A 112,150-nucleotide genomic window follows, 5' to 3' on the forward strand; every position below is an offset into this window, starting at 1 on the left:
AACTCAGGCCAAGGGAGGCATGTCTGTCCACTGCGAGGGCGGACGTTCTAATACACGAGAAGCTAAAAAGACGAGGAGAGACAACAAGACACGAAAAAAAAGGCCTCTTCTCTTGTGACAGCTGACTTGAACTTGGCTTGGCTGGTCTTGTTCGACGGTATTTTTGGGCGGCTGAGAGAGACAGAAAGAAACTCGCAGCGTGTACGGATCACTAGAAGAACCACCCAACGTCGAGGGCAAACTTGCGCTATAGCAAAGGGGGCAAGCAAAATGTCTCCAACTATCTTCTTTAAAACCTTATTTAAGCGTCTCTCTTTAACCGAGGGCGCAGTAAGGCAAGATTGAGAGAAAAAGGGAAAAAAAAAGAAAAAAAAAAAGCTAAATAATGAAACAAGACCAGAAAGAAAGTCTCGCGGTCTATAGCATGTCCACAGCCATCGCTGACCGTTCCGTGTCCACGGGGGGACTGAGCTGTATAGTAACCTAGTAGCGTAGTAACCTAGTAGCACATGCATATGTATGCATATGAATATGTAAGTATATAGTACATGCCCACAGAATCTTGCTTGACTTGGCAACTGGCACCTCAAGCACTTTTGTCATGTCTAGACCTATCTGTCTCTCTCCGACTTTGTCATGTGTCTGGGCGTCTGGGCGGCCTGGTATTGGTATCTGTTTCTACCTGTATATCTGCGGTTGGGTGTCTACTTTGTGGTTGTCTAATGCCATGCATGCACACATAGCATATACAAAACACATGACAGACGATCATCTCCAAAGCCGGGCAGGGAGCATTACGAGAAAGCATTCCGAGGCCATTAGTTCCGTTTACGAGAGAAAAAAAGGTAAGTGGCTAAGCAGAGAGGGAAAAGGGAGGGAAGAGGACGAACTCTTACTCTGGTTTTGGCTTATGCTGGATGGAGGCTGTTTGTTCATGGTGAAGCCAGCCTAGCCCGGCTCAGCCCCAAGATCGCTTCTTACACTCCCTTCCTACCTGTTTGCCTTTGGGTATTTTTGGTATTTTTCTTTTTTGCTTCCACCCTTGGCCTGGCTTGGCTCCTTTTGGTCTGTCGACCCTTGAAACATTTCATGCCCGGCCACTCACTGGAACATCTCATACGAGCGAAAACGTCGTTGTCACCCGGCAAACAGCCGGGGTTTGCGGGTGTTTTTTAGGGACATTTGGGACATCTCGTGTGGGCGGCCTGGTACATGACAGGCGGAAATAATAACTGGACTGATTTTATTGGTGCTTTTATTCATCTTTTGCCGTCCTATAGAGGGGTGGTGCCATGAGGCACTTACTACCTGTGTGCTCATGTCATGTATCAACACCCACTGGATGGATAGCTTAGGGCTGGCCTCGGTCACTGGTAGCATGCTGTGCCTTTGCATCTTTCTACGCCTGGAATCAAGCTGACGCCCCATGTAGACCAATGGAGGGCTCGTTTTCATTGCCTAGTGTGGGTTGAAGTGCTTCGCTCCTCTCCCGAGCCTACCGTGCTTAATTCCAAGGACTACTCTTCATACAGAGCATTTGGCCCCCGCGCTTGCATTGATGCTCGTTGTGATTCCAACTCTCGTATATGTGCGTTTCGGACGGCTACTAACTTTAGTCAACACTACGTCGGTACCCAAGCTCCCCACCCCACCCCCTCCCAACAAGACCCTGTGGGGCCAGCCAAAGGACAAGGCCAAAGGAGCCGAAGCGAAGTGGTTTGCTAGGTCTAAGTGCCGGGAAGGGCAAAGCTAGCAGCAGGCAGATAGATACATTCCCCTGTACAGTACAGCACACGACAAACGATCCCGAAGCAGTATGGCTACAGCAGCAGCAATGTTGAAGGAGGCTTGAGCAACCTTTGGGTTTTCCGTTCCCGCCCCAAGCCCATATCAGAAGTTGTATAAAGAGCCCGACCTGCCCGCCTCCAAGATTGGCTTTTCTTGTTCTTCTCCTCATCACATTCAAGCATCTCTCTTCTCTTCTAATAGCTTCTCTACCACTACTCTACTGCATCTTCCACCTAGTTACTCTAGACATCTCTTTCATACTTCCACCAACCTTTCAAAATGAAGTTCTCTATCCTACCCATGATTGCCAGCGCCATGGCTGTCTCGAGTATGTACTGCTTTTACCCTATTATACATTTTGGGCCTCTCACTAATAGTCTCCTTTAGTCTCTTATGACCCTATCTACGCCGCTGACCTGAGCATGGGCAGCGTTGCCTGCTCCAACGGCGATCATGGCCTTATGGCGCAATACCCTACACTGGGTGAAGTCCCTGGCTTTCCCAATGTTGGCGGTATTCCTGACATCGCCGGCTGGAACTCTCCGAGCTGTGGTACTTGCTGGAAGGTCACGATTCCCAACGGAAACAGCATCTTTATCAGGGGTGTTGACAGTGGCAGAGGTGGATTCAACGTGAATCCTACTGCCTTCACTAAACTGGTTGGCAGCACTGAAGCTGGCCGTGTCGACAACGTCAATTACGTGCAGGTCGATCTTTCCAACTGCATTAACGGCGCTAATTAGGTGACTTCTCCGGAAGCTCCTACTTGCTATCCCCGCTAGAGTAGTCTGGCATTGAAGGAGCCCTTGTACTGAACGAAATTAATATCTACGGCGGGGATCAGCGACTTCATGATACATACACATGGGGCACGGTTAGAGCCATGAAGGCAGTACGCTGTTGTCGACACTGTCCTCCCAGCTGCCCCCCTTTAAAGCTGCCTTTACGCTCAGTTTTTCTTCACTGTTTTTTTTTTTTTTTTCCATAACTACATTCATTTTTTATTGTCCATAGTTACTACGCACTCCTTTTTAATGGCATATTATTTATTCACCACCAATATTTCTATCAACTTGAACCGTGTAACTACGTGTAACTGCGAAAAAGGTGGGACTAAGAGAGATACGCAAGTGTTAAACCAAGTAGTAATGGAGATAATAATATACTAAGTATGCAAAACACGCACGTGAGGTTGTGACTAGAGGTTGGGACAACTAAATATTGTATCAAGTGGTAAGTAGAAACAAGCAAATTCTAGACAAAAGAAAATAGAAAAAATCCCAAGAAAAGAAAAAGAGGGAGAGAGCGACCATCGGGCTTGTCGGCAGGCAAGCTTTGACTAACGGGGGAGAGAGCAGAGAAGAATAGAAGAAGAAAAAAAGAAAAAAAAGGAAAAAAAAAATATCAAATAACCTCCAGGTTAAATCTTGTGACTACCCTCCTACATTCATACAGGACAAAAGGAAAGAAAATATGTGAGAAAAGGGTCGAAGAAAAAACAAAAGTTGAAAAAAAAAGAAGAACAAGAAAGAAAAAAGGAAAAAAACCATGCTTTGCATCCATCGAACGGGTTATAATAGCTACCCCTCTAATCTACGGCATGACATCTGATTGGTCGTCACCGCTCAGATCAAGCTCTCCTCGAGCTGCGCGTCGTGCATGTTCGCGTTCAGCATAGATTTCAGCACGTCGAGTCTCAGCCTGTTGCAGGCAGTCAACATAGGTGCGGAACTTGACAATCTCACGTAGCAGATACGCGCTCTTGCGCTCCCAGTTAGCCATGGCGCGTGCTGCATTAGCACCACGTGGCGTAAAGGCTAGGAGCATTGGGCTACGTAGTTGGTTATGGACTTGCAGGTCGGCTTCGATGCCGCGCACGTAGGTCTGCAGCGAAGCCAGCTGCTCAGCCTCTCCCAGCTTTGATGGTCGCATGCTCTGCGTGGGCGGCGACCAATCGGTAATGTGTACGCGGTCGCCCGGGAGCTTGCCGCGGCCCATGGCCGCTGAGGTCATGGTGGAGCCAAAACCTTGATCGAACGAAGCGGAACGGGCGCTGCGCACAGAGTTGGTCACACTGGCATGGCGGCCATGCACGGCAGCCGAGGAGCCGGGGCGAGATGAAATGCTGGGCACACCATCCTTAGTAGAAGCGGTATCCGTGATAGTGGTGTTAGATGCAGAAGGGACACCAGCAGTTGATTCGGTGATCGCTGTTACGAGAGAGTTGTTGACAATGTTGCTGCTCCACCCATACTCGATATTGCTAATACCACCAACCAAGGGATGAGTACTCAGGCGTGCACTCCAGTAGTTGACAGTAGTGACAAACTCCTTAACTAGCTCCTCGGTGCCGGCCTGGAAGAGGTGGACGGCACCAGTGGGCAGACTCAGAGCCCATACATGGGGTCGAGTGCGAGAGTATCCCGGGGGCGGAAGTGCCGACGCCAGGGTCTGGCGCAAGTCAAAGGTGCCGAGATTGGTAGCATTATCCTGCCAGTTGCCTCCACCCACGGTGATGGGACCCTTGTTGCGCGTATTCCGTGCGTTCCGGCGCTGGCGCATCGACTTGTTAGGTTGGAATGAGAAAATGCTGAGCTTGCCCTTCTGGATGACAGCAAAAGTCTCAGACCAGTTGCGGTCCTTGGCCTTCTTATCTACGCCGTCCAGATGGTGCTTGTGGCTGACGAGACCCTCCTTGATCCAAGGCGGGCCAGCCAGCTCAAGCGATTCGTCGTCCAGAAGCGGCATTGAGGTCTTCATGTCATCATCGACAATAGATGCCGTGCCGGGCAGCTCGTCGCGGATAATAGATTGGCTTAGAGCATTCGCAAAACCAATGCTCTGTTGGAAATCGCTTCGGGCAAAGCCAGAGCCAAACGAATCCATTGACATGGATGTTTGGGTGCGGCCCAGGGACTGCTTACTCCACGTAGCCGACGAAGGAGACGGACTCCACACGGAGTTCTGGTCATCGAAACTCGTCCGGCTAGAGCTGAAACCAGGGGCTCCAAACCGTGGTCTTGAGCGGCTCTTAGAGGGCCACCGCGAAGATGAGTTGCGTGATGACGAATCTGGGATCCGTCCTCGGATCGAGGTCTGGCTTTCCGATGGCGTCTTGCTAAGCACACTAGGGCTCCGCTTGAGCATGCCCCTGACGGAAAGACCGCCGGCTTGGTGGGCGTTACCCGAAGCCAGGTACCGGTCAGCCTCGGCACCCATTAGGGGCAGACGTGCATCGCGGATACTAGCATAGATATCCTTGAGCACGATCTCGACCACGCTTTGCCATGCCTTGAACGAGCCCTCGAAAGGAGCCTTGACAAGCACACCGCATTCGTCAAGGTCGGCCAAGCCAGCAGCGAAGCCTGAGTTATCGTTAGGACGTAGGGGTAGGAAAGAAGATCGCTTGGAGGGGGCTTGGTGGGAGGACCGGAATCCGGCTTCTTGTTGCTTGACAGCCAGGTTGTCAGCCTGATCACAGTAGTCGGGATCAGAGTCCTCAAGAGCCTGGCGGATAGTCTCCATAGTGTTGTGGACGAACTGAGACCGGGTCATCTTCTGCTCGATATCAGCCATGTGAAGATCGGTGTTGAGCAGGAAGATAGAGTAGCATATGGTGTGGATAACGTCTACGTGTATTATGTCAGCACATGCTTGCTTGTCAAGAATTAGTGATGGCGGTCCTATCGCCGGGGGCTTACCTATAGTCTTAAACCCATGCTTGGGATTGCATGCAGCCCAGCGGTTGGAGTAGCATACCAGGATTCTATCCACCTGTTGTGTCTCAGCCCGGAATATTAGCCTGTTGCACACCGAACGCAGCGACTCGACGATACTCGTGTTAGAGAAGTCATAGAGCTCCATGTATGCACGCAGAACACGCTGCCTTACAGGGCCTTCCTCGCCCATCCATGCAGCAGCCTTTTCGCGCTGAATAAATGACTCGTCGCCGTCAAAGATTTTCTGAGCCTTGCTTCGATCGTCGTCGCTTGGGTCGCCAATGACAAAAAGATCCGGCTCGTCAATGTTTTCGGGCTCCATCAGAGCGCCATCCTTCTCGTCTCCGCCAATGATTGTGGGGATTTTCATTCCTGAAGAAATGTTTGCGGTGTTCAAGGAAAGAGAGACAAGGCCATTCATATCACTGCTGTCTTGGCGGACACCTTCAATAGGTAGCAAAACAGAGCTCCGGTGGTCGTCATCTAGACCAGCGTCACGGGACCGGTCGCGTCTCCGTATTTCAGGAGCCCCGATGCCACGACGGGTATGTTTTGAAGACGCGTAGCCTGCAACAACACTGGCGTCGCCCTCACCCTCACCGTCGCTTGCCTGGTCCAGATTGAGGAACGAGTTAGCGCGTCCACTAGCGTTGAAAGACGGCTTATTCGAGGAGGTATCACGGGCCGAGGGGCGTTGTCGGTTCTGGGTAACCATTTGGTGGGCGTTGTTGGTATTTCTAGGGGTATGAGAGCCGTTGGCGTGCTCACTAGCAGTCGAGTGGACCGAGTCAGCGTCGCGGTCGACCTTACGGATCACGGCAGTTGGGCTAGGGTCATACTCTGGAGAGAATGAACGTTTGTAACCGTGGTCGTTGGGAGTGGTACTGTGACGACGGTTGGCAGGACGTTCGGGGGTTGAAGGCAGTATGTATTCTTCGAGCCCTAGGCTGGAGGGCGCCCCAGTGATGGGGCTTCCCTTGAGATAGGGATTCATGACCTTTCTTAGTGAGCTTACGGGGCTTGGTTCTGGGGGGTGGTCCGCAAACTTAGCGGGCAAGACAGTCAGGACTGATGATGATGGCAAAGGGGTGCCTGGTGCTAATACAGAGCCCGGGCCCGACGTTACCGTCGTTGATGGCACTGTTTTGCCCGAATCTGTAGGTGTTGCTGTTGTTTTTGTTTTTGCAGCAGTCACGGTAGCGGCGGCGGTTGCTGCTCCTGCTGCTGCAACTGTTGTCCCTGTCCCTGATCCATTGGCAGGGAGAGCGGGTGGAGGGATTTCTGTTGTCGTAGGAGGCGAAGAAGGGGACATAGCGGTCGTTGGCAAGGGAGGAGGCATGGGCAGTGGAGGGGGGGCATCATGGTCGTTGATTGACTTTTTGCGTCTGCGGAAGAATGCTGACGTCTTCTTCTGCAAAATATGGTGAGGTAGTGGTGCAGTCTCACGCGAGGGTGGTGTTGACTGAGACTTGGTACGGTCAGGCAGATCAACAGGAGAGGATTCGATAGATTGCGGTGCAGATGGTGCAGTGGCAGTAGCGGTAGAGCTAGTAGCAGCGCGTGAGCCAAAGACACGGCGGAAAAAGCCTTGTTTCTCTTTGGGGTTCTGGCCATTGTTTTGGCTAGTCTGCACCTGGGGGGTGGCAGCGGAGGCATTCTCCTTGGTCTTTTCGTAGCCCACGTTGGGCGATGGTGCTGATTCGCCGTCCATTGTAGGCAAGGGGGGAGTGGTCTCGAACTTGTGTGGTTGCTGGTGAGACTTGATAGAGTCTAGACGGCGGGTAGCGTTTGTAGCAGTGCTTTTGATCGAGCGGATGCTTCTTTTGCGTTCAAGAGTAGGGGGCTGTGGAGACTCGACGGGGGAGGAGGCGGTAAAGGAGGGCGAGCCGTACGAGGCGTCACGGGTGTGTCGATGTGAGGAGAGCCCCCGTGAGAGGACGAAGGGACTGTACTGGAGGCCGATCGTGCAATACGTCGAGGACCCCCTGGAACAGCGGGTGGAGGAGCAGCGTCGTAGTCTTCGCCAGCAAAAGAACTGTCGTGGTCGAGTTGCCACGACGGCTTGCGCTGGGCAACCTTGTTACTAAGGCCGAACGACTGGGTGGACTGGGCCTGTCGGAGGAATATGTGGTCCCGCTGGTTCTGTTGCTGCAGGAACTGGGCAGCAGCAGTAGTGGTGCTGCCGATCTGGGGGGGAGAAGAAGAAAGATTGTAGTCGACAGAGGCGGTTGAGATGGGCGTCGAGAAAGCCGGCTGGTTCTGGATCCAGCGTTGGTTGTTAACAGCCTGGATGTACACACCGTCGAAGCTGTTGGTGCTGCTACTCTTTGAGCCTCGACCGCTACGGGAATGGATCTGGTATCTGGGGGGCGTATGCTGACTGCGCAGGCTGCTCATGCGCCCCAGCCCGGAGGGAGGCGGGTAGTAGAAGTTGGATGAGCTGTTAGAGCGACGGCCGGCTCGAGAGCTGATGCGGCTGCTGGCGTCGTCGGGAATATCAAAGTCGGAGCTGTACGAGTTTCCCCCGTGGGTATTCGCCCGCGTGCGAGTGCGGGTGCGGGCGTGGGCAAGAACGGTCGCAGCGGCGGCGGCGGAATGGGGCGATGTAGAGGTTGAGCAGGACCAGGTGCGGTCGGCAAAGGGGGCAGAAGACGAATAGTCTGGTAAATGAGAGGCCGGCTGCTGGCGAGCGTGGGAGGCCAGTGAGATAGGGATGGGCTGGACGGTAGAGTGCGTTGCTGTGGCAGAGCCTGGAAGGATATCGGCTGAGCTAGTGATGGTGGCGGCGGGAGACGAGCTAGATATGGAAGAAAATTGGTCGAGCGATAGCAGCATGTTCGTCATCAACGAATCACGCGTGACGCTGCGAGCCGGCAGCGACAAATCGTGGGAGTCCCTGTCCCTGTCGCACTGGCGAGAATAGTCACGATAGTCGTGCTCGTGGCTACTGGTGGACATTCCGGTGCTGCTGGTGCTGGGGAGGGAGGCGGAATCGTCGGGCGGGAAGGAGACGGGCGTGATGGTGGCCGAGTCTAGAAGACACGACTCCGAATCAGGAGGCCCGGAGGCAGCGGCGACGGCGGAAGGCGAAGACACAGACGTCACAGCAGCGTTGACCAATGTCTGGGAAGAAGGGGGCTCGATTTGGGGCACTGCGGGCTGTTCTCTCGTCTTTTTCCTCAGAACCTTCTTTGCCTGGGGCTGGGGGAGCGCTGCAAGGGAGGATGTCGAGAAGACGGCGCTAGCGCTGGCGCTGGCGGGAGAAGGAGAGGGAGAATAATACAAAGGGGGAGAAGAAGGAGAGGAAGAAGAAGGGGGGGGAGATGGAGAGAAGATGGCCGAGAGCGCAGTGGTTGTGGTGGTGCTGGTAGAGGCGATCGTAACAGTGGTGGAGCCGGTGCTTGTGCTTGTGCTGGTGGAGGAAATAGGGACATTTGTTGGTGATGATTGGCGTTGATTGGCAGTGGTGGCTGTATTGCTGGAAACGGGGGCAGTGGAGAATAGGCTGCTAGCGCTGTTGGCATTGTTGTTTACAGCGCCTTTGCTAGTGCTAGCAGCCCTGGAAATGCCGCCAGAGCCTGTAGCGTTAGATTGGGGCGGATTCGCTTCAGGGCTCTGCAGCCTGTGGTTCAGCACTGGGGAGATCTGGGCCCCTGACGGGGTCGCTAGCGGATGCCCTAATTGGGACGTTCCTGAGCCTGGGCTCCCTGTCAATGTAACTATAGAATTAGTGGCCGCAGCACTATTGCCTGCTGCCCCACCTGGAGAAACAGAGCTAGGGCCAAGCCCGGGGTGGACGACAGGGCCAGGCTTGTTGTTGAGGGACAACTTTTCTCCTACTGTTGTTTCTGACACAGACCCTTCTCCTCCCGTCGCAAGCGTGCTGAGACTGACTGTCGCTCGCAGCGGCGATGTGGGCGCTCCTGCAGCGAGAGCCTCGTCGGCCGAGTGGAAGTCGGGTTGGTTGTCGAATGTTTCGCTCGCCTCGTAGTAGAAGCTGCCAATGCTGCTGATGCGCTTGCTACTAGCCATGTCATTGAAGCTTGCAGATGTGCTGACGCTTCGCGTGCTGATGCTTCCCCGGCCGGCGCTTGTTGCAGTGCCGCCAAAGTCCAAATCAAAGCCAAACGTCGACTTTTGCGGCGTCGCCAGCCCAGCGCTCCTCAACGCTGACGCAGAGCCGCGTGCAAAGCTGGCTGAGAGCGGGCTGAGTGTCAGGTCCCAGTCTAGTTGCAGGCCGGGACTCTGTGTTGTCTTGGTGCTTGACGACGGCTCCAGTGGTAGGGTCAATGGGGCCTTGGCTTTGCGGGTGAGCAGTGATTTGTGTGGCCTGGTAGAGGTCGTGATCGTGGCCGTGGAAATGGGTGTAGCAACGGAGGCGGCTCCGGCCGCAGCCCCTCTAGAAGAATAGGGCCTGGGCATAGTTGTGGTGTCTGTGCTTGCGGATATTCTTGGTGAGCCTATGTCCGAGAGGCCTAGTAGCACGCCTCTTTGTGCTGCGTTTATCTTGGCTTTGGATTGAGTATCTGTCTGTCTTTCGGTTCTTGCGTAGAACCCGTCGTCCAGACTGAGGCTTCTACGATGGGCCTGGGGCTTCGGTTCGGGCGCAGGTACGCTTGTATTCTCAGAAAGGTGCTGATGATACAGATATTCGTCATCTATAAGCTCGTTTTCGTGGTCGTGGTTGCTGGAAGTTTGGCCGAAAGGTCCTGGGAAAGAAAGCCGGGCGGGTGATATGGGACCAATGTTTATTTGTTCAGGCTGGCGCCTGTGGTAGTAGTTGGATCTGTTTCCCATGGCTGTGCACTCTCACTTCTACGCTACACGCACGGCAAGCAGAAGCACGGGCACAGGATGCACGGCAAGCTCTGAAATGAGGGCGAACGGACTTCGATGCTGCTTTGACCTCTACTCTGGCCCAGCATCAACGCGTGGTTCGTCTTGGCTTAGCTGCTTTGGCTCTTCTATCCCCGGGTTTTTATTCTTTTTTTTTGTTTATTTTTCTTGCTGCAACAGCAGCGAGCCAATATATTGACGCAGTCGGAATTGTGTAAACTCGAGCTTGGGGGATGTTTGTTGTGTCTGCGCTGCGTGTAAGTCGAATGGGGGGAGGGGGGGGGGGGGGGGTTATCGGCGCAGGTGTGGCAAGTTGTGAGGCACACTGCGTATCAGGTTTCGGATATCACCATAACATAGCATACGAGCTCGTGATGGCAGGCTAACAATGAATGGGCTTCACTGTGCAGGTAGTGCGATCGAAGGAAAAGAGACGTGGGCGCAGAGGGACGATGCAGATAAGGAAATCTATGGAGAGACGCCAGCACGCAAAGACCGGGACGGGACAACGCTTCAACTAACAGCAGCTTGTCTATTTCATCTTTTTATTACCCGTCTCTCGTCTTGCCTCAGCTCCTCTATATCTACATGGCCACGGCCCACCGGCGTCCAAGCCCGCCTCGTCCTGTCCATCTCCAGCGTCATGACACTGCAGATCTTGCACTTTTTTCATCTCCTGCAAATTTCTTCGTGCGCTCAGCTTGAGCTTGAGAGGGGCCCGTTTTGCCTCCAACTAAACGTCGCCAAAACCACACTAACCCATCTTGTCCTCTTGCCCTCTTGTTGCGTGGGCTTTTTCGGTCCCCAAACCATGTCAGCCAATCTTGGCCATACATCTGAGCATCTCGCATCAATCATCCACAACTTGGGATCGGCCGACAGCAACAAGTATGGCCCCGGTAGCAGTCTGGCTGCGTAGTTGTATGACTTGGTGTCCTCTGTATCAGCATGCAGCTGAAGAGGCAGCTGAAGAAAAGAGGCTTCAAGCTGGACAAGTCCATTGTCCGTCCAAAAAGGCCCGACTTCCATATTCGTGCTTGGCACGTTCTACATGCAATAGCTGTGTATGCTACTGCCTGCCAGCAGCTAGTTCTATTCTCTCATTCTTCTCTCTTGTTCTCTCTCTTGTTCTCTCTCACTCAGAGTGCTGTCCAAAGCTTCTCAGAGAGCCAGCCTAGTCTTCAACTTATCGGCACTTGAGCTGCTCGATAATCTCACAATCAGAAGGCGGTGAAGACTTCATTTCAGGAGCAGAGCCAATCAGCAGTGTCCAACCCTTTTACCCCTTTCTTTCTGCCACCTTCCTTTTTTTCCTTTGGCTTTGCTTCCTGGTTCCTGGATATCAATCCTAAGCCCCGCCTTGTTCCATGTTCTAGCGCAAATTGTCAGCAATAGCAGCCAAGGAAAAGGGCAACTACTGGCCACAGACTTGCAAACTTTGAGGGCGTTCTAGGGCTGTCATGTAGCGACTACCTTTTTCTCTGCCTAGACGCACGCACAGAGCCAAGTATCTTGGACTTTTCTGTCCTGTGTTAATTATTGCGGTTATCAAAATTTGATGCGTATTTGGCGATAGTAATCAAATGGAGGCATATGTTTCTCTAATATGCTTGGCCTCAAAATTGTGCCCCCCTATCCGTTAACAAGCTTAAGTTTGCTGGTCCCCAAGCTTCTACGGATCCATCTTCACACGCGCACACACACACGCACACGCACACACGTCAGATCTGGACCTATGCTGCCTCCTAGGGTATGTTAACCCTTGTGTGTGTGATAACGCAGCTCTGTCTGTCTGTTGTTGATGTTACTCCTTTTCAGGTGTCCTTGAATTTTGTTTGGTTTTTCCGAGACACGTACAAAGAGAAACAAAGAAGTGCCCTGGACCTTGCCCTAACATATTGTGCTGTGAACTGGGTCTCAAGCCCTTGAACCCTGTTTGCCCCCCCTCCCCTCCCCTTCCATCATCAATCACCTGGAGAGAATCACTTTGGCAGTGGGGATTTTCCTCCCTACGCGCCCGTTAGAGAGTTATTTCCCGGTGACTCAAATAAGGGCTTGTTGTTTTTGTTATTGGGCCCGGAATTACTACAACCGTATTCTCTAAGGGGATGGTTATATGAGTTATAAATCCGGTTTCCTGGCGTCCCATGTGCACGTCGTGAGCATCAGTGGGCTTCGTGGGCTTTGTGGCAGTGTTTGTTGTTGCTGCTGCTGTTGCTGTTGCTATTGTTGTTGCTGCCGCCGCTGCTGCTGCTGCTCCTGTTGCAGCATATGCAGTAAGAATCACGTGGCCTTAACCTACCTGCACGCACGCAATGAAATAACACTGCATATTGGGAAGACGAAAAGACTGAGAGCCATCACAACAACAACACAAGAGACGAAGCCAAGTTGACCATCTGGCTTATCTGTGCCACCCACCGTGCGCACGCTCACTCGCAGTCTCCCTCATATTTGCCTCCGCTATTCTAATGCTATCTCACAGATCACAGTTATCCCATCCGTCACCTTGTGTGTTTGTTTCTCTCCCCTATGCCGCCATGCTTGTCAAACAGGAAGACAAATCGCTGCACATCAGAAACACTAGTCACACAAAATGTGATGCACCGAAGAATTTCTCCTTCGTCTGGCGCCCCTCCTGTTCTTGCGGTGAAGAGAAGGTGTCCCAACCCTAGCAGCTGGGGAAAGTCAAATAGATGGACATATGATGCGTGTCTTGTCCTCTTGTCTTAGCAAAAGAAAAGTGGAAGAGAAAAGAAGACATTGAGAATCCGATTTTGCGCGGCATCTATCCCCATGTGCGACAGGTCGGACATCTCTTTGCAACAATAGTCCGAAACCAACATGCTGCCCTCCACGACAACTATGTACACATATGTACTTACTCTCTTGTTCTCCTTCTTCTTTTCCTTCCCTTCGTCCCCGCCTTTTGCGCCTACGCACGGAAAGGCTGTTTGGTGGCACAGTGGTACGGTGGCGGCTAGAGCTGTAAAGTAATTTGATGTATGGAATGCGTAGAATATTTTAACGAAGAACGCCATCTGAACTTCTAGGAGGAGGAGGAGGCATGCTTGGGCGGTGGCTGAGCTAGAGCATAGACACCGCATCAACAGAGGCGGGGAGAGGGGGAGAGGGGGAGAGGGAGGGAATATCAGGGGCGGCTTATAGGTTGGCAGCGACTACTAATCGGTGTAAGTCTCCTGGCTTGAAATCTAGCCAGGCCGGCCGGCTTGGTAGTAAGCTGTCTGATACACGTTGATATTCGCTATTGAGGACTATGGTTGAATAGGCAAGTAATCAGATGGCTAGAACTGATTCATTCGGCCGGGACAGACCGCCTTACAGGAGTCAAACTCGCACGGCCAGCAGATTTCGGGCATGTGCTCTCTGTGTTATGTGCTGTAGCTAGGACCTAGCTTCCTAGCTTGCATATATCCCGGCTGATCTGCCTCTGGTGTGTAGTGTTGTCTTCGATTCCTCCCAACAACGCATTTACAGACAGCGAGCTTCTTACTTGCCTTCTTTCTTCCCTTTGCTTTCCCCCCATGTGCGATGCTTGCATATCTGCCAGCTGTTGTTGACCACCGGCTTTCTAGGGTTTACACCCCCCCCCCCCCTCCCCTCCTTTCTCTGACGTCACATACATCCTTCTAGATAACAGAGCCATAGAATTGCACTCGAGTCGAGGCCCTACTTTTCACTGAGCCAGCCTAAGGCTATAGTTGCTGAAGTACAAGGTAGGTCAAGACATGCGCATGTACGGTTGTCTCTTTGTCGGGACAAAAGTAAGAAACGAAACAAAAAAAGAAAGAGAGGATGAATGGGGGGGAGTGGGAGTAGAGTAGGTGCATACGAGAAAGAAGGTAGGAAGGGGTGGATGGAGAATGAAGGTTGTCTAGGCCTAAACGCCAGCGAATTTTGAGACTCGTGTCTGAAGATTCCTGGCATTCACCCATTTCACCCGGGCCTAATATTCCTAGCTGTGTAATCTCTCTGCAAACCTTGCTTGTGTATGTATGGGTTTCATCCAGGTCATATGTACATATTTGTACAGAAAGACAGCAAAATACGTACGCTACAGACTGAGGAAGAAGCAGCTTTCATTTTCATAGGTAGGCTGATAAGGACCAAAGGCTAGTTTCATATCAAGTAGATAACTGTCTTAATACAACTGCTGCTATCACTACCCTGGCGATAGCCTTGGATGAAACTTGATTGTTCTGTTCCAGGCTCTAGTTGCTGCCTTGCTTAGTAGAGGGACAAGTGTGATTATACAGATTTTGACCTAAGCTATCTATTCTGTAGGGCAGTCTGACACTACCAGCTAACCACAAGGCCTAATGTAAGCCCTCTGTAGCTGACACTGCTAAAGAACAGCAGAGTGGTGGGGACGAGAGCTAAGCAAAGAGGTGTCGGAGACTTCTTGAGCTGAGATGTAGTAGTTAGATCGGAATAGCTAGTTAGTTGCGTGACCTTCTACTCAATAGCACTTTGGTAAGGTATGGTGTCTGACCCAGTTTGGACACCTACAATGGTGCTTCCGGCTGTCCCCCCTCCCCCCGTAAGACAGCAAGCAAGAACTGGCCTATGTGCTGTCACACGGCTTGAAAAGCGGTAGATGTTGGGCTGCTATCGTTTTAGTAGCAATGCAAAGCTGACAAAAGAATGATAAAGTCAACAAATGGAACATACAGACGTGGGGGAGAGAGAGGTGTGTGTACATCCAGCAGAAGGGATAAGTGATTTTTGGGGAAAACAGAGCCACAGAAGCAGAGTCACAGAGCAGTTAGCTCCACATCCCCAATCTTGTGGCCGCTATTCTTGCCTTGACGCTAGGTAGCAACGCACGAGAATGCATGATGAAATGTGTCAACAGTGTAGCTGCGTGAAGTGGCCAGATTTAAGATGCCTGGCCAGTCACGACTGAGCCATTGGGTTGGCGAGCAGCGACCACACAGCTGCAAAGCCAATGTGAGCAACTAAGCAACTGGCTTCGACTTGAACGATCCCAACAGGTTGAGAGGGAAAAGCAGGCCCCGACATAGTGGAGCGTTGAGGCGCGAGATGGTTGAGAGACATACGCAAAAAGCGTTCAAGGAGGCCAGTGCTGAGGTGAAAGCATGTGTTGTCCTTGGCGATGTTAGGAGTAGCGATTTGCTCGACTCCCTCCCTCCTACGAGCTCGCTCTGCCCACCAGCCATCATACGATGCCTCGTGTAGATATGAAGACAAAAGGGGGAAGGGGGGGGGGGGGGTCTAGGATGAAAGAACAAGCCTTTATGCTTCCTTCTTTGGCTATGACTTTATGGATATGCTGTGCGCATGCTTCAGTAGTGGCAGTGGTGCTGGCGGGGGCACCGCCATGCCGGCACATGCAAACTTCAACATTGAACCATTCCTTCACAGAGCTATGATGCCAGAATTTGCCAGAGGAACAAATGGGGTAGATTCAGCCGAGCTGGAGCTTGGCTTGTAGAAATGGAAGCTAGCTGAAGTGAGAAGAGGTGTGGGCAAAAGACCGGAGCATGGGCAAGAGGAGGGGAAAAAAGAAGGAGATGAAAAGAGAGGGACGGAGAGGGCAAAGTAGCGTACAACACAAGCTGGAGAGGGAGACTGACGATAGCAGATACTACGGGGAGAGGAATAAAGTGCTCCACATGTCGTAGACAGACGTTGATGGAGTTGAATAGTCTGTGTGTCACACGGAAATCTCTGCTCCTGTAGCCAGCGTATGTGCATGTCAGACCAGCAAACGCCATGGACAGATCCTCAGCAACTTCACAAGAGCCTGGGACTAGTGGTTAACGGGTAATACGCAGAAGGGGGGAAGGGGGGGGGCAGGGCGAAGAACAGCGCATGCACACAATATGTCAGCGTGACTGGGATGAAAATTCTGCTTAGCTGGGGGAAAGCCTCAGGCGGTTGCTATATTATTGTGATGTGATAGCATGTGCTTTGGTGCTTTGTGGGTATTCTTGGATTGTTTAATCGATAATTCTGTAGAGGCCGGGGGGGGGGGGGGGAGGGGGGCTTGGATTTGTATACACCACTGAAAACAGATTCACCGCTTGGATTATCCCAAATTTATCAAGCTCTCTCTACGCGCTAGTATTCTAGTATTCCGATAATCTGGTATCTTTGGAGTTTTCCCTTTGTCTAATTCTCGGTGAAGACAGGCAGTGTGATCAAGCGGACCCCTTACACTATATGCAGAGGAGCCGAGCATAAATAGCCGTAATTGGGCACAGTTTATCAATGTTGCAATGCACTGCTAGTAGCACTTCTTTCATACACCAGGAACAATGAGTGTTTGAGAAGACAAATCTCAAGGGGAAAGTATAAGGGTGTCAAGGGCTAGCTCCAAGTGCTAATGCTGCTACAATAAGCGCTTACTATGGGAAAGCATTTGACACGCACAAAAAGCAAGACCCTGGTACATAAAGATGGCATTTCCTTTTCACTCTGTGCCAGCCACGGTGTTGTGTCGTCGAAATTGGGGTGGAACTCGTTGAGTGACAGTGATGATGTATGGAGGCTGTTGTTTGCTAATGAGACTTTGTGAGTAGAATCACGCCAGGACGATCCAGAAGAGAACTGGGGAATTCCGGTGTCAAGTTACTCTGGAAGGGCGTTTAAGGGCATCCTTCTCTAGGAACGCTAGGGAGGAGAGACATAGAAGTCTTAGAAATAAGCATAGTATGCCTGAGAATATGGAATTATATGTCTTGAAGATTAGGTTCTTTGTGTTTTTTTTTTTTTTTTTTTTCTTCTTAGAAAATCCACGTATTTTTTTAATACACCGCTCTTTGCAAAATATTCAAAAAAAAGAAAGGAAGGATGAGAGCTAGATGAGTGCCCAACAGCACCTATAGAGCCGGGGTGAAGGGGGAGGGGAGGGGAGGGGGGAGGAGAGGACGAGTCCATACAAACAAGTATGCACAACTTCTTTTCTTCTCTTTTCCTTTCTTTTTTCTCTATCTCGATATGGAGCTAGCCCCTTCCACAACCGTGACTGACTTATTGAAACCCATCTTGTTCTTCAGCGCAATATCTAGAGGGCATTTGAGTGGGCTAATGGTCCTTTTATAGGCAATAAATTGGGCTCGAGCACGGCCTTTAAGCATCGTTAAAAATGACATCATAATGTTAAGGTTCATGGAAACCCACCCTGCTGTGAGCACTCTACTCTAAGGCGCCGCGGCCTAATTCAAGTGGTCGTTGGAAAGAATCGAGGAGCAAGGCGTATAGCTACGGAAGGGCATGGTATAAAACAAAGTACATGTTCATTGTCCATCCTATTACATGCACGACACGTGTTCAAAGGAGTGGGATAGAGAAAAGAGGAGTAGAACATAACATATATCTAGCCAAAGGCAGGCTCGGCCTAGCTAGCTGAGGCTTGTTGGGCTTGTCACGGACGTGCCCATTGTTATGAGAACATTTCGAAAGAAAGAAGGGAAACAAGAACATAGAGACGGCTAGATGGGCTTCCCAAAAAATGAATCAAAGCAAAACATAAAAAGCCATTACCAAGGAAGACATGGAAGGCGAAAAGGGGGGGTGGGGGTGGGGGGTGTTGTTCTATAGCAAGACAACGAAGCAAAGCGGACGGATGGAGTCAACGGATGAAAGAACAACAACACAAGAGCAGAGCAAACTGTATAGAAGTAGAAGCAGCTACAGCTTGAGAGGAAGAAGAGAGCCATCCTTCTTATAGCCAGCTTTGTAGCAGAGGGGTGGGTGGTGTACGGGGGTTGTAGTAAGAGAGTGGTGTAACAGGTGGTCTCCGCTGCTCTGCTCCAGCCTAGCTTTCATATACAATCTAGCCACATGCCGATTTACTACTTGCTCCTCCTTCTCTCTTCTACGAATTTTTATAAACCTATTTGGGGCTTCAACCTAAAGATAGCCGTGCCCAAGGCCTCTTTTCTTTCCCGCCTTGTTGTTCTTATTTTTATTTTTATTTTTTTTTCCGTCCCTAAGCACCATTGTACTATAACCGTCTTCATATGCGCAGAATCGAGAAAAGATTTGTGTGGGCAGCCTAGTACTGATGTGTTGGTTGAAATATTCATGCCAACACTCAAATGTTGTATTCGACTAAGAGCGAGTCCGTTTCCTAATCACGCTATCACAGACTCTGCCTTTGCTCTACATTGCCCGCTAAAGCTGGCAGTCTTGGGCTTGACTGGGAGTATATAAGCCAACAGGCTTCCTGCTTGTTTTCTCTCCCCCTTCTCTAGAAAGACTCGGCGGCTATAATCTACTCTACATCATTTATTTTAGGCTATAACAAAGTCTCTGTTCCTCTCTCCCCCCCCCCCCCCCCCCCAAGCCATACATGCACATCGCCAAATAGAACGGTTGAGGGCCGACTTCTTCTATATCTAGCAACTAATATTGCTCCCGCCTCTTGTGTAGAGACGGCAATCTTTACTACTACGCCTTGTCCACATATATACTACTCCTTGAAAAGACGGCATACACACATGCACATACACAAGGCACTACATGACAAGTCCAATTACAGCCCTTCTTCGATCTCACCTCAACCCGCCCAGCCCGTCTTCAACTCCCCTTGTCCTTTTCCTCGTCCATAATGGCTCCAGAGTCTACTGGAGACACTGCCCACCTAGCTACTGAGACGACTCCCAAGCAAAACACCCGCACCCACCACGACCACGACACCCGCCAAGCTCAGAGAACAGCGGCGTCGGCTACTCTAGAGAAAAGTCCCGCGGCCTTTTCCACTGAACCGGGCCTAGAAGGCTCAGCAGGTGGGAGCACTGGCCGTGCTGTACCACCAAGCTCCACATCATCTTTGCCGCCTACGCTATCATCTGCTGCTCGCACAGCATCAAGCATCCCAGACAAACCCCGGAGAAGATCTACCCGTACACCCAGACCAGCCACGGAAATAGCCTCGAGTATATCTCCGAGACAAACAGTGACTCGAAAGTCTGCGCAACGTCAGCAGCAACAATTGCTCCGGGAGCAGACGCAGCAGGTAGAGCAGCAGCAACACCAACAAGAAGGACAGGGACAAGGCCAGATGCAGAAGCAAGGGCAGGAGCGGCGAGCAAGACAGCACCCAACCGCCCAGAGCAGCTCCAGCCATACTCCGGCTTCAGCCTCAGCTTCTGGTGCCAGCCGTACTCCCCTTAGATCGACCGCTGCACAGAAGCGGAAGCGGGCCGCCAGCCTGAGCGACAACGGCTCCGAGAACGACTCTGACAGCAGCGAGCATATCAAGAGAGAGACCCCCAAGGCAGATAGACAGCCACGCCAGTCCAAGAAGGCGCGGACATCATCCTACACAGCTACTGCCGGAGTCATCGCTGCCGTTATCTCCGACTACCAACACAGCAACAATAGCCACAAGCGCGCCAACTTCAAGTCTGACGGCCACGGGCTAGCCTGCCCTTTCTATTGCTACGACCCTGTGGGCTCGCGAGAGTGCCGCAACTTCTTGCTGACAAAGATCAGCTACGTCAAGCAGCACCTGACGCGGCACCATCGCCGGCCGCTTTATTGCACGCGGTGTTTGGCAGAGTTTGACGAGGAAGACGGCTTGCAAGTGCACGTACGGGCAAAGGTATGTGAAGAAAAGGAGACTGTGCATAGGCCACGGGGAGTGACTGAAGAGCAGCTACGACAACTGCGGGGTCGCGTGGACCAAAAGAAGCGGGTTAGCGACCAGTGGTTCGATATCTACAGCATTGTCTTTCCTAATGCCGAGCGGCCCAAGTCGGTTATTGTCGATCACGACGTGTCGCCTGATGTCGGTGATTTCATTGGGTATCTCCTTTTCAAGTTCAATGAACACATCCCGCGTCTGGCAGCCGTTGCAGCAGCCCAGGCGTCTGGGAATAGTGAAGTTGATTTCCATGATTTCTGCCCTGGAGTCAGGCAGGAACTCAGCCATGTCACAGTAGACGTGGCCCAGCTTACGCAGCTAATAAAGGACAAGAGCCGTGAAACCTACATGGAGTGGTGCCGCATGACCAAGGTTAAATGTGACAACACTCGTCGCGACCAGGCAGAGAGACAGCGCACCCGCGAGCACAATGGGCTGCGTTCGAAAGTGATAAGTGCGGCCGCTAATGCAGCTGCCTCTGTTGGCGAAGAGTACGAGCCTGACTGGGACATGGACTTGGATATTGACTCTGAGTTAGATCACGATTCGGTGATTGGCGACTACAACTATACTGATCCCGACCACTGGCCGATAACGGCTTACGAGGACGGAGAACTGACGCCTTTGGAAATGGATTTGCACAGGCAGGGGCTGAGACATGATGAAGACCAGCAGCCACAATGGCAAATGCAGCGCCGCAACCACGCATCAGCGGACCAGTCTTCAACACAGTCTGGACCCAGGATTCAGTTTCCAGGCCCAACGCCGTGGCCCGGGAAGACACGGGCTCAGGGGACTGAAGCACCTGCTCATCTCCGATCGCATTCGCGCTCTCACTCTTGCCCCGAGGACTTGGCATCTGACCAGGCGGGTCGTACTCTTCCAGCACAGAGCATCTGGGCTGCTGACCAGCAGCGCCAGCCCCAGGACCGTCAGGCATTGCTACAGTCACATAGGCAGCACCAGGCTTCAGCTGGCTTTTTTGAGGCCAGCTTATCTGACTCTCGCCCACAGCCTCATGTACCTGTAGCCCAGACTATAGATGCGTATCTTCCCTATTCGCCAACATCTTTACTGGCAAACCCCCCAATGACATACTCCCACGACTATCCTTCGGGGTCGCCTAAGCATACGTCACCTTTCCAGGCTAATCAGGCACCCTCTGCTTTTGTGTCTACGGCTAGCGCGCTTCCTAGCAGCGAAGTCCGGCCTGCCATTGGCTCTTACTCATCACCACCACGAGCCGTCCTCAAACGAGCCACCACTGGCGGTGTTCGTTCCGCTGATAGGGCGGGCGCTGTATCACCATCGACAGCCGGCAGATTCTCGCCTCGGCCAGGCCTGCTGCGTTCGGTAACCACAACAGGGAGCTTGTCACCAGCGAGTTCCTCAAGAATGCTTCCACCGCGGCCCACAAGCTCTGGCATGACTGGCGCAGCTCGGCAGATGGCTGCAGTAGAGCCGCCTAGACTTGCATCGTCGCCTGTAAATCCACCAGGGTCGCCAACCATGGCCCATGGCAGTGTGTGCCAGGCAAGGCCAGACTCATCGGGCAGCCAAACAGCAACAAAGGAGCGAAGAGGGTCCGGCTCGCGCAACCCCCGTAACGATATGGCCATAGAGTCACTGTTAGGGCCGACAATATCCGAGTCTAGTCGAGATATCAGCGGAGGATAGGAACGGGTGATGCTGCCAGCATTTCGTTTTCCTTCCTCCTCCTCTCCTTACTCTTTTCCTTTATTAATTTTCTAGCCTGTAGGCTATTTTTCTTTGTATTTATCTTCCTTTTCAGGTTCCTAGCTTCTAGTGACCAGGCGAGCCGGCTCTGTTCGGGCGAGCCTCAACGGCCGTAAAGATGCAAAAGTTTTGTTTTACCAGGCCTGGGTTTTGGGGTTTATTTGTTTGCATGTCATTGCCTATGTTATTTTTGTTTTTGAGAGGCTTTAAATTGATGCTTTACGGCTTTGCTTCCATTGTTTACAACTGTTGTATATAGATTTCCTTTGTACTATATATCCATCTATCTTAGAGCATTGCTGGTAGATGGGATTACAAATGGCAAACCCACTGTCTATGGTGATGGAACTCGTGGTTTTTTTCCTTTTATTCTACTTTTTTCTTGTATCAGATATCACTTTCCTTGGTCCGATAGCTTGGCCTGCTTGCTAGCTCACACCAAGTCTGTTTCTTTCAGGCAGCTTTGTCTGACGAGGCTCAAGTCTGTGCAGGGAGGGTATGGGTCTCTCTAGTCGTACGCTCTATTGCATTTAACGCCCTATTTCAACAGCACAGCCGCAACTAGCATGATCTAGTCAGTCTTGTACTAACAGGAATTCCATTCCGCATGTGGTCCAATAGTACGCCGGGCCGACCTTATCATATGGAATAAAAGCAGCTTTTGGCGCGTTGCATTCTCGGTTATTCATTATGCATTATACTACAATTAGAATCAGTGCCTGACAGCCTAGTTCTTTCAGCGTTCTGGATGTCTAGGCCGGCAGAAAGGGGAAGGGAAAGTGAAATAGGCTTTCTGTGCCCATTAAGACATGCATATGGATAGAGGCATGTATATAGTGCATGGTAGCTGGGATATCATTTGGGCACCAACCCCAAATCCAACGTCCTGCTTTTAACACCAAGGCTTCTTCTCCTCTAATTAGCACACATGTCACCTCTTACTCTAGTACCGAACCTTAAATGACAACACATCGGTTCCAGGCTGGATACGCCCCAGCAACCCATGGTTCTAGACTGACGCTGAACAGACATGAACCGGCGGTCCTTGCGTCCCGGACAGACTTGGTATACCACTCAGAAGCCACCTCATCATTTCCTTGGTTTTTTCCATGCAATGCATGGGCCAAGTTTACCCGATAGTGATGGGCGCGCCTCAACGGCCACATACATCTCTCCTCTAGATCTTGTGTCTCATCACACACCAAAGCTTCTCATTGCTTGTTGTCCACCATGCCGCTCGCTACGTCAATGCAGGCTCATGTCTGAGGCCTAGTCCAGCTTGAAGCCTAATTAATAATCAGGTGTAGATATGAGCCAAAGCCATAGTTGAGATTGCCATGCCTAACACTGATGTTGTGCTGGGTTTGCTTTTCGTGTTAGCAATGCCCCTGACGATAGTGACAAAACTTATGCAAGCTTGCGGGGAATGAGTTGGCGGTTTGTGACGCAGAGATGTACGTTGACTTGTGACTTAAGCTGAAGCCCTACTATGACCAACATTTTCAGTTAGACCCATGAAAATAAGGCACTATAGTGAATATTCAATTCTGCTGACGGTCTCATACCCTTTGTCTTATACATTATAGTTACATTCTTTTCCCTAGAAAGACACATAAGACTGCGTTCAAACGTCAATGCTGACGTGTTTGCATTTGAATGACGTCTCAATAGTTGGGCTGTCATTGATTGACCCGGGCGTTCCCGGCCTCTTTCTTACGGAGCTCTGGGGGCCATCGCCTTTCCAGCTCAGAGAGTACCGAATCCAGGACTAACTTATTAGCAGCCAAGAAAGCGTACAGCGCTCTTTGTAGAACGAGGGTAGACGTCGTGACTAAGAAATTAGCGTACATTATTGCATGGAAGAAAAGTGCCAAGGCCGCCATAGTAGGGCGACAGTTGGGTAGATAGCTAAGCAGGGCGGAGACAAGTGTCCAGTGATGTGGTATAATGCAAAACGGCGAGTAGTCATCCGAGACATATGACCTGTAATATGAGGAAAGACAAAGCATAAAATATTGAGACAGATAATCATAACTAAAGTGCACTTCACAGCAGTGGAAAGGGTAAACAACCGCCTCAGAAACAATGACAAGTGTAGAGCCCAAATCACGAAATGGGGTAGTATCAGGCTCAATAAGGGGAACAGCAACACAGCAGCCTAACATATTCGAACAAATCAGAAGCCATAGTTCTTCCCGAACCAGTCCTACGCTATGCGTTAACTCACATCACCCTTGCTGTCCTATTCCCAAATAAGTATGATTTAAAAAAATAGCCGTCCGCCTGACGAGGCGGGAGGCAAGGGAAACCAAGGGACATCTACTTTGTTACTTACAAAAGATGGAAAGAGCGGCGCTTTGTTCTTTGTTGGACATAGCAGCAGGAGAGATGGGTAGTATTTTATAGACCAAGAGCCTGGTCTGACCAGCATCTATCTCTCTCTCTGTCTCTGTAACTGTATATTGGTTGGTTAGTGGTCTAAGTTGCCCAACTCAGAAGTTAGGTTTAGAGCTATTAACCCTAGCCCATAGGGTTATATTATGGTGATTTGGCATGAGAGAATTTCAATTTAGTCCATCTGCATAATTTCCCAGGACTGAATATAAACCGAGTGATGTGGGCCAGTCACGCGGAAGTGCCACAGTGTGGCTGAGACTTTGCCCTAGACATGAGTGCTAACAGACGTATAGAATCTTTATTGTTCGATGGGGGACATCAAAGGAGTCTAACTAGATGGCTGTGATGGTGTGTCGGGAGAACTACTTCTACCAGTCCCACAGTATTCCTGCCCTGCCTCACTGGCTTCTATTCTCGATGTTTACACAAATGATCAGATATGATGATAGAGGTGGTGTTTCCCGAGTCTACTAAAGCGGTGGTTGGATGAAATCCATTAACTACTATGTCTACTTCTAAGGACCCTCCAACCTCCAAGTTCTCATATTGTGTTGGCAGCTCTGCTGGCAGTGTCTCTTTCCTCTGTAGGCGACTGTCTATAGCGGGTGCTCTTTTCCCGTGGTCCCAGCCCGTGGGCCAAGCGACTCATCTTCCAAGGAGGTATGGCGGGCTCTGTGGTGGTCGACTGCCTGCATCTGTTGCCAAAGCTCTAGGACCCGTAGCACCCATGCATCGTATTTTTCTGGCAGAACTGCGAAGTGGTAATATAGGACGTCTATGATCTTTGGCGAGAGAGAATATTTCAAAAGTTCGATCTTCTGGAAGTCAGTGTACCCATCACAACCCGAGAGGTACATGAGCTCTTCGAACCGCTGAATGTGAGCATCAAAGGACTTGCTCCCTTGGCGGAGTTCGTACAAAGCATTGCGGGCCCTGCTTGCTGCCGTTGGGTCATGATACTTGGTGTGCATCATCTCCAGGAATGACTCTCCTGAGAGGAGGTGGGCTGCGTCTAGGCGTTGAACCTGTGCTGTGGTGGAAAGCCAGTCGAGGATGTTGCGGGTGGCAGAGAATTCTGACCTTCAACTAGATCTAGATGTAGATACTGTCGTGGCCTTCAAGGCTGAAACCTTGGGAAGTACGTCATACCATGTCATGAATGCCCTCGAAACCGTTGATAGGGTGGAACCTCGGTAGTTATCCAGAAAACAGTTGCGATCGGGAAGGTAATTCCACTTATATCCGAGCAGTCCTAGCTGACCAACGGACAGAAGGGGTTGAGCATTAGGAACGTGTAGAACATTTTCAACTTTGACGAGAGCTCCCTGATCGTCAGGGAATTCAAAGGTGCCTCGGCCCAAACATTTCACGCTTATGCCAGACAGCGTCTGCGCGAAGGAGGTTGAAGGAAAGTAGGAGGAAAAGTGTTCTCTGTTTGGTAGGACTGACGTATCTGCACCAGAGGATATAAGAATCTCCCCAGTGTATTGAAAAGTGTTGACCTTCGGAGTTGACTTGTCGTTCCCTTTTGTTTTCCCAGAGTCCTTCTTCGCATCCCGTTTCTTCTTCCTGCACACTTTCTCCAAGTGGCCCTTTATCCCGCAGTAACCACACCGTTTGTTTGCCTCTGCTAACAATTTAAGTTTCAGCTCGCTCATCTTCTTAAGGATGTCCTTCGACGTACTACATTCAAGCACACTATCTGCCACAGGCCTGTCGAATTTAACCAACTGGGAGTATGCAAATAAGGCTAGTGTACTAGAAAAATTCTCTATCTTTATTTCACATAAAGGTATAAGAGACCGAAGATAGGTGATGAACTTTCCTAGGTCGTTAAGACTGGTCAACCTCTGAGACGTCACTTCCAGGAACGCAGTAGCAGCAATCGCAGCTTCGGAATCCTTGAATGTCTTGTGTATCCAGGTCAGAATCTCAGGAAATGTATCGTCTTCCGGGAACGACAGCAATGGCACACATCGGTTCAGCTCTTTGAGCCAGGTCCCCCGAGCTACAATGAGCTGTGCAGTCTGGTTCTCCATCTTGACGTCGTCGAACAGCGCCGACGTTTTCGTGACAACTATGGCCTCCTCGAATTCATCGCGCCACTTGCTGTACGGAACCTCGTAGATGGTCGGAAGTTTAGTGTCCAGAATTGTCTGTTTGATCGCTGTGGGATCGACTACAGCGTCCAAATCCTGCAACCATTTTCGGGATGAGGAGATTGCAGACGGATGAACGCTGACCTCGGGTGTGAGAGTCTTGTTGGGTATGGTTGTTGGGTGTAAGTTGGGAGTTGAAAGTTGAAATTTGTACACTGTCGCTATTGTGTGAAGCGGATGGTTAATCTAGAAACGGGCTCATAAACTATAGTGGTGATTTTGCATGAGAGAATTTCAATTTTGTCTATCTTCATAATTTCCTAGGACTGAATTGAATACAAACTGGGTGATGTGGGCCAATCACGTGGCAGTGCCATAGTGTGGCTGAAACTTCGCATCACTACAACAAGGTCCGCATTGACGCCTCATTAGGCTTAATGATGCCACCACGCAGAGTAAATGCAATGTTTCCCGCTTCATATAGGTCATCGAGAGCGACAAAATTCAAATCACGACAAATTTTATTGAACTCAAACGCTTTCTGTCCTATGCCAGACCTCTCTCAACATGGATCGAATCATCTCGAAAGAGGAACTTGCCCAAGCAACAAAACTTGCACCGCCGTTTTCTTCGCCCTGCCTTTTGGCGGATGGGAAGACAGTTGTCAAGGGTGGAGAAGGAGTGCGCGAAGCTGAGGCAAACGCTATGAAACTCGTTCGCCAGCACACAAGCATCCCGGTCCCTGAAGTGTACAATGTCTATAGAGATGCCGACTCTGGCCATATGTGCATTGTCATGGAGTACATTGACGGCGAGCAGCTTGACAAGGCATGGCCGCGGCTTTCTGAGGAGCAGAAAAACAAGATCATCCAGCAGCTCCGGTAATATTTTGTCGAACTTCGGCAGATAAAGGGATCCTTTATCGGCGGAGTGGATGGGTCTGCATGCGACGACCAGTATTTTTCAAGCACTGGTGAAGATTGGGGGCCGTATAAGGACGAAGCCGAGTTCAACAAAGCGTTGGTCAAGGCGTGGTCTACCAACCGCGAAAACGATCCCTTCACACGGCTGCTTTGCAAGATTCAAGTCGAGGTTATGAGCGGTCATGAAATCGTGATGACTCACAATGACTTTGATCCAAGGAATATTCTCGTTCGCGGTTCTGATGTTGTCGCTGTCTTGGACTGGGAGTTCTCTGGCTTTTTCCCTGAGTATTGGGAGTACTGCAAGTCTCACTGGCGGCCTGCTTGGGACAGCTCGTGGATGCAGGAGGATTTGGTGGGAAGAGTCTTGGATCCTTATTCAAAGGAGGTCGCGGTGATTCTCAATACCTCATATACAATGTGGTGACCACAGCGGGATCCTAAATGCTGCAGCTCTCCCAACTAAAGCCGATTAAGGTTGGGCGATGACTTACATTGAGAGAGTGTTGAATTACGCGCCGGGGGGTTGACCGCTTTTTGCCTCAACACAATGGAGCCGCATTCGTGACACAAAAGCGTTCCTGTTCTCGTTAGGCAATCAATGTTTTCATGCAATTGAATTACGCGCTGGCACCCACATTACCTGAAAAAGCGGCAAATTTGAGAGACTAACCAACTACTCGTTTTGGTTGCGATTCACGTTTATCTTTGATAAAAACGTCGGCCAAACACTGCATCTACGACTAAAAGAGAGGTCATCCTTGTTCCAAAACCTCAGATGTCTGCCCTCGTGAAGAAAAAAGCCGAACGTACCAACTTGAAGCCCCCTTTCATTGTAGAGGCGCCAGGACATCATACCCACAGTTTTATCCTCCTCCATGGCCTCGGATCTAATGGCGAGAAATTCGGCAAAGAGCTCCTCGAAACGGGGATCGACTCAGACGGCCACAGCCTGACCAGCCGCTTTCCCGGCGCCAAGTTCATCTTCCCGACATCGAGGCGCCGCCGGTCGACCGCATTTCGCCGGGCCATGCTCACGCAATGGTTCGATGTTGCATCCCTCGATGACCCCTCAGACCGCAATCACAAGCAGATTCCCGGCCTCCGAGAGTCCTTCCAGGAGATTAAGGAGTTGATCGAACTGGAATGTAGCAGCGGAAACATACCGCAACGGAACATCATCCTTGGTGGGCTGAGCCAGGGCTGTGCTATGGCCCTCATATGCCTCCTCGCGCTGGATTTCCCCATCGGCGGGTTTGTCGGGATGAGCGGTTAGCTGCCGTTTCAGCAGGAGATAGAAAAACTCGCGAGAGGGACGGAGGGAGGGGAAAATGACATTTCCGATAACCAATCCACCGTTGAAACAATCCCAACTGGTACCCACGCTGATACGCAAGAGGAGCTACGGAGCCCTGAAGTCCACGTCCCTGACTACGTGAGAGGCTTGCTAAGTTTAGACAGCCAAGAGAGTCCCAGTGGACAAGTCTTGTCTCTTTCAACTCCGATATTTCTCGGCCATGGAGAGATAGATGAGAAGATCAAGATATCTCTTGGGGAGGATGCCAGTCAAACAATGAGCTTGGTGGGATATTCCGTGGACTGGAGACGCTATAAGGATCAGGGGCATTGGTATAAAATTCCAGATGAGATCGACGATATTACCGAATTCATACATCAGGTCTGGGTGGAGTAGTGGAAACGGCGGATCTTGACGATAGATTTTGGTAACACATACCTATCGTAGCGTTTCACAGCGTCCCGCTAAGGTCTTTAGTTAACAGACTTTGACTTCAGTCCGATGGAAGTTTTACTACAATCTTGTACAACAGATGAGATGATCGCACTGTGCACTGTAAGAAGGATGACAGCAAATGTAAGAATTGTTAAAATTCCTATCCTAACAAGCGACAAATACACAGTGGCAAAAACACGAAAACAAGAGGTTTAGCATATTTCAGGTCTCGATAGAGATATCACTGGAGAGTGGTTTGTATTTCCAGTTTAGATCCTTTTTTAAGCAAGTACCTGACAAATGCGTCCACCAAGCCTCGGTTGTCGTAAGAGAGGTTCTGGATTTCATTTTGCCAGTCCAGGATGCTCATATGCTTGCAAAAGTCTTCTCAGCCACAAGGCGTGAGTCTTTGTCAGTTGTTAGATGAGATTCAAAAAGTTCTTGTCCATTTTCTTAACAATTGTGCGGGGACCATGTATAAACTAAAACGCATGTAGACCCTAAGTCAACCCTAGGGATGAAGAGAGAATAAAAACACAAGATGCTGCCAAACGAAAAACTATGGCAAGCACTGAACTGGTGTTCGTTTATTTTATATTCGTTTTCGCCGTATTCTATTCCCATGATAGTCCATTTTCTTTTTTTCTTCATCCTCGGCAGCCAAGTTGATGGTAGTGTACATTTATGTTCTATAGGTTACATGCCCCCTTTAATAGTGCTTTGGGGGGGGATCAGAACTACTTAAATTGATTCCTCGGACAGTGTTAGTGGAAAAAAGTTAGTTTTTAAAGTAAGTAGCTAAAACAGCTGAAGCTAGAATCCAAAATAATAAAGAAAGCAAGATCAACAGAGTTAAAAGAGATATCATACCCGAATGCTCATAACATACCCCCCCTCCCAAAGATGAAAAAAAAAACGATTAACAATGCATAAAATAATGCAGGATTCTAGAAAAATGAAAGAAGGAAGCAACAAAACAAACAAAGGGCAACTACTTCGCGAGCACAGCATCCTGTACGACACTACACTGTAATTGCACCACAACCTAGCGCCTTGGCATCTCCAGTGCTAACGCCATATTTCCCTTCATGCCGCCCTCTGGGAAGCTATAGGCAATAGGCATTTACAGAACAAGGAAGCCCAGAAGAGCAAGTCCAGCAACGGCGTAGGAGATGCCCATGGAGGCAGCGCCAGCAGTGACTGAAGTAGCAGTAGTCGAGGCCGAGGAAGAAGTAGTTGTGGTACTCTTGGAGCCAGAGCCGGAGCCGGAGCTAGAGGCAGAGCCAGATCCAGAGCCAGAGCCAGAGCCAGAGCCAGAGTCATAACCGGAGCCGCTGGAACCAGTGCCGGCAGGGAAGCTTGCACCAGTACCAGTGCTGATGGCCTTGTCTCCGCCGTAAGTAGTGGTCGAAACCAGGGTAGTAGAGATCTTCTTGTCCTTGTTGTCCTTGTTGTTGTCGGAGAAGCTGGGAATGTCGGTCGTGTAGCCCGAGCCCTTGTTAGTCTTGGTATCAGCCAGAGGGGCAGGCTCACCCTCGACAACTTTGATGGAGTCTTGTGTGCCAGACGAGTCGCTGTAGGTGTACTCCTTAGCGGAGCTATTGCTACCACAGTAATCGGTGATGGTTACTTTCTGGTAGTAACCAATGAAGGGGAGCTTGCTGAGATCAGCCAATCCACCCGCCCACGTAACAGTGCCTTCAGGCATAGTATCCTTGCCGCCAATCCAGGTACCCAGCTTTAGCTGAGCGGGGTTCTGGGGCCACTTCCTGCCGTTGTCGGCCTGGCTAGGATCAGTGGTGCGGATTACAGAGCCGTCAACAAGGAAGTCGATCTTCTCAGGCGTCCAGTCAATACTGTAGGTGTGCATACCCTCAGTAGTAACAAAGTTAACTCCATGGGTCTTGCCCTGAGTGTATTCATTGACACCCTTACTGAAGAAGTTGCTCTGCACGTTGGTAGGCTCGCCACCAATCCACTCCCAGTCAATCTCGTCACGGGTATCACCCTCCAGAACAACCGAGGTGACAACTCCCTGGCCCGGAGCAGTCTGGAGAGTGACATCAATACGGCCGTAGAAGATGTAGCGCTTGGTCTTGATGAGCGGGGCCTGCTCCTTCTCCATGATCGAGAGCTGGGCACCCTTTTCCTTATCGATGCTCAGCAATTTCTTGTTGAAGGCAACACCATCATCAGGCAGCCACCAGCTGTTAAAAGTCTCGTCTTCATACCAAGCAGATTTCACAGTAGTGAAGTCGAAACTATGGGGCATACTGCACTTGCCAAAAGCAGGGTTAGGAGGGCATACTATTAACGGGACATTGGGTTAGTATCTGAATTGGACTTGGAGAAACTCTGCAGAGCCGAAATGACACCGCCAACGGGGCATGGAGGAAGAGCCACATACTGTCACCACGTGTGGGGTCACACTTCGAAACTGTCTGTGCAGCCACGGTGCTAGAAAGAGTTGCAACGGCGAGAGCGATATTGTTGTAATGCATTTTGGCGGCAGGGTAGTCGATGGATCAAAAAGGAAAAGAAGGGCTAAACAAAATGAAAAAAGAGCGGGAAGAGGCACAAGAACCAGGACGCGGAATGAATGATCGTGGTATGTTGAGATGTCCGGTTTAAATCGGCAAAGCTAACGACGGTCTGATAAGAGTTTGGTGATTATAGGGATAGCGAGAGGAGAATAGACAAAAGCCTTGGAAGAACTGTTTGCCGCGGACGAATATAAACAAGAAGGCACAAGCAAGGCCAATAAAAAAGTAATCAAGAAAAATAAAAGACTGTAGAGTAGAGCAGAGCAGAGAGGCTTGGTTGGTTGTAGAGAAGGTAGAGACAAGTGTATTTCGTATTCACCAACACCGTTGGGGCTAGCCCATTACTTATACCTTTCCCGCTTCTATGGTCTCATGCCTGAACCAAAGCCGAGCATAAAAGCTAAAACTATGGGATATAACACAGCTGGACGCAAAGCCAAGGAAAAAAAAAAAAAGAAAAAAGCCTTGGTAAACTTTTCTGTAGAGACATGCCCAGACCAGGTTTCCATGATGTAAAAGATGGCGGCGAGGTACATACCCCTGGTACTGTTTTCCCTCTTGTTTTCTCTTTCGCTCCAATTGCCAACCCGTCTTACCTTTTTTTGGCTCCATACCACTAACGGCCTCTCTCTCCTGACCCGTATAAGACAAGAAGCTGCGCAGAAGCTGCATGTGTACCAAGGCGTATTGTTATGGTGGCCGTTTCTACACGTGTGTTTTTCACTTGTAATCTGGCTTTCCTCTAGTGAGAAGCCAGTCCATATAGCTATGGTTTCTAATTATGCATGAGAAAAGCGCAGGTGCTAAACTACGAGTTTGTCTCTGCTATGGTAGCAGGAGCTGGCTGGCGCATGTAGTATGTAGTTAACGGTTCCGAACCCTTGTCGTAATTACATAGATTCACTCCGAGTTTAGCGATGTCAACATGTGCTGCAAGTGCAGAAGACAAGCTCAAAAGAAAGAAAAAGAATTCAGCCTTAAAGTGAGCCACAAAAATAGAGAATGCAAGTGTCAAAATAAACACCGCCTGTTGTGTCTAGTTTCAACTCTCCCCAAAAATAAATAACAGTGTAGTGGCGGAGTGTCCTACATCCTACCTAGTGTTTTCTTGGGGGCGTCTTAGTAATGGCAAGCTATATTTATGGCGCCGCCTACATGCGCGCCCCCATTTCTTTCATGCGCCCCCTCCCTAGTATTTTTTGAATTACCTAAGCAAGATTTTGCTGTAGGCCAGCAAGAAGACTCAAGATATATACCAGTAGCAACAAATGGAGACAAACAATGCACTGAAAATTGTACATTTAATAGCTCTGAATATTTAAGAGGGCATACCTTTGAAGTCATTATATGGCTAATCTGATGAGACTTGATACATTTTGAAGCTTTCCTTTTCATAGGCTCAATTTTCTCAAATCTAGACGAGCTCACACTTTGTACTTGTGACCAGCTGAGTAGGTGTTTTGAAAGTTAGGCGCTTCTATGGCTCTAATTCTAAATTGTTTGCTACATCATCTGCTGTATTCTTTGCATTTACAGAATTTAAAGTGTCTGCTAAAGTATCTGCCTGCCTCCATCTCCAGCTGATGTACCTAATGTATCTGGTCTATTTGGTGTGGTGTATCTGCTTGCTCCATCTGCTGCATCTGCATCGGTGGTAAGGGGGTCAAAATCTTGCTTAGGTAATTCAAAAAACACTAAGGAGGGGGGCGCATAAAAGAAATGGGGGCGCGCATGTAGGCGGCGCCCTATATTTATGCGCGGATAAATAGACGAATAAGCAAATAGAGACAGACGCGAATATTAGTGCACTAAGCAGCGCAAGCCAGCCTTTGGTCTGCGAGGGGGATGCTCTGTGTGCCGTGATACTTCCCTTCCTCGATCTCCGAGTAGCCGCCTTTTTTCTTTTTTTTTTTTTCCTTTTTTTTTGGTTCCCCCAAGAGTGCCTCTCATGTGTCTTTGTCCGTGGATCGTCCGTGGATCTCGGATGGAGGCAAACCAGGAGCAAAGAAGAAAAGAGGGACAGCTTGTGGCCATTGGACGCAGTAGGATCTTGTCAATGGGGCGTGCCATTTTTCCTAAATTTATACCGCCATCGGCCGTAGTCTAGGACGATTTGACAAGTCTAGCTGTTTAACCCGGGGATCTCTCTAGCACAGCTGGACAAAGCCTCTGGTTGTATCCAGGCTCCTATAGATGTTTGGGAAAGGCACAGTCAAGAATAAATAAACAGCTGCTTTTTGGGTTACAGGAAGAAAAGCTCCTGGGCCTCCATCAGGTGTATTTTCCTTGTTTGTTTGTTTTTTTTCTTCTTTCTTGTCAGAAACAGAAATGCTACACCTTAGTCCTAGTATCCTCTCTTCTCTAGTTAGCCCTGTGCCCCCAATGTATGCTGCGGCTTTGTGCCCCCAGCTCTCCTATTTGTCTACAGAATCCAAGGCATTATTTTCATAGCCAAGCCCATGAATCAGGTAGCACATCAGGGGCTCTAACATGAATGTCCGTATACAATATAGGACGCTACTCTTTAAAGGCTCATCCGGGGCTCAGTGGGGGCTGTTGGAAGCGACGAGAGATCTTCTCTTCGTCTCCTGTTACAGACAAAAAGTCAGACAGCACCTACTCTGATCCACTACTAGGGCATGCATGAAGCGAATGGTGATTCTGCTACCGCAACTGCAGTCTTGGATGTCTTCAATGTCTTGCATCCTGTGACACCATGTGGCAAAGGGAGAATTACTACTTCCTGCGTTTTTACGCGCTGCATGTACTCCGTCACTTGCTTGATGCACGTAGCAAACTAGCCAGCCACCGCCACATCTACCGTCGTCTCAACACGAAGCCACCGAGCCGCACGCTTGGGTCACCAAGCAAGCGACTGCCACACAGCAAATCTACTCAGATCTACTGGCTGCTAGGTTTCTGTTTTTGTGGTGACAGGTTGCACGAAGATACAGATATAACATCGTGAGCCCTAAATATCCGATAAAGTAACAGAGAATAATTAGGTTTCGGTGACCGCTACGGCTCAGCTTTAGTATCATGATGTAAGTCTTATTCGCCAAGGCAGAGCACTAGCGCAAGGAGGGGGGAGGGGTGCGCAGAGCGAAACCTTTGCTATCTTCACCCAAACGATACCGTTAGTTTAACCCTTATTAACAATACAACCCTAATTAGCACACTTACATCATAGTATAAGTAATACTATCGGGTTTGTTTCTAAAAATATACACTGATGTGCTAAAAATAAAAAGAATAAAAATTATACAATTCTAGAAGCAAGGCAAAGCTTTCAAGTCTCGAGTCCTCAGGGCATACCGCCCTTCTCTTTGTTAATATCGCTTACCTATCAGGTCTCAAGACAAGGCAAATCACTCTAGGCTCAAGCTATTGCTTGTCAGTCATGTGCTAGAGAACAGTCTCATGAGTATTCCCCATGGCTATCTGCGCCATTATATGCCCTAAAACAGTGCAGTAAACACGTTTATTGCCGTTGAACAGTGCAAGTGTGAGCTCAATCAACAATGCGGGGCGGGTAATCTCTTAAAAGATTGACAGGCAAGCCTTAAATGGGAAAAACAAAAAGCGAGGCCAACTAGCGCATGGCAATCTCTCAAAATCGGGGCTATGATGGAGGCATTGGGAACCTAATTTACTGCTGGCTCATGTCTTGTGTGTTAATTGAGACCGCCTACAGCGATAGCTGCGTCCAATGACAGTTATTATGGGATACCAATGCTTTGTTTTTCCCGTTGTTTGCTGAAATGAGATGGCCCTGTGCTTGTCTATACATAGTTCCTGTCATCTAGGTCGCTAATATCAACTGTCCTAGCCAGCAGCACATGAGCCGCATGGGCCACTCGTAACTTTGTTATTTCAGGGTATCTATAGTGAATGAGGGCAACCAGAGGCCGGCCGTCTCGAAAAGACGTGAAGTGACAATAGCTCGGAAATATCGAGAGCTGCTATTTCCTTGTTCCATAGATTGCGCATTGACTCTGAAGATTAGCTGTCTGGCGCCTAGGTACCCGTATTGCTGTCACTGGGATACCTCGGCATCCGGATTTTACTCGCCCGCAATCCAGCCAAATCGAAGAAACAGATACTCGGATTCCAGGCTTTTAGTCTTGAAGCTCTGTAAGAAAGGCGCAATACAGAGAGCCTGTTTATCATTCACTAGATAGCGGCCGGACTTACCGTACGTACCCCCGGGCCCGATGAGTTCGTCAAAGCCCCTCTGGCTCTACAGGAGCTCGCGTATTTCCTCTTCTCTGGCACGTAATTATTCTAAAAAAAACATCCAAAATAGCAATCTAGTCAGTTTCCACTTCTGCACTCAAACTATCAAGAGCCTTCCACACATCCTCTTATTCGTCCGGGGTAAATTATGCTATATCCTGTTAGCAAGCACCGGCTAAAAAGCCAGTAACATCTCGAAAATAAAACTGCCACCCATATCTTCTGTGTGTAAGCAACAGTCTCCTTTTCTAGCCCTTATCGCCTCCCAACTCACTTGTTCTATGGCAACAAAGGAAGCGAAGGCGAGACGTGACTAAAAGATAGTAAGGCAATGAAACGTTGAGTAGTACATCCTATTGCGGCTGCTGCTGCTGCTGCTGCTGATGTTGCCATCTCACTTGAAATATGCATACATCCACCCGCCATAAGTCGGATTAACCCCCACTCGACACATTGTAGTAGGGGGGGACCTAGCTAGCCATTCAACAAACAGTCGACGACTGGCAAGGCCTAAATGACGACAGAGCTTGAATGGCAGGGTTAGGAACAAGACGGAAGAGCATACGATACGTTTCATTGGCTGGACGAAGAGCGCCAAAGGGCAAAGAGGTGTGCTAGAGTACGAACGGATGTGTGGTTTGTCTGCTCAGTGGCCAGAGCGTCCGATAACCAGCATGCCAAGACTGCAGTTACGCCTGATAGCAAAAGCACCTGTGACGCTTGGGGCAACCGCGATGGTACGTTAACAGTCCCATGGTCATGTTTGCTGGGAGGCAATTGATTTTGGGTGACAGACTTGGTGTAACTGGGATAAGCAGTCATTCATGAAATACAAAATACAACTTTGGCCTACATGTGCTATCCGTGGTATAGAGATAAAATGAGAGTAGGAAAGCCGTTTCATTTAACTTCCTCTCTATCCTTCTCTCTCCCTGGGCCTCTCCGTCTGCTCTATGGACTGCCGAGGCAGTCTAGAAAATCTATTTACCGGGCATGAATCGACACTGAGCTCAATATATGATAAAACAAGACAAGACAACGAGCGGGAAGGGGGCTCAAGCCCTGGCTCTGCAAGTCTTTCCGTGTCGGACCGGAAATTCGTGCTTAATCTTGATTTGCCATCTCTGACGTGATATCAATGTGACATGAACGATGGCTAGAGATGGGTAGTCGAGGGAGAAAGGAAGGGAAGGAGGAGCAGTCAACAAAAGCACCACCGGAAGAGAAAGATAAAACTGACAGAATTGGGAAAAGGATGCATAGGAGCAAGCTAAAGTCCTTCTCGCAGAGTTGACATCAGGGTCCGACCGAGTGCTGGCGGTCCAGCTGCCTTTTGCGAGACCTCGATACTACTATCTTCTGCTATCATATGACGCAGGATTACTCTGCAGCACTTTCTTTTACATCCGGGGAGTTTTGCTGCCCCTGTTGGCTTCGTTTCCCAGCTCTGGGCAAAGATATAAAAGTTCCAGCTAATGCCTCTATCATCCGAAGTCTCTCAAAACCCGTACATCACGAACATACTCCATTTCTTTGCGTTCTAGCTATCAACTCCAGGCTTTTCCGAATACGCTCCCGAGTAACCTTCGCCATGAGACTCTTCCCTTTCTTCTCTCTTCTACTTCTGGCCAACATAGTTGCCTCAGCGCCCATACCAGAACCTGCTCCTGTTCCAGCAGTGGTAAGTGACGTACCGCTTTGATCATGGACAGCCCTTTCTTTGGCTGACGCATAGCTTAGGGGGGCATCCCAAGTATCTCTGTTGCTAGATCTCAATTAAGCAATCTGGCTGTCAAGGCCATGAGAGCGGTCGATAAATATAAACGCAGCAAATTCAACCACTGGATTGATATTTCGGGCACCTGCAACACCCGGTATGTTTTTTATTTCATTTCTTTCCATAAAAGCAGAACAGTAGTGAGATAAGACGCAAGATTAGTCCCGCTGGACGTCCATAACTTAGTTGAATGTACCTTTACTAAAAGCCTGTTCTCATTGCGCAGGGAGGTTGTCCTCAAACGCGATGGCCAGCAAGTTGTCTACGACGAGGAATGCCGGCCTATCTCGGGCTTGTGGACCTCTCCCTACGATGGCAGGACTTGGGACGACCCAAGAAGTATACAGATTGACCACCTGGTCCCTCTCAAGAACGCCTGGGTTTCGGGTGCCTGGGAATGGACTGAATCCATGCGTGAGGCCTTTGCCAACGACTTGACCCGCCCGCAGCTATGGGCTGTGACTGGAATGGTAAACAACGACAAGGGTGATTCGTCACCAGACAAGTGGAAGCCGCCTTTGACGTCGGCCTACTGCAGTTATGCAAAGAGCTGGATCACAGTCAAAAGTTACTATGGTCTCAGCGTGACACCAAGCGAGAAGGAGGCACTTGAGAAAATGCTAGAATTTTGCTGAACACTTGGGGGCCCAAGACCCAATGAGCCAGCGGATTGATGATCAGGAGTGGGGTTATCATCAGTTATAGCTGGTCGACATGGTCCCAACAGTGGGAAGTCGGTGAGATGGAGGGGAGGCAGCTGCTTGACGACAGTGGCTGGTTAGGGGTTCTCTTGTTCATATCTTTGTCAGCTTTACGCTTTAGTACTGCTGTTTCTTTGGCTCTATGATAGTCAAGATAGTTTATAATCCGCAACTGCACATATCCACTCTCATGAACAACACTGCTATTTATTCATATCACAATGCCTGGCAGTGCCAATAACTTGGGTCTCTGGGGCCGGATGCAGCACAGCACGTTACAATAGCTTACGCTTACTAGAGACATGCGGCAGCAATAGCCAAAGTCCCCCTCTGTGAAACAATGCTGTTCCTTGCATTTCAAGAAGCAAGCCTCAAGGGAGGAGGAAGACCCTCCTTCCATACTCCCACAGTCATGACACAGAAGCTTCTGCAGGGGGAGTCAAGAGAGCCGAAAGCTATACAGCAACGGGACATGGATAACGCTGGAAAGGCAGTAACAGGAGAAATGAGGTGAGACGTATGGACAGAGAACAATAAAAAAAAAAAAGAAAAACAACAGGAACAAAACGGGGGAGCCATCCGTGTTAGAGACGATTCAACACCTTAGGGTCTATACACACGGTAGGGTTAACTTGGCCGAAGCGACGCCGATATTCTCTCGGCATTATGTTTCAATAGACATCTTCTTTTTTTTTTTTTTTTCTCTACCAGCACTCGATCCTTCTGCCTTCTGGCCGATTGCCTTCCGGTCGAGACGTAAACCACATTATTTCCACATGTGTTGAGTATGCCCCCCCCCCTTGACGCCTGGTGCACATCCCCATTAACGTTCACCATGAATAGCAGATGTGTGTATGTACTGCGAGTTTTTTTTCCCCTCGGTCGATCTAGATTCGATGACTGCCAAGAAGCCATAGGCGGTGAGGGAGAAGCATAGGACAGGTGGGAATAAACCAGAAAAAACGGCGAATAAAGTGCTCACAAGCACAGCCTTGAAGACACCTAAAGATCTTGGATCCGGTGCTTGTTCAGCTCAGTTCTCCCCCCTCCCCCCATCATGTCAAGGTTTGATTGCAGCTAGGAAGTCAACCGCTTATGATCTTCTAATTACAGGCTGGCTGTAGAGTTGCAATGTCCAAAGGACCCCAACTGAACGAAGGGCTTGCTTGTTATTCTGCTTGGCATCCCCTGCTTAGCTCCCCCCTCCTGAGCGGTTCCCTCTCATGTCAAGGGTTCGAGTGGTGCCTGACCCGTTGACCCATGTCCCTGACCCATGTCTGCCCCATGTGCTCCTAGTGGCGAGAAGGGGATGGAGAAAGAGAAAGAGAGAGAGAGAGAGAGAAAGAGAGAGAGATGGCTTCGAGTGTTTTAGCTATGTCGCTTGTTTTTTTTCTTTTCTGGTTGGCAGCTTGTTGATCAAAGGCCACTGTCGTACATATATCAATATAAAAGCACGCTTATTAGTAGCAACAGTAGTAGTATTGGGATAATGGCGGTGATAGTCGTCCTTCTATTTCAAGGCTGTTAGAATCGAGTACGGAAGTACCGTATCTGATCTCATAGTTATGCCATAACTTGGCATGTTGTGTAAGCTGTAATGAAATGCGGAGTTTGCAGCGGCAGCGTTCTCTCTGTCACAAGCTAGCCCAGAGACAGGAACAAAGACAGAGACAGAGACATGGGGTTTTCGGAAACAAGGACAGGATGCCAGGATGCAATGGCTGCTTTGAAGCGCTTTTAATCAGGAACAGCGCAGGCGCCCTTCCAGAGATATTTTACGGACTTTGTCCATGTATTTTCTTTTGCCGCTCGAAGCCAGCAAGACCCAGGGACTTTGGACTCCCCAAACGGGCATGTCAGTTGTCGATCAGTATGACACTTGTAGGGAGGCAAAAGAAAGATAGTAGAGTAAGACGGGTATCCAGGTTCCAAGTGTGCTTGTCACAGAAGTCTGAGTGAGACAAGCACTAGGGCAAGATTATGTCATAGCGAATCATTGTTAGTGCAAACAATGAGTGCGATTGCAGAGGTTGTCTGCACATGCTGCTAGATACACTGTGTATATGGGGGTGTAGGCAACGCTAGTCAACGGCACATACTAGAAGTTGGCAGGCTGTTCATGGTACGGAGACATCGCTTAGATGCACCATCTGTCTACCTACCTGTCGAGCTAGCCGTTTGTATGGCTCTTGCATGCCGGCACAGTAAAGAAGCAAGCCACACGCAATTATCAACCAAACCACCACGTTGAAGACATATCAACAGCACGTGAAGAAAGGAAGGGACGGGGGTAGAACAAGATGCGTGGCTGAAAGGGAATTAATTGCCCATTCTATTTTTCGACAGAGACCAAGGGCTAGGAGGTAAAGGCGAGAGGGCGAGCATGAGAGCACGAGAGCACGAGGGAGAGTTGGACAGAAAAAAGGCTCTTGGCCAGGGGCTGGAGCCAAGCACCCAAGCATGAGCAGAGTGGAGGAAGACACTCCTTGGGGGGGGGGGTTTTTTTTTTTTCCTCTCTCCCTCTAGACTCTGAGCTTCTCCTTTACTTTGCAGGGGGTTTGCGGTAGCCAGGTGTTTATCTTTCTTTTCTTTTCCATTGTGGCGTTGCATGTGCAAAGTGTAGATCTCGACGTCAAGTAGTTGGGCATGTGAAGATTTGGGAAGGGGGATGCTTTGTCTTTCCTCGTGCCTTTCTTTCGAGCTCTTTTCTGCAATTTTCAGGGCTTATGCACGAGGGATGAGAGTGGCGATCTTACTTTTGGGGACTGGCGATGAGGTTGGTTGGGATTGTTGAAATAGGCGCGAGTGACGACGATTCTGACTCTGGTCTAATTTGATTTAATTTATTTCACACCACTGCTATACCTTCCCTATCAACACCGACGGTCGCCTCCTCCCCCTCCATCTCTCTTAAGCCAAGTAAGATAAGTGCTTACTGTTCAGCTCAGGGCCATATCTCTTTATCCTACATCACATTACGTTGCACTGCATTTGGTATCGCTGCATAGGCTCATCCTCCCCAGTGTCCAATACGCACGCACAATAGATCATGGTCCAGGACTGTACGACGATCCTGTACTCATTGGGACCATATGCTACCTTTTTGAGCTGCAATCTGCCCTGCAAAAAAAAAGCCCCTGCTTGCTCTCAGCTAATCGAGACAAAGGACCTGTCTGTTTTTGAGAGAAGGGGGGGGGGGCCTCTCTCTCTCTCTATGTAGCTGTCTACTTGTATACACGTTATGTCTTTGCATCTTGTCCTACAAGTTTGCCACTTTAACATGAGGATACGAGAGCTCCCTCTCCCCCCCCCCCCAGAACAGCCTAGAACAAAAGAGTATGGTATGGGTGAAGACGGAGACACAAAGGGATAGGGTCAGAAGGACCAGAAACATGAGTCTAAATGCAAGGGACATCATAAGAGCCAACAGTAGGGAGAGAGATGGAACAAGGGATGGCTCGACAAGTACTATGTATGGCTTTGTATTGTACTGCAGTGTATTGTGTTGCGTTGTATTGTATAGCACACTGTACTAACCAACTATGCATTTAGTACTGGCTGTGGACGGCTAAATATTAACAAGGCACGAAAACTAAGAACAAAAGAGCGTCGATCACTTTTGTGATAGCTGCAAGAGGCAAAAGATTCGAGCCCTGGCAAAAAAGAACTCTGGCCAAGGGGACTAGCAAGTAAATAACAAAGTACCTTGGTGAAAATTAAGTTGCACGCCCATAAGCCCCAAAGAAGCTGGGCATATATTAAAGCTAGCCGAGTCCAGTTCTCCTGGCGTTTATGGAAACCCAACCTGGCAAGTTTGCGTTGGCTCAGAAATCTGTACCGTACGTACCGTCTAATAAAGGCCAAGTCGAACGGGTTCTACCATACATCACTGTTTGCTATCGAGTCCATCCGTCTTCACACCTTATTCTTACCTCACCTCGCTTCACCAAACCAAGTCCGCCAACTAATCCTCTCGCCGAGACTACGCACAATCTTCGCCATGTTTTTCGTTCGCCTCCCCGACTGGATGTCCTGGTACCAGCGACCAGACTACAAAGACATCCGCCTCTACTCCAAGGCCATCGGCGAAGGGGAAAGATCGCCAAGCCCCGACATGCGGTCCAAGAACACCGTGCCGCCAAATCTGAGGCTCGAGCGAGTGCTGGACAACAAGACATGCAGCCCTATGTCACTGTACGACTTTTACATGTATCTCAAGTATGTCGAGCACTCGCCTGAGAATTTGGAGTTTTACATCTGGTAAGTCGCACAGCCTATCTAGCCCTCAGTGCTTGCCTTGCCGCCTGCCGGCTAGCTTCCCTTGCCACGCCACAGGGCCATCTGACACGCAAAATCAACTGTTCAGGTACAAAAACTATGAGTCCAAGCATTCCAGAAGCAGGCCTTCTTCCATGAAGGCGTCTATTGCTCCCTCCGATATCAGTTTACATGAGCTCGGTGAAGGCATGGGCATGTCTCCCAGCGAGTCAGACGGAACCATCTGCCCTGAAGATGAAGAGACCGACGCTGCCTACACTGTTGATGCTGAAGTTGGTAAGTTAACCCTCACCCTCACCTGGCGCCACGCTAGTGTTGACTCGTTTGTACATGACCTAACACCATTCTGCCTCACACAGCCAACGTTACTCGCGAACAAATTGCCGACCTAATTGGTCGCCAGGCTATGTGTGGACCTGGATCCTGCACGCCGTCCTTCGCCGACCGTCTCAAGGATGCCGTGCGTGGGATCATGCCTCAGAATGAAAAGACCGAGGGCCAGTCTGGCAACAAGAACACGCTCAACATCATCAACCCTTCGACTCGCGGTGCGCGAGCCGAGCTCAATGCTGTCATCAACCTGTTCCTGTTGCCCGGCGCGGACAAGGAGCTTAACATCCCGCCTGCCATGCGTGACCGCGCTCTCGCTTCCTTGCAACACAGCACCGACCCTGTCCATCTTGCCGGCATCGCCGACCACGTCTACATGCTGCTGCGTAACTGCTCGCACCGCAACTTCATCCGCAAGGGCATGGGAAACGGCACGCTCGAGACCCTGTGCTCGTCTATTCTGCTTGGCGTTGTGCTGACGGCCCTCGCGTTTCTCGTCCTTTTCATGCGTGCCTTTACCCCTCACAGGGGGGCCCATAGCATGTTCGAGGCCTTCGCCCCGTGGCCGTTGTGGTGTTTTGGCATGAGTTTCCTCCTAGCTGGTATGCGCGGCTCATGCTTCTTCTTGCTTATGCTTAGCCGACGCCAGGCTTTGCCTTGGGAGCGCTTCGATGATAGCGCCTCCATAACATCCAACAAGAGCAGCTTGATGAAGCGCGTTAGTCGACACATGATCTTCGATCGTAAGCTTAGGGTTAAAGACCAAGGCATGCGCCAACTGCAGCAGCGGATCATTGTGCAAAGCGTGCTGGGCGGCTCCATCTTTGCTTCGATATGCGTGCTCATATTCATTTTCTTGCCCATATGGAAGCAGACTGTCTAGAGCCCTAGGTCGCTCGGTATGCCGTCTGCATAAACGGGCTTATCCTATCCACTACATCGACAAACTGGGTTATGTGGTTGTAGGCTCGGCCCGCTTCGTCATGTTCCACTGTTACGATATCTTTCCTTGTGTCTTTTTTTTTTTTAGGTCTTGTTGATTCCCCAGCTGTTTTCTTGTTTACTTTGGTATTTGTATGGCCAACTTCAGGTCCGTCCGTACGTGGCGTTTATTATCTGGGCTCCTTTTGGGGTAGGCGTTGGGTGGCTCTCGTCTTCTTGGCCGATATTCTGGTCTCTTCGCTCGCTACAACTTCTCTTCTTTAGCTTTACTCCTTTGTTCAGTTTCAATGTACATAATTTCATATACACCTTTTAATTTTTTAAGCCGCTCACCCTGCATGAGCCACTGTAGTGTAGCCAATAACCAACAGAAATGTAACGGGCTATTCAGAAACAATGGGCGTTTCACCCTTGGCCAATCAGCAGCATGTTGTTATTCAGGCTTGGTCTAAGGTAGCAGCAGCAAGTCTTGAGTGAGGGATATGATGGATAAGCCTTTCGTCATATTATCGTACGTAGGCCAGGAAAAACAAGGTAACAAGCATATGTACGTCGACGTAAAAAAAAGAGGGGGAAAAAAAGATGAAAAAAAACCAAAGCAAAAAACGTCAAGGGCTTACAATATATGTAGACACTCCCGCCATACTGACCTACCTACATTAGCGTGCATGCTGACATTGCACCAAAGTTGTAGCTATTCTGGCACTGTTCCATGTACCCCGTATCCTCTGATGCGCTGTCCAAGTTTTCAAACTTCCTTACCAGCCCTGTGATCTTGATGCTTTGCTCGCCGCCCTGATGCCACCAGCGCAGCTTCTGAAGCAGTGCTCCTCCCTCGCCTATTGTCTGTGAGGAAGAGCTGCCGTTTTTGCTCCCGCTATCCTGCTCACACTCATCACCCTCTCCATCATCTACAGACACCTGCCACTTGCCCGACGATACTTCCACGGCATATGAATCACGCGGGAAATGGAACTCGGGAAGGAAGATAATCGTAGGTGCTTCAGCCCTGGCAGCTGCTGGCGCTTTCAGTTTAAGTTTGAATGTGCAGCTGCGGAGGTCGAATCCGTACTGCAAAATATTCCCTACGACGTACATGGGCGTTGGTCGTAGAAACGCTTCAGCAGCACGATAGCCTGGGGCATTGGTCAAACTGGGGTCCTGGCCTTGGCTGGACGCTGAACTTGACATTGGCGGCGGGCTGGCCATAGATTGCCTCAGGTTAGTCGGTATCACTCTCGCTTCATCAGCTGTGGCGCGCCGTGATGATGACGCGAGCAATGAGGTTGCAGGTGCTGAAGCACCATCCTCTGATTCTGAGGCCGTCGCATCATCGTTGGCCTTTGTCAAGCTCAGGTTAGAGTCCAAAGCCAACGAGCTCCGCGGAATGGAACTGACTGGAAGAGGTTTGTCATCAAGTGAGAATATGCTCAAATCTTCGCCGTTCCACTGGTCGCCTCGGGCATGATCGCTGATAGCGGTGTAAACCCAAAGACAATGGCCTTCTAGTAGTGAGCTTTCCACACCATAATAGTTGGCATCTAGAGCAGCTAGCTGACTGCTGTAATCGCCTGTTTTGTATGCGTGCTTCTCGTCCATGTCGTATGGAATTCCAAATTCTGACAGAACGCATGGGTGGTTTCCCATACGATCGATGCCCTCTTGTCTTAGGCACGCAAGCTGGTCTCGGAAGCAGTTTCGGATTGCTTTCTCTCCTATACGTAGAGCAAAGGCGGGATGTAGATAACGGCCACGTAGAAAACCGACGACATCAAGGTTCCACGTACGGTTCCATTTCTTAGTCATAAGGGTGATACCATCGTAGAAATGTGGTGTGAAGCCCATTTTCGGGTCTTCATCAGCCGTGCCCTTAATGCGAGGGGGAAGTTCAAGCGTAGGGAACTGCATCAATACGATGCAGTCTGGGTGTTCTCGCCGCACAGCAGCCTTGTATAGCCGCCAAAAGTCCATGAAATACGTATCGGTGAACTCGGGGTGGTCGATTCTTTTGCCTGTGCGCGGATTTTTGCTGAAGTAGTCCTTTCTCAAAACAGTATCCGTCTCTGGATCCCAGACTCCGTGTTGCGCCCACAAGCACTCGCCTAGTTTCCAGCCCGGGTCTCGTGTATATTTGTACCTGGATTCATCGTAGCCGACGGGAAGCCATGCTTTCTCTCCCCGCGGATCTACTAGCCTGGTGCCTGTTTTGTACGGGCCCATACCGCCCATTGCCCACACATCAACTTCGCAGGACCTTCCTGAGCCGGTTAGGATCGCTTGCCAGATAGTCGGACATGTGCCTTTCTTGAGAGGGTGTTCTTTTGGAATGGCGCAGATGTCTTGGTAGCCGACAAGGCCTCGGTTGGGCTCGTTCATGCTCTCCCAGCCAACGACACATACATTATGGAGGTCGCCAGCCTCACGGATACGCCGGTTAAGATGAGACACGGCGGCAATAAAATGGCCCTGTAGGAAGTCCTGGATGTTGATGCCATTGATGATGCATTTTGGCGCAAAGTCACGACCGCCAAAAAAGAGGGTAAAAATTGTGGCAGCAGCAAGACGCCAGTAATTTGTTGACCAGATCATTTTGGGGAACCCGTCGGGATCTGGATATACGTTCTGCACAATAGCAGCCTCCGTTGCGGCGAAGCTTTGTGGGTTAAGGCCACAGGCGTAGATGGTCCAGAGAGGAGCGCCAGAGCCACCGCAGAAGCGTGCCCACTGAAAACAAGGTTAGCATATATGAGGTGATTGAGCTGTGAAGAGCTGCAGAGGGCGAGCTGCCCAACATACCACATCCTGGTGCGGGTCCATAAATATGAAGAAGCCGTACTGCTTTGCTACGCGTAGAATCTCGATTGTATGTTGTATCCATTCTTCGTCATAGATGCCCGGCCCTGCCGCTTCAATAGCCTCCCAAGTAAACACGTATCTCAGTGTATTGTACCCATGTCGTCGGATGCGGCCCAGATGTTCGTGGGCATCACTCAGGGGGAATGGTCGCTGGTGGAATTTGACGTTGTCGCCATCAAAGAAGTCCTCGCCGTCGTATGAAGTCTGTTTAGGTGTTGATGGGAGCTTCGCATCGCCAGCACAGTTGATACCGCGAAGCACGACCTGGCGGCCATAACCGTCGCGAAACTGGCCGTCTTCAATAGTAAGCCGAAACTGGGACATTGTATGTGTGGGCGGAGGAGGGCTTGATGAAATTAGAGAGGCCTAGAATAGAAACAAAGGTAGCGGATACGACGTCAATTCTGGCGACTATGTTGCTATGACTTTGGAAACTGTGCAACGGTTGTTCTGCGCTGTTGATGCTGTTGTCGCTGCTGCCGTGGCCTATGGTTTTTTTTTTCGAGATTCACGTAGAGTATATGTATAAGCGTATGTATGAATGGATATATCGAGATATTAGTATCACTTGGTCTCAACAGATCGCTGGCTGACGGCAGGTCGGAGGGTTTTAGGGCAAGGACAAGAGGACCGGGTAATCGACGGTGTTTGGTTTCGGAGTTAATAGTAAACGAAGGCAGCACAAACCCACAGCACAGCTAGACACGCAATTTTGGCTACTGGGCCGCAAGGAATCAGGAATCAAAGCCAAGACGAAAAAAAAGATGCCTGCCTAGAGAGGGGATAAGACAAATGTTTGTGAAAGCCTGGTGGGATGTTAGGTGCTTTTACAGTCACGGTTGGCGCTTTTGCAGTGGCTTGGAGAGAAATATGTGAGAGGCTGAATGGGAGGCGGGTGGGTTGCCTGGGTACAGAACAGGAAAGAAAGGCAAGAAAGAGGAAGAAGGAAGGGAGCAAAGTTGGAGAAAGGGGATGATGACGTAGGCACCTTCCCGAGAACAGAAATGCGTGCTTGATATGGGATATCCGTGGTGTTTTTGAGGCTGTGGCCCAAGCTAGTTATTCTTAGGTTCGTTTCATGTCCTTGAGCTGCCATTATCCATCTTTTGTTCTGGCACTACCAAACATCTTGTCGATGCATCTTGGGTTTCTTGAATGCCTTTGTTGATCTGCGCAGTCCGAGCTTGCCGTGCTAGTCCGAGGATGCAGGGTTAACAGGGATACCACCAGTATCAATAGGGTTATCGGGTAATTACAGGCTATACCATCCCGCCTTGTGTTGCTTTGTCTGGGACTTGGTGGGGCAGCTCTTGAGCTATGTCTCGTAGAGAATGAGGTCAATCTGCTTAGTTTCCATAGAACTCTAAACTTTTTGGTTGTCTGGCGGACGGCAGATGCGTTTGTGCACCTTTTGCTGATGACATAAGTTCTGGCTTGATACCTCTTACATGTACACTCTTCTGCGTCTATTCAACTGACGATATTGTTCAGCCCCTGTCTGTTTGTACATATATATATATACCCAGTCCACAGAGCTCCCACGCCAAATACTGAAGAAAATATGGCGACTAAAGCTCAGCTCAAAGCGCTGAACGAGCTCATCAAAAAAGAGCAATATACTCAAGCTATTTCCCAGGCTAGGGAGATCATTGCTCGAGATGGGAACCAGGCCAACGCGTGTGTACTCACCTTTACTTCTTTAGCCCCCACTTTCTCTTTGCGTCGCTCTTTGCCCCTTCTATTAACACTCTCTTCCTAGACACCTGCTTCTCGGCTTTGCCCTGGAAAAGACAGAGCAGTTTGATGAGGCAGAGGCTGCCTACAAAACCGCGGCCTTGCTGGTGCCCAAGCTACCGGCAGCATGGCAAGGAATGTGCAAGCTTGCCCAGAGACAAGGCGCTAAGCGTCTGGACTTGTTCAAAGAGGCGCTGGAGAGTCTAATACCCATTTTTGCTGACGCTGAAGAATATCCAAAGGCTCGCGAGATCCTCGAACGGTACATGGACCTGGCCAGAAACTCCGATAACAAGATGGACTATGTCGAAGCTCTCGAGCTAACATGTCCCGATAACGCCGCTTATCCTAGTTTGGAGGGTCTTGTGAAGCGTCCAATCGTGACGTACGACAAGATGATTACCATTATTGAAACCGAGGAAAAAAAGACCATAAACAGGCTCATTGGTGAGCGCAGAACACGATTAGGCGCTGTCTTCAAGACTGTCAGCCAGGAAACTAAATGCGAGGTGTTTGCTCAGAGCAAAAGAGAGCACTACCTGCGTCAAGCCATCAATTGGTGCAGTGAGGACGACGTTAGACGCAGTTACGAAGAGAGATTATTCCAGCATTGCCTGGAAAAGCTCACTGTACTCAAGGGTGGCCCTGAAAAGGATGTTGCCCGAGAAAAAGTGCTGGAGTGTGCCAATGGCATGGTGGTGGTCAAACACCCCTGCAGGCTCGGCTGGGAGATTGCCTTGGATTGGCAAGACCACAAGGAGCTAACGGATTATGATGTGAATATCCTGCGAGAGTACTGCCGATTTTTCCCTGACAGCGATCTGGCAAAGGTCATCACTGGCTTTCTCACTAGTCAGCTATCCCCATTTCCACCTGAAAAGACAAATTCGAGCCCCGAGCCGAAGCGCGAAGATGATGGGGACTCTAGTAGTAGCGACGACGACAACGGCGGTGTTTCAACGCTTGTAATCCCTACAACAGAGGCTGACCGCGTCGTCATTATGACTAATGGAATAGCCTCTAGTGAATCGCTTCTGGCATACAGGCTTGTGGGTGCCTATTACCAGTACTTGGAGGAGTGGGAGATGTGTGCGGAACTCATGAGAAAGGCCATTGGCTACGCTGCCACTGAGACGGAACGCTGCGGCATGTCCTTCCTCGAGACCATCGACACATACCGTATTTTCTTGGGCACAGCCTTGGTTTACTACCAAAGTCCGCGAAACCACCCTGAAGCCATGAAGCTATTCGAGGCTGTCATGGACCGGGACCCAAAGTCGACCGCTGCCATGATTGGCACTGGCTTGATTTTTGAAGAGGAAGAGGAATTTGAAAAGGCGTCTGATTTCCTCACTCGTGCCCTCAAGTGTGACCCCACCAATATCAAGGTTCTATCAGAGGCGGGGTGGGTGAGGGCTATGATGGGACAGTACGATTTAGCGGAAGTCGAACTGCGGCATTGCCTCGAACTTTTCCAGAATGAGAAGCGAAAGGACTTGAACAACGAGCTTATAGCCCAGATCCAGTACAGAATCGGCTTCTGTATTTGGAACAGAGACCCTAGTTTTGCTGCCCGCAAAAGTCGCAAGGGCGCTTATGCGTACTTCCTAGCTGCTCTCAAGAGTGACTTGAACCATGCCCCCTCATACACTATCCTTGGTCTGTATTATGCTGACTATGCGGGGGATAAGAAGCGTGCCCGCCGTTGCTTCCAGAAAGCTTTGGAACTATCTGCCAATGAGGTAGTCTCTGCCGAGCGTCTAGCACATTCTTATGCTGATGATGGCGACTGGGAAAAGGTAGAGCTAATTGCACGGCGTACCGTGGAGTCCGGAAAGGTCAAGCCACTGCCTGGCTCCAAGCGAGCCGGTATTTCGTGGCCGTTTGCAGCCATTGGCACGGCTTGTCTGAGCAAACACGAATACCCTGAGGCCATTGCAAGCTTTCAGACTGCATTACGGATCTCTCCCCAAGGACTACCATTCGTGGGTATCTTTGGGCGAAGGCTATTATAGGTCGGGCAGGCACGTGGCTGCTATTAAAGCTATTATGCATGCACAAAGCCTAGAGGCTGAGAGATCGATAGGAGAGCTGGGAGATACGTGGTTTACGCAATATCTTCTTGCCAACATCAAGAGAGAACTTGGTCAATATGACAGCGCAATTGAGCTGTACCGAGAAATCTACAAGACACACACAGACGAGCATGGAATCATCAATTCGCTACTTCAGACTCTTGTTGATGCTGCTTTAGACGCTATCGAAAAGGCGCTTTTTGGCAGGGCTGCACAATTAGCACGAGATGTGATCGAGCTAGGTAAGACTGTGGCGCCTCTAGTCGATAAGTCCTTCAACTTTTGGAAATCGATGGGCGATGCCTGCTCTGTGTTTGCTTCCGTAAAGTCGCGCATTGGAGAGTTCCCAATTGCAAATATAGGGCATATTGTCAACACACATGTTGCGACCAAGGAATCCGACAATCTATTTTCAGAGTATGACCATATCAACGTGGAACAGCTCCCAGCATCAGACGAGGGAGAGCCGCTTTTGAAGTGTCTACACTTTATGATTGTATGTCAGAAGAGAGCCATATATGTTTCGGCTTCAGATGCCCATGCCCAGGCTGTGGCTTACTATAACTTGGGCTGGGCCGAGTACAAGGCCCACACATGCCTTCCTCTGCAGGATCGTGGAAAGCCCAGCAAGTTTCAAAAGGCAGCTGTGCGCGCCTTCAAGCGTGCAATTGAGTTGGAGGCAAAGAACTCGGAGTTCTGGAACGCCCTGGGCGTTGTCACGAGTCAAATTAACCCGCGGGTGGCCCAGCATGCCTTTGTGCGCAGTCTTTACCTGGATGAGCGAAACTCTACTACATGGACAAACCTTGGTACCCTAGCTCTCATGAATAATGATCTGGAAACAGCTAGTGCAGCATTCACGCGAGCCCAGTCAAATGATCCCGATTATGCAAATGCCTGGATGGGCCACGGCTACATTTATAAGCTGCTAGATGACGAGGACGAGTTCCGGGGACAAGTAAAGCATGCCATGAGTCTCTCAACCTCGTCTAACTTGGCTGTGCGGCAGCAGTTTGGCACGCTCATGTTCGATCACATCCTCAAGACGCCGGACTCCAAGCTTGACGTAAGCGTGCTAGTCGAGACACTCTTTGCTCTGGGCCAAGCTAAGGCCTTGGACCCCGATGAGTTAATGTATACCCACATGTACACCCTCATCCAGGAACGCTTGTATGATCATGCCCGTGCTGTTCAGTCGCTAGATCTCCTTTGCTCTACTGTTGAGGCCCAGTTCGAGGCCACCGAAGATCCAGAGCTGCTTGGCCGCTTTGTCATTGCCAAGGCGGACCTTGCGCGGTCCTATCTAGCCTCCCAGGACTACGAAAACGCCATAGAGGCCGGAGAGATGGCTATCAGCCTAACAGACGAGGTTTCGGAGCAGGAACTAACTACCGAGCAGAGATCCAAAGCACGTCTGTCGGCACATCTCACCGTCGGCCTTGCACATTACTTCAACCGGGATGTGGACTCTGCTGTCGGAAACCTTCAATATGCGCTAGAAGAGACTAATGGAAGCCCAGATGCCGTGTGCCTGCTAGCGCAGATTCTATGGGCAACAGGGACCGCTGAAAATAGGGACCTTGCCCGCGACAAGCTGTTTGGGGTTGTGAACGCAGTCTCCAATCATGTCCCCTCTCGTCTCCTGTTAGCCGTTATTTCTGTTCTAGACGATGATAGGGAATCACTCGCGGCTGTTGTTGCTGACCTCAATGTCATGCGCATGACTGCTGGGTTTGACGAGGCTATGTACAAGAACATTGGTAATGCTCTTGCCGCTATTGAGGCACTAAAGCCCGGACGCACACTAGACGACGTCAAGGAGCAGATGCAGACAGATATAATGCTACACCCTAGCCTCCCACATGGATGGATCAAGCTGTCTGAGATAGTCTCGAGTGATGCTACACAACTCACACAGGCTAGTGTCAGTGTGGCCTTGAAGGGCGTCCCCCCCCCCGTGGCAACCTTTGTGCTAAAGACGTAGCGCTCGCCTACGCATCTACTAAGAATGCAGCAGATGCACAACTTGCTGTGTTCATGGCACCTTGGGTTATGGATGGATGGCAGTCGCTAGCCGAGGCGGTTGTCAGAGGTAGAGAAAAAACACAAGCGGCAACAATGTAGATCGGGCACAGGGTATGGTAGCCTGCCATAGAGTAGCGATAGAGGCGTGAAATAGACTAATAGGGTATCAATTATTGCTAATGATGTAGATTTCTGAACGCCTTTTTTTTAATATGTACCAAGTGCGTGATGCTAGGCAGAAAGCATATACACTTTCTCCTCCTATTTTGCTGTGCTTTTTATTTCCCCCCCCGGAGACAGCCGCCTTTAAGCGTATCTTCTTCTCGTTGAGCCACTTCTTTTGCCATGATGCTATCCCCCCTCCAAGTACTGCGCAATTCGACGGCTCTAGTAATATCATCCCTCTCGAAATTGAAGCGCCTGCGCTTATCAGCAGCTTTGCGCCAATCGTAGTTAGGCCTACGCCTAGAGCCTCAATCCTCGACAGCTCAACAGCAAAGACCCGAAAGCCCTTCATATCCTGCAATACCACTCGGTGTGTTGCGTTCCCCTTGCTCTTCATGGCTGCAGCTGCTGCGGCTGACCCACCTAGAGAAGGGGCTCCGTCCCCGTTTCCACTATCATCGCTAGTCGTTTCGCCACCCTCGGTGGATATGCGAACAATCTCACGCCCTTTTGTAGACTCGCCACGCTCAATGGCTTCGAGCTCTTCGACCTGGTCCCAGCGGCTGCGAGTTAGGTCTTCGATGTCCATTAGCTGTACAAAGACTTCTTTGGGAATTTTTGCATCAGCAACTTCAGGCGAGAAAGATGTGTGTAGTGGGAACGGACTACAGAATGCAGGGTCTAAAAAGCCAGCTGCCGAAATGTCAGAGGCCAGAATGCGCGTTCGCGTGGCTTCGATCAAGGGCTTTAGCTGTGCTGGTGTCATTGATGTCGCTGGCAGCTGTTGGCTGCTGAGAAATGACCGAACCCAGCCGACTGTGGGCACTGGGAAGCGCGATGTTTTGAGAGCATTTATTAGTTGAGTAGCAATAGCATCCATTGCAACATTCTAATAGTATCTGTACAGACTTGTTGTAAGCGTTGAGGTGTGCCATGAACCATTGGCACAAGATCGTGAGTCTCACGAATGAGACTGGGTTCTATACCTAGAAGTGGGGCTAGTAACCTGTTAGGGTTAGGGTAGGCCGACTTTACAAGGCCACTTCTTGTTTTCAGGGAGCGTTTACATTGCTGAGAAAGATGTCATTATATTGCGTTCGAAAAGCCTAGACTACTTTGCGCTTTCTTTGGTAATACTAATCAAGGCAAGCCGCTGCATTTTCATGACACACACATTCATTCTTTCTTGTTTCCTTCCGTCGCTACTATGTCTACAATTGCCTCACCCCGCGACTCGTCTTTGAGTCTCTCTGCTCGACGACTTCCCGGAACTCCGACCCTCACATCTCCAGTAGGCTCCTCACGACCGAGCATCGATACTCCGCGTTCTTCAGCGAACTCTCCAGTCCTCCCGCCGGCCGGGCTTGCGCCTGCTGGTACAGCCCCTTTGACTACATCCAAGCGCAAGAACCGAGCCGCATTGCGCGAGTACTACAATCTACAACGGGGGCCGTCGCCCGTATCGTCAATACAGCCTGATCCTGACGGTCTCCAGAGTGAAGTGGACTTTGGCGAACTGGATGCACCCAAGTTTGACTCAGCGGCTTATGTGCGCAAGGTCTCAGAGGAACTTGGTCTAGAGGAATTGCTAAAGGTTTACACCAAAATTCTGGGTGAGATCAGGGCACTGGACGCGGAAAAAAAGGCGCTTGTCTATGACAACTACAACAAGCTGATTGCTGCAACAGAAACTATTCGCAAGGTAGGATATTTTTAGGAACGAGGGACACTCGCAGCGTTGAAAACACTGTTACTGATATTGCAGTAGATGCGCGCCAACATGGACCCTTTAAATCCAATAGCCTCAACACTCGACCCTAAAATGGCACAGATCTACGAGCAAGTGTCTGTAATACGTCAATCACTTCAAGCATCTATACCTGAGCCAAACTCCGAGACCGACCACTCCCAAAGGATGCGCCAGATAGCCTCTGATGTCCTTAATGTTCCTGCGCGATTGAGATACCTGGTTGGCAAACACGACGTCGAAGCGGCGGAGAAAGAATGGGAGCTTCCACGCAAGCTACTACTGAACTGGAAAGAAAAGGGGATTGGTGGTGAAGAAGTATGTAAATTGCTAGAGGAGGGGGACGGAATTATTAGAGAAGCAGCAACCGAAGGTTCGAGAGGTGAGGGCGACGACAGCGCGAGTGAAGACTAAAGTCAAAGTGATACCCTATAGAAAGAATGATGTATACCATGATCGCCTGACATCTGGTAATAATGTCTATTTCTGTTTTTACAAAGTACCCAAGTCCACCACAGTGTACGGGTCATGATCAGCATCGCTGACAAATACGTGCGCGTCGGCGGCACCGGAAGTCTTGAGCCAGTTGCTGAGCATGGGCTGTAGTCTCTGGTGCAGAAACTGCCTCTCCGTGTTACTGTGGAAGGCTGTCACTACGATATGGCCTGCCTGTATAGCGGCCAGGGCATCATGGTGGCTCAGTTCGCCTGTGATCCAGAGCTGGGCTTTGGAGCCGCGTAGCACTTCAGAGCCCGAGCCTGCACATACGGCTATGCTAGACACCATTGCTGAGGATAAGTCACAGCCATCGGGAACTGCAATGTTTAAATGCGATGGCCCGCCAATGCCTGCTGCGAATGATTTGATGATCGAGGCAACAGAGGACGGCGCGGGGAGCGTGACCGTGGCACCGTAGCCACCATAGGTAATGCCAGCGGGAAGGGAGGCAATGGGTTTAACTGGTTGGATGTCAGAGAGAGAGATGAGTGACCCGACAGCGCATTCAACCAGCCATGTGTTAATTCCTTTTTGCGCAGCATCGAGAGCAGTATGGGGCGAGTACACAGCGATGTTGTGACGGGCTAGAAGAAGGAGGGTAGTCTGCTGCGGGTCGGCGGTGGTGAGTGCCTTTAGTCCGCGGAAGATTATAGGATCTGTGTTGGTTAGCACGCCGCAAAAATGGCTAGGAATACAAACACAGTCAGCTATGGGGAATTGGGCTTACGGTAGCTGATGATTACACTGGCACCGCCCTTGATGGCCTCCTCAGCAGCAGCATACGTCAAGTCATTGGTGAGCATCACCACTGGCTTCGCGCTATGCTCTTCCTCTGAAGCAAGCTTTGTGTTATCTAGAAGCAGGCCAACGTTGTCCCAGGCCCGGTTTGCCATCGTCTCGGGGAACATGTCCTGCATGGCCTTGACGACAAGCTGGGTGAATGCGGGTGAAGTGACCTGCACGGGACCCTGGGCCCATTGCAAAGACATTATGCCGACGTCTCTTGAAGCAACTTTAATTGTTCAGGTTAGTATACTGGATTGGGCACGGGCAAGCTCTTCAAAGCCAAAATGATACTGATAATAGATTACGGAAGAACATCTACATACTGTCGCCGGGTATAGGGTCACACTTGGAAAAGGTCAGCGCAGCCACGGCGCTTGATAGAGTGACAGCAACAAGTGCAAGATTGCTGCAGCGCATTTCAGCTGATACCTGGGACTAGGGTTCAGATTGGTAGAGCTAAGGACGGCTTGCTGGGAATTTGGCGATTTTGCCGAGAGCGAGAGAAGAATTGATAAGGATCTTAGAGTAACTGTTGGGTAATTAGCGGATGTGAACTAAACGATACATGTAGGGCTCATAAAGAAAGTTTTTAAGAAAGAAGTACAAGACCGTAGAGTAGAGAAGCTTGGCTGTAGAGAAGGTAAAGACGAGTATATCTCATCGTCACCAACATCATACGGGATAAGTCTGTTACTTATTATAACTTTCTCATTTCCTTAGTCTGATTCTTGAGCAAGCGGAGCTGATCATGGATGTTAAAAACTCTGGTTTATAGTATAGCTAGGCGCGAGAATAAGAAAAAAAGCTTTGGTAGCTTCTTTTGGAAGAGTCTTAACCTGGTTCTTATGATGTACAAGATAATGATGAGATATATACCCATGGTATTGTTGTCTCTTTTCTCTTCTTCTCTTTTGCTTGGCCCTGCCTTAGTTTTCTCTCTCTAGTGTCATATGTCTCGTCTCATGTAAGACGAGCCCGGCCAGCAAAGAAGCAACGCAAAAGCTGCATGTGTATCAAGGCTCGTTGCTATGGCGGTGCTGGATGTCTGGCATTTTGCTATGGTTTTTCTTTGGAGATAAGTCAGTTCATGTAGCTATATCATACAACTGCGCATAATAAAAACGACAGCACTATACGTCTTCGAAATCATGAGTTTCTTTGCTGTGGTAGTAGGAGCAGATACATCATCTGAAGACTTGTATACATGAGTTTTCACAAAGATGTAGATTAGTATTACCATGGGACTCGTGATTCATGCAAGTTATGCTGCAACAATTGTCTAATGGTGGAGGAAGAGAAGAATAGAACATTCAAGCTAACTAATTCACGCAATGCTTTCAACGTGATGGGACTCTTCTCGGCTTCTCCGACTGCCTTTTTCGCCCCCACAATGTCCATGTGAAGTCTAGCTTTCCTTGTAGCCAAGACTGATGTTACACAACAAAAGCTTCGTTTCTTGCACTTATGAAAGTTAGGAAAGACCGTAGCACTTAGCTTCGGCTCAGAGGACTTTCTATCTAGGGCCATATTGCCTTGTGGTCACGTGATCTGATAGCTGCATTGTACACGGTTTGGCACTGTTGTGTAGGAAGAGATTTGCTATTGATTATCTATCTATTTGATGGACCAGATAGTGTGAAGATGCGGTCAAGTAATCACAACCTCTGTGTGATGCCGTGAAGATTCACCCCCCTGCCCGGAACAGCTTCGGGTGAATACATGCCATAAGCCTGTAGGGATGACGTAGAAAACGGAAGTCACGACAGTGCAACTACCTCTTATAACTGGTCCCTGGGAGCATTGGCGGTTTATGTAGCAACTGCCCCCGTATACATCTACACGACCGGGTACATTTTACATAGAATATAATTGGCATATATGTATCCCCTCAGGAGGCTCTTCTCTCTTAGTCTTCCATTCGCCAATTTTGTCGCTTGTCCATTTTTGTATAAACCGCAATACTCCAGCGGGACAGCATCTCTCAACCTTTTCGATCTCTAGTTGAGAAAGTCTTCAGCGAAAGCCATCAACCTCCCATAGACTCTACCTTGAGTATTTCCAAACTCCTGGTGCTTCGAGACATTCTTTAGCAGCTTTTTAAATGGTATGTTCTGAGCAATAAAATCTAGAGCTACTAGGGGATCAAAGATCTTGCTGTCTGCCTGAAGACCAATAATTTTCCCAAAGCTCGTCAGTAAATAGGTGGTTTGACTGCCACTTCGCACTAATCGTGTATTCAAAAAGCGTGTAGACGTAACTTTATGTAACTGAAACGATAGCATCGCGAGACAATAAGTTGGGCTTTCTATGAGCAGACTAGACAATACAGGAGCCGGGACTCTCCAAGCTCGTCATAATGAAAAGGCGCGTATGTCGGCCGAGGTCGCGAACGTACCTGTCCTCGTGATACGAGTGATCTTTGCGCCGCATTTCCGTTCATTGAAAATAACACTACTATAGAAGTATGCATATATCATACCACGAGGGCTAAAAGAAGCCAGCCAAGTGATGAACTAGGCGCATAGAGATTCAGTCCGCGGACAAAGACTACCTGCAAATTTATCCGAAGCTGTTTAGATACCAATGCCAACCACGGACAGAAGGGAAGACGATCATAGCAAGCAGTCATTTCCATAATCTTGCAGCACACCAACCTCTAGACCTGATACATAAGGGTGTACCAGGCAATCTCTCTACTGACCTTTACAAAGTGAAACAAGATACAGACGGAAACTCAAATCTAATGACAGCCCTATCAGGGCCACCATGGTAAGATGAATCGACATAAGCCAGGAATGTCTGAGAGAGGTACGATTCCGAAAAGGCATGAAGCTAATCAAGGCCAAATTTGTTTTCAAGATCAAGTGAAGTGTTAACGACTAACTGAAAGAGTTCACTAGATTGTTGCCTCAAAATTTCGAACAAATTAGAATGAGACCAAGGTACAGGCGGTGATTATAATGTCTGAATTTGCGCATGGATTAAATGCCACAGGGTAGATGCGATAGACGCATTTGTATGTATAATTCAGGCTGGGGAAGTAGTACACCTCTTGTCACCACCGACCTCTAAATAGTCAAGAAAGGCCTGGAGACTCAACAAAGTACGGTAGCAGGTCTGGTCATAGGGGGAAAAGAAACACATCTCATACTCACGCAGTGATGACACGAGAGCCTTTAAAAGAAGAATCAGGAGAGCAGGGAATCAGAGCAACACGGCATCAGAGGTGGGGGCAGCAACAGTGCAAGTGAAGAATAAATAAAATACGATACCTTATAGCAGGGTTAGTAATGCGTATAATGGTTGCTTCGCGTTTACTAAAAGTCTCTATTACTAGTTTACAAAGTACCCAAGTCCACCACAGTGTACGGGTCACGATCGGCATCGCTGACAAACACATTCGTATCAGTGGCCCCAGCTGTCTTTAGCCAGTTGCTGAGCATCGGCTGTAGTCTCTGGCGCAGGAACTGTCTCTCCGTGTTACTGTGGAAGGCTGTCACTACAATATGCCCTTTCTGTACAGCGGCTAGAGCATCATGGTGGCTCATTTCACCTGTGATCCAGAGCTGGGCCTTGGAGCCACGTAACACATCAGAGCCCGAGCCGGCACACACTGCTATGCTGGAGACTGTCGCTGAGGCCAGGTCACAGCCATCGGGAACTGCAATGTTTAAATGCGATGGCCCGCCAATGCCTGCTGCGAATGATTTGAGGATCGAGGCAACAGAGGACGGCGCGGGGAGCGTGACCGTGGCACCGTATCCACCATAGGTAATGCCAGCGGGAAGAGAGGCAATGGGCTTGAGCGGCTGGATGTCAGAGAGAGAGATGAGTGACCCAACAGCGCATTCTACTAGCCATGTGTTGATGCCTTTTTGCGCAGCATCGAGAGCAGTATGGGGCGAGTACACAGCGATGTTGTGGCGGGCTAAAAGAAGGAGGGTAGCCTGCTGCGGGTCAGCGGTGGTGAGTGCCTTTAGTCCGCGGAAAATAATAGGATCTATGTTGGTTAGCACGCTGCAAAAGTGGCTAGGAATAAAAACATAATCAGCTATGGGGAATTGGGCTTACGGTAGCTGATGATTACACTGGCACCGCCCTTGATGGCCTCCTCAGCAGCAGCATATGTCAAGTCATTGGTGAGCATCACCACTGGCTTCGTGCTATGCTCTGCCTCCGAAGCAAGCTTTGTGTTATCTAGAAGCAGGCCAACGTTATCCCAGGCCCGGTCTGCCAGCGTCTCGGGGAACATATCCCGCATGCCCTTGACGACAAGCTGGGTGAACGCGGGTGAAGTGACCTGCACAGGACCCTGGGCCCATTGCGAAGACATTCTAAAGGCGGTTCTTGAAGCAGCTTGGATGATTGGTGTATGAGAGCGCAGAATGCTGGTAGTGGATGAGAAGATGGATTGGAGGGCTTTACTCATTGGAGTTACCAAGTCTGTAATTTTATTATGATGTTAGTGGGAGCTTAGCAAAGTTAGGAGCAAGGCTGTGTTGTTGTTTGAGTGAGGGGCGGTTGCACTGTGCAAATGTACTTATCAGTAGAGAGACTATATACAAGGGGGTTTATACAGACAGTTCGCATGTAGCTTATTTGATGTAGAGAATATGTAATAGATATAGCTAAGCTTCCTGTGAGGTCTATGGACAAGCTCCATCCTCATGCAAATGTGCTGATACAGTGCAGTACAGTGTGTAGTACCGATAAAACTGTGCTTATCCTTATCTTTATCTTTATCAATTAATCTATATCAACCTTGATCACCATGATTGAGTGAATGCCCCTCCATTACGACTAGGTGCTATAGGCGGCCGTGACAGCGCAACAAAAACGAAACCCCCCCCCCCCAAACGCCATCACCGCATCCCTGCGTATTTCAATTCTGAGAAAGCCCATCTTAAACTAAATACTGTGTTCTTCTCTTTATAATAGCGACACATTGCACTCGAACTTACTATGAGTGTGACAATAACGGAAGATGCGTTGAAAGCCGCCCTCATTGAACGTGTGGCTGCTATTCATGTTACTATTACGGACATTTCAGGTGTGTTCATTATGCAACAACAGCTTAGACCCCCAGTACTACCAAACAAGACCAACCAGGGTTGGGTCAACAACATACTTTACCGACGCGAAATAGACATACATCCCTTAACCGCACTTGCCACAACTTGACACATTACTGTAGCTAGCCCTCGTATAGTTGCTAACGTTCCCCCAGGCGGCTGCGGTCAATCATTTACGGCGCTGATCGTCTCGCCCAACTTCACTGGCCTCAACTCACTCAAACGCCACCGCCTCGTGAACAGTGCGCTCAAGGCCGAGATTGCCAGCATTCATGCCTGGACGGCCAAATGCCAGACGCCTGAGGAGTATGAGAGAGACACGGGTATTTCTCTGCAGGCAGGGCCGGCTTCGGAAGATCAACCTCTAGCCGTTGCTACCTAAACGAACGGTGTTTGTGGTAGAAAAGCCCGGGATGAAGAGAGAATCAAGATATAACGAAAACAAAACAGCAAGAATACCCAATTTGGTGATTGAGGGCCAAGCAAAATACCTTTTTTTTGGAATATGATGAGAATGCAGCATGAATCTATAAAACACAGCCCTCATAGATAAATATATAATGAATAAGGCGTCCGGAATCTCAGTTGTCCTCCTATCCAAGTGCTTCTTCCTTTTCCTTTTTTCTTATCAGGCGTGGCGAGAGAAGCACATCAACAAAACCCGTGGCATTCAAAAAACTAATTAGACCGTACAAGCTAGCCAGTTGCAAAGACAAGACCAAGAGCAGTAAACAAAAGCCCGAGTTCTAGAAAATATAAACAAGACTTTATCAACAATCCTACGCATGCAGATACATATATGGCGCAAATTCTAATCGTGCGCTCTCTTCCCCCTCTCTCCAACCTTCACATCTACAACAGATCCAGCAAGTCGTTGCTTCCGCTGGACGTAGTCGGAGGAGCTACAGGGGACGATGAAGGCTTGCTGTTCTGCTGCTGTAGCTGCATTGCAGCTGGAAGCGGCTGGCCCGCACTTGTCGCACCAAAGTTGAGATCGGCAAAGCCGCTCATAATATCGCCCATAGCCCCCCCGGCAGGTGATGCCGTAGTAGCGGGAGCAGGAGAAGAAGTAGCAGCGGGTGCAGGCGCGTCAAACAGACCCATCATGTCTGCCATGCCGCCAGGAGGCGCATTGTCAGAGGGACTAACCACACGGCTAGGTGTAGATGATGATGGGGCATCGAAATCTATATCTAGCAGGTTTTCAATATTGCTCTGTGGTGCGGCACTACCATTGGCAGCGGCGGCCACAGCAGCAGCAGCAGCGATGGGGTTTTCGGCGGCATTTTGACGCTGTTCTTGAATAGCAGCACGCTGAATTTCGTCAGCACCAAAGCGGCCCTTTCCAACAAAGGCCTCCGGGGGCTTATGGTAGACTGAGGCCAGAGTCGACAGCTCGCTAAGGAGCTGTTCGAGGAGGTTGGGAGGAAGGCTAGTCATAGTAGTGCTGATGGCGGGCTTTTGGGAGAGAATAATATTCTGTAGAATGATGTTAGCTAGTACCCAAAAATAACGAAAGTCATACAGGCGCTAGAAATGCATAGCTTACCTTGGCAACTTCAAGGTTGCCAGACAGTAAACGCCAGTAAATGTAAGCACGATCCCGAATATCGGGGTTGTCATTTTCGGTAGTCGCTGCCTGGAGCACCTTTTGCACCAAAGCTTGGTTGTTGCCGGGCTTCTTCAGGAAGAGTTTCACAACAGCAGTGAGAATCTGCAGCTGGGTCTGAGTAAACTCTTCTAAGAAGCTGTCCACGAACGAGGTGAGGATCTCATCGGCGTTGTTGATTTTCTCGGCATACTCCCCAACAATCCAGATCAAAGCACCTCGAGCGTTGTGTTCGTCTAGTTCATCGATGTAGTTGCATAGCGTAGGAATGACCCCCTCATAGCCAGGATACTTGCGCAAGATATCCTTGATGACCACAACTACTTCCTGGACAACATAGTTGACCTTTGTGGAGATCAAGTCCATCAATGCACTGACACATTTCTCGCTAGCCCCCTCCAACTTGATAGCCACCTGACCAATTGCCTTGATCGAGCGTTTCACAAAGTCCATGTCGACCTCGAGTGCATATTCCTTCAATTCGGCAAGTAGCTGGTCAAAGTTCTTGTCGTTGGCTATTCGCACCATGATCTCTAGCTTTTGCAGCTTGACGTAGGGTGGGTCGTTGTATTTGCAGAAAAAGACGCGCATTTCTTTGCTGAGGATATCTGGCTTGGCCTGTAGCAGCAAGTCAATATTGCGCAGTGCGACGTACTGCACTTCGGGAGCCGAGGCAACAAGGGTAACTAGAGATTGCATGTTAGGCTGTATTCCAAACTACGGCAACACAAAAACCAAGAAGGATAGGACAGGCCAAAGTCAGTGGTTACCTAGAGGGGGGGCCATCTTCTTCAGATACTGCTTTACTAACTCAGGGCTAATAATGCGCATATGAATAAAGACAGCCTTGACAGCAGCAAGGACGACAGATGGGTTAGCGTGTTGAAATTGCGGCGCAACACGCTCGCAAATGTGTTCCGACTCCTTGACATCGGACGGAGGATAATCGGCCAGAGTTGACAGAATGGTGACTCGTCCCCACTCGGTGCACTCGTTCAAAGCAAGAAGTAGCTTCTTGAGCATAGGCGATGTCACGACCAGGGCTCTGGTCTCGGGAGAGGTCTCGGAGATCTCGGATAGGGCCTGCACAGAGTTGGCAACCACCATGGGGTTGGGGTCGCTGATGAGCTCCTTGAGCATGTCGAGGAATCCATTTTCAATGCACATAGTCAGGTTGAGGTCAAATAGCTTGGCTACGCAGATTGCAGCGGTCTTCCGAACATATGGCGATTCATCTCGCAATGTTTTGCGCAAGGGCTCTTCCATATAGTCCACCATTTTGTCGACACGGATACAACCCATTGTTCGTATAGCAAGCGCCCTAATGAGTGGATTAGGATCTTCGGAGTCTTGAACAAAAGTATTGACAGCGAGAATGCAGAGATCGGGATGTGACTTGGCGTAGTTCCTGTAGATAAAAAAAGGAGGGAGTTAGTACAAAACACTGAGATATCGCTGCTTGATCCGATTGACATACATCAAGTAGAGATACACCAGCTTCTTTTGGTCCAGATCTCCAGTGGCAATGTTCTTTAGCACATCCGGAAACAGTGCCGACACATCTTTGCCAAGAGTCATGGCCATAATGGTTTTCTGGATTGACTCTTTGCGCTCCCAAGCATACTGCGAGACCAGGCCAGCCCGCAGCTCAAAGGTTTCACCCTTGCGCGGTGGAGCAAAGGCCTTCTGAATGCGATTTACCGCCATTGTTGCAACGAGCTATAAACTGGATGGACGGTTGACACGGGGAGTCTATCGCTCAGGATAAGGCAGACTCTGTTGAGGATAGGACGAGGAGAAGGGTGGCTAGGCCTTGAAGGCTGTCTTATCGGGAAAGGCCGAAAATATGTAGGAGCTATCTGGAGGCGAAAGACGTAGTAGCGGCGGATTGCGGTTGGAAATAGAGAAAAAAAAAAGGAAAGAAAGAAAGTATTGATTTACCGACCATGTACGTTAGAGGGGTTTCGAGTTCAAAGCCGTGACGTCCAAGGAGTCGGCGGTGGTCCAAGCCAAATAATTAAGCTCTCACAAGCCTAGACCCAAACTTGTCTTGCTGGCTTCTGGCCTGAGCTTCCCTGCTAGTAATGCTTGTGGTCACGTGATCTCACTATGCAGCAACAAGTCGAGAAGGCTGTAAAGATTGCACTAAAATATGGCCATTCAATGAAATATCGCAGCCCAAATTAAAAGGGACTGAGTTCCGATATGGTGAGCCAATGGTTCTCCCGTAGTTATTCTTCCCTGTCCAGCATGCTGACTTCAAACCCTCAAGCCTAGCCTGCCCAACCTCAGACGACTCTTCATTGAGGCACGCAGTGAAGATGAAGAGCGAACCATCTCTCGCAAAACCGTGCGTATTAGTAGTCTAGAGACACAAGCACTTGCGTCTGTCTATTTTCTAACCTATTTTCAGTTCTACAATGCTGTTCTTTTTCTCGGCTCTGTGGCGGTCTTCAGCCTAGTAGCACAGAAGATGAATACTCCACGGTAACAATCACTAAAGGAGCCAGCCAGGCTAAGCAGGGATTGGCACCAGGGTTTTGCTTTCGTCATTATGATAGCTATAAGAAGGTTCTCTATCACCAATAATTAATACCGCTTCATCATTCTTCTTCTACGCCCTCGCCAATTGCCTCTTGAGCCGGCTTGGGCCCAGCAGCCTCCTGTTTGCGGTACAGCTCAGCCAAAAATTCATTCGTGCTTGCTTCCTCTATGCTTTTGTCTTCTCGCTTCTTGATAAACCGCGGAAATCGCAAGCTTAAACCTCTTCCATCATTCACCAGCTCTATACCGGCGGAGTAAGTAGGACTAAGCGTAATATCGGCGAATCCCATTTCCCAGACCTCTTGTGGCTCAAACCATATATCAGGACTTGGCCCAGTATACTCGACAAATGCCGGCTGGCTTTCCCTCGTATTCTGTGCTTCGTCCTCGCCAGTGCCATCGCTATAAAAGGCCCGGTTGGCTTTGTAAAAGACATCTGTGAATCCAGACATGCACTTGCAGACAGCTTCTAGAGATCCAGTCTCCTCATTTCGAACAGCCATTAGGATTGGAGACCACCATTTTGCCTTTCTGCCCGAGCCATGCCATGCAGCTACTGGGATGAGATCCAAGGTATCAAAGCTGGCGTTGTAGTCTTTCTTGACTTTCAGCCAGGACTCAAGTCGCTTATCCGGCTCGTAGGTCGCGAGCAGGGTCTTCCTGTAGCCTCCGGGTTTCGTGATAACCTCACCTTGGCCACTCTTGCCTCTTCTTTTATTTAAATCCTTTGCCGTACTACGTTCAGTCGAAGAAGAAACATGTGGGCCATCTAAACTTTTGCTATCGATTGCATTGTCTAGTATTTTGACCATGATTCCCTCGCACTTGCTTCTTATTGCCGACTGGTAGAAATCAAGCACAGCTTCGGAATCCTGCGATGTAGCGTCAATGCTTTTAGCCCACGTAAACTGGCCGGGGATTTCTACAAAAGAGGACCGCAATAGATCTCTCCGATCGCGCAGCTGACTGTCCAGCAAGGAGCGACCGTTGAGATACATCAGGTCAAAGGCAAAAAGGCAGATTTGTATCTTGACGCTTCCAATATCGACATCTTTGCGAGCACGGCCTGATAAAGTTTGGAAGTTCATAAGATCTCCAGACTCCGGATCAACGGCTACCACCTCACCCTCCATGATAAAGCTGTTCACTCCTTCGCCGCGGATCTTATGGATCAGGGCGACCAAGTCTGGATACTTATCGGTCATAAGTTCCAGATGCCTTGAGAATAAAGAAATTTTGCCTTGCTCGTCGCAGTGTATCTGGGCTCTTTGGCCATCGTACTTGAACTCGCATGTGAAGTCTCGGCCATGAAGATTGTTCAACATCTCCGAGAGATCTCGTGTAATACTTGCAAGCATGGGTCTTAATGGAGTGTGAAGCGATAGACCACATCGTAGGGCAAGTTCATCACTAACGCCCATCTCTAGCAGGACAGGGATGATATCTGCATAGTTAGGTCTTCGTGCAAAGCAGCCCTTGACGAGCTGCTCTCCCCTCATCCAGATCTCGGTCAACTCTTCTTTTTTCAACTTTGACAAGTTTTCTGTGCTCCTGATTGGAAATTCTTTATCCAATGGCTTAGATATCACAAAAGCTCTTGAGAGTGCAATGAGCATTGTTGCTTTGACTGCCCCAATACGTAACTGTTGTGTGCAATGTTAGACCATGAACCAGCCAGAACTTGGGAGTAAAATGACTGAATACCCACATGTTGGCAAAGAGTGCGAACCAGATATCGACTTTCTTCTCCTCCGCGAGCATTCTGAAGCAAACGGTTAACTATAGACTGTTTAATTTCGCCACTCCCCTGTCCTTTCGCCTGGGCGATCTTAACTAGAGACGAATAAACATCCTGAATTGTCAATGGCTCTCGCTTGCGAAGAGTGAAGGTTTGCTTTTTCTTAGCCTCAAAGGCTACATCCCCAGCATCCCCGTGTCTATTGAATAAGGCCTTTAACGCTCTATTATCCAATCCACAAACCTTCTTGAGAGCTCTACTGATCGCTGAGCTACCGAGCCCTAGCTCCAGCGATTCATATGGGGATGAGATGGCGTTTGTAGCTAGCCACACCTACATTATATTCCGTCAATATAAGTAATGAAACCTCGTAAAAACTCGACTTACGGCTGGAAGCAAGCTTGTAGGATCACCCTCGATCAAGAGTCGTAAGCAATTTACAAGTGTATCAACAATCTTGATACGACTGGCTGTACTGTTGATGAGAACAAAGCATCTGATCAAAACAGCATATGAAGCATTTCCACCTTGGGACTTCCATTGATCTTTCAACGCTGGAAGATACTGACAGGGCTCAAATACAAACGGGCTTTGGTCAAGAGGCAAAGACTCTGACAGCTTGTCATCGGCAGTTGAGGTGGATTGGAGTGCGAGAGTTTTCGTAAATGTACTGTCCCTAGCCACGGTTATTGGAATAGACTCATCTACTACAGACTCCGGGTTCGCTAGACTCGATGTTTCAGTGACGTCTATCTTAGCGGTGTTGCGAGGGTCTGTTTGGTTGGGCTGAGCCTGAGCTTCAAGATCAAATTCTGCTTGAAGCCTACGGGCCAACTCTTCGTCTGTCGCCAATACAGATGAACTCTCATAGTGATGGCTAGTTCCATCCACGTCGGCCTTAGGGGTTGTTCCATCGTCTTTGGTGCGCTGCTGTTTTGCAAAGAAGTACTCAAGACCGTGCGCTGATAAGCCTGAGTTAAGCTTCCGTTTCTTAGAAGGGCTGGCCATCGTATAATACAATCATGCAAATCCAGGCGGTTTCACTCTCAAGTTTGGTAAACAAGACGCTCTACGTCATCGACAGCCAGCTCTCGCCCCCATCCAACGCGCGGTCACGTGGATGGCTTATCGATTGGCACAAGCCCCTTTTAGTGGCTTTCCACACAAACCCCACTATATACTTGGTGAAAAGCGGGCCTCTAGGGAAAGTCGAAGGCTGTGAGCAGACCAGGCCATGAAAGAAATTTGGCGGGCTTTGAATACAGCAAGAAAAATCGAAGGGGCTCTCAACACCACACACCCCGCCATCCAACCATCACCACCCCTTCAACGGTTGAAAGCCACCAAAGCCCTCCACCCCCAACCCCCCACCACCACCACAATCAACACATTGGCCGCTTTAGAGCCTTGATATTGTTATCCTTTTCCCTTTTCTTTTTACTTTATTATCCATAGACACATATTGCCCATCATGATTGGCGAGAATCCTGCAGAGCGGCCCGAACACATCAACAACATTATCAACGGCCTGGAGCGGTACAATCCTGTCGCCGTTGTCCCTCTAGAGAGCTACCTTGCCGAGCAATGCGAGCAGCGCTTCACCGACTGCAATGCCAACCGGACGCTGCTGAAGCTGTGAGTGCCTTCCCGGTTCCAAGCCCGGCCTTGCCCTGTCTACCTGCCTTGTGCTTTTTATTTTGTTCACTGCATCCAGGCGCCTACATGATGTTTTTTGTGTCAACCACGTTTCCTATTACCTGAGCTGTGCTTAAGCCGTCAAGCTCTCGCGCATTTGAAGTCAATTTCTAGTTAATCTGATACGCCGAACCAACCCCGTTTCAATCCTTTCCCATAATCTTGGACTAGAACCAGACTTTGCTAACCCCAATTACCGCTGTCCCTACGCGCGTCTGCCTCTACAAAAAGGTACCAGCTCAATCCCGACCGCATGAAGGACGAGGTGATCACCAACATTCTCGTCAAGGCCATGTCCCAGTTCCCATCTGCCCAGTTTGCTCTTGCTGTGCATCTGATCAACCCTGGCTCTGCTGCTACTGGCGAGCTCCACGAGGCTCTGACCAAGCTGCGCGATCTCAACAACCAGCTGGAGAGTGCGCAGTACGCCCGCTTCTGGGCCACTCTAGATGGTGATGATCTGTGCGCCGATCTCATTGCTGATATCACCGGCTTCGAGTCCTCCATCCGTGAACGCATTTGCACTCTGGTCTCTCAGGCTTTCCGCGAGATTGACCTGTCTCATCTAACATCGTGGCTAGGCCTGGATGAGGAGAAGACCAAGGCCTTCATCACCGAGTTCGGCTTCACTATTGATGGCACCACCGTTACCATTCCCCCCAATGCCGAGAACGAGGCTAAGAAATCTGACATCCGTGAGGATGTGAATATTGAGATGTTCTCCAAGGTCGTCCAGCGTTCCTGGAAAGACTCTATGTTGGCGTAAAAGATTTTGGCTTTTTTCTTCTTTTTTCTTTCTTTCTTTTTAGGGGCTAACAACGCAAACGGACTTTTGTTTTTGATGAACAAAAAAAGTAATGAACAAAACACAAAGAGAACAAAAACATTCACAAAACACTGCACTGCATTGAGTATACCACCGAATGAACGATGTCGAAGGCTTAACGCCATCAATTTGTGTTCTATGCTTTCATGGTCTTAACTGACTACAGATATTGTAACATTTTGAATCTAGAATATGTAAAAAAGTAATTCGTATCTACCGCATAGATATGACAATCAAATTAAATAGGGTGCAATGCTTTTTTCTTCTTTTATTTTTGCACTTCACTTCCCAACCCACCCATCGCTCTAGTATCCTCTGCGCTCATCTCCGACTGCTATTCTTGATTCAACTCCTCCCACTGTACACCCGCCCATTCCTCCAAGTAGCCCACCTTCTCAGCTTCCACGACCGACTCCTGACAATCCATTTCACATACACCAACAATAATAGTTCCCCAATCCATGCCATCCAGATTCATGTCATCTGCCTCCAACTCTGTGATAGCATGTGGCGTAATCTGAACCTCAAACGTGCGTCCAGCGCCACAGTTCTGGCAACGTGGCATGCCCTTACCCTTAATGTCGCCTGTCACAGCCAACATCTTGCCAACAGCATCTGAGTCCGAGTAGAGCAGTGGCACGCCAGCGTATTCGTAGCGGATAATTTGGTCGGGGTTCTGCGCCATGCGGTCTGCGAAGCGCTGGAACGTAGCGTCCATGGAGGATTCAAAAGCATTAGCATCCTCCTTGTTGCCACCGCTTGAGCTGCTAGCACTGGCATCTTCAACTTCCATCTTCTCAATGGTTGCGTGTGCGGGCAGCTTCATTTCGGGCTCAGGATCAAGAGTCTCGTACTCGGCATCCATGTAAAGCACAGGGTACGCCTTAGCCAGTGTAGTGGGCCATGGTTCAGGAGGCGTAGGCACGGCCTTAGGCTTGCTAGCCAGCGGATTGTTAATGGAGAGCTTTTCCGAGAACGTAGCAGGTAGGGCGTCTGTGGACTTTGCAATAGACGGGGTCTCCTTCTCTTCTTTAGCCTTAGGAGTAGCAGTGGCAGCAGCAGGCTTAGCAAACGGGTTACCGCCACCGAAAGGATTTCCAGCAGCCGGGCCACCAAGGCTCTTGGCACCAAACAGCGACTCACCCAAGCCAGTGCTTGTGACGATCTTGTTTGTCTCGATAGGCTTCTTCTCCTCGACGTCCTTCTTCCTACCGCCTGGAGCTATCACGGCCGGGGCGTCGCGGGAAATGCGCACGCTGCGCAAAGCCCGTATGCTGCCTGTTTGGCGGCGACACTTAGTCTTGCGGCAGGCAAAGACAAACAGTCGCCTATCATGGCCAGGAAAGCGGTCTGGGAGATGTGCATCTAGTTGCAAAAGCAACGCCATCATATCGTTGCACACTTTGCAGCGCGCAAGGGTGGCAGAAGGCGGGGTCGAGGGGTCTATCCATTCCTAGAGGCATTTGAGGGTTAGTTAATTAACCCTGGCAGTTTGCAGGCGAAATTGATTTTCGAAAGCACTTACAGGTGTGCCGCCCAGGTGTGAAATCACATCGTCACCAAGCTCTTTTTGGGCATAACCTAGCAGGACATTCGTTTCTGTAAAGTCCTGGCTGTCGATATCCGAATCGCTGTCGTAGTCCTTCATTTTGTGCTGAGGGGCCTTTTTTTCTTTTGGAATAGTTGTTCTGTGGTGCCTGACGTTGGTTGGAAGTGTGATGCCGTCGTTATTTTCTTTTTTGGAGGGGCTCGAAATTTTTTGATCCAGCGCGGGGCTTATCTTATCAGTAGCTTCGTTTGTTTTGTTTTTTGTTTGAACTGGACTGACAATCTTGCTGAAGGCCTCACTTTAGACACGGTCGCAATAGCAATCAATTTGCCATGAGATCATTAGACTTTTATCTTTTAGTATACCCGACCCAATTGCCTCATTTTTAGTCTATAGATTCAATGGCCACAAAAAAAAACCCCAAAAAAACAGCAATAAAGCGGACAGGACAATAGAAGAAAGTAGCCATTTTGTTTATTCATACATCGTTTCTTACTGCTCCGGGCCATCCATGCCGGGGCCTGGACCACCTTGTCTGCCCATCTGTCGAGCCTTTAGCATCTCGTCACATAGGAGAAGATTAGACGCAATGCTAGTAGAAGACGCAATGCTGTTACGCAGGACACGGAATGAATCAAAGACGCCCTCTAGAGTAGGGTCCATAGCTTCACCAGTAACTAGGTCAAGACCCGCGGCATTGCCTTCGTCGTGTTCATCGCGGAGCTTGGCAACTACGAGTGAAATATGTTAGTGACAAATGATTAGCGAAAGGCGCGCTGGGTAACAAGCAAACTTACGGGAATCCTGGATATCGTGGCCAGCGTTAGCAGCGAGAGTCTTGGGGATAATAAGTAAGGCATCGGCAAAAGCATCAACACCCCACTTTGCGCGACCCTTGACAGTCTTGTAAAAAGCATCACTCTTCAGGTGCGAGGCACAGGCCAGTTGGAAAGCACCAGCACCGGGAACGACGGAGCCGTCAACGATAACGTTGTATACACTACGAAGACCGTCGCGCACGGCATCGGTGATCTGGGCAATGGTGTGGGCATTGGGACCCTTGATCATCAGAGTGACAGACTTAGGATCCTTGACATCCTCAAGGAAAGTGTACTTTTCCTCGCCCAGAGTCTGCTCGTAAACTAGCCCAGCCCAGCCAAGGACATCAGGAGACAGGTCATCTACGCTGTTCTGAGCGGTGCCACCGCAGACCAGCTGTAATCTCTCCATGTTTCTCCGCTTAGCTCTCCGTAGAGCAAGAATGCCGTTCTTGGCCAGGACGTCCAGAGACAAAGGGTCGATGCCCTTTTGGTTGATGACAACAAAGCTCTTCTTAGGATCGTTTCCGCAAACCTCCTTCTTCAGATCCACGATGCGTTTCAACTTGGCATCAACAAAACGGCGCTCACTCTCGACCAGCTTATCACGCTGCTCAGCGCTTGAGTAGAAGAATCCAGAGTTGATCTCAGTCTTTTCGTATTCTAAAGAAACGTTCAGAGTCAAGATGTAAGCATTTTCCAGACGCTTAGGCATATCAGGGTGGCGGGCTCCGTGGTCTAGGGCCAGACCACGAATGAGCTTGGTGTCAGCGGCTGTCCGGTGCTGCATCTTCATAATTTCAATCATGTGTAGATCGGGCTTAGAGGGCGCTTGGTAGATGGAGAGGACAGCATCGACAATATCAGTAGTCAAGGCGGCGGCAAGGGTCGAGTTCAGCTTGGTAGCCAGCGATGTGCGGGCGACACTAAGGAGCAACTCGCGCGAGGGCTCGCGGGGGAGCTTGAAGTCGTCCAAGAACTTTTATGTGGTTATAAATGCCATGTCAGTAACAGAGTTTCATTTAGGTGCACGGTCATTGAATATCTGTGATGGGGTAGCCCCTTTTGCTTGTTTAATTTAGCGGGGAGAGAGGGGCAGAAGGGAAAGGGAAAGAGAGTGTATACCTTGAGAGCCTCCATCTTGGCGATTTCAAAGCCGTCGGTAAGAATGCGAGGGTGCAGACCCTCGGAGATGTAACGCTGAGCCTGCTTCAGAAGCTCGCCGACCAAGAGGACTACGGAGGTGGTACCGTCGCCGCAGATGTCATCCTGAGCAGTAGCAGCACGCGCAATCATGACAGCGGTGGGGTTCTTGATCTGCATCTCACGGAGCAGAACGTTTCCATCCTTGGTCAATTTAATCTACATGAGAAGATGTGGTATTAGCGGGGTCCGATTCGAGCTCTGAATGATAGTGATAGTGGCGGCTCATTGGGAATGGTGCCTCGTTCACTAGATTGGGCGGGCGGTCAATGGTGGGGGTTGGTTGGTGTTTCCACTGGCTGCGTACCTGGCCAGCTCCGTCGACAAGCCTGCATTTTTCAGGTTAGCAAAATGGACAGGGCGAAAGAAAAGAAAAAAAAAGAGGAAGCTCTACATCTTGATGGTACCCATAGGGCCAAGGTTGGTCTTCAAAACGCCCTGCAGACCTTCACCAGCACTGATGTTGACCTGGAGAGCCTCACCCCGTCTCTGTTCACATCACCAAGTTAGCAATCACGACTTTTTTTAGGCCTGTAAAGGGGGCTTTGGAGGGGGGTTTTGGAGGGGGGCTTTGTGCAAGGCTAGCCTATTCTAATGATCAAGCAAGCTTGGATGCAAGGAAAATTGTAACATACCCGGGACTCAGCCTTGGGATTGAGAAGCTGCGCGGCGGACATGATGTGAGCTAATAATTAGACGAACAGACAATAAGAGAAAGCAATGAATAGAAAAGAAAAGGACAAGACAGCAAACAGTGCTTGTGTGGTGGGCGCAATGCGGGTAGGCTGTCGGTTGATGATTTTAGAATAAATGTGCCTGGCCTTTTGAGTCCCATGTTCACAAAGCACCTGGCAAGTCTGTTAGGGGGGGATCAGCCTGTTCTTCTCTGGGGTTCAGCTAGGCCACCAAAGCCAGCTCATTGGTTCCAGTGGGACAGTGCGAATAGCACCAAAAACAGTGCGTGTGACTTTTTCTGGCCTTTTAGGGTTCGAAGTATCCATAAGCTAAGACATGGAGACAGACAACAAGTAGTAAGTAACAGGCTACTTGGGTAGGAGAGTAGTCTACAAAGCAAGCTTCCTAGCTTTTCGATGTGTTTTACATTCGTAGGCTAGCCCCCAATACTCGTATTTTGCACGTAGTATTTTTCAGGCTGTCATTAAACCGCATCTATAACAACCCAACCGGATATACCTTGATTGACAGGTCGCCCTTCTCCTTATTGTAGCCAGCCGCAATGGGGGGAGCGGGAGGCGGGAGAGAGGGATCACTTGGACTTTACGGCTCGTTTACACAAGCGACAACCTACAGTCAGTGCTTGAGTAAAACCAGACTTGCGAGAAGATGCGTGAGTTTGGTGGTCTTAGCCATCACCAAGTAGAACTACAGCTACCATGGCCGTGAGGCTGGCGCTTCTCCTGCCGTGAAACCAGGAATGAAAATCAACGGCGGCGGTTAGCATGCAGCAGCACAATCAGGGCGTGTCTGTATGTGTGTGTGTGTGTGTATACGCATGCACATGGGGGTAAAGGGGGCGGCTAGAGAGCAGGAGCAAGGCGATTAGGTGTGGGCATCCACCATCCACCCATTTGCAGTTACAGCCGAAATGTGGGAGTATTGAAGCCAGAAGAGGGCAGAGAGGATGCAACAGTGGGTGATGCAGAGACGGCCACATGTCTCACGGTATACTACTTGCGACCTGAAAGCCGAACGAAAGAGGTGTGCAGATAGGAAGCACCATGCCAGCACGCACTGGCTAACAGCCAAGCATCCGGCTGCCACACACGACCATATAGCAGAGGCCCTATCACCCGTATGTCAATGGAGACAGGGAGACGGACAGGGAGACAAGGGAGACAGGGAGACAGGGAGGCCAAACGAGCAGAGACGTTCCGGCGAAGCCACGCGAAAGTAAACAACTGGCTCCCAGACAAATAGTGGGGTCAAGTCTAGCATGTTAATTTCTAAGCCTCAGACCAAGGCCCCCTGTGCCAGTCACGTGACGCGTCAAAGTTGGCCGTGTGGCGCTCAACTTTCTCAAGCTCAAGCCCCAATCTGAGCTTGAGCCTGAAGCCGGAGCTTCCAGATGAGGCTTTAGTGTCTGCCAAAGAAACAACAAGGTTTAGTTGCTGTGGTGATGGCTAGCAGCTATAGACGCAGCTGCCAAGTCCTAGTCTCTCCATGTCAATACAGGTCGCTGTAGTGACCAAGTTCACTTGGAAACACGCCCAAGCCAGCATAGAGCACATACGCAACCAACGCACATTGACGCATGTGCACTTGCACTGCTTGAAGCTGGCGAAGCTGGCTTGAGGCTCGGGAAGTCAGGACGCCTTGCTGTGGCTTGCCGACTAATTAGAAGTGCATTTCCCATTCTTGCGACGTCCCTTTCTTTTTCTTTATTCTACCTTTTTTCCATCTTTTTTTTTTTTTTTTCATTCGTTTGGTCCTGCATTCTTGAACTATTTTTTGGCCTGTTTGATCGTGAACTCGCAGAAGAGCATCTTTGCTTCCATTCCAGTGTCCGCATTCCTCTCTGCAGCCTTGCGTACGGCAGGAAGCCCTTATTGGACCTGTCACTATCGCCAGTATAGGCCGTCGCCAACAACTCGTTCCCTGCTGCTTTTCGTCGCTATTGCTAGGTCAATTGCTGTGCCCTTCTGTTTGTCTTGCTTCTTCATCTCAAGGCCAAGATTGCATCCGGTAAGCATCTGATGCTTTGGTCTTATGCTCTTAGGCGCCGCCCAACAATCACAATACACCCAGAATCACTGCTGGCTGTTTCGTTGTTTCTGGCTACTTCTATTCTGCATTTTGATCTTATATTCGGCATTATTCTGCGTCCTAAATATATTCACCAGTCCGTCTCTGAAGAGGCCCTTCTAACCTCATCTCCTCCTAGAACCCGTTACCTTATCACCACCACCTTTCCATCCACCCCTGGCATATAGCTATTCCTCCTCTGCCTTGTTCTTCTGCCCAGCCCCTCGATAGTCGGTGAAGCCGAATTTTCGCACACTAGAAGAAAAACAGTCCTTTTTTTTCAGACAACGGAAACCTACCTCAGCTCTCCCGCCGCACATCTAGAGCGTAGCCATAGCCGCCTGCACTCGCTTTTGTGTATCGCTCCTAAGCGCCTTGCGTATTCTCTCAGGGCTCGCAAGGACACTGCGAGAACGCCACCGAAACGAAAAAAATATCTTGCAACTGTCGCCTTGTGGTCCAGAACGCTAGTGATATCTCTATTCTTCGTGAACTCGAACGCCCTCATTCTTAAGAACACCGCATCGCCGTCATCATGCCGGATTTACGGACCGCCTTATACAGTGAGTCTATCAATGCCAACACCAACAGATTCTGCTTCTATAAGCCCTCACGCAAGCACAGCAAACTAACTCATGTCTCCAGGGTTTATGCCTTACTTTGGCATTCCTCAAGTTCTTATGCTGCTTATTGCAGTCTCTATCATTCTTCTTTGTAAGTCCCACACTGTCTTTTTTTCATGGCGCATGACGCATTCCAGACTTCACCAGTTGTAAATTCAGGAACAAGGAGGGAGACATGTCAGGAACAAGCCAGGGGCCGGACCTCTTTGCTAATCAGTATACATCCCTTACGTCTACAGCCCTTCTACTAGCAGGATGCTCGTCATCATCACCGCTAATGCCAGGAATCTTCCTGATTTCCCTGTACTACAAATCTTATGAGGCCGACCCTGATACCGCCCAAGTTGACTACAACGTCCACACTGCCATCGCCAACATTGCTGGCGATGCCCGCCTCCAAGCCCGCGTCGGCTTCTTCGGAATCTGCATCAATCCTGATGGTGGTAGCTGGCTGTGCAGCAATAACGCGACTGCCCTGGCCAAGGAGATCTCCATAGATCAGGACCCGCTGAACCTCGTGTGGCTTGCGTCGCAGTTCAAGGACATGATTGTGTTTCCCTATTTGATGTAAGTGAAGTAATTTGTGTCCATTTTTTTATGCATACTCTGCACTAGCAGTAGCCGAAAAACTAACTCAACCACCACGTCTTCACAGTATCATCGCCGTCATCTTTGCCTTCATCTGCTTCCTTCTGCTCCTCACCTTTCCCGGCTGGCAAGACGGGACCATCTCGGAAAGCGGCAGTGAGCGCGAAATTAAGACATTTCCGTCGCGCGCCGTCAGTCAGATCGCCTTGACCATCATCTTCATCTCCTCAGTATTCATCCTAGTCTCCGTCCTATGGCAGCACACCGCGTCGGTTGCCGCATCAGTAATGACCCAATCTATGGCAAACGGCTCTGTCAAGTCCGGTGTTGGCACGTCAGCCATGGTCATGGGTTGGTTTGCCTTTGCACTATTGATCATAGTGACGATTGGCTTGCTAATCATGATTCTGAGCATCGGGTTGATCCATGAACTGATTACAAACTGAGAGCAGTAACCATGATAGGAGCAACCCAAGAAGTTTTTCCATCGTTATTCCTCCCATGGCTACCTCTCTTTCTCTCATTCAAACTCTGCTTCTCTCCTTTCCCTCGTCCCCCCCCCCCGCTTGATTTCTTTTTCCATAATGTTGGCCCTTTTTTTACATGCAGGCGTTTTTGGAGGTTGGTTTTGTCTTTTTATGGTCTTTCCTTGCATTTATCACCTCTTCTTTTTTTCCATACTTCTCTTCGGATCAGAGTGCTGCTTGAATATCTCAAACCACATATCGCATACCCCTTGCCCTCCCCCTCCCTCTTATGTATTTTCCATAACAAAAAACACACTCAGGCGCCATCTTCTCCCGATTTTCACTTTATGATGACGACCAACCGAGAAAGTTGCTCGGAAGTCTGGGCGCACGGGTCGCAATGATGGATGACGTTTCATTTCTGTCCCTCCTGTTCTCACTCGTGGCTTTACTTTCTTGGTCTTTTTTCCTCTCCATTTGCTCATATCTTTGTTTTTCTTTTCTTCTTTTTTCACGTCTTGGCACCTCCCAAACCGACTTGTCTCTCTGTCCTTATCGGCATATACACTACAATGTACTGGTCTGCCTTTTCCCTCAGTTGATCTTTTTCATTCTCGCCTGGCTTGATTTTGCTTTCAGTAGACCTCGACGACATACCACATACTTTGAGTGGCTTGTGTCGTATTATATTCTACTCACGTTTCTTTGGATTTATGTCTACATCCCATATATACATACACACACATTTTGCTCTTTTTCTGTTTGTTTGTTAAGCGGCTGGGAGCATTATTTGTGGTTGAAAGTAAATCGGGTTGTTAGCAATGTTGGTTTTTTTTATATTAGGATGAGATTCTGACTGTTTGTTCACCCAGTCTGGTTTTTCATTTCATCTTACATCTGGATCTATTAAGCTTAAAATAATACAAAAATGCACACCATATTCTTCTGATGTCTATAATAATATTGCGACTTAAAAGCTTCGTCCTCTCTTGTTTTGTCTCGCTTGTTGAAAGTTCTCAAGCAAACTAATCCAATTCTTGTAAGGGTGATAATGCATAAAATGCTACATATGCAAAGCAAATGACTAAATGTAACAATGACTCTTCTAACTAGCCCTTCATGGCTGCTTCGTCGGCTTTTTTGCCACCTCGCCCCGGCCAAATGCGCTTGTTGGCCTCTTGAAAGGGTGAGCTTCGGTGTTGAGAACCCACTCGTCCAAGCTGATGACGTCGGGTTCTGAGAACAAAAGGTAGAAGTACTTGAGCGTTTCAGCGAGCCAGAAACTCTCCATACCATCTATCTGTTGTGGACGGCTGGTCAGGACATTGTTCAGAGCACTGTGGCCAAACTCCGTTTTAACCAGTGGGATGACGGCTTCCCACATCTTCCAGCCCTTCTCCATCCACTCTTTGTCACCTGTGATACGGTACATGTACCACACCGATTCAATGGCCTCGGGACTGGGGGGATGGTTAGCTATGGTTTAGTAAAAATAACAATGATAAGGGGAAAAAAGAACTGACCGAAGAATGTATTGTGCGGAGTTGATCGTAACAAAGCTAGGGGGGAATCTCTCTTGGGCGATTCTCATGCGCACGTATTCATCATGTCCCTGGGGCCGATGACCGATGGTGTTTATCATCTCCTTTTCCAGAGTTGAGGCCTCATCAGTCTGGTCTTCGCCAATTGACCCTTCGACAGCGGGGACAGCGCTTGGAGAACTAGGGTCTAATGAGGCCCCGTTGGCTCCAAGGGCATGAGGGGCGGTTCTCTTAGCAAGATTCGAGTCCTCAGATGAAGCTCTTTGCTGTAAGAACAAAGCCTTTTGCTGTTCCCAAAGATCGACTTGCTTTTCGCGGTACTCCCAGTTGCGATCCAGATGCTCATGCCACTTGGTCTGATTCCAAGGGCATTCATCCATCGAGTCACAGGGAACTACAGTGGCTCCTTCCGGCATGATGCCAGAGGTAGTTGAGCCGTAGGCCCAAACACAGCCGTTTGTGAGCTTCTTGGCCATCTCAAGCTCTTCAGGCTCCTGAAAGATTTTAGACCCCATACCAAACATGCCTCCAACAAAGCAACCCAAATGGGTAACTTCGTATTCAATAGAGATGTCCCCTTGACCATGCTGACCTGTTGTGACTTTGGCGGGAAAGAGAATATCACTGCTGTCATTAGTCATGGCGCGGTACAGTAGATGTTTCTTAATACCGGCCATGGCTTTGCGGTGCATCTTCTCATATTTAGGCTCCAGACCACCCAAAAGAAGGAATTGCTATGAAACCAAAAATTAGCACTAGAACATACGTTGGCGGTCTTGTCATTATATTTTCACCTTTGGGAAGTACTCGTAGGTAGAGTCTTGACTACCGCCGATTCCATAGCTTTGTCTTCCAAAGCCTACAGGAGTAAGGGGTTGAGGCACACAGTCCCAGTCTTCCCCGTTTTTCTCTCCCCCTTCAGCTAATATTTTCTCCGTGGGTGGGCGGGCCAAAGCCGGAGGCTCGCGTTTTTCAAGTTCATGTGTAGTTTTTCCTTGATTGCTAGCCTCAAAACCAACCGGTGCCCCTTCCAGAGAAATAGCCACCTGGCTCTTCTCACGGCTAGCAGTCTTGTTGCAGCCAGAAGTATCGAGCTTTTCAGGGAAAAGCCCATCGATGGCAGTTCCCCGATCTTGCAAGCCCTCAAACTCATTGACGATGCGCGCGATTGCATCGTAGTACTTTTGTTCGCCAGTGAGCTGAGCAAGACGAGTGAATTCCATGGTCATTGATCCCAGCTCTGCAACACCAGCCCCAGTAGCACGATGTGGCTGAGAAGTGGCATAAGGTTGCCATTGGTAATAAAGGATGGGCATTCGATTCGGGGTATCAAAAATGCCCATCAAGATCTCGGCTAACTCAATAGCCTTTTCCAAAAGAACGGGATATTCGCCATTAGCACCACCGCTAACATCATAGGCTGCAAGAAGACCGCCTAAGTAACGGATGATTGTCTCGAAAACGGGAATTTCATGGCGCTTGGTCCAAGTAAAGTCAATAAGCTTGACAGCTTTAGCGGCTTCGTCAAACTCGTCGTGGAGGCCCATTATCCAAAGAGTATCCAATGAGTCTACCAAAGTAGCAGCCCAGCCACAGAAGGGGTCCTTGTAAGTGAACGTGTTGGGCGCTAATTCATCATGCATCCAGGCATAGGTACGGTAACCAGACCAAGCATGTTTCATTTCCAATAAAACTGCATGCTGGCGGTTTTGCCGAAGTGCTTTGGCGGCCGGGTCTTCGGTTTGGGGGAAATCAAACTGAATCTTAGGAATAGCCTTTGGGCTTCCCGTGGGCATCGTGATATAACTCTCCTTCGCAACGGGGAAATGCTCAGTCGGCTTGACCCAGTGTGTTTTAGAGGTACTGGTAGTAGATAAAGCCTCGACCTGCGCGGGCGGCGCATTGTCGTGAATATCAGAAGCGATGTTGGAAGGGGTCTTGAATCCAGTAGTTGGAGCATCTTCAAGAGCATGAATATCACTTGGAAGGGAGAAATCGGTAGAAGAATCCGAATCCGATTTCGAAGTATCCTTCAATGTGGGGCCATCAGCGGCGCTGTTAGTGCTAGGAGTTTCGTTAATGGAAGTTGTCGGTTCGCTAACAGCCAGATTGACCGTGGAGGTTGTTTGTGTTTGGTCTTCGGCGACAGCAAGGTGGGTAGCGACATTCGCAGGCCTACTGAGGGGTGTGTGTGAGGTTGGCTCAGTAGACGGCTCCTGGTCAGCAACCTTAGAGTCATGCGCAGCGACGACATCGTCGGGGGTTGAGGCTTGGTGGAAGCCGGGCTGCTGGTTGAAGGGGGACGGAGTATCCCATGTGCCTTGGGTGCCCTTGTATAGTAAGAAAGTAATAATAACAGCGGCCACCAGCACCAGACGTGACCGGCGCCGGGGAACCATTTTAATAATAAAGCAGCAGGAGGGAGTCCTCCTAAGGATGCTAGCTGAGCTTGTTGATAAAAGGATAGATGCAGCGGTGTTTGGAGACGATTGAACGAATATGTGTTGTCGGCAGGGCCAGCCAGGAACGAATATAGAGCGGAAGTGTACAGCAGATTTTCAAGTCGAGTTACTAGAAGCGACACAAGGACATGTCATGACACCTATTCGACGTTGGATAAGATTTATAGGGCACAGACTCTAAGGGCAAATCAAAGAGAGAGCAAGAAGGAGATACAAGAATGAAAAAAAAAAAAAAAAAAAAAGATAGTCGAGTGGTCGACTTAAAAGAGGGATAAAGAACCAAGCCTTGAAGAACAGGAAATTCTTGAAGAGAGCGAAAGTTGGTATCCAGCCAGGCACGGACGTGAGCAAGGAGACTAGGATGTTGGAATAAGATATGCCCAGAGTCCGAAACGAGTGAGTAGACGTTATGCCCAGGAGATAGCGCATAAAATAGCGCCAGAAGCCCTCCACCAGACCAGAACCGCCACAGTATGGAGCAGGAGGTTTGTGAGCAACTCAAAACGAAAAAGGAGGAGACATGGAGTAACCACACAAGCGGGCATACGATGTAACAACAATAATGAATGTATCTTATCCTGTGTGTTGACTAAAAGTGAAAGATATAGGGAAACAAACTGACCAGGTATTGGCCCGCACAGAAAGTAAGCATTGGGGGGAGGGGGATATAAGAGGAGGAAAGTAAAGTAGAAGCCAAGAAAAAACAAAAGCAGAAAACTTGGAGAGGCAAAGGGGTCAATTAAACGTAGACCCGGACGGTAAGTAAGCATCGAGCTAATGGAAGAAATAAATTAAAATAGGCCAGAGGCAACTTGATAGAGAGAGGTATTTCACGTGAAGATTCATTTTTACCCTTAATGTGGCCTTTTCTTTTCAGAGTAAGTATGAACAGCTCCGAAGGAAACTACCCTACCTTCGACCGACCGACCGGCCTTAGCAACTACCAAAAACTATTAGATGGGCCACATTAGTCAACATGTAGCCAAGAGCGGTGTTTCTTATGCACTGCACACACACACACACATCTATGTACACAATAATACACATAATTTGCTTTTCTCACTACATGTCATTCTACTCATAACATACCACTTAACGTCCAGCACAGCACGGGTCTCGTCAAGCTACTCTTGAGGCGAAGGGGGTAACAAATCCCGCACGGTTTCTCAAGCTATGTCCGTTCCTTTTTGCTAGTTGTGCGTAGTATCTAGACCCCCCTAGACTAGGGTTCACCCTGTCTGGGACATAGCGTGTTTGCAACATCTCGAGCGGCAGCGTTCAAGTGCTGCAGCTCATGTACATAGGAGACAAGGACTCGTATACCGCGGTGCACATGCTATTCTTAGGCACAACATGCCCTCCAAACACCGCATTGCTACATAGTTCATTGGGGTTTTTAACAACTTGGTGGATGACATTCAAATCGGCACAACTAGCCAGTAGCCGTCGGTAATCAATCCACATCTAGCACGAACATTCACAAAGTAAAATTGTTAGAATAGCCTGGCCTTGACAGGGATCGAGCCCAAAAATGTAGACACGTTGTTCCTGCTGCGCGGGTAGTTAGGGCCTAGAATTAAGACGGTGAGATGGTAAGGCGATAGATAAGGTAGAGCCCAAGATCCTACACACCTGGTCCACGACACCTATTGTTATTTCTGGTGCCCTATGCTTTGCTGGGCTATCAAACATGGAATTCAAGCTGTATACACAGGTCCAACCAAATAGGACTCGGAAACTGCGGGTGATGTCCACCAATAAATATGTATCGAGCTTTGACCAACACGTTGGTGGGTATTTGGTAATCCACGGTCAACTTCTTGGTCATGGCTTGCCTCATCAATGTTGGCTCTAAAAAGGCTGGGGTATTTTGCCTGCTTGGTCCTATCCCACGCCATCCCAACAACCAGTGCTTGAGGGAATATCATCAACATCATTCTTACAGTACGAAAAGGAAAGCCGTCCCAGGGCAGAAAATAGTCTATAGTATCTCAAACAAAAACTCACTGGCCATGTGCTCCCCCTCCCCCATCACACCTTAGCTGGCTTGATCTTTTCGTAAATCTCGGTATTCTCGAAAAGGAAATCCGGATCCGACTCGCAGAACGGATGTTCAGCCAGAAGCTTTTCAGCAGTTGGCCGGTCGAAAGGGTTCCTATTTAGAAAAGAAATTGTTAGAAACTTCGTCTTCCTTCGCCTCATGTTTGATCAGGAAAATCAAAAACACGGACAAAAAAATACTAAACAACAACTTACACTTGAAAGCAATCAAGCATGAATGCAAGAGCGACAGGGCTCGGCGTAATGTCATCGGGAATCGGCGGTGTCTCGCCATTGGCCAGCTTATAAATAGCACCAACAGCTTCCTCGCTTCCCCAGGGTCTCTTACCCGCAAACATCTCCAGAACCACACATCCAAGCGACCAAATGTCAATTTTGGCGCTGTATCCCTTTCCTTCAGGCTTGATAACTTCAGGCGCCATCCAAAAAACGGAGCCCTGCATCGAGTTAGACTTGTCGTTTCCGTAGATGTTGTCAGTCTTCTTGCTAATGCCAAAATCGGAGATTTTGCACGTGCCGTCAAGGTCAAGAAGGATATTATCAGCCTTTAGGTCGCGGTGGAGAATGCCCTCGCGATGCAGGTATGCCAGACCAGAAAGTGTCTGACGGGTCAAAGAGCTTACAAGGGGCTCCTCAAAGCGCCCATGTTTCTTCAAGCATGAGCCAACACTACCACCAGGAATGTATTCCAGAAAAATGCTAATACTTGTTTCCTTGCGTTCGCAGCCTAGATACTGCACAATGTTCACATGATCCAAATGCTGCATTGTGTCAATTTCGGAGTCGAAGCCTGCAACCATCTCCCGAATCTTATTCTTGTCTCCAGCAGCAGCCTTAGGATTGACATCTATTTCCTTGACAGCTAAGAATTCACCGGTTGTTGCATTCATGCCAATGTAGACTCGGCCAAACGAGCCCTTGCCAATAAGCTGACCCTTGAACCAGCGGAAAGTAGTCTGTCTTTTGAGAGGTGTGTCCTGCGGAATTGAAGGGAACAAAACACTGTCACGCTCGGGCTTGATTTGCACAATGTTGGCATTGAACATTTTAGTGCTTTTCCGGCGTAGCAGCGTTGTGGCACGATCGGGAGCCGCCTGGGACACAGTCGTGAATCGCTTCTGGGCCTCATGAGTATCTCGGGCAACTTGACGTATCGACTTCAACCGGGCAAGGCCATTAGCACGGCTGATACTACGGTGGGCCATGGACTGGTATGAGTTTCGGTTTGTGTTGCTAGCCTTGAGAGTCGACTCGTCAGAGCCCAGAGTGTCGCTGTCATTGTACTTGGGGCTCTTGTCTGATACAAGGGATAGAGGCTCGGTAGGTGTAATAGGGCGATCAGTGCCGCGTGTTTTAGGTGAGACCGGGGGAGACGTAGGTACAGACGCCGAGTTCAATGAGGCAGCACTGCTCTCATCTCCTTCCGAAATGGGGGAAGGCATAACGCCATTCTTGGATTCACTGTCCTCTACAAGAGGCGCATCAAGATCGAGATTAGGGAAGAAGTCGTCTAGATTGTTGAGTAGGGCATCAGTTGGGGGACGGTTGGCCCACACTCCCTTATCAACAAATGACTTTCTTCTGTTCAGTTTGCTATCTTCAGATTCCCACACTGAATCGGACATGGGGGTTCCCGGTGTACGTCTAGAGCTAGAGCCATGGGCAGATTCACCCAGCTCAGAAGACTTGATGGAATCGCTCGGGCTATCAAAGCCTGGCGGCGAAGTAAAGGAGACAGAGAGGCCCTTTCTAGCACGAGATGATCCGTTAACATCAACATGCAAGCTTGGTTTTTTGCCGCTCGAATCCCCGCTAGACTGCCTCACAGCAGCCGCTGCCTTTTTATGCCCGGCAATGGGAACAGCAAATAAGCCGTCATCCGAATCGTCATCTGAGTATTCCCCAGATCCGGAGGCAGCAGGTGCCGCAGGAGCAAAAGACACGTCGTTACCAACAAAGTCAAGATCGGGGCCAGGGGCTTTAACAGGAGCCGCGGCCAGGTTTTGAAAGGAGCGGGACCCAGAAGACGAAGGACGAGATGCGGAAGATACTGGAGCTGGTGAACCGTTAGCACCTGAGCGGACAGCACTGGGACCGGTCATAGTGGCCAAATTCATTCCAAGGCCAGTAATGACGGACCCAACAACAGAGCTTGCAGAGGGAGAGTGTGAAGAAAAGGCACGTTGGTGGGAAATACCATTGCTAGTTCCAAGGAACTCTGGCACATCCTCAAGATTACTAAAGGACGGGCGACTTTTATGAGCTGCTTTCTTTTTGAGAGAATTGACTTTAATGAGGGTCGCAGATGGGTTCGTCGGCAGAGCTGGGGCACTTCTAACCGGGACCGGCTTCCTATCATCAAATGCATGTTCAGGCTTTTTGTCATCATATGGCGATAGCCGGGGCTGATCAAAGTCAACATTACGGCCAATAATTTGCACGCCATCGTCGATCTTGCGGTTTGCTTGCTGCCTAATCGCCAGGTATTCTCTTTGTTTGCGTTCAATAGCGTCGCGGTACTCGGAAGACTCCGAGTCAAGGGTTGATGAACGGGTGCCCATTCCATTGTTCTCAGCATAAAGCTCCTCGTCTACTGAAAGTCCCGGAAGACGATAATTGCCAGTTGATGAGCCGCCGTCAATGCGAATGAGTAATTTCAAGGCCCCGAATCCGTCCGCTCGGGAGCGCTTAATAGATATCAATTTGCCATCGTCCAAAGGCTCATCGTGTTCAGCCTTGCCAAGTTCAGTGAGATAGATTTTGACGTTTTCTGGAGAAACTATACCAAGATTGTTACAGATAACTTGCCTGAGCTCAGAAGGTGTGTCATAGTCACTAATGTCGCACATGCGGTAGTTCCAGCCATCCTTAGTGATGAGCACATACAGCCGAGAATAGCTGCCTGTTCGACTCTTTGTTAAATCCAGGGACTGCTCGCTTCCATGTGTACGACTACCAATCTTGTGGCTAGTAGCTGGAGAAGTAGGGGAATCTGTCTCTTCGCCGTCCTCTCGCGATTGCTTCTTTTTTCTCCCAAAAAAGCTCAATAAACCCTTATTATCACGAGCTGACAGAGGCTCAGGTTCCAACGGCGATAGGCGGTTGACCTCATGGCCATTTCTTCTGGTTGCGCGCACGTCGCCAAGATTCAATCGTGCTGCTTCGGGAGGGACGCCACTTCCGTAGATTGCAGCATTAGAGCTAATAGAGTCTGTACTTTTCCGACTTCTGTGCCCGAAGCCTGAAGTATGGGGGGATGCGGAGGCCGTACCTCCAGCCGAGAGGGAATATGAGACTGGACTGTCAACTTGAGGGATTCCTACGATATCTACATTGGCAGGTCGTCGTGTAGTTTCAACATCAAGGCTTTTGGGAACCGCACGCGACTGCCCTTGGCGATTGCTGAAACTAGGCCCAGGATTATTTAAAGGAGTCTATCAAGAAGAGTGGTTATGAGTTAAATGTGCATCTCAACAGAAAACAGTAAGGTTGAAACAGGATACGGCAGACAAGGCGTATCGGGTGACTTTATGCTGAATGATACTCACATTTGGCGATTCACCATCAGTTCCAGCATAGACAGAGCCTGACTCTTTCCTTGTATGAGGCGGAATTGCAGACTTGGGATTATCAAGGGATCTCTTGTTCAAAATGTTGCGAATCAATCGGCGCATTCGCTTTCCCTGCTCTCTCTGGCGGCTCTGGTCCCAAGGAGTTCCAAGGTCTTGACAGATTGTAGCCAATTGAGGGTAGACTTGCTGGTGCATGAGACCAAAGTTACCACGCCCAACATGTCTACTTCCCAGTTCCAAAAACTGGCTTCCGTGGAGGTTGAGAGAGGCAAAAGTGACCTGCCATTCTTTTGAAAAGTCATTTGCCTGGAGCCATGATAGCACACGATCAATGCTCCAGTACGCAACCATTTCAGCTGGAAGCACCAACGCACTCGAGGATGGTGTAGTGCTGATAGTGGAAGTACCCCTGGTACTTGGGGCACCAGGGTGACCCCATTCTGAGACGAGAGTATCTGTTTGATTAGATGTCGAAGTAGTTGAAGGGGGCGCAGGCGGACTCGTGAAGCTGTTGCGACCTGTGTAAAAGTCATTCTCTGTGAGACCGGGAATTCCTACCCCAAAGGTGGTTTCGCCGTTAGGAATATATGTTGCCGACATATTGAGCTCGGTTGATGCCAAGGGGGGTGGTGGCGGAGGGACGGAGTTCATCATAACACTTGAGGCAAGAGAAGAGCTTGTCATAGAGCCAACTGACGAGTTCATAGTGCCAGTCCCGCTCGAGTTTGATGATATATTGACATGCATTCTAGGGTTGTACGCCTGTATCGGACCATGGGTGTTGCCCCGATTCATATAAGAGGCCCAGCCGTTCTGCGCATTTATATTGGAGCCGGGAGGAGGTCCTGACGGTGGAGGGGGGATCATGATTCCGCTTGTCTGTGAGCCATTGGGATATCTAGGCGGCGGAGGCGGGATAATCATGCCAGAAGATTGTGTGTTCATGTTGGGAGGCGAAATAGGAGGAGGTGGAGGCACCTGATAAGCGCGGGACGAGTCGTTGCCCGATCCATGACGTTGCCCTCCTTGATACATGGTGAAGGGGATATATCACGATCCGGCGCCCGGGCCTGAAAAGGAAAGTGCTACGAGATATAGACAGTATGGGATCTGCACGATCATATGTAGTTGCGCTTCGTAAGGCACAAATGCAGAAGATATATATATATATATACGTAGGTAAAAATCGGCGCTGGCTAGATTCAGATGTAGGTATCGATATTCGTGTATATTGTATCTTAGATAAGTTATCGTCGATTGCAAGACAGATGCAAATGTCGAGCCTTGGTCGGGATTTCAAGCAAATGAATGGCAACACTGAAACAAATATCCAGCACAAGAGAATACCGGTTTTAAGAATATCAACGCAGGGTTGAAAGAAATGGCAAGAATTGAACAAAGTTTCAACAAGTACAGCCGAGGAGAAATGACGCAGAAAATGGGGGGTATGTATTGAATCGAGAAACAACACAAGACCAGATATATGCAGACAAATCAAAGGCGAGAAGGGCAAGCAGCAAGCGCAAAAAGAGAGAAAAGGCAGCGTGTTGGGTTTTGGCACACCAGAAACGAGGAAAAATAGGGCGGTTGATAGGATATGAGACCTGGCCTGGGGAGCAGACAGCGACTTGGTACATGAAACAAGGCAGAATCAATAGGACAAGGCCATAAAATCTTGATCTTGGTGAACCGATGGGGGAAGGGCTGACCAGCGAACAAGGCCAGGGGCCCAGGTCCAAGTTCAAATCAAGCGGATGCCAGCCAGAAATGCCGAACGCAAAATGTCTTAGGGCGAGTTCAACGGCAGAACAACTAGTAATAATTATCGGCAGCTAAGCTGCGAAAGTTGCCGAAAAGAAGCGAAAAATGAATGGGACGAATTGAATCAGTGATCAACGTGTTGCTCTCTGCCTCGCGGACGCAGTACAAAATAGTGATGGCGAAAGAGAAAGAAACGTGAAGAAGTAAGACGGTGTATAAGAATAGAGAGACAAGCAGAAGACGATGGCTGGTTGTAACCCTAACCCTAGATAAGAAGGAAAGTTACATGCTGAAGCTTCGCGCTTAGCTGTGAAGACTGTCCAATGAGAGAGAAGGGCCAGGAGCATTGACCCACTTCTGTGCTGCACCCAAAACTCCATAACTGCCTTTGATCAAATCACTCTAGGCTTCTCTATGGCTTTGATGAACCTCTTTGGTGTAAACGGGATGACATTTGGATTTCTGTGTCAAGTCTTATGTACAAGGAATGTGTCATTAATCCTCTCGATGCTCTGCGTACGACCCGACCGTGAGCCAGCCCCTTACACGCTTTGGAGGTACCTGCACACGCTCTACCAAGTTACAGACTAAAACTTGCTTATACACTATAGAGTCGGGTAAGTCTTGGTGCACCAACCATTTTTTTTAATATACACCCTCGTAATCTTTAGGAGCCAAGGAGAAAAGCCTTGTTCTGTGAGCAGCCAAATAAAGGGGACCAAGGACAGCTGAAAGGACTAAAAGTCTTGGGATCGGGTAGGTGTGGCTGAACTCTTCGTCTACCTGCTAGCAGAAGAGAGCTACCCCTATAAACAGCATGCATAGGTAGCTCCACAAGCCAACAAGCCATTTGCGAACACGAGATGGGTCATGTTGGCTTGTATGCATGTATATATATATATGTATATATATTGGAATGTATGGTGCTTTATTCACTACTAGCTCCCAGTAGCAAGGCCACCCTTCCTTGTGTTAATTCATGGTCAGCGTGAGTGGCATTGCATGATCCTCCTCTAATTTCTTGAAGGTTTTTGTTGCAAAAAAGATCACATATGCATGTTTGAGCCATGTGAACACCGATATCAGCGCTCTTGTGCTTTGACCTGTCTATAGCAGTGGGAAATCTGAAGCATTGAAATGTGGATAAGACAGTATATCAAGAGGCTAATTAAATCACGACAATATATTACAAAGACGCTTATCGAAGACAGAGACAAAAATAATCTCGTTTATAGTTTGAATGGTAATGATATGCTATATTCATGTTCTTGCCCCCACCGTCTCAAGAAAGGAGAAAAGAAAGAAAAGAAAAACTTACATCTCGCACTAAAACCTACAAAGCCTAAAGGGATCAAGAATTTGCTTAGTGGGACTTGCCCTCAAGCCAAAAACGCTTTATCTGGTTGTAGATCACGCCTCATATGTATTTCAACACGTGCTTCAAACACGCTTAGAAACGAGCTCTCACTCCATTAGGACTTGTGCAAAGTTCTCACGCACGCAGGGCGGCCCTCACCTGCAGAGGTTTTTGTATCTCCGTCCTGCTCAGATCTACGGCTGGTGTGGCTGCTAGTGATAAAGATTGACTCATGCCCAGGGGCCTGTCATGGCGCACAGCATTTCCCAGCGGTCGCCTTCCATGGGCCATAGTTGCTTTGGCTACGGGCAGTCGGCTCGCTGTAGCGTCAGCATCCCTGCTTCTCCGTGTGCCAAAATCACTGGGAACTGGCCCGTTCATAGGACCAGCAATCTTGCTTGCATCCAGACCAACACGGTTCCTGGCATCAACCGGTCGTACACGCGCTTTCCCAGCACACTTGTCCGTAGCCATCAGGCATTTCTGTTTTGTCTGTGATATGTATCGCATACCCTCCTGCAACTCATCCTCGCGCCCCACGTCATAACCATCGTCATGGCGACTAACTGCCGTGGATCGCACTCGCAGGGGCTGGCGGTGTTTTGAAGGGGATTTGGTATCAAAAATGCGTTTTCCTGGGCTTCGGCCGCCCACACGATGCACCATGGGTGTGGTGTTGGTCATATTTGCGAGTGATGTACGAGCACGGCGGGCCTTAGATGGCGACTTGTTGTCCTTGAAAACAATGAACATTTTCGCAGGCGGTGCAGGAGCTTCAGTAGTGCCTTCGGGAGTGTTTGTGGCGGCCGGCTTGGTAAGATTGGTGTTTTTTAGTCGGGGCACATCTGCAAGCGGGCGTAGTGCTCGCCTTTTAGAGTCGCCGAGGCCTGAGTTTGCTCGGGGGAGCTGTTTGAATACAAGTTCGTTCTCGATTTCGCGAGCCTCAATGCGCTTTGTTTTTGAGCTGATGTTCAAGCTGCTTATAGAGTCAAGATGACAGCTCCGGACCGGCGCGAGATTCAAGATCATGGTTGTGTGCGCCTTGGGCTTTTGCCCCAAGCACATTACACGGGTGAGTTTTGACTCTCTGAATGGCACCCGTTTGTCCCCACGCGAGATAGCGTCGATGCACTGCGTTAGAACAAAAAGGCTTTTGTTGATTGCTGCAGCCTCAACTAGAGCCTCCTGAGATGTATCAGCTTTCCTGCTATCTTCCGAGCCAGCCAAGTCCACAACTGATGCAAAGCTTATGCGTTCTTCCCCAGAGACAGATTGCACAATCTTGACTCTCAATAAAGCGTGGCTTCTGCTGCTGTGGCAATTAAGCTTGGTAGCAGCAATTGCTCGACTCTTGTTCGCATCAATGTATATCTTGGAGAAGTCCTTCACCGAAGCGCACTCCTTTTCCGTCAATCCGACAATATGCATGGCATTTTGGTGGTCGTTAATCCGGAGCCCACGGCCTGATCGGTTCTCTGTAGGGTTTAACAAATCGTAGATCTCGTCGCGGTAGATTTCAAAGTATGACAAGATGATGCGAACTGACTTTTGACCACCCGAGTCCTTGACCGCCTTCTTGGAACGACGGTAGATGTTGCTCATTAGTCTTGGAATCAACCCTCTATCCTCTAGCTTCAGTCCACCTCGTATCGTATGAGTTTTACCCGTTCCTGAAGACCCATATGCAATGTACGTAACATCCTTTCCTTGAAAGAGATGTTTGGCATCGGCGTGCGCTACAAAAATAAAACAAGGGTTTTTATTAGTCCATCTACGCGGCCAGTGGTTAAATCAAGAAAAGGAGGAGCGGAAGACACGAGGCTGCATGTTAGAGGAGTTGTTTGAATTCAATTACCTTCTGAATTGAAAAAGACCTCTTGGGAGACTTTGTGGCTATATACACCATCAAGAGCAAACTCAAGTTCTTCGCCTTCGTCTCTGGGTGAGTAAACCTTGATCGATTTTGCAATGCCGTTATCATCGGCAGAAACAGGGTGCACCACCACATCAGACTCAGTGTCAGACTCTAGAATGGGACGTATACGCGCGACCACTCGGATAGGCATGATGAATGAAACGATAGATTAAGACGAGGAGCAAGCTCAAAGGCTCATATATGATGCATAAATATTGGCAAAATAAGAGTCACGTCCTGCTGGATAGGAGTGACACTGACAGACGGAGAAGGGACGGTGCTTCTCAAGGACTATTGTAGACTAGTGCAACGCAATGGTAGCGTACGTTCTGCCGTTTATCGATTCTTATATAGGGAAGGACTGCTTAGCGCGGACTAAGCAACAGCACACAATGATAAGCATGAAAGAGAACAAAAATATTAGTGTAATGATGTGAAGGTTTGATTGTGCTTTGATGTACGGTTCATCCAAGAAAAAAAGAAAGCATAATGAAGAGAAAATAGCATATACAACAAACGACGCGATTGTGGCATGAGAAACCTGCAGTTTCCCTAGCAACATGAAGACGCAAGGGAGCCCCCTTCCCGCCATCGATTTTAGCTTTGGTTTGACAAAACAGCTAGCGTCTTCTTTATTGTCTGTGTTAACCCTGACCCTTGAATGCGCTACCCTTGCTCTGGGATAGTACGCCACACTGGTGTAGTCTTTGTTTCTTTTTCGAGCAGGTTCTCCTTGTTCCTTGTTTAACGCCACATTCAACAACAGACCCACTATTTTTGGAAATACTAGCAAGCTTGGATAGACGATGAAGAGTAGCAAGGCCAAGACAACGACTCTTGTCATCTAGATCTGTAGCCGACTTGGTTTCTCATTGTCTTTTCGCTTCCACTTACATTTGCTAGTGCTCATGAGCGCCCGGCCCTCTCTTATCAGATCCACGCTTCAGGCGTCAACATGGACCCGGCAGCGGACGCCTAAATACATCTGCATTCAATGCCGGCCCATTCAAATCAGTGCCGCACCTAGCTCCGGGCCCGGTGCTAGCGGTGATGCTTTCGGATCACATGGCGGACTTCGGGATAATGCCGGTGTGTAATTACAACTTGGGTCAATCATGCATGGCCTTGATACTAATGGGCTGCCTTTGCCTTTGCAGATGCAAGATTTGAGGTTATTGGTTCTCCTCACTCTATGCTTTCCGTTTCCCTGTCACCATCACAGAAGCTATTTACCCGGCGGGGAACCCTTGTTGCCGTTGCTGGCAACCCAGACAGCGTATGTTATATGAGCGAGGAGTTGTCGCAAGCTGTAACTTCTAACATTGTTTGTAGGCGCAATCTACTCTTTCGGTCCTTTCTCCTCTTTCTAGAATCTTTTTCGGCGTTCCTTTCCTATACCAGCGTATTACCTCGACCGCGCCCATCACTGCCCTAATCTCAACCAAATCGGTGGCGACTACGTTCTCCGTGCTGCATCTCGATGGCACTACTGACTGGATGGTGTCACAACGCAATGCCCTGCTCGCCTGGACCGGCCATACTCTGACCCCTCGTCAACGTCTGCAAACCGGGTTGACTGTTGCGCATTGGGGCAGCACCCTTCTCACAGGCCGTGGCCTTGCCGCGCTATCATCCCCTGGCCAAATATACAAGCTTACTCTTGCGGCTGGAGAGGAATTTGTTGCTCACCCTTCTCATGTCGTCGCGTACTCCGTTTCCCCGACGCCGCCGCTGCCTTTCCGCTTTAAGGGTTCCAACATCAAGCTGCAGGTCCCATCGGTAGTCAGCGGCTGGTTCTCTTCACTAAAGTTTGTGCAGGACGTCAAAAACACAGAAGTTTACCGCATAGCTACACGGGCTGCTCACTCTATCCGCACATCCTTGCGCCGCACTATTTGGGGCGACAGACTATTCCTACAATTCCAGGGCCCTTCAACGCTATTCCTGTCTAGCCGCGGGGTGCATGTGGCTGACTCCTTGACAAGAGAAGACGTCAACGAAATTGCAGATGCGCCCGAGGGCAAGCTGAATGGTCCTGTCGGATTGGCCCAACCCAAGCAAATCCAGGGCGTCAAGACCCCTGAGTCAGCTATCAAGGTTGAAAAGTCTACTGAGGGCACCACGGTTGTGCTTGAAGAGAAAAAGGAACTGAGGGAGAGCCTAGCGTAGAGAACCAGAGGTATTCGTTTTGCCATTGTATATTAGCATACACAATTAAGACCTGTTTCATTGTCCTATCTGTAGTAAGCAGGTTTTATGCAAACTTTAGCCTAATGCAGCTAACCTACAAGATCGAAGGGCACATATGCGACAATGCCTGCATATTTGCTGTGTAAATGAATCCAACATTGTGAGAAGCCGGGCTAGAAATATAGGCAACACTAAGTTGGCTATTAACAACACTCATCCGTAGCATTAAAATTTTGTGTGATTATGTGATATGACGTAGACATCGTTTCCCTTAATACCCCGCAAAATCCGGCCGAAAGCAAAGCAACAAACGCCCCAAAGCAAGTTATAACAATTCTGAATGATAAAGCACAATGTAGACCAAAGATGTGCTGGAGAGGATGGGTGAACCTTCTTTTCCTTCTCCCCCGAAAACTAGAATCAAGACATGTGAAATGAAATACGCTCATTCCTCAGGGAAGGATGCAGCGGCACGGCTTAGTTTTCGTAGGATTGGTGGTAGTTTTCCGGAGCGGAGGACGCCAACACACTCTTCTATCAATGGGCCATCAGCAGTCGAAATTGAGTGTGACCTCCGGAGCCAATACTCAAATGGGCCACCTACATGAGACTTTGTTAGCAAGCCGGCGTTTATCTTTTTCCACACATTATGTGAATGCATGTGATGTAATAAGCAAAATAGGTTTACATGCAGTTAAAAGTTGGCTAGCTTGACTAGATATGTGAACATGTAGGAATACACTGGACTTACGGTTCTTATCGAGTGCGTCGCCTAGCTCGATGCAGCGTTCGCGCGGCATGTGCTCGTGGTGCATTTCTGTGAAGTGGGCGATCATCTTGGCCACATCCTTCAACGGCCATTTGCAAGGCCCGCTGGGTTGGCGGCCGGGCCCAGCTCGCAAATACTTTTGCGTTGTACATAAACGGCACTTCCAGAAGCCTAGACGCTGTACCTGTGCGCCCGAATCATCATTGTCCCCAGACTCGTCGACTTTGAAGGTGCTGTAGTCCTCATTTGTCCATTCAGACTTTCGTCTTCTTTTGGTAACCGGGGGGGTATTGGATTCCGCGCCGGGGTCTTCGAGGGGTATAGGCTCGGGTATCGTAGGGGAAACTACGGGGGCCTCAGACTGTACAAAAGCCTGGACAGCACCTTTCTCGCCGAGAACTAGGGAAGGATTAATACCAGTTTGCGCTTCAAAATGAATCAACTCGCTCTTTTGCTGGCATTTCCGGATTTTGTGATTGGCATCCATAACACGCAAGCGCAAAGCCCTAGCCTCTTCAGGCGTCAGATTTGCTTCATTGCGAAGCTGGTAGTTGCAGTAGTCACGGTCATAAGTATACGCATTAAGGTCCTCATTGACATGTTTGAGAAGAAGACCAAGAAGGCTGCTCTGGGAGTTGGCTGCGGCCGTAGACAAGGCTATCAAGCCTGGATGGGGGTCATTATGGATAGGCGAGTTTGTGCGGGAGGTAGCAATGGTGGATGCTGGATCTTGTTCGGAGGCGCCTTCGGCTTCAGCAGAGGGGGACGACGAGTGGGCGGGTTGGATATAGGCCGGGTGAATGTCCCTACGCTCCGTGCCTCGGTTGGCAGTTCTCGGCATTGTGAGGGAGACGACTTATGCAGCAGGAAGAGATTAAAGATCTAAAAAGAAGAGACGAGGGGTAGAATTTCGTTGTATATGAAGCGCTAGACTGAGTCGAGAGACAATGAGAAAAAGCAGCAGATGGGAGAGGAAGCTAAGAGAAGGAGGACTGTGTGTGCTAGTTGGAGAGGAAGAACGGCGAAAGTAAGTAAAGAAAAAAAATGGAAAGAAAAAGCCCATAAAGAATGGCACAAAGAAAGATTTGTGTACGAAGAGCAAAGAAAAAAAAAAGTCAAAAGAAAAAAAAAGGCAGGAAAAAAAAACCAGATAAAAAAAAGAAACTGCCAAAGATGAAAATTTCCCAAATCCTAAAAAAAAAAAAGAAAAAAAAAAAACCTCTCCCGGAAGGAGCAAAACGAGAGAAGAAACTTTCATTCACAGTGAAGAAAAACCAAAAAAAAAAACAAAAAGGTGGAGCATTTTCAACCAATTAGGTATACTTGCGCACTCCCCATCAACAGACTGTTTTTATTTTCAAAAAGTCCTTTTCCTCTAAGTTTGTTAATTGCGTTTGAGGGAGAAGACAAACTTTGGTAGGAGAGTCTGTCTGGTACGGCTCCTCCCCCCCACGTTACCGGCCGTTGCTGGAGTTGAAGTTCAAATGGATGGCCAGGTTGGTGCGAATGGTCGCACCTATTTCTCGGTTTGGTGCGGATGCGACAAAGACTTCATTGTTTGTGCTCTGAACAAGTAGCTAGCCAATAGCTGTTTGGAATCTGTCGCTGTATATGCGTAGATGTATGCTGCGGAATACCCCTTAATCCACTAGTAATGGCATACGCAGCTACAAAATATCGTCACTCATTGCACCTAGATTAAGCATTCATCTTGATGAATAAATACATTCTATGTAATAAACAGCACAACCTTCCTGTCTATTCTGTAAGAAGCCCAATTAGGCACTAGCGCGGAGCTATGATCAATGCAGAGGGGCGATAAGATAAGAGATAAGATAAGATTTTTTCTCCAGATCGAAAATTTGTCCATGTAGAAAGCCGCCAAAAGCAGGTCAGATCCACACAAACAAACATCAACTCCTATAAGGAATCCATCGCAGCACCACCACAACGGAGTCTCTTCTTTTGAATATTGTATCTACAGGAAATAGGCTTGGCTCGCCGCTGTACTGAAGACGTCATGGGAAAAACCAGGACTAAGCGGTCTACCGAGGAGAAGAAGCGCAAGTGTGACGACGACGACCACTCCTCCACAAAGCGCAGCCGCATTGCTGATAATGAGCCTCAAGACCAAGCTGCTGTCGACACCACCAACAATAACGCCGATTTTCCCGCTGAAACCGAAACCCCGGATATCCACGACGAGTCGGTGGCATGGGAAATTGATGTAAATCCTAAAGCGACCGAGTCGCTTCAGCAATTCCCCAGCGCTGAAGAGACATACGGCGACGAGGATGGCAACCAGGGCTACGGAAATGGCGCCCCCGAGCGTGAGTTCTTTGGCATGCTCACCGACGAGGAGCAAGAGTATTTCCGCAGCGCCGATGAAGTGCTAGAGTTGAACCAATTCCCCACCCCCGAAGACCGCCGTATATTCCTCGCCAACGTTTACAAAGAAGCCCGGGGCAAGGAACTCAAGCTTGCTAGCAGCCAGTCATGCTCTCGCTTGATGGAGCGCCTTGTTCTCCTGTCTACCAGAAAGCAGAAGAAGCACTTGTTTGAGCAGTTCGCTGGACATTTCCTCAGCTTAGTGCAGCACCGCTTTGCTAGTCATTGCTGCGAGACGCTATTCCTTCAGTCTGCCCCTGTCGTGTCTCTAGAACTCGGCGGTGTATCCGAAGAGCTACTAGACGGAGATGTCGAGGATGATTTTATGGACGTTGATGAAAACGGAAAGAAAAAGACCCACTCATCTATGGAGGACATGTTCCTGTTAACTCTGGATGAGCTCGACGGCCAGCTGAATGTCCTCCTTACCGACCGCTACGGCTCACATACTCTTCGTGTTCTGCTAATCGTTCTCTCTGGCCGGCCGCTAGAGGATGCCAAAACCAAATCACTGCTGAAGAGCAAGAATGCCGAGCACATTTCAGTTCCTGGCGCTATTGCCAACTCTTCAGAGCTGACCAAACAAGCCCGCCCCGTACCCGCCAACTTTACTTTTGCTGTCAAGAAAATCATTGGTGACCTAACAGCCACTATGGATCCCGCCGGTATTCGTATACTGGCCCGCCATCCTACCGGAAACCCCCTACTGCAACTTCTTGTTGAGATTGATCTCTCTTTGCAGCCTAAAGGAAAGAAGAAGACTGGGACAGAGGAGCCTGCCGACTCACTGCTGTCCCGCATTCTCCCTGATGCTCCAGAATCGCTAAGCAACCCCGAATCGCCTGCATCAGACTTCTTCAACAGCATGATTTACGACCCTCTAGGCTCTCGCCTAATCGAAACTATCATCACACATGCACCCTCCAAAACTTTCAAGGCCTTGCAAACTAATATGTTCGATGCCCGCATCCACGCCTACGCGCGCAACGATGTTGCTTCATACCCAGCCATTCGTGCCCTTGAGCGCATGAGCGGCAAGGATCTATCAGAAGCCATTGACAAGATCACACCTACCATTGGCTCGCTCATTGAGCGCCAGCGCTTTAACGTTGTCAAAGCCCTACTAGAGCGTGCTTCAGCACGCAACATCCGCGACCGCATCGATGGCTTGCGCAATGCCATTGTCTCTGCTTGTGGCCACGACCCTAAAAACATTGTTCCAGTACTCTGTGCCTTGCGCAAGGATGCCAAGGACGCCAAGGACGCGCAAAAGGTTGCTCAGAAGAACACTCTTGAGCGAGCTGCTGCACATGGCGCTCAGTTGGTTGCCGCCATGCTAACCGTGACTGGCCCGCCGACCAAGGCCGTGCAGACATCTTTACTATCATTGAGTGGTGATGAGCTGCTTGCACTTGGCACCACATCTCCGTCCAGCGCTTCAATTCTTGTGACCGCATTAGAGCAGCCATCATTGAACCAGTTTTTCCACAAAGCCCTGATTGCCGGCCTTGTGCCGCACTCTGTGGCCCTAGCGACCAACAACCACGGCCACCGTGTGGTTGAGGCCATAATCAGCGTACCGACACGTGGGGATGGCCGCAGCGTCCCATTCCACATCAAGGAGCAGGTAATGGCACAAATGGGGGCTCGCGAGACGGAGATGCGCGAGTCGTGGGCCGGCCGTGCGGTCTGGCGGGCGTGGAAGGGTGATTTCTGGAAACGCAAGCGCTTGGACTGGGTGCGTTGGGTCAAGGAGGCTGATGGGAGCGCACCGGAGGCTCAGTTTGCTGCGTCGGCCACCTTGAACAAGGGACAACGGAAGTATATACCCAAGGAAGAATGGGAGAGGGAAAAGGCGAGCAAGCATAAGCATCAGCAGAGACCACCAAGACGGGTGAGAGAAACCAATGTGGAGCAGCAGCAGGGCGAAATACCAATGTAATAATAGCGCATGAGTCTATACTCTTTTAGAAAGAAAAGAGAGAAAAAAGCACCTAAATACTTATTTATTTTGCCTCAGCATGCAGCAGCATCTTCCATGTTGTTGGCCTCAGTTATCAATCAGCTTAGCACCATCGTGATAGTTCGCAAGACATAATTTTGGAATCAATACAATTTTAATACTGCCAAAAGCTAGTTGATCTAAAACCTCAAAATATTCATGGCAAAAGGCCAAATCAAGAAAGAAAGAAAGAAAAAGAAAGGAAAGCAAGATAATCGAAGACAAAAATTGCCTGAAAGCAAAACCCCGCACAAATAAAGGCACAAAGCCTCGACAAAATAAAAGTGATAGAATAATAACAACAACATCCATCCAGTCACCATCAAAATAACAAGGCCTCCCATGTAAAAATAATGACAATAAAACAAAAACAAAAAAGCGCAAAACAAAGAAAAAAAACGCAAATAGGATGCCATAATCACCCAGTAGAAAAATACAGCAACGTATCAGAAACAACCAGGATGAGGCCGGAAGGGCAAAGAAACAACATATGTGGACACCCAAAGATGTCTATTGAAGGAAAGCCTCATCGTGCGTCGTTGCTGGACAGGAAGGCAAGGGGGAAAGACAAAAGAAAACACGGGCGTATTTGAAAAGATGGGGGTTTTTGGTAGGAGGATTGTATCAACTCCAAGCCAGCATAGAAAAAAAAATACAAGGAAATAAGAATGTACGGCCGTGACAAAAAAAAAGGGGGGGGAGGAGAAAGGAATAAAATAAGGAGCAAGGGAAATGCCGAATTCGAATAGTTAAGAAGCCAGCCCAATGCATCGTTAGATTTAGACATGGGCAGGTAAGCTCTTGGCAAATGATAGAAGAAAATAAGGAGAAAGGAAAACATAGAAGCAGTTGGCCGATAGGCGGCCGAGACCAGTATATGCTCAAGCGCCGACATCCAAGAGCTCAATCTCTGGAATGGCGCTGGCTGCGGCCGCAGCTGCAGCCGCCTGTGCAGCTTTGGTCATCTTAGGCTTGCGAGTAGTACCACCTCGAGCACGGCTACGAGCAGCCTTCTCGGCAGCCTTTTCAGCGGCCTTTTCAGCCTTCTCAGCAGCCTTTTCAGCAGCCTTTTCGGCTCGCTCTTGGTCTCGCTCGGCCTTAGTCTTGCCACTGCGAGCACGGCCGTTTCCGCGACCACGCTTGGGGGGTTCACTGTATTAGTTAGCATAAATGTATGGGTAGTACTGTTTCCAGGAGTAAAGAAACTTACGGAGCAGCTGGCTTTTCGGGTTCTCTCACAAGAGGGCCAGAATAAACAAAGAAACCATCACGGCTAGCAGCCGCTTGTTCTTCCCACAGCATCTCAGAATCGTCAACAAAGTCGTCGTCCTTGTCGTACTCATCTTCTTTCAAAACACGCTTTTTCTTGGCAGGCTTTGCCGGGGCATCCATTCCACTATTAGCTGCCTTTTCCATGTTGCTAACTTCAGCGTCGGAGGCGTCCTCGGACATGTCATCGTCCCCAGACTCCTTATTTCCAACTAGAGTCTTTTCAAGCGTAGCAGTTGCAGCAGCGATACGAGCCTTTCGGTCTCTTTGGGCGGCTAGCCTTGGGTGGAGAGCATCCCAGCCATAGCGTTCCTCAGCCATGCGCATGAAGTTGACATATTTATTGGTTTCGCCAGGCATAATTGGAATAGTAAGATAAATCGTCGGGGCGGTAACTTCTTCGCCAGGTCTTGCCTTGCCAAAGTCGAGAATGGAGCGCTCATCAGTCATCTCGACATCTTCATTGTTCTTGTCGTTGGTCTTTTGTGAGGAGCCTGAGTTTGCAACTTTCTCTTTGACAAGTTTCTTGGCAACAACAGCGGCGCCAGACTCTTTTTTGGATACGGCCTTTGCGGATGCGGTCTTCTTCGTTGCCGGTTCAGCAGCTGCTAGCTTAGAGGGCAGGGTCTTGCGTTCCATGACGGGCGACGGCTTTAATGGCGGAACAGCGACTGAGCTAGGCTTCGCGGCTGGTGTAGTGGCAGAGGTGTTTGTGGGGACGGGCGGCGGTGAAATAGTCGAGCTCTTTGTGGATGCTGATGGCACAGGTTTACGCAGGTTTACGGGCGAATGGGGACCGGCGGACTTTGGGTCGTTAGGGCTAACACTGGTGTCGACGGTTTGGGAAGCCTTAAGAGGGGTGGGATCCACCAAGCTTGATATGGATGGCGATGCACTAGGACGGGGTTTGGTTGCGGGTGTTGGTGTGGACGTAGGGGCAGCTGTATGTGGAGTTGGAGGAGCAGGTGTGGACGTTGCAGGAGGAGCACGCGGTGGTGCACTTGTGGAAGCGTTAGTGCCGTAGGGGTCACGTGCTAGGATAGTATCGCGGACTGGATCAAAATTACCACGAATTGGATCGTAGCTTTGGCCGCTGGTTCTGAGGGGAATAGGTGTTGAAGCAGGAGCATGTGAAGGGGGGTCATCGTTGAGAATGCTACGCATAGAGGCATCTCTTCGGGGAATCTTTGTGGGGGGTTCTTGGGATTCTGTTTGTGAGCGAATCTGACTGTGGCTGGTAGAATGGTTGTTGTTAAAATCGGTAGTGAGATCCATGAGATCTGAGACTTTTGATTGTCTGGATGGTGCTGAAGTGACGGAGACTTTGCTAGTATCAGCCTCGTCTTCGGTGCCAACGGCAGACTCGGCCTTGCGCTTGCGAACAACTGGGGGCGCGTTGGGATCGCGAGGTTTTCTCGTTCTCTTGGGCTTTGCAGAAGCGTCCGCGTCAGTAGATTTCTTCTGACTAGCGCCAGGCTTACGGCCAGGCTTTCTGCGAGGGAGTCCAGCAGCAGTAAGCTGAGGGGTGGGCTCCTCTGGGCCAACAGAGAATGTGGTCGGCGTAGTATCCAACGCCATGTTGTTCATATAGAGGAGAGGGGGCAGTAATCTAGAAAGAAAAAATCGAGTTTGAAGAAGTAAAACAGAAGAAAAGAAACACAGATGCAAATCCAGAGAGACGTGAGTCTGCACACGTGAAGTTTGCAAGGGTAATTAATCAAATAGGCAGGGTGGGAAAAAAAAAAAAAAGGAAGTGAGAAGAAATGAAGGGGAAGGTTGGAGCGGAAAGCAGAAGAGAAAGGGTGCTTCTTTTTTGAGTGCACACACAAGATGAAAGCCGGAAGCAAGTAGAGAAACGAGAACGGACAAAGTACAAGCAGTAGTAGCAGCCTTATTATGTGAGTAGGCTACCACAATATAAGATAGTGATATCAGACAAAGAAAAAAGAGCCGAGCCTTGCTTAGGACAAAGTACGCTCAAGGGATTGACGGCCTGTTCAGAGTTGGTGTTTTTTTTTTCCCCTTGAACAAAAAAAGGGGGCCAAAGGAAAAATCACGGGATATCTCGCCCAAGACCTTTAGAGAAGCAAATCGGAGGACTGTATGGTAATTAAGTACGGCTTGCGGCAAGGCTAGACGGATGTTCTTGTCGCAACAAGCAGAGAACTTGGGTTTGGGTGTGAGAAAAAGGCCTGGCCAATCAGAAGCCGTGCCGATGTGCACTTAGCTGAATGGGCTCCTGCAAGGCTCAAAATGGCAACGACAGAAAAGAGAGAAGCAACGCTGGATTGGATTGGTCCGTGCGTCACAACAGCTTCCTTCCAGGAAACTGGCGTTGACCCAAGTGTGTGAATAGCCTCACGGCAAAAATGGCTATGGTGACAGCAAAACACCAGAAGCCGAGGCAGAAGGGAGAGGAGGGAAATTTATGATTTTTTCTGGGAGCGGCAAGAAGCGAGAGGGCGATCCTAAAAAGCACCAAAAGATAGCCAGCAATTCAGCGCTTTTAATGGCGGTATTTTGGAGCTTTCGGTTTGACGGCGCAATAGCGAAAATGCAGAAAGTCGTTGATGGAAACAAGAAATGTTGGTGATGGTAGTGTGAAAAAAAAAATAAGGGTGAGAAGAAGAGGGGGGAGTAAAGAAGAGAAATTACATGGCGCGCGAAAAAAAAAAAGGACTTGGGATGCAAGTTGCTTTTTATTTTTGGGGGGAAAGAGCCAACGAACGAAGGGGCGGAATGGAGTCAGATGGCTTCGTTTATTTTGGTCAAGGAAAAAACAAGAGCTTCAAGGCAAGGCAAGCCAATTGACCCCAGAGCCTAAGAGGAGCAAGAGGAAGAGAGAGCGAGAGAGAGCGAGAGAGAGAGAGAGAGAGGGGATGGGGGGAAGAGGCAGTGAAGAGGAAACAAGGAAACTGTGAGAAGATGGAGCCATCCAACAAAAGGAACAAGAGTCCTGGAAGCAGGAGGCAGGCAGAAGGCAGAAGGCAGAAGGCAGAGGGCAGAGGACAGAGGACAGAGGGCAGAGGGCAGAGGGCAGAGGACAGAGGGACAGGCAGAGAGATGAGAAGGACAAAGGGCAGGGACACCAGAGCTAGAGAGGAATGGGTGACAAAATCTACTACAGGCTATCAAAGCTAGTGAACAGACAGGAACATGTTATTATGCTGCCAAACTTGGCTGCATGCACAAAGGAGATGGAACAGGTTTAAAGACAGCAGCAGCCAGAGGAGCGCCAAGTGCAGGACTTGTGTATGCGTGTGGGTGTATGGGCGTATAGGCGTATGGGCGTCACAAGGAATGTTCGGGTACAAAGGGGAAGGAAAGGAATCGAAAAAGCAGGGTCAAAGCCAAGTGAGGCGTGTGCAGCCAGTGTAAGTCTTGGGAGTTAAGCCATCAAAAAAGGGAAGCCAGCTGCAACTGCGGCTGCCATGACCCACCCAGCAAACTTCCTGAACATTGATAAGTAAGCTGAGCTGCGGCACTAGCTAGTCCTAGCCGGCACCCGCTAGCTGGATTTTTGTTGCAAACATGCCACCACGGCTTGCCTTTTCCTGCTATCCTCATGCATTTCTTTTCTACATCGGCCTTCTCCTCACGGGCCATCTCAGCCATTGTCGCTCTGCCATTGCCTGTAATTTCTTTTTTTTTTTCCTTTTCTTTTTTCTCCCTCGCGGTATTAACAGAACTTGATGCTTTTTTTGTGGGGTCGCTTGCTTATTTACGTGACAAGACGACAGGGCCCAGGTCAAGCTTTCTGGGTGGGGTGGCCCTAGCAGAACTGTAAAGGAAAAAAGGCTGCCAGGATCAGGATAAGAGAGAAGTTTCCGTTTGTCTGCCAGTCATCTTTTGTTCTTTTCCCTCCTCAACCATGCAACTTAGTTTTGCTAGACAAGGGCCCCTGTCCCTCTTACAGTGTCGATCTGCAACATGAACACCTCGCAAAACAGTGCTGTTGGGTTTATATACTGTAGTGCAGCATCCAACCTGCATCTGCAATCAGTAAACACAAACGAGACAACCTAAATTGCAGTCGCAGGAAAAACATGACATGTTGTAGCAACCAGCTTGACCCTAACTGCGCACTTGCCAAAGACTGTCCGCGCCAAGATAGTCCAGCATGAGAAGAGGAAACCAGAAGAGGAAAATGGAAAATCCCTTGCAACAGAGAGAAAAAAAAAAAAGCAGACAGCCTAGAAACCAGCTGCTGGCCCTTCAAACCTAAGCCTCTTCTCAACTTCTCCCAAGATATGCATCCTGATTTCCATTCTAAATCTCTCACTTGCGAGTCCTATACCATTTTTTACAAGAGTTATTCACCAAATTCAATGTAAAAAATGGAGTGAGCTCACAACAATGATGTTATGGACGGATTTGCTTCAAACACTTTTTAGTGTGGGTCTCTCAGCTGAGCTTTAATTGGCCATCCACTCCCGCGTTTGCTGCGCTTCTGGAAGCAAACGTAAAAATCGGCATGAAATCCAGAACCTCCATGTCGGGTGGGGCGTGAATGTACAAAAGGCCATCTAGCTATTCTTACCAGGAAATGGACCCACTCGACAAACATGGTATAATACCCGAAGATAAGCCGTCTGCTTCATTATTTTCACGACACGTCGTCATTTTCAGGGCAAGAGAGTTGACGTGCTGCACGCGAGAGCAAACCCCCCAACATTTATGCGCCTGATTGTTTCTCATGCATCAGACAATTGCTCATTCCAAGGCTCTTTCATGAATGTGCTCAGGCACATTGTCACTCTTTTCTTCTTTTTTTTGCAGACAAAGAAGATCCCATGTGATGTGATGACGATGTGTGCAGGGAGGCTAGTACCGAGCACAGTTAAGTGGGTCTCCTTGTCTGTGTGGGACCGCCTTGCTTGGGACCCTAACTAACTATGGGAGGGGAAGGGGGGGGTTTGTGATCCCGATCTACCACAATAAGTGGGGCTTTCTTTTTTTTAGCCCAATCTTGAGTTTCTGCCCATGGTCACTTTGCTTTGTCAGGACCTCGTTTGGAAAACCACCCGCCCGTTATTGCCGCAATCAACCAGTTGTGTGCTTCTACTCAACCATGTCTACTATTTTACACATCAAGTCTCTTCTCAGCGCTGCCATCCCTAACTGTTTCGTTATCGCCATTTGAGTATTTGAGCACTCGTATATGTATGTATGTATTTTTTATACACGTCTACCTACTGGTTTTCCACAGTAATACAACGGGAGCACTCGTATATATAACAACACCTATCCAACCAAACCCCATGGAACCCTAGTGAACCCTAACTCTAGACTGATATGAATTAATGCAAGTAGCCCTCTATATCGCTTAGTCTATGTGAGCCGATCACCTTTCCCTTATCTTGGATATCGATAAATGTTTAACTGGGGCGGAATACCGCTTTGCTATCGTCATTAGGAACCTTTTATCCAACTCCAGTTTTTATCCGAGCAAACTGCTGCTTGCTCCTTGGGGCCAAAACGTTTGGTCCTAGCTGGGGTTCAGCGTTACCACTCAGCTTTGGACAAATGCGAAAAAGGGATTTGGCTCTTTGTCCTTTTTTGTTTCTTACATTCGTTTTGCCCTGTTGTCTCGTGCTTTTTTTTCTTTCTTTTCTTTGGCTGGGCTGAGACCTCCTAAGGGGGGTCACCCTCTGCAACAATATGCACAGATCAGTTCGGAAATTGTCCTCTCTCCCTAGAAGAGAATAAAATGAACAATCACACAATACATACACAGTAACGTGTGGCCGCCACACAGAAAAACATGTTGCGGAACTGGTGGCAAAGAGAAAACTGCCCAGTCTTTTGCGGCTCGAAGAAAAAGGGACACTGCAAAGACTACAAAATATTACTGATGGCAAGGTATGGTGTATCATGGATGTACTCATTAATTTATAGGCTAATTATCCTGGCGAGAGCCTCAAGAGGTTTTGTTGAGCTTGGACTCGAGGTCAATGAGACTCTGGGCGAGCTCCTTGATAGTGTTCTCAAGGGGCGTCCATTCAAACCCGAGAATCTGTTTCGTTTTTTCATTGTTGAACTTGAAAACATCGCCAGTCGACTTCTTACCGATGGCTTCAAGGTTAGGAAGCAGGTGTCTCTTTTCGGGGAAGTTATCGTAGAAAATCTTGGCAATGTCGTGGCTGGAGTAGTAGCCCGCGGTAGTAAACAAGCGTTGTCCCTTGGCCGCTTCCTTCTCTAGAGCTAGAACATGAGCCTTAGCCACATCGCGAACATCGATCCAAATGGGTGTGCTCAATTGCGAGGGGATGGCGTCCTTCCACTCGCCATTCAACAGCTGGACCATGAAAGTGTTGCTGGTGTTGATCTCGCTAAATGACGTCAGCTGGTGGGAAACAGGCCCATACACCATAGGAGGGCAAACAGTGGTCAAGGCGAACGGCGAGCCAAGGTCCTTGACAGTCTGCCAGGCGGCCTTTTCGGCAAGAACTTTGCTAACGCAGTAGGCCACAACTACGTCAGTTTTGGCATCCTCTACGGTGTCCGGGTTCCAGCTCTCCTCGGTGAAGGTCATAGAGCTATCAAGATGTTTTCTATCCATGATGGAGGCAAATGATGAGGTGACTACGACATGCTTGACTGCGGGCGCTGAGGCACCAATAGCCTTGAGGATTGATGTGGTCCCGGTGACGGCGGGGTTAATTAGCTCAAGATGGTTGGCTATTGGCAGTGGGTTAGCATGCGCTGGTCTATATTGCTTTTGATATCAGGTCTGGAAACTTACTAGTCTTGAAGTGGAAGGGAGAGGCAGTGTGGAGGACGTAAACGATGCCAGGAGTCTTGACTACTTCATCGAAGGCACCCTCGACAGAAATATCGGGCACAATGGCCGTCTCTAAGGGCTTTCCCGCAAACTTCGTCTTCAGGAATTCAGCCTTGCTCTCTGAGCGAACAGTAGTGACGACGTCGTAGCCCTTTTGGAAAAGCAGATCAATAATGTGCACGGCAATGAAGCCGGAGCCACCTTGGGTAAAGAAAGTTAGTGGTCATCGAATTATGAAGTGAGCTGCAAATGTATCACGAGATGGATCTTGCAAGTACATACCAGTAACAAGAACTTTGACCATTGTGATATGTAAATGGGATTGAGATGTGTAGTAGTGTGTAATGAGATGAGAGACGCTATGCTATATAAAATAGGATAGATGAGAGACTGAATCAGCAGATGGGGACAATGGAGGACAGCGCGAGGAAGGGATATTTATATTCCATTACTCAGATACTGGAATGTGGTGGAGCGGAGATGTCCCTGGTTATTTGTCAGGTGGTCGTTCCTTGTATTGACCATGCCAAACATGCTTATGGAACGGAGTCTAGGGACACGCCGGCGCCGGCGGAGATCAAGACTTCAGAGCATCCTTCGGCGAGAACCAAAAGGGAAATGGGGCAAAAGGACACATCATATAGTTAACATTTCAAATCACGAGAAAATTCCCTCGGCGAGATCCAAAAGGGTAATGGGTGCGCAGGATCAAAGGATAGTAGCGTATGTGGTTAGTTACAGCGGTAACGAGGGAAGGAAAGAACATCCGACAGGGTTTCGTCTCTGAAGAAGCTTGAGAAAACAAAACAAGGACGTCACCTTGCTTTTGCCACTTGCGTCTCCACGTTTAGGATTTTGCCGACCCAAGTTCGACGTTAAACGAGCCATGAATACGATAGAGGGCGGCGGTGAAACTAAAGCTGGGTGAAGGGAGGCTCAAGTAGAACGAGGTGCGAGAATACTAAGGCGAAACCAGGAAAAGTGGGTCCAATCGAATATATATATATCTATACATCTCACAACTTACAACTAACATAGCGTAACAACAAACTGGATTTTAAATCACATTCTACCATTGCATATAATGTACCCAAAGTGCTTGTCTTGAAACATATGATACTGGGTGAACATAGACAATCGGCAGGCTCAGAAGAACGTTGGCTTGGTAAGCACGCGGTATTCAACGTAGTCTTCGCCGTTGATGCTAATAATATTGCCTTGGGAGACATGTCTATCTTTGAAAGGGCCGGCTTTTTTCTTTTCATATTTGATACCACCATACATGATGGCGTCGTCTGTCGAAAGGCTTGAGCGCTGTCGATTCGGGCTGTTCCAGTCCTCGCTCGCTTGGTGAGACTCGTCCCGATCACCAAAATTTACCCTAGTGCCGTTGCTAGACGACGCAGAAGGTAAAGGTGGCATGCGTGTTGTTGGTGTGGTTGTTGTGCGGACGGGGGGCGGGGGCCCAACACTAGAAGCAGAGATAGCTTGGGATGCAATAGATGCTGCGTTTGCTGCCGAGGTCTGTATTGAAATAGGCGGAGGTGCGCCATATGATGCACGCAATGATGGGTTGGGCGGAGGTAGTTGCCGTGATGGTTCGGCAATGGGGCGGGGGATGTTGGGTGGTTCATTGGCACCACGGAACACAGGCGCGCGGGAATCTGGTAATGATCTGCGGGCACCGGCAGAGCGGCGATCATCTTCTCGTATGCCGGATGACGGCGCAGGCCTCAGCTGGTGGTAGTGGTGAGGCCCTGAGGATATCTGGGGGACTAGATTTGCCTTGTCATCTGGAGGTTTCGAGACCATGGTAATCTGACCCGTACGGAAGCCATGCGCAACACGAGCCTGAGCTTCTTGCACTGCAAAGGCTTCGTTAGCCTCGCGACTTTCATCGGTCTCATCATGGTCAATTTGCCATTGGCGAACACGGCAGTATTCCTTGACCTCGTGCCTACTGAGGCTGCGCAAGTGTGGCTCAAGTACCACCTCTTCATAGTGGATCCACAGCGCACCAGCCCCAGAAGGAAAATTTCCGTCGACAAAACGCCCATCGCGGGTTTCTCGTACAACCTTGACTCGGAACATGTCATTCTGGCCCAAAATTCCGTAAATGGCATGGCGGTCGCGTTCTTGAGGTTCGTTAGACCCATGCCAGTAGCCAATTAAAATACGGGTGGGCCGAGTTCCAGGAAGGGGATCTAATGGAGGCAGATTCTGGGCAAGGCCAACAGACGTGAAGGGGATGGGGCCTGCTACTGAACTATCAGCAGCGTGTTGGCTGACTGGGACAAAGCTCGAGTCAGTTCTCCTTCTTTTCGACGATGAGTGAAGCCCCAATCGCTGATCTGAAATTTCTTTGCCGTAGGCAATGGGTAAGCCTGATTCAGGCTGAGGGCCGTACTTGACTCTCCGTGTGGCTAACTCAACGGCTTCGCGCTCCGCAGCGATGACATCTTCTTCCCTGCCACTACTATCCAAGGCCTCAGTACGAATCTTGACGTACTCCTTGACTTGGGCTTGATCAAGCCCCACTAAATGATCTTCGAACACAATTTGTTCAAACGGCACCCAGCTTCCACCATGGGGCATGGGGTACTGGGCGTTTATAGGCTGTTCACTGCGAGTCATTGTTTGGACTCTAGTTCTCAGGCGATCTCGCGTATCAATAAAACAAACAACGCTGTGCTTGTGAGCATCATCAGGGACGGTAGAGAATCGCCAGTATCCAACCAATATCAATTTGGCGTTGTTTATTTGGCCGGCCCGGCGTAATGCATGGTGCGGCGAATCGTCAGATGTGTTGGCGACACCAACAGACGTCACCCCACGGGCTTCATCAAACATGGAAGCTCGCTTCCGCCTGGAGCTGGAGAAGCGGGTATCATCAGTGGTAATATGTCTGGCGTCCTCTGAGGGTTCATTGTCAGGAGTAGTACGTGATGGGGAGGTGTGTTCAATGGCCTCGGTAGGAGCAGGATCCCTTGGTGTAGTAGCGCGCAGGCTTGAAGGTGGGCTCATTGAATGGCTAGGTGGTGAACTGAGATTGTCATCGTTGTCATCTCCATTATCATTTTCGAGTGTAGTTTGACTATATGGCGTGTTAATCATGGTATTCAACGGATGTGGGAGGACAAGTATAAAAAGAAAAAAACAGAAAAAAAAGTAGAGCAGGATATGGGGCAAAGCTTGGGATGGATTCCAGTTCTGGTGGCTATGTGTTTTGGGCACAGGCCCAAGTATGACAAGCCGGAGAGAAAAATGAAGTGGCTAGAAAGGTAGAAAAACAGCGTTGCCTTTTTGGGAGCAAAGGGGTGAAAGAAGGGCAGAAGATTTTGCTATGAAGGCCAGAGGCCAACCAGCTTCTGGTAGTTCCTTTTTTGGAAGGTAGTATGAAGCCGGAGAGAAAGGGAAATGCGAGAGTGTTATTATGGCAGTGATGTGATGTGAGTGAGATATTGAGGGCTGATAAGATCATGTGACTGTTGGAGACACAAGATGATAGGTTAAATAAAGGCAAGGCAAGGCATGAGCATAGAGATGAAAATAAATATGGGGATATGGAACAGATGCAATCGGGCAGAAACGACCAAGCAAATGAAAGATGGAAGGAATGTAGGGAGACATGGACTGTACAAAGGATGTTGTTGATCCGGCAGTCTGGGGTTTGTCGCCGAGAGATTAAGTGAGGTCAGTTGAGTTGAGACTGTTGTACTACCACGCAAATGGCACCGCCAATCATTTTAGCCGTAGCCCAAGGCCAGTGAAGGTTGAGCCACGAGACGCGTTGGACAAGTGGCCAGGCGTATAAAAAGAGAGAAAAGAGAGAGCAAGGGAGAAAGGACAGAGGACAGTGCGCGTTTCCAAAGTTTGCAGCTTTCAGATGATGTGATTTGGGGGGGGAGATGAAAGGGCAGAAATAAAGCGGATTGTGGATTTTTATTCATACCTAGGCTGTACGACAGGAGGAGGCATAGCAGGAGTGTTTTTATTGGTGATGAGCTGTTGTGAGTCTGGGGACTTTTGCGTATTGAGAGAAGGAGAAGAGGTAGCGGCAGCAGCAGCTTCGTCTCCAGCAGCGGATGTATCATCCAGGTCCTTCTTTCCCTTGTTCTTTTGCTCGATGGTTGGACGTTGGCGTTCGACCATGACGAGGCGGGAGTGTGGCGTTCTCTTTTAGCTATGTTTTAGCTGATCTAGCTATGGAACAGAAAAAAGGAAGAATAGTAGAGGTCGATGTTATCCAACGCAAGAGGCGAAAAGAAAAGAAGCAAAAGAAAAGGGAAAGCAAGGTTTGATGAAACCTTGCAACAAAAAACGACAGCGAACTAATTAAGAGAGAAAAAAGATACGAGAATTGGAAATGAGTGAAATGATCGAAAAAAGACAAAAAAAAAAGAAAAAAAAAAGAGAGAGAGAAGGAGAAATTTGCTGGAATTCAGGACTTGGGAGCCCCCAGGACTAAATGGATATGGAGCCGTTGATGCAGCAAGTGCAACAACAAGGAGCACACCCAACCTAAAGAGGCAGTGACCTAAAAGGCCGTTTAAAAGGTAGCATGTGCTACTGCTGTTGTATATGTGGGACTATTTATTTAGGTACTAGGTACTCGAGCAGAGACCAGTAATTACCTTCTTCACTAACAGCTAACTAACTACCTTCCCTTATCACTTTTATCACTTATGGACATGCCTGCATTGTACCGACTAGTTGCTTGTTTGCTAGTGTCAGCTCTATCCTCGGCTCAGGCGCATCTCATCCACACAAGACACAAAGCAGACAATAGCACAAGGAGACAGCAAGACGTGCCACTTCCGTCAACCACAACACAACACAGTTGCCATCTTCAATTCTCCCTCACGTCTCCTGTGCGTTGCAACCCTTGCTAGAACTCAACGCGAAATTTCACGTAGCACGGAAGAAGGCCTTAACAAAGAAAACAAAATAGAAATGCAAGGGTTACTTGAAAGAGGGAACAAGCAACCAAGCTAGGCAAGAGAAGAGCCTGTAGGAATGGAAT

The 112,150-nt window shown here is 49.2% G+C and overlaps 30 protein-coding genes across 30 annotated transcripts; 11 read left to right on the plus strand and 19 right to left on the minus strand.

Moving 5' to 3' along the window:
• Window positions 1-2,067: 2,067 nt before the first annotated feature.
• HOO65_010210 (cerato-platanin) lies at window positions 2,068-2,531 on the plus strand (the record flags this gene model as incomplete). The annotated part of the gene is made up of 2 exons (XM_071006213.1): window positions 2,068-2,116; window positions 2,176-2,531. 2 exons carry the CDS (start codon window positions 2,068-2,070, stop codon window positions 2,529-2,531), a joined length of 405 nt encoding a protein of 134 aa, XP_070862032.1.
• An 850-nt stretch (window positions 2,532-3,381) lies between these two features.
• Window positions 3,382-7,218, minus strand: HOO65_010211 (uncharacterized protein; the record flags this gene model as incomplete). The annotated part of the gene is made up of 1 exon (XM_070999669.1): window positions 3,382-7,218. One exon carries the CDS (start codon window positions 7,216-7,218, stop codon window positions 3,382-3,384), a length of 3,837 nt encoding a protein of 1,278 aa, XP_070862033.1.
• A 59-nt stretch (window positions 7,219-7,277) lies between these two features.
• Window positions 7,278-10,304, minus strand: HOO65_010212 (Sec7 domain-containing protein; the record flags this gene model as incomplete). The annotated part of the gene is made up of 1 exon (XM_070999670.1): window positions 7,278-10,304. One exon carries the CDS (start codon window positions 10,302-10,304, stop codon window positions 7,278-7,280), a length of 3,027 nt encoding a protein of 1,008 aa, XP_070862034.1.
• An 8,638-nt stretch (window positions 10,305-18,942) lies between these two features.
• On the plus strand, window positions 18,943-21,657 carry HOO65_010213 (uncharacterized protein; the record flags this gene model as incomplete). The annotated part of the gene is made up of 1 exon (XM_070999671.1): window positions 18,943-21,657. The coding sequence occupies one exon, from the start codon at window positions 18,943-18,945 to the stop codon at window positions 21,655-21,657; it is 2,715 nt and encodes a 904-aa protein (XP_070862035.1).
• Window positions 21,658-24,710: 3,053 nt separating this feature from the next.
• HOO65_010214 (putative eka-like protein) lies at window positions 24,711-26,590 on the minus strand (the record flags this gene model as incomplete). The annotated part of the gene is made up of 5 exons (XM_071005634.1): window positions 24,711-25,194; window positions 25,264-25,741; window positions 25,799-25,872; window positions 25,936-26,428; window positions 26,578-26,590. 5 exons carry the CDS (start codon window positions 26,588-26,590, stop codon window positions 24,711-24,713), a joined length of 1,542 nt encoding a protein of 513 aa, XP_070862036.1.
• A 3,401-nt stretch (window positions 26,591-29,991) lies between these two features.
• On the minus strand, window positions 29,992-31,369 carry HOO65_010215 (Glycosyl hydrolase family 16; the record flags this gene model as incomplete). Its single annotated transcript, XM_071005841.1, has 2 exons — window positions 29,992-31,175; window positions 31,276-31,369. The coding sequence occupies 2 exons, from the start codon at window positions 31,367-31,369 to the stop codon at window positions 29,992-29,994; spliced, it is 1,278 nt and encodes a 425-aa protein (XP_070862037.1).
• A 5,869-nt stretch (window positions 31,370-37,238) lies between these two features.
• On the plus strand, window positions 37,239-38,059 carry HOO65_010216 (uncharacterized protein; the record flags this gene model as incomplete). The annotated part of the gene is made up of 3 exons (XM_071006110.1): window positions 37,239-37,328; window positions 37,388-37,521; window positions 37,633-38,059. The coding sequence occupies 3 exons, from the start codon at window positions 37,239-37,241 to the stop codon at window positions 38,057-38,059; spliced, it is 651 nt and encodes a 216-aa protein (XP_070862038.1).
• A 4,066-nt stretch (window positions 38,060-42,125) lies between these two features.
• HOO65_010217 (regulator of g protein) lies at window positions 42,126-43,616 on the plus strand (the record flags this gene model as incomplete). The annotated part of the gene is made up of 3 exons (XM_071005793.1): window positions 42,126-42,385; window positions 42,492-42,679; window positions 42,763-43,616. The coding sequence occupies 3 exons, from the start codon at window positions 42,126-42,128 to the stop codon at window positions 43,614-43,616; spliced, it is 1,302 nt and encodes a 433-aa protein (XP_070862039.1).
• A 713-nt stretch (window positions 43,617-44,329) lies between these two features.
• Window positions 44,330-46,855, minus strand: HOO65_010218 (glycosyl hydrolase; the record flags this gene model as incomplete). The annotated part of the gene is made up of 2 exons (XM_071005469.1): window positions 44,330-46,399; window positions 46,472-46,855. 2 exons carry the CDS (start codon window positions 46,853-46,855, stop codon window positions 44,330-44,332), a joined length of 2,454 nt encoding a protein of 817 aa, XP_070862040.1.
• Window positions 46,856-48,092: 1,237 nt separating this feature from the next.
• Window positions 48,093-52,324, plus strand: HOO65_010219 (Superkiller protein 3; the record flags this gene model as incomplete). The annotated part of the gene is made up of 3 exons (XM_071005285.1): window positions 48,093-48,208; window positions 48,291-50,254; window positions 50,352-52,324. 3 exons carry the CDS (start codon window positions 48,093-48,095, stop codon window positions 52,322-52,324), a joined length of 4,053 nt encoding a protein of 1,350 aa, XP_070862041.1.
• A 437-nt stretch (window positions 52,325-52,761) lies between these two features.
• On the minus strand, window positions 52,762-53,410 carry HOO65_010220 (RecQ mediated protein Rmi1; the record flags this gene model as incomplete). The annotated part of the gene is made up of 2 exons (XM_071006162.1): window positions 52,762-52,785; window positions 52,829-53,410. 2 exons carry the CDS (start codon window positions 53,408-53,410, stop codon window positions 52,762-52,764), a joined length of 606 nt encoding a protein of 201 aa, XP_070862042.1.
• A 327-nt stretch (window positions 53,411-53,737) lies between these two features.
• On the plus strand, window positions 53,738-54,691 carry HOO65_010221 (Vacuolar protein sorting-associated protein 51 -like protein; the record flags this gene model as incomplete). Its single annotated transcript, XM_071006054.1, has 2 exons — window positions 53,738-54,232; window positions 54,299-54,691. 2 exons carry the CDS (start codon window positions 53,738-53,740, stop codon window positions 54,689-54,691), a joined length of 888 nt encoding a protein of 295 aa, XP_070862043.1.
• Window positions 54,692-54,769: 78 nt separating this feature from the next.
• Window positions 54,770-55,978, minus strand: HOO65_010222 (Protein NIF3-like protein; the record flags this gene model as incomplete). Its single annotated transcript, XM_071005929.1, has 3 exons — window positions 54,770-55,431; window positions 55,503-55,787; window positions 55,885-55,978. 3 exons carry the CDS (start codon window positions 55,976-55,978, stop codon window positions 54,770-54,772), a joined length of 1,041 nt encoding a protein of 346 aa, XP_070862044.1.
• Window positions 55,979-58,899: 2,921 nt separating this feature from the next.
• On the minus strand, window positions 58,900-59,990 carry HOO65_010223 (Protein NIF3-like protein; the record flags this gene model as incomplete). The annotated part of the gene is made up of 2 exons (XM_071005998.1): window positions 58,900-59,561; window positions 59,633-59,990. The coding sequence occupies 2 exons, from the start codon at window positions 59,988-59,990 to the stop codon at window positions 58,900-58,902; spliced, it is 1,020 nt and encodes a 339-aa protein (XP_070862045.1).
• A 533-nt stretch (window positions 59,991-60,523) lies between these two features.
• On the plus strand, window positions 60,524-61,015 carry HOO65_010224 (BolA domain-containing protein; the record flags this gene model as incomplete). The annotated part of the gene is made up of 2 exons (XM_071006207.1): window positions 60,524-60,611; window positions 60,756-61,015. 2 exons carry the CDS (start codon window positions 60,524-60,526, stop codon window positions 61,013-61,015), a joined length of 348 nt encoding a protein of 115 aa, XP_070862046.1.
• Window positions 61,016-61,485: 470 nt separating this feature from the next.
• HOO65_010225 (AP-1 complex subunit beta-1) lies at window positions 61,486-63,949 on the minus strand (the record flags this gene model as incomplete). The annotated part of the gene is made up of 4 exons (XM_071005480.1): window positions 61,486-62,112; window positions 62,183-62,928; window positions 63,013-63,650; window positions 63,720-63,949. The coding sequence occupies 4 exons, from the start codon at window positions 63,947-63,949 to the stop codon at window positions 61,486-61,488; spliced, it is 2,241 nt and encodes a 746-aa protein (XP_070862047.1).
• An 896-nt stretch (window positions 63,950-64,845) lies between these two features.
• Window positions 64,846-67,532, minus strand: HOO65_010226 (DNA ligase 1; the record flags this gene model as incomplete). Its single annotated transcript, XM_071005429.1, has 4 exons — window positions 64,846-66,429; window positions 66,491-66,565; window positions 66,768-66,857; window positions 66,912-67,532. 4 exons carry the CDS (start codon window positions 67,530-67,532, stop codon window positions 64,846-64,848), a joined length of 2,370 nt encoding a protein of 789 aa, XP_070862048.1.
• A 463-nt stretch (window positions 67,533-67,995) lies between these two features.
• HOO65_010227 (Eukaryotic translation initiation factor 3 subunit K) lies at window positions 67,996-68,985 on the plus strand (the record flags this gene model as incomplete). Its single annotated transcript, XM_071006040.1, has 2 exons — window positions 67,996-68,159; window positions 68,451-68,985. 2 exons carry the CDS (start codon window positions 67,996-67,998, stop codon window positions 68,983-68,985), a joined length of 699 nt encoding a protein of 232 aa, XP_070862049.1.
• Window positions 68,986-69,379: 394 nt separating this feature from the next.
• HOO65_010228 (putative 20S rRNA accumulation protein 4) lies at window positions 69,380-70,693 on the minus strand (the record flags this gene model as incomplete). The annotated part of the gene is made up of 2 exons (XM_071005872.1): window positions 69,380-70,498; window positions 70,571-70,693. 2 exons carry the CDS (start codon window positions 70,691-70,693, stop codon window positions 69,380-69,382), a joined length of 1,242 nt encoding a protein of 413 aa, XP_070862050.1.
• Window positions 70,694-71,086: 393 nt separating this feature from the next.
• On the minus strand, window positions 71,087-73,292 carry HOO65_010229 (T-complex protein 1; the record flags this gene model as incomplete). The annotated part of the gene is made up of 6 exons (XM_071005536.1): window positions 71,087-71,325; window positions 71,392-72,391; window positions 72,538-72,774; window positions 72,923-72,944; window positions 73,010-73,104; window positions 73,251-73,292. 6 exons carry the CDS (start codon window positions 73,290-73,292, stop codon window positions 71,087-71,089), a joined length of 1,635 nt encoding a protein of 544 aa, XP_070862051.1.
• A 2,621-nt stretch (window positions 73,293-75,913) lies between these two features.
• HOO65_010230 (Membrane fusion mating protein FIG1) lies at window positions 75,914-77,035 on the plus strand (the record flags this gene model as incomplete). Its single annotated transcript, XM_071005989.1, has 4 exons — window positions 75,914-75,941; window positions 76,024-76,092; window positions 76,139-76,568; window positions 76,657-77,035. The coding sequence occupies 4 exons, from the start codon at window positions 75,914-75,916 to the stop codon at window positions 77,033-77,035; spliced, it is 906 nt and encodes a 301-aa protein (XP_070862052.1).
• A 1,138-nt stretch (window positions 77,036-78,173) lies between these two features.
• On the minus strand, window positions 78,174-80,996 carry HOO65_010231 (glycoside hydrolase family 47 protein; the record flags this gene model as incomplete). The annotated part of the gene is made up of 3 exons (XM_071005417.1): window positions 78,174-78,516; window positions 78,580-79,331; window positions 79,392-80,996. 3 exons carry the CDS (start codon window positions 80,994-80,996, stop codon window positions 78,174-78,176), a joined length of 2,700 nt encoding a protein of 899 aa, XP_070862053.1.
• A 2,094-nt stretch (window positions 80,997-83,090) lies between these two features.
• Window positions 83,091-87,727, minus strand: HOO65_010232 (MAP kinase kinase kinase mkh1; the record flags this gene model as incomplete). The annotated part of the gene is made up of 3 exons (XM_071005266.1): window positions 83,091-83,214; window positions 83,316-86,554; window positions 86,669-87,727. 3 exons carry the CDS (start codon window positions 87,725-87,727, stop codon window positions 83,091-83,093), a joined length of 4,422 nt encoding a protein of 1,473 aa, XP_070862054.1.
• Window positions 87,728-89,945: 2,218 nt separating this feature from the next.
• On the minus strand, window positions 89,946-91,876 carry HOO65_010233 (kinesin family member 22; the record flags this gene model as incomplete). The annotated part of the gene is made up of 2 exons (XM_071005610.1): window positions 89,946-91,546; window positions 91,666-91,876. 2 exons carry the CDS (start codon window positions 91,874-91,876, stop codon window positions 89,946-89,948), a joined length of 1,812 nt encoding a protein of 603 aa, XP_070862055.1.
• Window positions 91,877-92,633: 757 nt separating this feature from the next.
• Window positions 92,634-93,894, plus strand: HOO65_010234 (altered inheritance-mitochondria protein 24, mitochondrial; the record flags this gene model as incomplete). Its single annotated transcript, XM_071005900.1, has 3 exons — window positions 92,634-92,814; window positions 92,883-93,001; window positions 93,058-93,894. The coding sequence occupies 3 exons, from the start codon at window positions 92,634-92,636 to the stop codon at window positions 93,892-93,894; spliced, it is 1,137 nt and encodes a 378-aa protein (XP_070862056.1).
• A 715-nt stretch (window positions 93,895-94,609) lies between these two features.
• HOO65_010235 (uncharacterized protein) lies at window positions 94,610-95,525 on the minus strand (the record flags this gene model as incomplete). Its single annotated transcript, XM_071006069.1, has 2 exons — window positions 94,610-94,629; window positions 94,667-95,525. 2 exons carry the CDS (start codon window positions 95,523-95,525, stop codon window positions 94,610-94,612), a joined length of 879 nt encoding a protein of 292 aa, XP_070862057.1.
• Window positions 95,526-96,704: 1,179 nt separating this feature from the next.
• On the plus strand, window positions 96,705-99,014 carry HOO65_010236 (pumilio-family RNA binding repeat domain-containing protein; the record flags this gene model as incomplete). The annotated part of the gene is made up of 1 exon (XM_070999672.1): window positions 96,705-99,014. One exon carries the CDS (start codon window positions 96,705-96,707, stop codon window positions 99,012-99,014), a length of 2,310 nt encoding a protein of 769 aa, XP_070862058.1.
• A 941-nt stretch (window positions 99,015-99,955) lies between these two features.
• HOO65_010237 (Histone promoter control 2 (HPC2)) lies at window positions 99,956-101,921 on the minus strand (the record flags this gene model as incomplete). The annotated part of the gene is made up of 2 exons (XM_071005597.1): window positions 99,956-100,226; window positions 100,285-101,921. 2 exons carry the CDS (start codon window positions 101,919-101,921, stop codon window positions 99,956-99,958), a joined length of 1,908 nt encoding a protein of 635 aa, XP_070862059.1.
• Window positions 101,922-106,263: 4,342 nt separating this feature from the next.
• Window positions 106,264-107,431, minus strand: HOO65_010238 (putative oxidoreductase; the record flags this gene model as incomplete). The annotated part of the gene is made up of 3 exons (XM_071005963.1): window positions 106,264-107,024; window positions 107,089-107,328; window positions 107,410-107,431. The coding sequence occupies 3 exons, from the start codon at window positions 107,429-107,431 to the stop codon at window positions 106,264-106,266; spliced, it is 1,023 nt and encodes a 340-aa protein (XP_070862060.1).
• An 842-nt stretch (window positions 107,432-108,273) lies between these two features.
• Window positions 108,274-111,279, minus strand: HOO65_010239 (uncharacterized protein; the record flags this gene model as incomplete). The annotated part of the gene is made up of 2 exons (XM_071005387.1): window positions 108,274-110,221; window positions 111,080-111,279. The coding sequence occupies 2 exons, from the start codon at window positions 111,277-111,279 to the stop codon at window positions 108,274-108,276; spliced, it is 2,148 nt and encodes a 715-aa protein (XP_070862061.1).
• Between the last annotated feature and the right edge of the window lie 871 nt (window positions 111,280-112,150).

Source organism: Ceratocystis lukuohia (assembly GCF_044167205.1).
Source record: "Ceratocystis lukuohia strain C4212 chromosome Unknown Supercontig1_pilon, whole genome shotgun sequence".
NCBI lineage: Eukaryota > Fungi > Ascomycota > Sordariomycetes > Microascales > Ceratocystidaceae > Ceratocystis > Ceratocystis lukuohia.